The following is a 143,186-nucleotide window of genomic DNA, read 5'->3' as shown; positions in this document are numbered from 1 at the left end:
CTCATTCTGACGGCACCCATTCACTGGAGAGGATCCAGTGTTGAACAAGAGATGGAATGATACATTTTTCCAAATCCGGTGAATAAACAAACTCATCTACATCTTGGATGGACTGAGGGTGAGGACATCGTTCACATTTTCAGCATCACAGGAATTAAGACTCTGTAGACCCACAGATGCACTTCGATTTTAAGAATAAAGAACAAAAAAAAGTAAGTAAATGTTGGGAACAACATGAAAGTGAGTAAATGATACCAAAATTTAATTTTTTTCTTTAACTATCCTTTAAACTACCCTTTTAAAACTTTTAAATTGTGGCAGAGAGGAAACATTTGTTAAACTCTGCAGTCTTAATTCATGTTAATTGTAAATTCATCTTTACTGTGTCACAGATGATCGGATGGACAAATGCAGCTGTTTTCTGTCCACTTTATAGGTCTGAGAGAAAGACGTGTCTAGACGGGGCGGAGGCGGTTAGGTGAGTGTGCTTGTCGGTTTCACCAGTTTTCATGCGAGGTTTGAAGTGTGAGTCTGACTCACTGCAACATGCGCTCCAATATGTATTAATGATTTTTCCCACCATCAATAGTCTTTTCAGGATGTGCAGTGTGTTTAATTAGTGATGCCTGGATTGCAAGACCTGTGTAACTAGAGGGATCTTCATCCACAGTTAATGATGCTCTGCTCTTGATCAGACTGGAAATAATAACGAGGTGATCATGTTCTTCTGTCGTTCTATTGTTCTGTTCTTCTGTCATTTTTTTTATTTTATAAATATTATAATGATATAATGTTATAAGTATAATAAATTATATAAAGCATAATAAAATATGGTTATTAGAAACTATAACACATATTTCAAAGTAAATGACATCTATAAGCAGATTTTACTCAAAATAATGTTGTTGAATAGGAACAATGATTCAATTTGTTGCATGTAGTTAAACTTGTAAGTTGTAAGTATCCTGTTATGTTGTACTGTAGATGAACGTGTTAGATTTACACTTACAAATATCTGGTTAGCAGACGTTTAATCTGAATGAGGAACATAAGCAATTTCTCATCAATATTCATAGCATAAAATCTAAGGTTTATTTAAAAGCCCAAATAGGAAGCTAGCTGTGTAATGTGTGTGTGTGTTTGTACTTGTTTATGCTACATTGTGGGGACAAAGGATAGTAAAACCTGACATTTTTGCGAGGGTATGAGGGGGAAAAATTATTTAAAATAGCAAATGATGTTAATCTGAAAGTGTAACAATGCAAACAGGTTTTCTTTAAGGGGAGATAAAAATTACAGTTTGGTCAGTATAAAAGTAATAGAAGTCTATGGAAAGTCCCCACAATTCGCAGAAACAAACGTGTGTGTGTGTGTGTGTGTGAGTGCCTTAGTTTTTCAGGATGTGGTTAAGTGCTTTTTCCTTCTGCACAAATCAGACTGAAGCTGAACCGCAGTGACTCCTGTCTTGCCCATAGTGTCCTTTTGTAGCCATTAAAGGAAACATTTCAGTGCATTGAAAAAGTCTGCAAGAGCAACAGTCTGAGATAATGACTGTGAGATGTGTTCACATGAGTGATGCTCCCCGTCTTTAACATTAGAGTTTGTCTTTGGAGGCATCAGGAACTCTCTATCCGCTCTTGTTCTCTCTGTGTACTTATGTAGTTTCATAGTTCTAATGCTCGTCTCTGCATGTGACAGTGTTTGTACATTAATACACAAAATACTTCAGTATGAAATCAAAATGAGTTCTATTTCATTCCTAACAGTACAATTTTTTTTGTGAAATTATGCATGCCACTTCAAAAATAATAATTCATTTTTTTTATCGTCTTCCTACTTTACAATGGACAGTGTTTGATCTGTGCATATTTCTCTCTTGATTTGGACAAGAGGACTTTTTCACTGCAGAAAGCATTATTATAGATTATACTGTATGGACTCATTTAGCCCAAAAGCCAGGTTTGAGGTTAAAATGTCTTGTTTCTTACAAACATGTTAACTGCTGGATTATTGTGATGTTTTTATCAGCTGTTTGGAATCTCATTCTGACGGCACCCATTCACATCCATTGGTGAGCAAGTGATGGAGTGCTACATTTCTCCAAATCTGATGAAGAAACAAACTCATCTACATTTTAGATGGCCTGAAGGTGAGAACATATTCAGTTAATTATTTCATCTTAGCCTTAGAAGCAAAGTACAGGCAAATAGTAAAATTCTAAAATATCTTTATTTAAAATATCTTTTTTTTTCTATTTGAATATATTATAAAATGTAATTTATTCCTATGATTTCAAAGCTGAAATTTTAGCACCATTACTCCAGTCACATGATCCTTCAGAAATCACTGGTAATATGCTGATTTGCTTATTATTATTATTATTATTATTATTATTATTATTATTATTATGTTGAAAACAGCAGATTTCAGTAAAAAATTATACTGGTTTCAAGCGTTTGAATGTTATAGTGTATAATGTTACAAAAGCTTTTTATTTCAGATAAATGCTGATCTTTGGATCTTTTTATTCATCAAAGAATCCTGAAAAAAAAAAACATGTAATCAGCTGTTGAAAATATTGAAATTATTATTATTATTAATTTAATAATAATGTGACACTGAAGACTGGAGTAATGATGTTGAAAATGTAGATTTGATCACTGGAACAAATTGCATTTTAAAATATATTCAAATATAAATCGATTATTTGAAATATGAAAAACAAAAAATAAAATTGTTACAATCAATGTTACTGCTTTTGCTGTATTTTTGGATCAAATAAATGCAGGCTTTGTGAGCAGAAAATACTTCTTCCAAAAACATTAAAAATCTTACTGTTCAAAAACATTTGACTGGTAATATATCTCTGCTGACTAACAGTGAATTTCACTTGGCAACGAATAAAATCAGCAGCATGCATTTGGATTTATCGAGATCTACAGATGCTTGCGTATGATAAGTGATGCAGTTCAAACCCAAGAGACAAATAAAAACCACATGTTCTTCTGGCTTGACCTATTTGCTTCCTAAAGGCTCAGGAACTTTCTTAATGTGAATGTCAAACTTATAATATTGTTTATAGAGTAAAGTGGGAACATTTCTCAATCAACTACTTGCAGTGTGTGCAAAATTAACTGTAGGTTTCCCAGAATAAGAAAAAAAATCCATACCGGCTTCGTATTTCAACTGCAATCATGGAAAAGTTTGTTTTCAAGAGGAACAGAACTAAGATATTAATTTCTTGGCGACAACACTTTCCTCTTTCCTCTTCTGCGTTCTCTCCCTCTCTGGCTCTTCACACATCTGGAAGGTAATACAGCTGAGCGTCTCTCTCCAGCGCTGCTGCTCTTGTGATGTGTTTGCGCTGCTTTAGGAAGCTTTCGTACGCTGGACTTTGGCTTTAACTCTGTTGGATACTTTCAGGAGAAGCGGAGGTATGTATTTACACTTCTATACTTGGCATGTGAACTGATTCCAGTCGTTTTGATGTTAAACAGGTGTGTTTGAGGTTATCTAGAGTCATGTGTTTTTCATAGTAGCATATGTTTTTAGTAGCTGACCTGAGGATGATGTTCTTGAGTTACAGTAGGTGTTACATAACACTCAACTTTATGGAAAACGTGGTCTGTTTTTGTTTTAGAAACAAGGTATTAGTGTGGTCCTAACATTTTGTTTTGTATTCTTTTTGAGCTTCTCTTAACAAACTGATAGCAGTTTGAGGGATTTTTGAGAATGTCTTAGTATTTGGTGTCTCTTTTGCTTGATCGGCATGATTGGAGATGTTCAAAAGAGCTTCATGGGGGGGAAGAAAAGAAATCACATGGTTAATGTCTTCGCGATCAATTATTTGTTATTCGCAATCCTAAAAATAAAGGTTTATGGTTCCCCCAAGAACCTTTAAGTGAGAAAAAAAATTGTGTGAAGAACATTTTAAAAATCTAAAGAACTTGTTACTCATGTTACAATTACTTACTATTATAATAACAATAAATTAAGCATACTTGCATGGAAGTAACCCTAATTCCAACCCTAACCATACATGTAGTTAATTAATATTACTCAGTTCTTCAATGTATAATTACACTGTAACAAGGACACTATGAAGAACTTTTTGTGAAATGTTAAGATTCTATGGAGTGGATTTTACAGCACCATATTTTCTTGTTTTAATTTATTATGATCTCTGACCTCACTGTGTATTAACTGCCTCCTATGCATGCGATGAGTCCCTGAAATGGATATTTAAGTATGCTAAATATGATTTTGCCAAGTAGAACATGTTCCTGGATCAACATACTTGTTGTTACTGGAATAACATTCCTGTCTGATTTTAAGGTCAAGTTCGACCGATGTTCACATCAGGCTATCATTTCTCTTGGCTTTAGTTGATGGCTGCAGTTGGGAACACAGTTACAACTATGCTGTTTCACTAGGATGCTGTAAACAATTGGTTGTGAGGGGTTTGGAGCAGTGTTGTTATTGTTAAAGAAAACTGAAACATTCAAATATTTTTTATGAACAAACTTATGTTGGCTAGAGAAAGACACCTGTTTATGATTGTTGGAACTCATTCCAGAATTTTTTCCCAGTTTCCTTCCAATTTCTCAGTAGTCTTTGGGAATGCTGGGCTCCAAGGTGGGAATGCTGGGGTTTTTATGAACACGTTGGAGAAAACTGCTCTCAGATCAGGGGTTCGGTGCTAGATGAACCCAGAGCTGAGGTGCAAATAAACCACATTATCATTTGGAGCACCACAGTACTGTATATGGCTTTTCGCTAATGTTTAAATATAATCACACCATGCAACTGTCCTGTATCAACCCAATTTAAACTGTAGATATATAAAAATTCTGAACTCATCTATGAGAAATTAAAGGAACAGTTCACCCAAAAATGAAGATTTGCTGATAATTTACTCAGCTTCAAGCCATCCAAGATGCAGTTTGTTTCTTCAGGAGGATTGGGTTTAGAGTAATGTTTGCTTGCATCACTCGCTCACCAATGTGTCCTCTCCAGTGAATCAGTTTATGTGTTGTAAAGAGAAAAGCTGCATGTTTATAAGAAAAAAATTATTCATTATTAATGTGTTTTAACATCAAATGGCCAACATGTGGCAAACAAACCTGGAAATTTATGTTACTCAGAAGTGGCAGAGAGAACATTTTTGACTGAAAATAAGAGTATATGTCACACCCAGGGGCTGGCTATGCTTTAACTAAGCCACACCCCTTCTCAACTTCCACCTCGAGGAGGTCCCCAAACCCGACCCAATGGCCAAACAACACGAGAACAAGTAAGTGATAAAACAATCTTTATTTAAATATTTAAAAATAGGTTGGGGAATAGGGAAAGGGCAATTAAAACTAAACTCTGACTCGGCCCTCCAGATGGGCTATGGCCGGGAAGAGGTCAGGGAGCAAGGGGGCCACGGGGATCCGGGGCGTGGGGCTCGGGCCCCGGCCTGAGTCTTAGGTATCCGTAGCGCCCTCCTTCTTCCTCCTCTTCGCTGAATACAGCTCACGGTAAGTACTGGTTCACACAGTTCGTTCTCGAGGTGCCCACTCTCTTTCTCTTCCTCCACAGGCAACGGCTCTTCGCTGATTACAGCTCGCAGTAAGTACTGATTCACCCAGTTCGTTCCTTGGGTGCTCACGCTCTTTCTCTTTCTCCACAGGCAACGGCTGGGACACACAGGCACAGTTAGTTCAGCTTGGTTTTGCTCTCACCTCTTCGCTGATTACAGCTCACAGTAAGTACTGGTTCACACAGTTCGTTCCTTGGGTGCTCACTCGCTTTCTCTTTCTCCACAGGCAGCGGCTGGGACACACAGGCACAGTTAGTTCAGCTTGGTTTTGCTCTCACCTCTTCGCTGATTACAGCTCACAGTAAGTACTGGTTCACACAGTTCGTTCCTTGGGTGCTCACTCGCTTTCTCTTTCTCCACAGGCAGCGGCGTAAGTACAGGTTTCCTCAGTCTCTCCTCGTGTTACCCACTCTCTCTCCTTTTCTCTCCACAGGTATCAACTTGGGCACAATAGCACAGTTAGTTTGCTTTGAATGGCTCTCACCTCTGGGCTGGACACAGCGTACTGTAAGTACAGGGTTCGCTCTATTCCTCCTCGTGTTATTCACTCTCTCTCTCCTTTTCTCTCCACAGGTATCAACTTGGGCACAATAGCACAGTTAGTTTGCTTTGAATGGCTCTCACCTCTGGGCTGGACACAGCGTACTGTAAGTACAGGGTTCGCTCTATTCCTCCTCGTGTTATTCACTCTCTCTCTCCTTTTCTCTCCACAGGTATCAACTTGGGCACAATAGCACAGTTAGTTTGCTTTGAATGGCTCTCACCTCTGGGCTGGACACAGCGTACTGTAAGTACAGGGTTCGCTCTATTCCTCCTCGTGTTATTCACTCTCTCTCTCCTTTTCTCTCCACAGGTATCAACTTGGGCACAATAGCACAGTTAGTTTGCTTTGAATGGCTCTCACCTCTGGGCTGGACACAGCGTACTGTAAGTACAGGTTTCCTCTGTTTCTCCTTGTGTTACTCACTCTCTTTCCTTTCCTCTCCACAGGTATCAACTTGGACACAAAACACAGTTACTCTGCTTTGGATGGCTTTCACCTCTGGGCTGGACACAGCGTACCGTGCTATCTCCGGAGATCTGAAGCACGCTCACAACATATACTGTACTGAACTAGGCTAGGACCAGCAATCTCCTTGTCCTCCCACGCCGAAGTGCGTGAAGGCGGGGGTTTATCTGACAGGACACACGGCAATACACAGCAGCCCACAGCAATATACAACACCACGTCAAAATTATAGGTTTTCACAGCACGAAGACTCACCCACCACACTCAGTGTACGGAAAGGACACCCGTCTTCCTTCACTTCGCTTGGTTCGGATCTGGCGATGGAATATGCGGCCTAGCTAGTGATGTCGTCGTTGCGACTACTTCAATAAGTATTCCTTCGGCTCTCCCACCACACTATATTAGGGGTAGGGCCACCCTCCTCCTCCTGGAGAGATCTACACAACGCCAGGTCAATATACAGGGCACTTTCGACTGGCTCTTAGTACTCACATCAATGCCACTTCCAATCCCCTTTTTCACGTCGTCTCAGTTCGCCGTATAATCTGTTCACTTCTCAACCTTTAAGGTTCGCGATGTCTTCACAATCATACAATTCCAGCCTGAGGGAGAGAGAGAGTTAGACAGCTACCAGCAGCGTACCAAGACGGGCACAACCCAGTGCTTCACACACACCAAAGAGAGCTTCCCAGACTGTGAAATAACTTGGCCTTAAGTACTGCCTTGTCCAGCGTATCCTCCAATCACCAACCGCTGTCCCTAACTAGGCACAGGTGCATCGAATTCCCTGATTTTCCTTCTTACGGCGCTACCGGAAGTTCCGGTGTTCTGTTTTTCCGGTCCGGGCGGAAACACTTCCGGGCGGAACCAAACTTCCCGAATTTTGGTTCCGCCCCTAAAGATCGTCACCTTGTGACATCTAGACATGTAAATTGAATTCTGATCGTGTAAGTAGGATATATGATGTAAAATATTCTAGTTCATATAGAGAACTTTTACTTATAATTGCAGGATTTGAGATGTTATTTGTGTTTTTTCCTTTCTTTTTTGGAAAACTTTTGTCTTTTTGTTCCTTATTTTTTAGCATATAAATACTATTACAAAAACAAATTCACTGAGTGAATCCAGAAAGCATCAGTTCTTTTGAATCACAGGTCACAAGTGTCTAGCTGGATCTGTAAAAACCATTCAGAGAGGGGCGAGGGTTTTCAGATCTGGTTTGACCCGAGGGAGAGCACTAAGGCCTGGAAGCCATGGGTCAGCGGCGCGGCCTTCTGGAGCTGCTGGGTTTGGTTCTGCTGGGCTGGACTCTGGTTCGAGGTCAGGTGGAAACAACAGACATAAAGCTGGATGAGGAGGACGGAGAGGTGGAGGACCCACCCGTAACAGTGAGAAACGTGGAGCTACAGATCTCATGTCCGGAGAAATGCAGCTGTAGCGAGGAGGGAGCGGTGGACTGTAATGGAGTCAGTCTCACGGAGTTCCCACAGGATTTATCCGAACTGACCCGTCAGCTGTCCCTGCAGGTGCGTGGGTTTGTTTGCAGATTTGGATTGCTTCCCCATGCACACTTCTCCTGAATATTTTGCTTCTTGTTTATTTGGTGATCGAATCTGTCAGCCGTAAGCATCTGAAATGCTTGGGATGTTAGAGTTGGGAGGTCTGCTCTTCTTCAACTGATTAATTTATTCATAAATCAAAAAATTTCACTCATTTAAAAACTAATTTTAAAATGATTTTTAATTGTTTTTCAAAGGTCTCTTATGCTCAGCAAGGATGCATTTATTTAAACAAAAAAATCCCTAAAAACTGTTATATTGTGAAATACTATTGCAATTTTAATGCATTTTTAAATTATATTTGACAATATTACTGTTTTTACTATTTAAAAAAAAAAATAAAACAATTGCACACTTGGTTAGCAGAAGAGACATCTTTCAAAGTTTACACACACACACACACACACACACACACACACACACACACACACACACACACACACACACACACACACACACACACACACACACACACACACACACACACACACACACAGACACACACACACACACACACACACATAAACTAGTTAATATATTTTTCCAACACATTAAAGCGTTAGATCACCTAAAAATGCCCCTCATGTTATTTCCAACCTGTATGCTTGCTTTGTTTTAAGAAATACAAATGAAGACAGACTGCAGAATGTCAAGATTATTTTCAATTACAAGGCTGTTGAGTTTCAAAAATAAAATGCACCATAAAAGTTCATATGGCTGGAGCAATATATTTCAGTTCTTCAGATGTCATATTACAGCTTAAATGTGATAAACAGATGAAAGTCATATCAATGTTCAATGAGAAAATATGATGGGTGCTGGTATTTTCACTAGGCCTTTCAATTTAATGGTTTAATTTATGATGATTAAAAGAAACACACTAATTATCACACTTTGTGATGTTTTATATTTAACAGTTGCTATAGTTGTATAAAAAGGTCTGCTTAATTAAAAATGTGCATGTAATTAAAAACAAACTTTGTAATTAATCACACAAATTCTGTATTAAGGGATCCTTCTGCTGTTTTAGCAATTGACACTTCAACTCAATCAAACTCTTTTGTAATTCTTTACATAAATTATTCATTTAAAAAATAATAGATAGTTTGATAACTGATGATGCACTAGTCTGAATATGGAAATGCAATTAAGATTGCAAAGCAGACTAAATTATTTTATGGCTCCAGAAGTCTTAAAACTTAATGTATGAAAAACTTTTAAGGTGCTTTTTTTTTGTCCTTTTGGAACTTGAAAGCATCCATTCCCATTCATGTAACTTTTATTATTGTATAGAAAACAGCAGCCGGGACGTTCTGCTAAACTTCTCCATTTGTGTTTCACAGAAGAAAGAAAGTTGTAAGGGTTTGGAACAACATGAAGGTGAGTAAATGATGACAGACTATCTCTTCAACCCCTTTAAAGCCTGACAAAAAAAAATTACATTTATTGAAATGGTACAGTTTATCAAAGCTTTAGGCAAAATATCTAAAATAAATATTAGCATATGTGTTTTTTGTTTAGTATAATTTGATACATCGTGCTTTTATGTCTCATACAGTATAATATGTTTAGATAAAATGACAAATATCAGTCTTCACTCCATATCTGCCAACAATATGTCTTAGTAAGATTATATTTAAATGCTTACTTTTATGATCAAAACATAATGCCATGCATTATGCAATACAATGATGATTGATGTATGTATGATCAAGTGAACCCAAGTTGCTATAAAAGTTATTCTTACATTTATTAAATAACCTTCATTATAGATTTGACAGCAAATATACACGTGAAGCCCGAGCTTGATGTGGGTGTTTGTACAATTATACTAAAAGGCCTTTTACTTGCTAAAAAAAGATAAGAACTGTCAATCAGACGTCAGGAGGCATGTAGTAGATTGTGTGGAACAGGTTTTTCAGCAACGGTTTGATCATGTTGATATGTGGCTGGTGTCACAGGGTTAAATGTGATTTGTTTTTCTGTCCTGTCCCAGAATAACCAAATCACTGAGGTCACGCTGGAGCATCTGTCACGTCTTCAGCAGCTGGAGACCCTAAACCTGCAGAACAACCGGCTCACAACACAAGGTACGGCTGATGAGAGGGTCAGGGCAGGACAGCAGAGGGAGAGAGCGAGAGAAGGGAAGAGTGCTGAAAGAGCTGCTGGCTTTGGATCATACTCTCTCATGCATGTGTGGTCAACATGACTGTTTGAAGTGGAAATGAAGTTTTTAATTCAATAAATCGGCAGACACATCAGAATACATTCCTTTAAAGCATAAGTGTGGCCAAAAATGAAATTCCTGATATTATTAACCCCCTCTCAAGTTGTTCAAACACACATGTTGTTCCATACATGCACACAACGATGCATTTAATTCATCAAAAGTGACATTAAAGAGATTTTTTTTTTATGTAACAAAAGATTTCAGTTTCAGAAATGTGCAGTTCTTTTAAACTTTATATTCTTTAAAGAGTCCTTAACAAATTATGAAGCGGCACAACTGTTTTAACATTGATAATAATCAGAAATGTTTCTTGAGCTGCAAATCAGCATATTAGAATTATTTCTGAAGGATCATGTGACGCTGAAGACTGGAGGAATGATGCTGAAAATTCAGCTGTGCATCACACAAATAAATAATATTTTACAATATAAACAAAAAAGAAAACAGTTATTTGAAAGTGTAGTAATATTTTGCAATATTACTGTTTTTACTCTATCTTTGATCAAATAAATTAGATAAACATTAATAAATCTTTAAATGAAACATGTAATGAAGGTCAATAACGTTTGTGTGTGTATGTTTGTGTGTGTGTGTGTGTGTGCGCGCGTGCATGTGCAGGCCTTGACGATGAAGGGTTTCATATTCTGGAAAGGCTGAGTTATTTATACTTGGCAAATAATAAGGTGAGTCATCAATGTTTATTCTCAAACTCTCATCTCTCTCTCTCTCTCTCTCTCTCTCTCTCTCTCTCTCTCTTTTATTCACTAACTTGAATGCAGATCACAGGCTCAGATGTGAAGCTTTCCTGGCTTGAGTTTAATGAGGCTATACCCTACATTTTTCCCTGAACATATATCATTTTAAGAAAAGGTTTTGCACCAAATCAGTTGTAATTTAGTTTTCCTTCACCATTTTTCCATGCTTAGAATGAGTTGTTTTTGCTGCTGTACCTTTAAGACTCTAAGGCTAGAGTAGTTGGCAGGGCATTGCTTTGAGGATGCTATTATGTTGCCAGCATGTTTTAGCATATTGCTAATCAGATAACAGGGAATATTCTCAGTACTTTGGTTAACGTTCTGGCAAGGTTCAGTCAAAGTCATGAACAAACATTTTTCCAAGTTTAAATTGAATTTCTACATCATAGAACTTTTTCTTGAAATCTTTTATTTTAAAAGCTTTTTAAAATTTCCTACTTGTTTTGGAATGTTCAGAAGACATTCAAAAGTAACATTCCATTAATGCTTCCAAAATCTTTTTATGGAATTTTAATGTTCACATGACCCAGAAAATATGCCCTCAAAACATTTAAAAACAACTAAATCTGTGTTTCTATTTATCATGTAATCAGACTTGCTGTGGTATGTTTTAATTGTGACATTTTTCTTGGCAAAGTTAACGCTTTTTACAAACTAATAACAGAATTAGATGAGTCTCTAGAAATAAAACCTCTAAAATATAGAGTTTTGTTTGCCAGGGGTTTCGGTCACGGCCCCTGAGAGTGACTCACTAACATTCATTTTCCAAGACTGAAGCCTTTCCCAGGTCTGTTTAACGCTGACTGGTGGGAGCTGGAGTTTGATGTTTATGTTGGTTTATAATGGTCAGTCGTGTTCTGTCATTGGCAGCCAGTTTGGCGTGAGCTTCTCCCCTCAATCCCTCGTTCCGTCAGTGCTGTGGATTGTTCTTATGCCAGCTGGTAACAGCCATGGCAAGGCTTTAACACACACACATGCTCTCTGGACATACCGTGCCAGCTTTCCATGTTAATCACCCAGCTGTGTGCGCCAGGCCGCGGTAGCTAAAGCGGCCCCGGCGACCTCCAGAGCATGCGCTGGACAGATTTGTAGCTGATGGACTTAAAAAAGGATAACGGAAAGAGAAAGAGATCCTACTGAGATTTTATCTGACACTGGCCAGTGTTATCTCACTGTCCTGCTGGAAAAGCAAGACAAAGACGCATCAATGAAAGCCAAAGCATTCAGAAGAATCATGCTGATGCGAATGTTTGCCATGATTTCTTTGGACATGTAACATTCATTCTTGCTGTACTGAGTCAGTAAATTTGGCAAATTTTGCTAGCTTTGTGGCTTAAAATACATGCAAGGTATTCAAACCTGTTCAAGACACTTAATAGCAGGTTTGTGAGCAGATGATTAATTTAATTCAAACACACAGCTTTTGGCTTCCTAAAACATGAATTGACGGACTGAGGGTGCGTACATTTTCAGTGAAAAATCCAGTTACAACTTGAACATGCTTGGCATGATTCCATGACACTTATTGACCTGGGAGACAAAACTGACTGTGGAAGAAGTACTTTATGCATACTGTAGTGACCCTAAAAAAGCAATGCATTATGCATTATGCAGTTGCATAATAAAGGAGAGCCAGGCTTTTCAATGCAATATTGTGGTTCTTTTTCTTTATGGTGCCTGGATTTATTTTTTATTTAAAAAAAAAAACACCATGTTGAAGCCACAAAAAAAAAGTGGAGCTTTGCATTTGTTAAAAAATAATAATAATTTTATTCAGCAAAAAATAATAATAATTAATAATAAAAAAATAATAATAATTTTATTCAGCACTGATGCATTAAATTGATCGAAAATGACAGTAGAGTCCCTTCTTGTAAAAAAAAAATTCAGAAAAAAATCCTGGTTTCCACAATAATATGATCAATGTTTTCAACATTGATGATGATAATAATAATAATAAAAATAATAATAATCGAGGAACAATCCAAAAAATTCAGCTTTGATCACAGGAATACATTTAATTTTAAAATATATTCAGAAACCCCTATTTTAAACTGGAATAACATTTTACAATATTACTTTTTTTACTGTATAAATGCCGCTTTGGTGAGCGGAAGTAATGTCTTTTAAAACCATAAAGAAATCTGGCCAGCTCTAAACTGTGTTAGTTTAGCTCTCTTTCTTCTTACATAATGAAAATATTTCAACCCAAATCAATCTTTCATGTCCATTTATTGCTGTATTTGGTAACACTCCATATAAATAAGCCATTCCACTACATAGTGTTTGTTTTGTCATAATAACTGACTTGTTTTGTCCTTTACACTTGTTGCAGCTCACAGCCGCTCCCAGACATCTCCCTCCCTCTTTGGTCAGCGCTGATTTCGCTGCTAACCAGCTCACTAAAATCTACCCCAACACGTTTGGCCAGAAGCCGGCTCTGAAGTAAGCCTGAAGCGCTCTCTCCACAAGGTTTGTGTGTTGCTTTGAGACTCAGTATTAACGGTCTGTGTGCTGTGCTTCAGGTCAGTGTATCTCCATAACAACAAGCTAACAGATGCCGGTCTGCCAGAGAACATGTTTAATGGATCAGACAATCTCGAGATCCTCATTATGTCCAGTAATTTCCTCCGTTATGTCCCTAAGGGTCTCCCCACCGCCCTCTACCGCCTACACCTGAAGGTAAGACCACTGCGAGGCTCATTAAAAGGTGAAAAAATTAGTACAGTCACCATGTAGTCAGTCTTATGTCATTTTAAACCACTTTCATTCTCCCAAGAAATACAACTATACATTGCACAAGGTCTAAAGTGGTATTTTCTCATAAAAAGCACCATCAAAGTGGCCTGTAAGCACTATATTTCAAATCTTCTGAAGCTATAGATAGTTTAGTGAGAGGACTGTTTTGAACGGAGAAGAGCAGCAGCTTTGATTTGAATGAGAGACTGATTGTGCTCTTACATTTAATAGTGCATTTAATAGTTTGTTCGAGTTTAATTCCAGGTGGTTTCCTGTTGTTCAGCCTGCTAGAACGACCTGAATGCAGGTTGTAAATTAATGACTTGGATCTTTTGGATTTTCTTTCAGCCAAATGAACTAATATTTATTCGTGTCATTCTGTACATTTGAAGAGTTCAATTAAAATGTTGTATTTTCAATTGCCAAATTCCCCAAGCACATCCCGTATGCAATCTTTGAAAATAGTCTGAAGTAGGTATAGTCATTGGTGCAGCCAAAAATAAATTTGACTAAAAAGAGATGAGTTCCCTCCTGATTGCCTAATGCGTCTTCTGGTGCAGATCTCACATCTCATTAATGCTCATCACAGACAGTCTTGTTTTATTCAAATATGCTGCATCATGATGTGGTTGTCTCATTGTTAAAGGGATAGTTTGCCCAAAAATGAAAATTTGATGTTTATCTGCTTACCCCCAGGGCATCCAAGATGTAGGTGACGTTGTTTCTTCAGTAGAACACAAACTGAGATTTTTAACTCAAACCATTGTAGTCTGTCAGTGATATATTGGGAGTCAATAATAAAAAAAAAAAACATACACAAACAAAACCAAAATAAACCCTGGGGGTCGTGACGATACATTGATGTGTAAAGACATGAGACGATCAGACTGTGCAAGAAACTGAACTTTTTTTTTAACCTCTGATTCACCACAATGTCCGAACTGTCCTGAGAGAACGTTCACGTCTTGTTCTTCAGCTAACGCATTGTTTTCTTCTTTTTGCTTTACGTCAGACTAATAAGTGCATTACCACCACCTATCTCTCAAGTGGAACATTGGTACTCCTAATTGAGATTGTAGATGAATTGAAGTGACATACAGCCAAGTATGGTGACCCATACTCAGAATTGTGCTCTGCATTTAACCCATCCAAAGTGCACACACACAGCAGAGAACACACACCGTGAACACACACCCGGAGCAGTGGGCGGCCATTTATGCCATTTATTTGAACCCACAACCTTAGGGTTAGGAGTCAAACTCTCTAACCGCTATGCCACGACTTTCCTAGAGATAGAGTATGAATGGTCAATATAAGTCGGCGATCTGCCATAAAGCAAGAAGAAGACGCGATTGTGGTAAAAATCAGAGGTAAAAAACAATATAAATACTGTTCAGTTTCTTGCACAGACCAATCGCTTCATGTCTTTACACATCAATGTATCGTCACGAGCAGCAGGGTTTAATTTGGTTCTGTTTGTGCATGTTTTTTTGTTTTTTTTTTTCTCAAAGCCGTGATTCCCATCCCCTTATATTATAAGACTGACAGACTACAATGGTTTGAGTTAAAAATCTCAGTTTGTGTTCTACTGAAGAAACAATGTCGCCTACATCTTGGATGCCCTGGGGGTAAGCAGATAAACATCAACTTTTCATTTTTGGGTGAACTATCCCTTTACTGTCAAATGTGCGTGGTTTGTCTTGACTAGGGTTTCACAATATGCCACCACCATCAAGTGTGAGCCAATATTTCCCTTAAAAAAACAACAACTTCACGATAAAAAAGAAAAAAAAAAGAGTAGTAAACTGTTTTAGCTTATTTAAATGAAATTTTAAATGACTTGTTACATCATTTAGTACTGAATTAAAAGGGAAAAGATATGGCAAAGTTTAACCATTTTAAGAACATATGTTGGATGGAGCGTTTTGTTTGTGTGTATAAACTTATACACTTTTTTAAATACTTTTTATGTAGCAGATTTCAAAAGAAGCATTTATCCATGTTTCATACTATTAATGGTGATAACGATTATAGTGATACATTTGCTTGTACAGTAGCTTGCAGTTAAGGTTTACTTTGCTTTTATATTTTTATTTTATTTATATTTTTTGCTTGTAAAATTAAAATATTAGCAATCTTCTAGTTATCAGCCATGAAATAAAAAAAGTTATCTATTGAAACTAAATTTTTTTTTTCATTTTATGCAAATCTTTCATTTTTCATTTTATTTTGTGATCAAAATGTCACCATCGATGCATTTTTTTTTTATTAAATGTCTTTAATGGCAAATGTCATTGGTTCATTGACATCAAACCAGGCATTATACGTTTTGATGCAAATTGTTAGTTTGGGTGAACAAAAACAAAAAAGGGAATTGCAGCAGGACATCAAAACAAAAAGCAGATATGTGTTATATAAGACACATAATGGAATCATTGCATCAATGCACCTCAAATGCATTTGTCATGATTACTTTTTTATTTTTGTCTGTTTCTATGCAGAACAACAAGCTGGAAAAGATTCCCACAGGTGCGTTCGATAATTTGTTCCATCTTCGAGAACTCTACCTGCAAAACAACTTCTTGAGCAATGACGGCATGGACAACGAGACCTTCAGGTCAGCATGACTGAACAAACCAAGAACTAATTTACCTCGCACTCTTTCTTCTGCATGGCTCTCTATTTCCTAACCTTCTTGTAAAACCACTACCTGAGCTGTAACTGATGAAAACTATGCCTTCTCTCATCAGTCACTTGAACAGTCTGGAATATCTGGATTTGTCCAATAACAACCTGAGCACGGTTCCTCTCGGGCTTCCTCGAAATCTCATCCTGCTTCATTTGGAGAAGAATTCAATCCAAAGCATCACAGTGAACGCATTGACATCCATTCGAAACCTGGAGTACCTTCTCCTCCACAACAACCGCCTCCGCTCCCGCTCCATCCATCCGGCCGCCTTCCAGGGTCTCAAACGTCTCCACACCGTCCACATGTACAACAACCTTCTGGAGCGCGTTCCCCGCGGCCTTCCTCGCCGCGCCAAGACCCTCATGCTGCTCCACAACCTCATCAGCGAGATCGGACGCAACGATCTGATCATGCTCTACACCCTGACGGAGCTCAACCTCAGCTACAACCGCCTCACCAGTGCCAAGCTCCACAGAGAGGCCTTCAGGAAGCTCCGCATCCTGGAGACCCTGGATCTGTCGGGAAACAAGCTGCAGACGCTGCCGTTGGGTCTTCCCAAGAGCCTCCAGGTTTTGAAGGTGAATGACAATCAGATGACCGAGATACCGGAAGGAGCTCTGATGGGAATGAGTTCGCTGAGAGAGCTCTATCTGACCAACAACCAGCTGAAGCTGAAGTCTATCTACCAGGGAGCTTGGCAGGAGCTGAGCGCGCTCACGGTGAGAGATCATCCGTCACTCAAGACATTTTATATGTGTTACATTAATGATTCGAACAAAGTGTGGCAATGGTGTATGAATGAAAATTGAGGAATGCATTTTACATTTAAATTACATTTACGGTAATTCAGTTTTTCTGTAATAAAAAATACTACAAATAATATAACACATGATAAATTCTGACAGACTGCTGCATGGGCTCAGGAATATTAATGAATAAATATATAGAAAAAATGGGGTGAAGTGATCAACTAGATTACAATCTTGACTAACATTATAAGTGAAAGATTTTATTTCATATTATTTTATAATTTTTAATATGCCTGTTTTTCTTTTCTGTTTATTTGTTTTGTTTGGTTTTGCCTGTGGGATAAGTATGTCGTTTGTTATCAGCTGGATAAGAAAAGCAGACTCTATGCTCTTAATAAATAATAAACAATAGATAAATAGAAAAATGGGATAAAGTTTGTCAAGTGATCAACTACATTACAACTATTTTTGTGCAAGTAACACTGACAAAAAAATATAAGTGAACTTCAAAAAACGTAAAAAGTTTATTTTATTTTGTATTTGCTTTTGTTTTTAAAAAGTTTTCCCCAGTTTTATTTTGTTTGGCATGTTGGGTAAGACTGTAGGGAAAAACAGACTCTATGATCTAAATAAATAAAAATATGTTATATATTTTCGCTTATAGTTTTTCAATTTCTTTTTTGTTCTATTTTTTCATTTTTTTTTTTTTTAAATATTTTTATTTGTTTTTTATATTTGGTTTTCCTCCCTATAGTGAAAGCTTGTTTTTCTGTTATCAGATGGATAAGAAAAGCAGTTGCTCTTAATAAATAGAAAATTTAAAAGAAAACGGGGTAAAGTTTGTCAGGCGTTCAGGCGTAATCACAAAGAGAGCTTGTTGTCCGTTATCAGCTGGATGAGAAATGCAGACCCTCTGCTCTTACACGAGAAAAAAAAGATAAGAAGTATAAAGAAGCAGTCTCTTTCATTGCATGATTTCCTAAGAGATCTGTTTCCAGCCAAGGAAAGATTCTGCTTAGAACGTAATGTCTAATTTCCCATTTCAAAGGTTTAGCTGAATCTCCCTTTGATAGATGGAGAAAGAGGATGCTTGAACATGTTTTATGTGTGCTTCAGACTCTGGATCTCTCCGGTAACATGTTGTCACACGTTCCTCCTGACCTGCCCGAGTCTCTTGAGTTTCTTCACCTGCAGAACAACAGAATCAGCTCCGTTTCTGCCACAGCTTTTCTCAACACACCCAACATCAAAGGCATCTTCCTCAGGTGACTCGCCGGTCCTTTCCTTTCTGCCTTTTCACTCATTTTACTGTGTCTTTTGCATCCTTTAGCTAAAAGTCATAAACTGTTTTAGCAAAACCTTATTAGCACATATAGACTTTTGTCTATTATCCTGATTTTACAAACACATTTTAGACATGCAGAAGCACATGCAGACACTGAATCTTTATGTTCTGATGTCAAAACTGGATAAAATCCCTAAGATATCAAACTCTCATGTAAATGTGATTTTCTCGCACATTGGATTTTATGAGCTCATTTTAATAGCTGTCGGCATTTTGTTGAACATATATAAACACCCAAGCAAGCAGATCATCTGTGTGCTCAGATCTGGGTTTTATTGGGTGTTTCTTTATCTGAAACCGCTTGGATCTACTCTGCTGTAATGGACTCAATATCGAAGCTTTCACAGCTGCACTTAATGCCACAATAACGTGAGGCAAGAACATTTCCCATAAAATCATACAGTAACAGCATTCAGACTGTAAACGGAGACTGAGAACATGTGGAGTGAATGAAAGAACGGACAAAATAGTTTTCTCATCTTGACCTGATTATCGGTTTCAACATGCAAACGCATAGATTTTAGGAGATGGTTGTGCGTTTGCAAAACCAGCAGGTGCCATGGCAGATGAACAAATGACTTTCAGTATTGTAGTTATTTGGGGGTTTTAACAGAATATATATTTTACAATAATAAACACTCTTTTTATGTAACATTTTGACAACGTTTCAGCAAATAGGTCAGTATGTCGGAACAATACATTGTGTATAGCTTATAATAAAATAGTATGATCAATATGTATATTTCAGACATCAGTATATGGTGCAGTAAAAATCATAATAAATACATATGTACCTCAGTGAAACTACTTCTAAATATTTACTATGAAGAAATTATTTGTTATAACTAAAATAATAATTCATACTTGTAATAAATCCACCATAAGTACGGTTGCATTTCATAATTTTGGTGTTGAGGATAATACTGAATAGTTTATGTATTTTAATAATGCATTCTGAAGATGGATTTGTTTAGAAAGGCTGAAAATGAGGAAACATACTGCAATTTATTTGTTTTTAAAATTATAAATGGTTTAAGCAGTGAAAATGTTAAGTTTTTACTGAGAAAACCATGAACAGATTTATTATTTCAGCTTTTTTTGTAATGAAAAGAGCTTTATTGACATACCTTTAATGTCACTACACTAAAAAAAAAAATAAAATAAAAAATAATCTGTAAAAATAGGTCACAATGTACTGTAGTTATATTAAGGATTTTTCTGTATTTATTTATTTAATTTACAAGTGTTCTATCTTAATTTTTAATTTTGCACTTAAAATGTCCTTAAAATTGCTGCATAATGTCCTGGCAGAAAATTAAACAGTACAGGAGTTTTTTTATAAAATAAATTAACAATACAGCTCTGCAGGAGCAACATAAAAGGAACAGTTTATCCAAAAATTGAAATGGTCATTCGCATTGGAAAAAGAAGGCAGATGTTCAAGAAGCATTAATAACAGTGAACATAATTGTTCAATTGTGATGTATAGAGTTGATTCCCAAACCTAATGCTCATGTGGGAGAGGCGATTCCTCTCGAACATAATGTCCTGTCTGCTTTCTACAGTCCATCAACAAAAAGTGAAAAAATGGATTCATGTGCGTCAATAAAGCACTCTGTGCTCAGTTTCAAGTGGAAAGACATGAACTCGATGGACGTTTCTTAATGGACATGCCTGAGCCATTACAACCAATGTCAGTGTAACTTTTGGGCAATTTAGCTAGTCTGTTTATAAGAGTACAGGCTCGTCCTCGCTGAATTCCTGTTTGATTTGAGAACATGTGACATTTCAGAATGAAAACACACATCTTTTCTGAGAATTTGCTCCACTCAACCATTTAAACCGGAATGAACCTCCAAATTGCTTTTGATTTGCAGGTTTAATTTGTGATGTTTTTGAATTTAGACTTTGAAAATCAGCCTTTATGTGCATTAACTCTTTCTCTGCATCTCGTTCCCTTTCTTTATGTGCATTAACTCTTTCTCTGCATCTCGTTCCCTTTCTCCTTCAGATTTAATCGTCTCTCAGTTCATTCGGTGTCCGAAGAGTCTTTTTCTCACCTGTCCAAGCTTCGGGTGTTGGACATTGGCCATGGTAACATCTCTCCCAACCGAGGCCAGGCCGGGGAGCAGGTGGAGGAGGAAGAGGAGGCTAAACTTTCATGAGTCATGGATGGAAATAACAGTAAAAAAATCATGCCCTGAACTTTCCTTCACTCAAAAATAAAATAAAAATGACAACCAGTTTGAGAAGATAAATGCATTGTGGCAGCTGACAGAAAGTGATTATTTCCAAACGCAGTGTTTGATTACAACCCAGTGCATAGGAAGATATTTTTAGACATGAGAAAGGAAAATACTAATTGTGCTACTACGAATTGCTGTCTACTAATTTCAAAAATGTGGCTTTATATTGTAATAGATGCAATAGTAAGAAAACCAAAGTCATAAGGATTAATATCTGGTGCAGGATGCTGGAAAACTGTATTGGTTGTCTTTTATTTTGTGGTGTTTGCTCAGTCATGGCTCATTGCTCATTGTGTTTACATGCATAAAGCTGTTCTGCTGTGCTATGAAATGATAATTTCTTTCTCCAGAGAACAGGCTCTGGGTATTTTTTCTATAAGGGAAAAATGCTTTTATCTAAAGTCATTTAAGAGTTTTGTGAATTTAAGTCTTAACAGTCCTACATCTAATTTCATATTCAAAAATGGTGCATCATTGTGCAACACTACATTTGAGACCCTGAACCATAAAGTCCACTTAAGTCGCTGGGGGTATCATTTTTAGCAATAGCCAAAAAAAAAAAAAAAAAGAAAACCTTGTATGGGTCAAAATTATACATTTTTTTAATGCCAAAAATCATTAGGATATTAAGTAAAGATCCTGTTCCATGAGGATATTTTGTAAATTTCCTTCTGTAAATATATCAAAACTAAATATTTGATTAGTAATATGCATTGCTAAGAACTTCATTAAGACATCTTTAAAGGCAATTATCTGAGTATTTAGATTTTTTTGCACCTTCAGATTCCAGATTATTCAGCTTTCAGATGATGTATAAATCTCAATTTTGAAAAATTGACACTTAAGACTGGTTTTGTGGTCCAGGATCACATTTGATATCATAGTTTGATGGTTGACAGATTTTTTTTTTTTTCATGAATAACAGCTTAAATTTCATTATGTTTCTCTTAGAGGTCTGTCAAGGATTTGTAATATATCAGATTGATTTTTTGCACCTTCAGATTCCACAGCATTTAGAATCAAACTGAAGCTGAGTTTACACCACAACAGTGCACTAAAAATGTGTTTTCTGCATTCAGACAATTTTGGCAAATTATTCCCTGTTCACGCGGATCTGTGAATATAACGAAATGCTAGCAATGCATGTCCAATCAGTAGCTGGCAATGTCAGTTTGTAAAGAAAAACTACACATACATATAATGCGATATGCATAACATCACTGTTCTCACAACTTTGTTTTTTTGTAGTTTACATCGAGATGATAATGGTATAATTTCCAAAAACTTTCACTTTGAAGCCCGTTTTCAAAAGTACCCCATGACCCCAATTAAAAAAGTCCAGAAAGTTTGAGCATTTAACTTTAATTTAAAACTTCTTTGGTCATTGTAAAGAAAAGGCTTAATAAATTCTCCTTTTTGGACTTGTTTGGAAACAGGAACGATATGAGGATGAGTAAAAATAATTTTCATTTTTAGATGAAACGACTCCTAGTTTGACAACCTTATGAGTCTGATAACTGATAATTTTTCTCATCATCATCTACAGGAAAATTTGAACACCTCTCCATTTTGTTCAGACATATCTATTCTTCAGCATTACTCATCAAAGTGTGTGGTGATTTTCTCTGAAAATTGTTTTCAGAGCGTAATAAGTGGGAAGTTCTTCTGTAGCAGATGGGGTGTATGAACTGGTAGTCATTTCACAGAAATATTTTAATTATGTTTATTTCCTGTCTGACCTAATGAACGTTAAGTGGTGGGTAACTGTTTATAATACATGGACAAACACATCTTGTGAAGACAGAAATCTTGCCCACAGTACTAATTTGCTCTATTTTTTTCCTTCTACTAAAATCTCAAGATTGTGAGCCTGTCATCCTCGCAATACATTGCATTGAACATGTATTGAACATGGCATATGTTTGACATTGGTGGAGACAGAACAGCAGACAACACCCCCATCCCATCCAACTACAATAACATATTCACATTTATGATGGACTTCTGATCACACAATTTAATGTCACCTAAAGTCTTTATTTGTAGCTATGGTAGGCAACATACTCATAATTCATAAAAAGAGTTTTTTTTTTTTTTTTTTTAAATGAAACGATTCTAGAGAATGGTCCGAATTTCCAAATCTAAATTAGATTGCACTCCCGATATGAATAATGATTTGCAAACCATTTCAGATCAGGACTTCGAAGTGCATTTATCACAATTATTATGGACCTTCGAGATCCAAAGTTTCGATATGAATTAAAAGATTCACGAACCCGTTCCGAAGTCCCTCACTTCAAGTCGCCATCTGAATCATGATACACAATACACAATCTGATTGGAGTGCAAAAGAGTGAATCATTTTGTGAAGCAGTCAGATTTTCGAAAGGTCAGTTTCACCCTTTTTAAAATGTTGACCCCCTCTTTTGATATGTTTTTTTTTTCTTTTGGCTAGTGAATCAAAGAGTTTGAATCAATCAGAGTGGTTAAATAATAAATGACTCACTCACTGAATCTGTGTCTTCTCCTCCAAGGCTTTAGCCATGAGAGAAGCCTATTAGCTCAATTGTTTTATGACATTAACTGAAAAAGGCTAAGCATAAAAAGGTTGATGTTGGGCCCTATCATACACCCGGCGCAATGCGACGCAAGGTGCAGCGCAAGTGTGTTTGCTAGTTTCAGTCCGGCACCATTCGCATTTTCCTGTCCAGCGCCACGTCGTTTTATTAGCAAATGCATTTGCGCCCATTTGTGCGCCCATGGGCGTGCTGGTCTGAAAAAGAGGTGTGTTCAGACGCAATGCTAGCTATTTTAAGGAGCTGAAAACAGACGGCGCGATAGACCAACTCAAACCTGATCTAAAGTCTGGCGCAATGTTTTTTCTTTGTTATTTAAAGAGCGTGTTAGTATATGCGGGTCCACAACGCGCGTACAGGCTGCTTATTAAACACAGGGACGCACAGCAGCACACAAACATGGCAATTATAAAAAAAAATTAAAGGATTGCAATGAATACTAATTTTCTGTAGGCTAATTAAATATATATATATATATATATATATATATATATATATTCTGAGAGATGCTCAGAATTATCTATTTGCTCGCGCACACTCTGCTCCGTTTCATCTCAGAGACGCGTACAGAACGCATACAGAACTTTGCGCTTGCCAAATTCTGCCGTGTAAATATTAATTCCGTCATGGCACGAGCGCAACTGGCTCATGCTGTGTTCACACCAAACGCGAATAGAGCGTCTGGCGCGAATGATTTCAATGTTAAGTCAATGCAAAGGCGCGTTTAGCCTACGCGCGTCTGGAGGTCTCGCGGCGCGAATGAAGCGTTTAGCGCGGTGAGGAAGACGCGAATACGCCTCATTCGCGCGTCTAGTTCGCGTTAAGCGCGAAAATGCCTCATTCGCGCGTTAAGCGCGAAAATTGTGCTTTTTGTGCATTTAGCGTTTGACGCGAATTCGCGTCTGCCGCCCCAGTTGAAAAATTTGAACTTTGGCGTCAATTCGCGCCGCGTTAACCAATCAGGAGCCTGCTAGGAGTCACTCATTCAACATGGAGGAACGACTGATGTTGTCAGTGAGCTGTCAAACGGAGCTATATGACAGAAGTTCATATTTCGAATGCTGTTCAAGCGGCAAACTAGACGCGATTTTGACGCTCTATTCGCGTTTGGTGTGAACACAGCATTATGCTGTGCTGTGTTCACACCAAACGCGAATAGAGCGTCTGGCGCGAATGATTTCAATGTTAAGTCAATGCAAAGGCGCGTTTACGCGCGTCTGGAGGTCTCGCGGCGCGAATGAGGTGTTTAGTGCGGCGCGGAAGACGACTGATGTTGTCAGTGAGCAGTCAATCGGAGCTATATGACAAAAGTTCATTTTTCTATAGAGACAGGAATAAAAAGGACCTATATATATATATATAAAACATATTAATAGATTAACCGAATAAAGGCCAAAGATAAGAAACGTTTCGTTTTACCCCAAATAAATTATATTTTATCTTGAACCACTAAAGAGACATCGGAGCCAGCGGCAAATGTCAGGAGGTCTAGCCGAGGTGAGGCTGCTCTCGGCGGATACATGAGCTCTGAGCTCCCGCTGATGGCATGGAGCTCATCTCCGAAATCGGCGAAACACATTTTTTTAAATAGACACTGTCTTTATAAATAAACCGCATATTTAAAACAACTACATTCTCGCCTGAAATACTTTTAAAACTACATTTCATGACACGATAACAGTAATATTTTGAAAATTATCCGAATAAAATGGCGGTTGAAAATGCTGAGTGAACTGAATTTCACGCGCGAATGATCTCAAAATGTTCAAGCGGCAAACTAGACGCGGTAGACGCAAATTTGAAGCTCTATTCGCGTTTGGTGTGAACACAGCATTAAAGGGAATGGAAGATGATACTCTGATTGGTTTATTGCACGTTACATCCAAAAAACACCCATTACTCATTAAGAGAATAGGGACAACCCGTTTAGACCATGCTCCCCGGCGCGCCAACCGTTTTTCCATCGTTAAAGTAGCAAAAGTGGATTTGGACACGCCCTGAGTGCACCTGCTCCGTGCGCTTTACACTTTGTCACAATGATCGAGTCATGAGATCCAAGTGCGAGGTAAAAATGGTTTATTTGTAACTCTTGACAGTCAGCAATGAGAATGTAGGAAGACGATGGCTTAACCGCAGACGAATCACGTCCAGAACACTCAAGCTGCAGTAACTCAAACCCAGCGCAGGAATCCTAGGCGGGTGAGGAATAAGGTCCAGAGAATCCCAACTGGAGGGACAGGAGCACAACTACACAAGAAAGACAGACGAGAATCAACGAACCAACAACACGAACAGGAAACCAGCCAAACTTAAAGGCAGTGCAAATGAGTTGCAGCTGGTGCTCATTAACGCAGCTGCTGCTAGTTAACAGACAGAGCCGCAAGATGAGCGCACTGACCCATGAACCGTGACACACTTTGCGTTTAGATCGTTACACTTTGCGTTTAGATCCTACTACTTGTCCACTTGATCTGATCCCCACTCACCTCCTTCAAGCGATTTCTTCTTCACTCATACCTTCACTTACTCACATTATCAACTCCTCTCTTCACTCTGGAACATTTCCCTCAGCATTTAAGCAGGCTCAGGTAAGCCCACTGCTGAAGAAACCATCTCTAAATCCAGCACTTCTAGAAAACTACAGACCGGTATCCCTTCTTCCATTCAATGCAAAGACACTTGAGCGAGCTGTGTTTAACCAGCTCTCCTTGTACAGAACAACCTCCTGGACAGCAACCAGTCTGGGTTCAAAAGCCTACGACTGGCAAAAGCAACTTCCAAATCATCAGTACTCATCTTGCTGGACCTGTCTGCTGATTTTGAGACCGTTAATCACCAGATTTCTTCTGTCCACCCTCAGAAAGATGGGCATCTCTGGAACTGCACTCCTGTGGTTGAAGTCCTACCTCTCCGATAGATCCTTCAGGGTGTCTTGGATGGGTGAAGTTTCTAAGTCACAACAACTTGCTACTGGGGTTCCTCAAGGCTCAGTACTTGGACCACTTCTCTTCTCCATCTACATGACGTCATTAGGATCTGTCATTCAGAAGCATGGCTTCTCTTATCACTGCTACACTGATGACACCCAACTCTACTTCTCATTCCAACCAGATGACCCATTTCAGCCTGTCTAAGTGACATTTCTAGCTGGATGAATGACCATCACCTTCAGCTCAACCTTACTTAGAACTGCTAGTGGTTTCGGCTAACCCATCGTTTCATCACAACTTCTCCATACAGCTGGGTTCATCAACCATAACTCCTTCCAGGACAGTCAGAAACCTAGGAGTTGTGATGGATCATCAGATGAGCTTCACAGACCACATTGCTACAACGACCCGGTCCTGCAGATTTGCCTTATACAACATTAGGAAGATTAGACCCTTCTTGTCAGAACAAGCCACCTAACTTCTTGTCCAATCTCTTGTTCTCTCCAGACTGGACTATTGTAATGCTCTCCTGGCGGGCCTTCCTGCATGTACTATCAAGCCTCTGCAACTGATCCAGAATGCAGCAGGGAGGATTTCAGGTTACACCTCATCAGGTTACACTGGCTACCAGTAGCCGCTCGCATCAAATTCAAGGTACTGATGCTTGCCTACAAGACGACCACTGGAAAGGCACCAACATACCAAAACTCACTAGTTCAATCTTATGTGCCCCTTCCAGAAGTTTGCGCTCTGCAAGTGAACAACGCCTTATGGTGCCATCCCAAAAAAGTTTAAAACCACTCTCAAAGACCTTTTCCTGGACTGTGCCCAGCTGGTTGAATGACCTCCCAATCTCAATTCGAACAGCTGAGTCTTTACTCATTTTCAAAAAACATCTAAAGACTCATCTTTTTCGCCAGGACTTAACCAACTAATACTAGTACTTACCTTTTCTTTTCTTGTCATTTCATTTGTAATTCACTTTTGATAAAAGCGTCTGCTAAATGATTAAATGTGAATGTAAATGTAAAATAGGGCTCATTCAGTTGAGGTAACCGATTTACTGATAACTAGCAAAAACTCCATAATGACAAACTGCCCTTTAAATGCATTTAGATGGAAACATTACATTATGATCAAGCTTAATTCACTATATTTTAAATAGTTTAAACAGTTCAGTTGTTGACAGTTCGATAGAAAAAAAGTCGAAAGCATCCAGTCTATCTCCTATAAGTGAATGTTAAATTCATCAGTATTTATTATAGGCTATACTTAAATTGTACTGTATGAGATGACTAGATAAATATATTGTATTAAAAATGAGAAATTGCTGTTGGATCTGATTGTGTTATATAGGGTTATAGTTGATGTAAAAAGAGCAAATGGGAGAAGATGAACACAAGCAGATGTAGCCTATACCTTGTTTTTCTCTTCAACAGCATAGGCCTACATTTTGCAGTCTTAATTGTAATAAAATCACTTATGAAATAACAGCTGAGTGAAACAACATTAATAAAATTTAAATTCAATTATTCGTCCTCTCAGCTAATAATTGGACGCACCTAAATATTTATCCTTTTACACAAAGTAACGTTTATTTAATTTAGTCCAAGTCATATTTTATTTTACTGGCGTGTTTTCCAGGATGCATTAGCATCTAATTTCGCTAGTTGCAAACAAGTTACATATAAATACTGTTGTGTTTGTTTGGACAAAACATTTAACACCACCAACAAAATGTAAGTTTTTTTTATTATTAATATTATTTATTTTACAATCCCAACTGTGCATAATTATATGTTTGTGTTTGGCATAGCAGCCCTGTTATTTTTCCTTTAACAGACCATATATTTGAGTTATGTGCGTGTTTGAGGTTAGTGGTTTGTCCAAATCACCAGTGCTAATTGTGCAATAACCGCTACTAACTCATCATATTGTGCAAGTAAGGTTTGGGTATTACCACACACATTTATTAGTGATGTTTATTAAACAAGGATAAATTATCTGAAAGGTAAGAAACATGTCCTGCATTATTTCTCGATTAATCACAAACAAAAGATTGTATATAAAATGCTTTATTGATGCATTTTTTTCCATAGTATTATCAAAATATTGGCCCATGAATTCTATGATGAATTATCTACATACAGTACAGAGGAAGTGGGGATATTTATTGGTTCACAGATGTTTCTTAATGAAAGTTAATATTGGATTTGGTGACTTAATTATCTCCTGTTCATTCCCTGTCTTTTGTAGGAACTTCAATGCAGCGAAATACATATTTTTTTACTGTCTTGCTGTATATAAATATATCAGTATTTTAATGATCTAGAGGTAAATAATGCTGTTTCTAAGTTTAGTGTATCCACTCAAGCAGAAACCATGACTGTTAGCGATGCACATCCACATCAGTATGTAAAACTTTAACTTTATCACCCACAAGCTCAAATAATGTTGATTAAAAGAAGCAGATCTGAAACGGTGAGTGATGTAATATTTACTTTATTTCCTTATGAAAAAGTTGATATCACAAAAAAATTCCATTGCTTTTTTTAATTGCACCATTTACACATTTCCAATAAAGCTGCTGTCATACAGTATAAATATCCGTAAGTCTTTTCTCTGCAAATGTGGAGCAGAACTCAAGACAATCCTGTCCACGTTTATCCATGGAGAAGAGATTCTGTACCTGTGCATCAATGTCAAATGCTGAGAGAGGGATTTCAGCCTAATTCAGTTAATCACAAAGAGCACATGGAGCACTCTGTGTATGTCAGTGAGAAAAGCTGTGAGTACAGCTGAGCGCTTTAATCAGCTCTGAGAGAAGACAGCAGCCGGCCATAAACTGTCCTCCATGCCACGGCTTTACTGAGGTGGGCCTTCATAATCAGCACAAATGAGAGTGAGCCATGCTTCAGCAGAGATTAGAGACCATGACAGACCACGACACACATGTTTGACCACAGAGAGAAGCCTGAAATATATTTAACACAAATATGTGAGCACACATGGTTTTTCATTTGGCTATGAAATGTAGGCCTATAGGTTCCATATTCATTATTTCCACAAGAGGTGCAATAGTTGGTATTTTTTCATCTGCTTTGTCATTTTCTCTGAAGTAATAACAATACAATTTTGCATTTCTTTTTTTTTTTTATATATCAAATGTTAGATCTAATTTATGTAGAAATTCGTCTGTTTGTGAATATACAATCTTAACCACAGTAAAAATACTTAAGTAAATTTATAGAATTTAAAGGGGCTTTCGTGCCGGAGGAAAATTTCATAGTTCCTAGAACTAATGATAGAAATACCCACTTTTTGGCATGTTTGCATAGAGGTAACAGTGCTGGTGCTGATGTCACAAGCCAAAAACACCGGTTTCGCTGTCTACACAATAACACTGCAACCAGAGTTTTTGAAAATCTTCACCTTGCAAGGCATTTTCAAAAATATTCGGTTTCAGTGACCTGGAGCTGCGTTTGATTGTGGCCAAACTGCGTAGAAAAAGATGTGTTTTTAAAATAACCACATGGCCTCAGTTCAGAGTAGGGTCTAAAACAGTTTTATAGGAACTATCAGTGTATGATTGGCCAAACGCATACGAAACACAATGTAAAAGTTAAAATATTTTTTTAATGAACATGGAACTCAACGATAAAGGCATTTACCTGTTGTCTGCAGCGTTGTGTTCGTTTCTTAGCCTCGATGATATGTGACACTGCAAGTTGTCTCAGGAGATTTAGCAGATTTCAGTCATATATTGTGCGTTTACATTACATCTCCGTTAAGAAACCCACATTACACAACGAAAAACAGCTCAGATCACGACATCGATCCTCCATTCACTGGTTGTTAACGTTTGTAAACGCTGCACAGTCGCTGTCGGCCGTTTCAGAATTCCTGCTGCTGGTGCAAATGCAAGCAGGAAAATGGCCCATGGGAGAAATTGGTTTTCTGAGAACGCAACCATGCTTGTTAGAAACAAAGTCCCTTATGTATTTTGGCCAGATTGCCATCCTCTGGTGAAAAAAGAGTTAAGTTTTCATATCTGAAAGAAAAATAAAATAAACTTCAGTCACTCACCAATGGAGCCTCTGCAGTGAATGGGTGCCGTCAGAGTCCAAAAATAAAAACATGTAAAAAGCTGATAAAAACATCCCAATAATCCACAAGTAATCCACTCCTGTCCATAAATTAGCATCTTGTGAAGGGAAAAGTTGTGTGTTTGTAAGACAAGACATTTGTAACTTCAAAATGCTGCTCTCGTCTGAAATACAAGTCCTCTACGAATTCATAATATTGTTTTCTTTAGTGATAAAGTTGTCTCAACGGAATCAGCAGAGAATGTCAAGCACTGTTTACAAGCAAAATAGTTCTAAATGAATATGTGGGTGGATTTTGATGTGAGAGGAGGACAACAGGGGATGGACTTTTTCACTAGAAAAAAAATCATTATTAAGAATTACAGACTCGTATTTTGGCCAGAAGTTAAAAGTTAAAAACATTTATATTTACATTTGCATTTAGTAATTTTGCAGACGCTATCCAAATCTATCCATAACCTGTGGTTTTCATACAACTGAGGGATACATAAAGCGATTCTTCTTAAACAAGCAAACAGACACAGGAAGTGCTTGTACGGTAATACCAAGTTTTAGACATTGTTCAAATAAGTACAAGCTAGAAAAAAAGAAGGAATAAATAAAGATAATTATTATTTTATTATTAATTATTATTTTTTTATGATGAAGCCAAGTAGTTTCAAAAGAGCTGAGTTTTCAGCTGTCGCTTGAAAATTATTAGGGATTCAGCATTGCGCATAAGGGTGGAAAGATCATTCCACCAGCCAGGAATGGTGAATGGGAATGTTCTGGAAAGTGATTTTGAGCCTCTCTGTGATGGCACCATGAGGTATCGCTCACTAGTGGATCTCAGACTTCTGGAGGGGATGTATTCGTAATAAAGAGTGGAAGTAGGCGAGCATGCAAGCATCAATCTCTTGAACTTAATGCGAGCCGCAACCGGTAGCCACTGCAAGGAGATAAAGAGAGGTGTAACATGGGCTCTTTTGGGTTAATTGAAGACCATTAGTGCCACTGCATTCTGAATCATTTAGAGGTTTGATTGTGATTGATGGAAGTCCAGAAGATCATTGCAGTAGTCCAGCCAAGAAATGACAAGGGCCTGGACAAGAAGTTGTACAGCATGCTCCATTAGAAAGGGCCTGATCTTTCTGATGTTGTGCAATGCAAACCTGCAGGATCGAGCAGTCTTTGCAATGTGGTCTTTGAAGGTCAGCCGGTCATCAAAGGTTACACCAAGATCTCTGACTGAAGTTGAAGGGGAAATTTTAGAAGAGTAGAAGTTGTAATGGCAGGGAAGACAAGAAGCTCAGTCTTTGCCAGGTTGAGCTGTAAGTGACATTCTTTCATCCATGCCAAGATGTCCGTGCAGCTACCGTTGGATCATCAGGTTGAAATGAAAGATAGAGCTGAAAGTCATCAGCATAGTAGTGGTAGGAGAATCCATGTGCCTGTATGATGGGACCCAGTGATGTTGTGTATATGGAGAAGAAAAAAACGTTTTTGGCTTCATAAGATGTTAACTGCTGGACTGGAGTGATGTGGATTATTATTGTGATGTTTTTATCAGCTGTTTGGACTCTCATTCTGACGGCACCCATTCACTGCAGAGGATCTATTGGTGAGCAAGTGATGGAATGCAAAATTGTTCCAAATTTGATGATGAAAATTCTACATCTTGGATGGACTGAGGGTGTACATTTTTAGCAGATTTTCATTTTTGGGTGTACTATTCTTTAATGTGAACAAAGGTTGATGCAAGTTCAACAGGATGTGTTTTTGATGAGTCAGTACAATATATAACTTGCTTTGTTTTCGTAATCGGGCAAAGTATGTTTCTGCCCTAATTTCTTCACATATGCCTGCAAGCTTTAAAATATTTTACACGGCCTGCTTAAAAAGACAAGACATAAGATATAAAATTCTATATAAACTTGAGAAAAAAAAAACAATACAAAACACATTAGATTACATAGCTATGTTGTATTTACAGTTCACTTGTGCTTTTTGACAGTCTAGCATTACGCTACAGGATATGTTTCATTCTCAAGGCCTTGAATGCATCACGCTACGACCCAAAGAAACCAGCTGGCTTTGTGTTGTGGACCTTGACCTGGTTTCTCATCCCATCGCGGCATTATCTAACACACTGAATGGGTCAACCGGGATGTGCTGCAAAGAATGGCATTACTGGTGCAGTGTCCCATATGTGCAGGGTCAGACCATGTGTTGGCTGTTAGAGAAAAATGGAAAGGAAGTAATTCATGTCCCGTAGTCCATTCCTATGTTTTGTTTGATCAATTTCAGTCTGCGATTTCAATGGTCGCTATACGTTTGTCTCCAGACCATTCATGTCGATGGCACAATGGTCCTTGTCTCTGTGTTTCAGGTGTCGTGGTGGTATGGGCGGCTTTTTCCGATCAGGCGGCGGCGGACGAACCCCTTCCTCCAGCTGCATGAGACGGGCCACATCTGGAGGGATGTGCTCAGGTTTGCCCCCTGGTGGCGGGGACTGGAAACTACCATTTTTCTGCTGACAGTTCGGCAAACCCTGGTTACTCATGGGCTTTGTTTCGCAGACGAGAGGGACCTATGGAGAGACAGGGAAATGCTGATTCAGTATTTATTTTTATGCACCGTTTAACTCAAATCTCAGACTCAAGTCAGCCTACCAGAGCGTTGTTGTGTTGACACAAAGCTAATATAAATAGTAGCTGAAAAACTTGGAAAAGTTGCCTCAGCAAGTAACTGAAATACGTTTAAGTAAAAATGCTCCCGTTTTGCATGTATTATGAGCATAAGAGCTTGTGCAACAATTTCAAACTGAAAAATTAAACATTCCTTTTAGAATGACATCAGCAATATATACATTTAAGGTGTGATGTAGAAGAACGCAGATATTATATTTTATATCTATTTGAGGAAGGAATCAAGGTTTCTCTATAGGACTGTCAGATTAGCGTTGTTATCAACAACAACAAAACAACAACAACAAACAACAACAACAAAAATATTTAAGAGCATTCTTGTTATTTGAAATAAAATATAAATATAAGATAATCAAAGTGCTAAAATTACTAATGGAAATAAAAATAAAATTGGAGAACAAATGACAAAAATATAATAAACATTTAATTTACAAAAAAAGTATTTTTTTTTATAAAACAAATAAAAAGCACATAAAATTATAAAAGAAATAAGCTAAAATAATAATAAAAACTAATGAAAATTATACATAAAGAAGTAGATAAATAATACTAAAACAGCACAGAATTGCTGTATTGCTTATATTACAGTCTTTTAATACACAATAAACATGCTTCACATCTTTTGGTGGTGCGGTGTATGGGTTAAATCTCAGATCATGTAATAAAGATTCAAGCTCTGTAATGAGAAAGCAATAAGCTATCATTATTTTACTCTTGAGCTAATTTGTCCAGATGAATGGCACCTAAAGAATTATCTACATTCTTTTTTTCTTACGAAACAATGTTTTTCCATCTTGTCGTGACTATCCTGTCTCTCTGTTTGTCGATATCTGCTTGCAATAGTCACGATCTCTCCTCTCATCACTAAGTTTGTCCTGATTTACAAAACTTCAGTATCCTTGAGATGTCTTTGTTATTACAGCAAGGTATAAATTAAATGACCTGTCCTTTTTGTCAAGGAATAGACATTGAAACCCACTCTAGATTTCTGTGTTTCAGACAGAGGTGTCAAATACTTCGTTACATTACTTAAGTATAAATTTTGAGTATCTATACTTTATTGGAGTAATTATTTTTCAGCCGACTTTTTACTTCTACTCCTTACATTTTCACGCAAGTATCTGTATTTTCTACTCCTTACATTTTAAAAATATGTTCGTTACTGCTATTTCATTTCGGCTTGTTTTCATTTGTCGTCATAAAAAAAAAAAAACTATCCAGGTAAATCGCGCCATCCGGATGGAGTGAATTTGATTGTTTATATTTATCTATTTATCTTCTATTTATATTTTTAGACATTAATAAAAATAAAAAAAATGAAAGTTGACGTAGACGATAGAAAAACAAACCTAGACATTTCATAACCTCATAACTTTCATAATCTGATAATTCAACCCGTTATAATTACACTGACATACTGACATGACAGTCTCACGCACGCACGCTTTTCCGTCAGCGCGACCCACATACTCACTTATATCCACTTACTGTAGTAGTAGCTATTATAGGCCTCTAAATTAATGTATTAATCATAGCCTAATTGGCCAACTAATAATTATAAAATGATGATTCATGCAGCAGCGAGCATTTCAGTGTCTGCACCTGTTGTTGACACTGTTGTTGACCTGTTGTTGACAGTGCCCAAGAAGAGAGCGCTGGCCGAGTTTGAAAACATTGTGGAGCAGGACGAGGATGACGACGATGAAGTACAGCAATACATGCGCCTCAATCACAACATGGAAGGTGATGGACGAGATGTGCTGCTGTGGTGGAAACAGCACGAGACCCTGCTACCGCAACTGTCAAGACTGGCTCGCTCTGTGTTTAGTGTCCCGCCAGCAGCAGCAGCGAACGTGTCTTCAGTGCAGCGGGAAGAGTGATGGAAGAGAGGAGGACTGGGTTAAAACCTTTTAGCAACCACTCTGGATGCTATTCTTTTTCTCCACGATGCTCTGTAAGAGACTGTTCTAACTTTTCATTTGACTGGACTTTATTTTCGTTTAACTGTTGGAAACTAATGGAAAAAGGAATGGACATGTTCTGTGGTGCATTTTTGAGGTAAAATAACCTTCAAGTTTGTTTTTATTCATTTAATTTGTTTAGATTGTAGGCTATTTCTCATTTCGTTTGCGAGCGCTGTTGCGAGCCTGCCTAAGTATTTAAATTTATTTTATTTTACTCACTGTGGTTTAATAAATAAACATATATTAAACTAACTGTCTGTGTGATATGCTTGAAGTGTTTTATATCTGTGGATTTTATTGTAGCCAAGTAAAGTATTAGCGTTAATTTGAGAGACTTAATTGATTAAATATGTTTTAGGCTACTTGCTGTTGGCTCGGCTGATTAACGTTAATCGTCATTTTAAAAAAAATGCTCCAAACATTTTTCTAAATTAACTTGATAAAGAAATGAAAAGAAACATAACACAAAACTGACCCATTTTTTATTGTTGCAAATAGGGCAGGCTTCTGCTGTGTAATAAAATAAATAAATTAATAAAAACACGGGCACGTGTCGGACTCGGGCTGATAATTCTGATGAGCTGTCGGACACGGGTCGGGCTAAGGCCTGAGCGTCTCGGGCCAGGGCCGGGCTCGGGCCTAGATTTGAGGCCCGTGCAGGGCTCTATTATAAATAACTAGTTAAGTTGTCCAAAGTAATTTAACGATACCATTCACAGCGTTATTCAAACGGACCTTTTCACTGACGTAATGACGCAATTACGTGCACTTGCTAGCCTGTTCCATTTACGTGTTCTCCGAATGCTATAAGAGGAGTCTCGACTAGCCTTTGAAGGAAGTGACTTGGAAGGACCAGTCCTGCCAAGGAAGTATCCTTGACATTGAGAAACGGTGTGTGTTTATCAATAGTATGTTAGAATATCCGTATCTGTGCAGTTCTTTGTCATAAATACAGTTTACAAAAGGTCACGAGGGAGCAGTCGGTTTCTCATCTTCTGTAAAGTTTTCGCTTGTCACCGCTCATCACACCACAGCCGTTTCCTCCAGCGAAAATCTAGCCCTTAACACATATGAACGAACACATACTTTAATTACACTTATTTGAATATACTTAATTTAATATTTTCACTTAAAAGAATGGTGTTCGGCCAGTTATTTATATATTTTGCTGTAGTGTGTCAGTATAAAATATCAGTTTACATTTCCAAACATTAATTTTGCCGTTGCCAGACTGCTTGTGAATTCAAAATCGCACTAGATTATTATTAAAATTAATGGCAAACTAATTCCTACTGACACACTACAGCAAAATATATAAGTAACTGGCTTAAAACCCTTTTTTGGGCTGAAAATACTAATGTGCCTAAGACTTTTGCACAGTAGGCTACTGTATTTTAAAAACTACATTGTTGCTACTTTATAAAGAATGAGCATACAGTCATTCACAGAACTGATTAAAGACTATTTGGCTCATTTACCAAATTGGTGCTTTCTCTTCGTCCTCCACGAATTAAGCTACTGTAGGTAGTTCGGTAGCGAGACGTTTTAATAAATTATCGTTTGCGATTGATGACGCGATTGACAATGTTGTGATAAGTAGGCTATGCCAACTTTGTAACTTGTCCCCCCCCCCCCCACACACACACTGGACATAGCAGACGTATGTAGCGAATACAGGAAGCTATCAATCAAGAAGGTATCAGGATTATGAGTTATTTTTCATTTTTAGTTTTTGATTAATCACTTGGATTAATCATTCATTTTGACCGCACTGTAATGTTTATTGTAAATAGACAACCATACAAGGCTTATTGCTACCAGCCCTGGGTACACCAATGTTCTTGTCCATTGCCCTCGCAGATTCCTGCAGCTAAGCTTGGATGTACATTTACATTCCATTAAAGGTTATTGATGCCACTGAAGTTTGACTTTTTGCACCATAACAATACTTATAGGCAACTACTCATTATATCTAGTTCTTTAATGTATCTGCATTGTACTAAAGTGCGTTCATTTTCAATGGGCATATTGTCACAGTGTCTGGGTTGTGTCCCTGGGTTTCCACTAGATGTCCCCCTTTCTCACGGTGTCTGTCACCTTATCACTTCCTGTCCCTTATTTGGTCACCTTCCTCCTTGTTGAGTAATTGATTGTTCCCCACCTGTCTCCTGTTCCCTCATTATCCTTCTGTGTATTTATACCCGGTCTGTCTGAGTCTGTGTTACGGAGTCCTTGTTTAATGTTGATGTTAATTCATGTCCGTCATCTTGCCTTGCCTTGCCTTGCCTTTGTGTTTTGTTGGATATCGACCCCTGCCTGGACTGTTTATTCTTTGGATTGCCCCTTTAATAAATACATACCCGCAATTGGTTCTCTCTCCTGTGTTTTCTGTAACACCGATCGTGACAGAAGGACTCCGTCACTGCAAGAGCCAGCGGTATGTCGGCTTGTGTCTCCTCCCCAGCCACAGTGCGGGAGAGGAATGGATTTGAAGGAACTCACCTGGTGGTTCTCCGGGGAACCAGAGGAGGTCGCCGAGGAGGGAGTGGTCGAGAGGATACTCAGCACCGCTCTCAACCAGGGCCGCCCTTCAACCCGGGGCTCGTGTGGGATGGATTAGAGCCACCGTCTCACCATGGCGGACGGAGAGGAGAGAGGAAGCGCACGACCGCCACGGTGGCGTCACTGCCCATGATGGCTGCTAGTCCAGCGCCACGAGGCAGGATGGCCGCCAGCTCAGCGCCAATGCCCAAGATGGCCGCTAACACGTTCTTGGATTACTTTTCCACACTGTCAAGGATCTTAGAGATTCCCAAGATTGTTCACGTCACAGCTGCTGAGCCAGTGCCACAGCCCAGGATGGTCGCCAGGCCAGCACCACAGCACAAGATGGCCGCCAGTCCAGCGCCACCGCACAAGATGGCCACCAGACCAGCACTACAGCGCAAAATGGCCGCTAACCCGGCGCCAAGGCCCAAGATGGCCGCTCGTCCAGAGTCATGGCCCAAGATGACCGCCAATCCAGCGCCACAGCACAAGATGGCTGCCAGCCCAGTGCCACAGCGCAAGATGGACACTCACCCAGCGCCAATGCCCAAGTTGGCCACCTATCCAGAACCAAGGTCCAAGATGGCCGCCCGTCCCGAGTCATGGCCCAAGAGGGCCATCAATCCAGCGCCACAGGCCAAGATGGCCGTCAATCCAGCACCACAGCACAGGATGGCTGCCAGCCCAGTGCCACAGCACCAGATGGCCACCTGTCCAGAGTCATGGCCCAAGATGGCTGCTTGCCCAACGCCGCTGCACAGGAAGACCGTCACAGCTGATCCTCTGGAGTCGAGTCAGGTTCCAGTTGACCCTCCAGAGTCGAGTCAGGTTCCAGTGGACTCTCCAGAGTCGAGTCAGGTTCCTGTTGACCCCCCAGAGTCGAGTCAGGTTCCAGTGGACTCTCCAGAGTCGAGCCAGGTTCCAGTGAACTCTCCAGAGTTGAGTCAGGTTCCAGTTGACCCTCCAGAGTCAGGGCTAGTCACCGCTGACCTTCCAGAGTCAGGGCTAGTCAACGATGACCTTCCAGAGTCAGGGCTAGTCACCGCTGACCTTCCAGAGTCAGGGCTAGTCACCGCTGACCTTCCAGAGTCAGGGCTAGTCACCGCTGACCTTCCAGAGTCAGGGCTAGTCAACGATGACCTTCCAAAGTCAGGGCTAGTCAACGATGACCTTCCAGAGTCAGGGCTAGTCACCGCTGACCTTCCAGAGTCAGGGCTAGTCACCGCTGACCTTCCAGAGTCAGGGCTAGTCACCGCTGACCTTACAGAGTCAGGGCTAGTCACTGATGACCTTCCAGAGCCAGGGCTAGGTACCATGGACTCTCCAGAGACAAGGCTAGTCACCGCTGACCTTCCAGAGTCAGGGCTAGTCACCGCTGACCTTCCAGAGTCAGGGCTAGTCACCGCTGACCTTCCAGAGTCAGGGCTAGTCACCGCTGACCTTCCAGAGTCAGGGCTAGTCACCGCTGACCTTACAGAGTCAGGGCTAGTCACTGCTGACCTTACAGAGTCAGGGCTAGTCACTGATGACCTTCCAGAGCCAGGGCTAGGTACCATGGACTCTCCAGAGACAAGGCTGGTCACCGTTGACCTTTCAGAGTCAAGTCAAGTCACTGGTGATCTTCAAGGACTGAGTCAAGTCACGGGTGATCTTCTAGGACTGAGTCAAGTCACCGGTGATCTTCATGAACAAAGGCAAGTCACCATTGATCTACATGAGCAAATACAAGTCACCAATGATCTTCATGTACAAGTGCAAGTCACCGATGGTCTTCATGAACAAATGCCAGTCACCAATGCTCTTCGCAAGCAGAGTCAGGCCAGCACCAATCTTCTGGAGTCCAGTAAAGACACATGGGCATTACCAGAGTTTCGTCGTCCCGTTGGTCCGGCCGCACGGAGGTCTGCTCCGCCTTGGGGGGCCCTCGTGCTGACCACATGGCTGTGGTGGTCTTCTGCTCCGCCCTGGGGGACTTCCGCCCTGACCACACTGTTGTGGTGGTCTTCTGCTCCGCCCTGGGGGGCTTCCGCCCTGACCACACGGTTGTGGTGGTCTTCTGCTCCGCCCTGGAGGACTTTGGCTTCGACCACAAGGACCTGGTGGTCTTCTGCTCCGCCCTGGGGGGCTCTCTCCCTGACTACACGGTTGTGGTGGTCTTCTGCCCCGCCCTGGAGGATTCCGGCCTCGACCACAAGGACGTGGTGGTCTTCTGCTCCGCCCTGGGGGGCTTCATGTTGTTTTTTTGTTCTTGTGTTCACTCCTGTCCCTGTTCCTCTCTGTCAGTCTGGCCCTCCGTCCCTCCCCCTGAACCTCCTCCGGTCCTCCTCCCTCCTGGTCTCCCTGTTTGGTGTTCACACTTCCGGTGTCTGTTCCCCATGTTTTTCTTTTCTGGCCCTCCGTCCCTCCCCCTGAGCCTCCACCTGTCCGCCTCCCTCCTGGTCTCTGTTTTGTGTCTGTCGTGGAGCGTCTGGGAGCCACTCCGTAGAGGGGGGGTACTGTCGCAGTGTCTGGGTTGTGTCCCTGGGTTTCCACTAGATGTCCCCCTTTCTCACGGTGTCTGTCACCTTATCACTTCCTGTTCCCTTATTTGGTCACCTTCCTCCTTGTTGAGTAATTGATTGTTCCCCACCTGTCTCCTGTTCCCTCATTATCCTTCTGTGTATTTATACCCGGTCTGTCTGAGTCTGTGTTACGGAGTCCTTGTTTAATGTTGATGTTAATTCATGTCCGTCATCTTGCCTTGCCTTGCCTTCGTGTTTTGTTGGATATCGACCCCTGCCTGGACTGTTTATTCTTTGGATTGCCCCTTTAATAAATACATACCCGCAATTGGTTCTCTCTCCTGTGTTTTCTGTAACACCGACCAAGACACATATATGCGGCTGAAACAGGTAGCCTAGTGCATCCCAAATTTTTCAACATGAACATTTTAATAGAACATTATAGTCATTATGGCCTATGGCCTTTAGAAAAATGTTTTTTTGAGGAGGTGGGGTAGTGCACAATAGGCCCCTGTGGTGCGGCCTAAGCTTTTGTTCTTAATGGCATTTTTTCCCTTACATTACTTTTACTTTTATACTTTAAGTAGTTTTTTAAACCAGTACTTTTACACTTTTACTTGAGTAAAAAGCTTGAGTTGATACTTCAACTTCTACAAAAGTCTTTTTAAACCCTAGTATCTATACTTCTACTTGAGTAATGAATGCCAATACTTTTGACACCACTGGTTTCAGAGAATTGTTGATTTCCATTCAAATGTCCATCTGCCTTTATTCATCTGTGTAATAACTGGTGGAAATTAAGTTTACACTTATGTCTTCATGAGACGCTGACAAAGACATGAAATGTCAGTCATTGTGGTCCGTGACCATGCAACTTGTAATTTTTGATTTAAATAAATTCTGTGAAAACTCCTAGATGATTAAGAAAGAACCTTGTGAGGACCAAATTCAGTCTTTGTGTTTGTGTAAGTGTGTTTGTGTTAATATATGCAGGACAGGTGTAGTGCATTTAAGTAGTGACTTAGAAATAGTACAGATATTTCTTTTAAATAAACGTATTTACTCTTTGAAACAATAGTAATAAAAAAAACATTTTGGACACTACTATAGTTATACAATTTATCCTAATTTAAATAAAAAATGTATAAGTCAACTTGTCAGTTTTATTCTCTCAGATAACTCACCACATCTCCTTCTTTAATGAAGTCTTTTCTGCAGATATGGGCCATTATTCCTGTGGCCAGAGCATCTCCCATCACATTGACCATGGTGCGGAATCGGTCTCTGAAGAGGTGAGGACAGATCAACAGAATTAACTTCATGCATTTTAAAAACAATGGTGGATAAAACATAGTCAGGATAAATACAAATGATGGGAAATGTACAACCAAGCCCAAGAGTGATTGATTATTTGACTTCGTGTCGGACTGATTTTTTTTTTTTTTGAAAACTCTGATTGGTGTGACACCAGTAAACTCTTTTTTATGATAATAGTGACCATTCGTCACTTCCTGTTGAGTTGATTTCCTGTCTAAGAGGCCATTCACACAGAGCATGTTTTTGCATTTACAGTACAATTGCAGCATACAGGGAAGCATAATGAAAAAACCTCTTGTAACTCACACAGTATTTTAAATATAAAGCATTCTTGCAGCTAAAGAGGGCAATTCTCAGATACATCCACCGAGTGCATTTTTAAATAGAAAAACAATGGAAAACCAGCACAGTAGAATACAAAAACATACTGTGTGTGAACAGCCTCCAACTGTGCATTGACAAAAAGTGGTTTCTACCTAAATGTCAAGATATCAAAATATCAAGCACATGTCCATACTTACAGGGCCCAATCAACAGCGATAATGAGAGTGATGTCATCAGTTGGCAGTCCGACAGATGTCAACACTATCACCATGGTGACCAGGCCAGCCTGTGGGATCCCAGCTGCACCGATGCTCGCTGCTGTCGCTGTAATACTGGAAAACATGGTAAATTAATCATTACACAGCAAGCAAAACGTTATGAAGGACAAGCAACACTGTCGGAGTAAAGCTTTTTCTTTAAAAAGCTAATTTAGGTTGGCAGATCATAGGATGGATATACTAATTGCATGCAAATATAATGAATGACTGAGAACCAGCCTTTGTGCAAACAGTAATAACAAACAAAATCAAACACAGAATGAGCACCTGCACACAACATTCTCTTGCATGAATGCTTTCATGCATATGCAACTCATGCACCCTCGCAGGTGTAACATCAGTCAGCTTGTTTGGGGTTTAATGCACGCTGCTTCACTGAGGAATAACATATATCAATGTCACACTTCGATCTGCACACAATTTATAATGCAAAGGGAAGAATAAAAGATACTCTGACCTTCTCTAGTGAAGTAATGAGTCTCTAATGAGAAACACTGTTTGGTATTTTAGGTAGATTGGTGCAAAAGAGCCACTGACTGCGAAGCTTAAATATAATGACATAGTTTTGAGCAACGTTATTTTTAAGAACAACAACCACAGTAATTTGTTACTCATTATAAGAGATGACAAATTACGGAAAGTGACAAATTACAACATTAGGGTGATTGTGACCTCTTAATTGGGCGGTGCAATAAAGGCACTAGGGCTGGGACAACGCGTCGAGGTCATCGATGATGTCGACGCAAAAAATACATCAACGCAAAATATGCGCATCAATTCGTCGACCTGTTTTTATTTCTCTAAAAAACGTTTGCAAAACGTTTACCTTATGTGCGCTGAATATACGCGATGGCCGGATCAACATTCTGTCCAACGTTATATAACCAATCCAGGGGTTTTTCTGCATTGATCTTTTTTTTGGCGGCTGTCAAAGCCTTATTTGATCGGTGAGTGATGTAGAATAGAATGACTGTGCTGCGCCTGACAGGGCGCGTACGAGAGAGAGCCCTACTGCGCGCGTGCACTCACAGTCTTCAAACAACACGAGCGCTTCTTGCTCTCTCTCTCTCCCTTGTGCATATTAATCAAAATCATTAAACACGATAGAAAAAGGGCGAAACACCAAAGTTTCACGCGCAGTTTCACTCACAGTCTTCAAACTACATGAGCGCTCTCTCTCTCTCTCTCTCTATCTCTTCCCCCACCCCCCTCCCCTCGTGAATATTAACCAAAATCATTAGACACGATAGAAAAAGGGCGGAACGCCTAAGTTTCACGTGGAGCATTCGGAGATTTTGTGTTCTCCATGACAGGCTGCTGGCTCCCACTGTTAATTTTTTTTTTTTTTTGGAAAAGCTAGGCCCTATGTGTTCAGTAAGCTTGTTTCAGTAAGCTATGTGTTTTCAAGGCTTCAAGGTTTTATTGAATGCTGTCTCTATACAAGTGCAAAGTAATGCATTCTTAGTCAGTCTTTTATTTTGTAATTTTAAGAGCAATAAACATATATTGCAATGTTAAGGAATTCATGTTTTTTTTCATTCAGATATGTAAATCAACATGTATAAATTGTTAGTAGTCAATTAATGGGGAGATAATCGAAATCGAATCGGTCTGAGAAAATTAATCGTTAGATTAATCGATGCATCGAAAAAATAATCGCTAGATTATGGAATTGATATAGACATGGAATTGATGTTGATGGTGTTGAAATTATTCAGGCAAGTGATGATATCTCAGATCATTATTTAGTTCTTTGCAAAATTCATATAGCCAAAATTGAAAATTCTACTTCTTGTTACAAGTATGGAAGAACCATCACTTCTAACACAAAAGACTGCTTTTTAAGTTATCTTCCTGATGTATCCAAATTCCTTAGCATATCCAAAACCTCAGAACAACTTGATGATGTAACAGAAACTATGGACTCTCTCTTTTGTAGCACTTTAAATAAAGTTGCTCCTTTACGCTTAAGGAAGGTTAAGGAAAACAGTTTGACACCATGGTATAATGAGCATACTCGCACCCTAAAGAGAGCAGCCCGAAAAATGGAGCGCAGCTGGAGGAAAACAAAACTAGAGGTATTTCGTATTGCTTGGCGGGAAAGTAACCTATCCTACAGAAAAGCATTAAAAACTGCTAGATCCGATTACTTTTCTTCTCTTTTAGAAGAAAACAAACATAACCCCAGGTATTTATTCAATACAGTGGCTAAATTAACGAAAAATAAAGCCTCAACAAGTGTTGACATTTCCCAACACCACAGCTGTAATGACTTTATGAACTACTTTACTTCTAAAATCGATACTATTAGAGATAAAATTGCAACCATTCAGCCGTCAGCTACAGTATCACATCAGACAGTGCACTATAGACCCCCTGAGGAACAGTTCCACTCATTCTCTACTATAGGAGAGGAAGAATTGTATAAACTTGTTAAATCATCTAAACCAACAACATGTATGTTAGACCCTATACCATCTAAGCTCCTGAAAGAGGTGCTTCCAGAAGTCATAGATCCTCTTCTGACTATTATTAATTCCTCATTGTCATTAGGACATGTCCCCAAAACCTTCAAACTGGCTGTTATTAAGCCTCTCATCAAAAAACCACAACTTGACCCCAAAGAACTAGTTAATTATAGACCAATCTCGAATCTCCCTTTTCTGTCCAAGATACTAGAAAAGGTGGTATCCACACAATTATATTCCTTCTTAGAGAAAAATGGTATATGTGAGGATTTCCAGTCAGGATTTAGACCGTATCATAGTACTGAGACTGCTCTCCTTAGAGTTACAAATGATCTGCTCTTATCATCTGATCGTGGGTGTATCTCTCTATTAGTTTTATTGGATCTTAGTGCTGCGTTTGACACAATTGACCACAACATTCTTTTGCATAGACTTGAATACTTTGTTGGCATCAGTGGAAGTGCATTAGCATGGTTTAAATCGTACTTATATGACCGCCATCAGTTCGTAGCAGTGAATGAAGATGTATCCTATCGATCACAAGTGCAGTATGGAGTACCTCAAGGCTCAGTACTAGGGCCGCTACTCTTCACGCTTTATATGTTACCCTTGGGAGATATCATCAGGAAACATGGTGTTAGCTTTCACTGTTATGCTGATGATACTCAGCTCTATATTTCTTCGCAGCCCGGTGAAACACACCAATTTGAAAAACTAATGGATTGCATAGTCGATATAAAAAACTGGATGACGAGTAATTTCTTACTGCTAAATTCTGAAAAAACAGAGGTGTTAATTATAGGACCTAAAAACTCCGCTTGTAATAACCTAGAACACTGTCTAAGACTTGATGGTTGCTCTGTCAATTCTTCGTCATCAGTTAGGAACCTAGGTGTGCTACTTGATCGCAATCTTTCCTTAGAAAGCCACGTTTCTAGCATTTGTAAAACTGCATTTTTCCATCTCAAAAATATATCTAAATTACGGCCTATGCTCTCAATGTCAAATGCAGAAATGTTAATCCATGCATTTATGACCTCAAGGTTAGATTATTGTAATGCTTTATTGGGTGGTTGTTCTGCACGCTTAGTAAACAAACTACAGCTAGTCCAAAATGCAGCAGCAAGAGTTCTTACTAGAACCAGGAAGTATGACCATATTAGCCCGGTCCTGTCAACACTGCACTGGCTCCCTATCAAGCATCGCATAGATTTTAAAATATTGCTTATTACTTATAAAGCCCTGAATGGTTTAGCACCTCAGTATTTGAATGAGCTCCTTTTACATTATAATCCTCTACGTCCGCTACGTTCTCAAAACTCAGGCAATTTGATAATACCTAGAATATCAAAATCAACTGCAGGCGGCAGATCCTTTTCCTATTTGGCGCCTAAACTCTGGAATAACCTACCTAACATTGTTCGGGAGGCAGACACACTCTTGCAGTTTAAATCTAGATTAAAGACCCATCTCTTTAACCTGGCATACACATAACATACTAATATGCTTTTATTATCCAAATCCGTTAAAGGATTTTTAGGCTGCATTAATTAGGTAAACCGGAACCGGAAACACTTCCCATAACAACCTATGTACTTGCTACATCATTAGAAGAATGGCATCTACGCTAATATTTGTCTGTTTCTCTCTTGTTCCGAGGTCACAGTGGCCACCAGATCCAGTCTGTATCCAGATCAGAGGGTCACTGCAGTCACCCGGATCCAGTACGTATCCAGACCAGATGCTGGATCAGTCCCTAGAAAGGACCTCTACATCCCTGAAAGACAGCGTAGACCAGGACAACTAGAGCCCCAGATACAGATCCCCTGTAAAGACCTTGTCTCAGAGGAGCACCAGGACAAGACCACAGGAAACAGATGATTCTTCTGCACAATCTGACTTTGCTGCAGTCTGGAATTGAACTACTGGTTTCGTCTGGTCAGAGGAGAACTGGCCCCCCAACTGAGCCTGGTTTCTCCCAAGGTTTTTTTCTCCATTCTGTCACCGATGGAGTTTCGGTTCCTTGCCGCTGTCGCCTCTGGCTTGCTTAGTTGGGGACATTTCATCTACAGCGATATCGTTGACTTGATTGCAAATAAATGCACAGACACTATTTAACTGAACAGAGATGACATAACTGAATCCAATGATGAACTGCCTTTAACTCTCATTTTTTGCATTATTGACACTGTTTTCCTTTTGAATGTTGTTCAGTTGCTTTGACGCAATGTATTTTGTTTAAAGCGCTATATAAATAAAGGTGACATTGACATTGACATTGACATAGATTAATCGTTTAAAAAATAATCGTTTATCCCAGCCCTAAAAGGCACGTCTCCAGTGCACTGCTAATGTGGACAGTGTAAAAGCTGTGGCCTGTTACTCGTGCATGAAAATAAATAAGAATTATATTGAGTGAATGCAGTAGTAAGAGTAGTGCAATAAATGTGCATCACTATTGCACTGCTTACATGCAATAAGTATGTGCTGCTATTACATTGATTACAGTATAAAGACTGCAACCTGTTTATATAGGAGTCGCAATAAGTGCATGCTGCTGTTGCTACGCTTATTTGGGCTAAATTAATTCTGTAACCTGCTAACTTAAATACTGCAATAAATGCAGTCTGCTGTTGCACTACACAGGTGGGCATAGTCAGTTCTGTAACCTGTTAACATAAGTGTCTCAATAAATGCACGCTGTTATCACACTGCATAAATGTGCAGTAATTTCTTTATCCTGTCAATAGTTTTTTGTTAGAAATACATGCTGCTATTGCAATGCTTACATATGCTGTGTAAATTCCGTGACCTGATAAAAGAAGCACTGCAATAAATGCATGCTGCTATTACACTGCATAAGTGTGCAAAATCAATTCTGTAACCTGGTAATATAGGTGTTGCATTAAATGCATTCTGTTATTGCTCTTCTTACGTGTGTAGACTGAATTCTGTGACCTGTTAATATCGGTGTCACAATAAATGCATGCTGCTATTGCACTGCATAAATATACAGTAAACTCTATATCCTGTTAATATAATTACAGCAATAAATGCATGCTGCTATTGCACTGCATAAATATACAGTAAACTCTGTATCCTGTTAAAATAATTACAGCAATAAATGCATGCTGCTATTGCCCTGATTAAACATCACAAGCATCTCAACACTGGCAACAGAGCATTTTAAAAAGCTAGATATGAGAGAGAGAGAGATGGCTGACGGAGAGAGAGAGATGACTGATGGGAAGACTTGGGAAGGCACAATTGAAAATTGCATAATAATCCTGTGGTAAGACAGCCATGTGACAGCGGTGTTTATCCCTGTAACAGCGCTGCCCAAATGCTCTCTTGCCCTCCGTCCCTGTCTATATCTCTACACCCTCCATTTCTTCATCTGACCTTCCATTCGCAAAATTGCAAGGTCTTTGTATCACTCTGTGATGTAGTGCACATAGTGAACTCTGAAGTATTCACATCTACTTATGCGCTTGATGTTGCTTTTAGTCCAGACGGGCTGACAGGAACATGTAGATTCTTAGATTCTGTAGCATTCCAGACCTGACGACACAAAAGCTCCGAGATAACGCTGCATGTCATATAATCTCATGAACACATCTGTGCAGTGACGGATGTCTTGTGCATGCATACATACACCCCACATGAGCATGTGCACGCTCACATGGATGGAGGAAATTTGAATAAGTGATCTGAAAAAAATATAATAATAATAATAATTTGAATAGTAAAGTAAAGAATTTCAGAACGGTTCAACATGTTTTATATTGCATTGTATTATATTATATTATATTATATTATATTATATTATATTATATTATATTATATTATATTATATTATATTATATTATATTATATTATATTATATTATATTATATTATATTATATTATATTATATTATATTATATTATATTATATTATGTTTACACCTTTTACATTTCTTAAGCATGACTAGATAATGCATATTGTGAGTTTGTCACATTCAGCACTTTTGCAGGGAACTTGCATCAAGCTTGACAAATGTCTTCAAATAATGGGTGAGTAGTTCAACAGCATATATTGCTTCATGAAATGTTTCTGTTTTGCATTACAATTTAAAAAAAAAATTCTGCTGAATTCAGCAAAAATAGTTACCGACACTCTGCTGTTTGGTAGCATTCTGCTTAAACAAGTAGAGTGAATATTTTAACCTGTTAATAAAGGCGACAAAATAAGTACACCCTACATGCAGGTGGGAACAAAGGAATGGAATTACCATATTCTAATCTTCAGATGCATAGACTAATTACTTGTATTATGTGTTATTTGTTTCACTAAGTTTATTCATGTTAATATGTGATTTACACAAGATGCAGTGGAAAAGTAAAAGAGGGCATTTAACACCTGCAAACACTAGATCATTAGATAATAGAAGGCACTTTCCTTTTGTTTTTAATGAGAATGTTTCCATTAAGGTCGTTAGATGTTTCTGTAGCGCATCCATTCAGATGCATCAATGCAAAGATGGATCTTAAGAGGTCTTGAGTTCTTTTCATGTGGATTTCAACAGCATCTCTTTGTAGCTCAGAATCAACACAGCATGAAACTCTGGTATGCTGATTGTTTATATATTATAGGATAAAATAATGTAAAACATTTCAAAAGTTATTTGGCTTTAATTTTGATTATTAGAGCTTATAGCTCATGAAAAAGAAAAAAATCCAGTATCTCAAATTATTTGAATAGATAAATAATTTAGATAAAAGATTTGAAAAACAGAAAAGTTCAAGTATTTACATTTATGCACTCAATACTTGGTTGGGGCTCCTTTAGCACAAACTCCAGCATCAGTGAGGAGTGGCATTGATTTTTCTTGTTTCTCTGCTTTTTCTTGAAAATATCCCATAGATTCCATATGGGCTTCAGGTCAGGCATGTTGGCTGGCCAATCAAGCACAGTAATATGATGGTCAGCAAACCACTTGGAAGTGGTTTTGGCACTGTGGGCAGGTGCTAAGTCCTGCTGGGAAAGGAAATCAGCATCTCTAATAGCGATTGTCAGCAGATGGAAGCATAAAGTGCTCTAAAATGGCTGCATTGACTTTGGACTTGATAAAACACAATGGACCAACACCAGCAGACGTCACAGCACCCCAAATCATCACTTTGGAAACTTCAAACTGGATTTCAAGCAGATTGAATTCTATGTCTCTCCAGTCTTCTTTCAGACTCCAGACTTTAATTTTCAATGATTATGATAATTTCAAACAAACACAAATTAACATGCCTATCTAAACCTGTCTCATATGGTCAATATATAAGCATTTCATTATGTATGCACAAAAACAAAACAAAGAGATCAATTGTTTTTACAAACTTACATTACTTTTTCAAACTTAATCATTAAGACTCAATCATTGTTTTATACCTGATAGTGATAATTTGGCCAAAGTCAAGCTCGTAGTTGTTGACCTGGGCGATAAAAATGGCTGCCACAGCTTCATACAGCGCAGTGCCGTCCATGTTGATCGTGGCTCCCACGGGCAGCACGAAGCGAATGATCCGCCGGTCTATGTGATTGTTCTCCAGCAGGCACTTGAAGGTGATAGGCAGAGTGGCAGAACTGCAAATGAAAAAAAAGATCTCAGTTTTACCTAAATATCAAAGGCTACAAGCAAAAAGTAAACTCAAATTAAACTCAAAATAAACTCAAACATTTCTTATCATATTCAAACACTTCCAGATTTCATCCGCATGTTTGCTTGTTCAATATTATTTCCAGAACACTAACAGAATCCGTAACACATTAAGTCCCTTGTGAGAAAATCCACATATTAATCAGTGTAAGAAATGCTAATAAAGATGTTGAGCAAATTCTGCGTGATATTTCACCAACTGTTACCGCAGTTTCTCTTTAATACAAAAAAAGACTTCTATTCACACTGGATGCAAACACTGAAACGATGCAACTACTGCAAGAAAGACTGAAGTAAGACATTGTGTTATGAATAAATTACAGATGAGTGTTGTGCTGTGGAGCTTTGTTTTCTTTTTGCCCCCCCCTTGTGTGTGTCTGCATTTTTGTTTTAAGTGGATGCAGTGGACAAAAGCATACATTTTTTTTATGAAATTCATCATGATGAGAGCTTGTGCAATATTTATTTAGTTTTCTCTCTTCCATTTCTCTCTCTATAATGTATTTTCCTGTGTCAGGAACCGTGGGATGGGAGAAAACATGTTGTCACGTCAGTATGAGTGGAAAATAAAAGAAATGTCTTGCAATTTAAATATATTTTTAGCCAGCTAGCTTAGTTACTTGCACAAAGGCAAGAAAATGAACAGGATGGAAATAGTGAGCTGAGGTTTTTAATATTTATGTTCAAAGGTTTGGGGTCAGTAAAATTGTATTATTATTATTATTATTATTATTATTATTGACTGATTGATCAAAAGTAACAGTAACTATCAAATTCAAGTTTTAAATTTTTTTTTTCAAATAAATACTGTTCTTTTGAACTTTCTATTCATCAAAGAATCCTAAAGGAATGGTATCACAATTTCCACCAAAACACGAAGCAGCACAACCATTTTTAACATTAATAAAAATCAGTTTCTTGAGCAGCAAATCACCATGATTTCTGAAGGATCACATGATACTGAAGACTGGAGCAATGATGCTGAAAATTCAGCTTTGATCACAGAAATAAATAACATTTTACAATATATTCAAATCTATACTTTAAATTATAATATTTCACAGTTTTACTTTTTTTCTGTATTTTTTGATCCGGTAAATGCAGCCTTGAGTTTTGTTTTAAAAGCATTAAACATATTGAACTTTTTAACATTAGTGTATGTGTATATAATGTGTGTGTGTATCTTCTTATCTTGTGTAAATGTTGATATCAATTAAACCAGAAAAAAAAAAATCCATCAAAAAATCCCGAAAAACGACGTAACTTCTTGGAGGATGATGATGAAACTAACAGGATGAGTATGAAACGTGACTGTGTTTCAGCTGGTGTTTGCGTGTGTTGTACCTGGAGGACGTGGCCAGAGAGATGAGCAGGGCCTGCAGGATTCCTCGGATGTAGACGATGGGGCTCTTCTTGGTGATGAAGAAGTACATGCTGGGCAGGATGAAGAGGCCGTGCAGAATGAGGCCCATCACCACAGTGATGGCGTAAAAGCCCAGCTTCTTCCCCATCGCAGACGGGTCACTCATCTCCAGGATCTTACCGGCCACCAGAAACACGATGCCAAATGGGAAGTACCTGCACAGTAAACTAGCTGTAAGTATATTCACAAAATAGCCTTTAATTCTATATTACTTAACCATTAAAGCATACTATATCATTATTGATACACATTTCTGAGCCCTAAATGATCAGCTTGATCAAACTTTTAGAAAAATCAGTGAATATCAAATATGTTAATCATTATTGTATTGCAGTGCATTATATGTTTAGATCATAAAGCATTTAACTATCATCTTTCTAAGACGTATTATTGGCAGATGCAGAGTGATGACTGGTGTTTACAGTATATCATTTTATGTAAATATCTTGCTGATTTACAATAATAGTTTTCAGAATTACGTCTTACTGCACTAAGTTTCATATTTTTTGTTAAGTTTTGACTTCTGAATAAAACTTATGTCTTTTATCTGAATTTGAGCTCCATATTCTCAATTTATTGTACTGTATGAGTTGTAAAAGTCTGAAGTATCTTTTAAAATGTATATTTTCAAATGTTTTGTTTGGTTAAGTATAAAAAATACAAAATAAATAAATCAATATTAAATTAAATTAAATACAAATTTTCAAGCTTTAGAATAAGCAGATATTGTGTTATCATTCTTTTTTATGAGCTAAATTCATAAATAATTTATTTTTATTGTATACAATTCATTACAATTTTATACAATTTAAATGAATATTATTTTATAATAAAATAAATGATTTATTAATTCAGCTCATTTCAATATAGTCTTACCAGATGACAATAGCGACGATTTTCAGCACTGCTTCATTGAGACTTTGGCAGAAGTTCACCAGAGCACTGCCGTTAGGACCCATCCTGCCCAACATTATGCCTGTGCAAAATTAAGCAACAATATGCAAATATGAGATATGATATGAAAAGATTTACACATTTATCATCCAGTTCGTTTGTTGTCTCTGTGCCAGTGTTCTCACCCATGGTGGCAGAGAAGATGACGATCCCCAGGACGTTCATGCCCTCGCTGGTGCCAGGAAGCGTCCGCATTACCACGTCAGGAGGTGGTGTCAGATCCAGCTGGAAGTTCTGGATGTCCGTCCCGTTATCGTCCTGAATCCCATAGATTAGAGCGCGGCGAGTGGTGGTTTCTGTCAGACTGGTGGCCACTGTCGTCTTGGGAGTCTTCATTATGGGGACACTGTTGGTACGATACTACAGAGAAGAAACACTAAATCAATCTGTAATGAATGAAAATTTGCTATACTCACACTCTGGCCATCCAAGATGTTGATGAGTTTGTTTCTTCATCAGATTTGGAGAAACGTTGCATTAGATTACTTGCTAACCAATGGATGTGAATGGGTGCCGTCAGAATGAGAGTCCAAACAGCTGATGAAAACATCACAATAATCCACAAGTAATCCACACCGCTCCAGTCCATCAGTTAATATCTTGTGAAGTGAAAATGTATGTGTTTGTAAGAAACAAATCTTTAATTGAACCGTTGCTTCTGGCTAAAATATGAGTCCTTTATCCATAATTTTGCTTTCCGCAGTGGAAAAAGTCATCTTGTCTGAATTGGGAGAGAAATCTGCACAGATCAAGCATCGTTTATAAGCTAAAACAGTTTTAAACAAATATGTGGATGAATTTTGATGTGAAACGACAACAGAGGATGGACTTTCCCACTGGAGGAAGCAATTATAATATAATTATAATATAATAATTCTCATTTGTAAGTCGCTTTGGATAAAAGCGTCTGCTAAATGATTAAATGTAAATATAATGGATTATGGACTCATATTTTAGTCAGAAGCAATGGTTTAAAAAAAAAATCTTAGATTTGTTTCTTACAAACATGCAGCTTTTCTCTTTACTAGGCATTAACTGATGGACTGGAGTGATTACTTGGATTACTTCTGGATTATTGTGATGTTTTTATCAGCTGTTTGGACTCTCATTCTGACGGCACCCATTCACTGCAGAGCATCCATTGATGACCAAGTGATGCAATGCTACACTTCTCTAAATCTGATGAAGAAACAAACTCATCTTGGATATTAGTTTTTTGATTTTTTTTTTAATGTGCTTCTTAACACATAATTAAATAAAAAAGATCCAATGTCTCAAAGTCTGACTTAAGTAATAAACATAATCCATAAGCAGATCAGTTGCCTTATCTTAAATGGTAAGATATGAATTTTCATTGTCCATTTTTTCTTACATACAGTATAAGGATTGTGACTAATAATTCATGGCTATCTATGGATTCTTACCTGTTGAAATGTGGCTTGAACAAGGTTGGCTGGAAACATGTTTCTGTTTAGAGACATAAAAAACATCAGTTATACACGTGCATAGAGCAGCATTGAACTGCACTGAATACTTTCAATAGGACTTTCCTTGAAAATATATGGTGTACACAACTTATAGTAACTTTCATACAACTGTCCTTGCCAGTTCCTTGGAGTGTGCAAAAAAAAAAAAAAAAAAAAATCCTTTTACATTTTGTCATGAGGACAGAAAAAAATAATAATAATGGAAGGCCAACAAGTGCATAATGAAAATTTTTTTTGTGCTTTTGAAGGATGTTGACATTTTCAAAGATGGCCATAAAAGAAAATTATTCATTACCCATTACAGGGTGAATTCAATCTAGAGCAAGTTTTGTGAGGTTCTTCAGTGCAAAAAATTGCACCCTATTTACAGATAATCATATATTCATGAAACCAATTATGTATTGGTTTGTATGGAATAATGTCGGTACACCTTTATATGAAATATTTAATAAATAATATTTAATTTGATTTAATATTAAATATTTTTATATAAAATGCATTATATTCAATATTGATTTACTTTCAGCATTTTCATCACAAAACTGAAATAAAAAAATGCATCTATTTTTGAGTTGCTTTTTTGTTTGAGAATTGAATTGAATTGAATTGAATTGAAGCAAGTGTTGATCCTAACGGCCAGATATGCAGTGAGTACAAACAAATGCTTTTTAAATAATACACTACAAACTTTTCCGAAGCCAGAGTCTAGGATTCCTGTCGAAACACACATGCTTTTATTTTTCTTTTCTTTTCTAAAGAAAGAAGATGTGGGATTGTTATCAGAAGGTGTTAAAGGAAGAATCTACAACACATACATTTTGTACTTTTTGTACATACAGATATGCAATGTTTACAAATTCTTAGATTCCATATATTTGGTTTGTTTTTATAATAAATGAGATACAAAATTGAATACCATTAAATTTAACATAGCTGTTACACTAATTTGATTTGAAGAACCTCTTTAAAAACACACAAGACACACAAAGCAGTATATTAGTATATGTATATACTTCAGATACAAATACCTGTGAAATCTAATAAGACCAGCCTGGATTGGCAGTAGTCATATTGTGCTGTATGAACGGATGAGATTCATTCATTAGCATCCAAACACAATCTGTGCATGCGAGAGCCACTGGAGCAGGACCAGATGTTCTGCATGATCCCAGTGCACTAATCACATCAAGACAATGTCCTGTGTTAATATCTGATAGAGTTTCCTGCAGGCGGATGCTGGAATAATTCAGTATGATGCAAATGTGCTGTCAGTTTGGGTCTACGTAAATAAAGCTGACCCAGCTTGTGTGGTCTTTTCACACTGAGGCATAAAGAAAAACTAAAAAAACTGTATTGTTGCAAGAAAATGAGCCTAACCCATTGAGTTTTCCTCTTATGCTTTTATGGAATTGAAATTAAATGTTCCAAACCAACTCTCAGATCCTCAGTCCAAGCCTCTCAGTGTACTGCACGTCTGAAAATAGACGCTATCTACACACTGTAAAAATAAATAAATAAATAATTTAATTTTATGATTTAATTATTAAATCATAAAAAATTATTTGTTATTGCACTGACAATTTTTTTTAAGTTTAGTCAACTGAAATATGTGTATTAAGTTGTCACTTAATATTAAGTTACATAAAATGTCAATTTGAAAAATTGTTAGAAAATTTTTAGTCTGCAAGGTGGCAAATTATTTTAAGTTTATTATTATTTTATAAATTATTATATAGTAATAATTATTATTATAAATTTTTATTATCTTAATAAATTATTATTATTATTATTACAGTGCAGTAATGGATTTCACAAAATATTTAACGGAAAATAGGTGAATGCCTTTACATGTCTTAAATGGGTAAACTTTCCTTTCCATTCCATTCCTTTCCTTTCCTTTCCTTTCCTTTCCTTTCCTTTCCTTTCCTTTCCTTTCCTTTCCTTTCCTTTACTTTACTTTCCTTTCCTTTCCATTACTTTCCTTTCCTTTCCTTTCCTTTCCTTTCCTTTCCTTTCCTTTCCTTTCCTTTCCTTTCCTTTCCTTTCCTTTCCTTTCCTCTCCTTTCCTTTCCTTTTCTTTCCATTCCATTCCATTCCATTCCATTCCTTATTGAGTATTTTAGTCGCAAACATTCGAACACTGTTTTCCAAGTTACATGCAATTAATGTGCTATTGAATATCAGAGTCTCTAACTGAACTCGATATCTCTTCTTGAGGTGGTTCGAGTCGTTCTTCACTATCAGTCGAGCAGCTTCATCAGTGCACATGCTGATGTTTTCAGTCAGTGCACATATTCTCTGGGCAATAAGCACTCATTTTATAACTTTTAGAGAAAGTGAGGGATAGTAGATGTTATTGTTAATTTGGTCTTCGGTCTAATGAACTCACAGGTCTGTGTGGGGTCATAAAGCACTAAATTTGGAATCAGTGAAAGTGAACATTCATAGCTAAACGTCCCATAAAATACAGAATCTTCCCTTATTTTAAGGTAAAATGATGCGTCCTGTATCAAATCAATATGTAACTATCCCTTTAACCCTTTAACTCCGTTTTCTCTCTGTGTTGTCTTTAGGAGTACGTCTGACCGTATGAGATCCAGGAGAGCGTCTGCGGAGCTCATGATGGGTTTTCCACTGTCCTCGGAGTCCTCTTTCTGTGCCATTCCGCCCGGATGGATGATTAACACCATGACGATTCCCACCACCACGGCCAGGAATGTGGTCCACAGGTAGTAAGAGATGGTGATGAGACCCAGCCGACTGGAGCACTTGGCATCTAGCGCAGCCAGACCTGACATCAGACTGACAGAGAGCAGACAGAGGCATGTTCATGTCAAAACAATAGAGGTTTAATACAATGAGCTTTAATTGTAGTGTTTTTTTTCTCTCCATACATTTGAATGTCTACTACTTAATTATATCATATCTGAGCAAAGAAGTTATGACAACCATACATTTTTGACAATGATTTAAAGGGGGGAAAAATGAATTCAGTGTAATGATAGCTCACAAATATTATATTAAATATTTCATTATTATTATTATTATTATTTTTTTTTTTTTAAGAAGTCTTGTGATCCCCAAGGTATTTATTAGATCAATACAGTTAAACAGCAATATTGTGAAATGTTATTAAAATTTCTAATGAATTTTCAGCATCATTACTCCAGTCTTCAGTGTCACATGATCATTCATAAATTATTCTAATATGATGATTTGCTGCTCATTTCTTTTTATTATTATTGTTATACATGTTAAAAACAGGTGTGCTGCTATATTTTGGTGGAAACCAGGAGAGAGAGAGAAGGTGCCCTCTTAACAGCTGCTCCGTCAGACACAGATTACACATTAATGACTGCAGCAGAAATATAGCTTTTTCTCATTCACATAATTGTCTTTTCCTGCACTGAATGGCTTCAGGCTTGATGATTCTGAGTACAATAATGTTTTGATACATACAGTCATACATGAGGATGTTGAGAAATTGAGATTAATATTCTGGTCTCTCTTTTAATATCTATCTTTTATGTTTTATCCTTTGACTTGGACCAGTAAGAAACAGCAACATCTTTACTTTTGCATGACCCAGAGGATGCTCTTTCAAACCTCAGGACACTTAACTCAGTTGTTTCATTTTAGAAAAACATTTTGGCTTGCATTGCTTAAAATTACTAAAATAGTCATTAGTTGTCTACAGTGGTATAAATTAATGTGGATAGCAGGGATGGGTCAATCCTAAACAGACATCAGTTTTCTGGTGTTGTGTTGTGTTGTGTTTTTTTTTTGTAATGCAGTCAAGTGTTTGTGTCACACATAAAACACACAAACAAACAAAAGAGCCATTTACCTAAAAACAGAACTGCAAAAACTAATCTCTGATGAGCAATAGCTGGTAAAGTTGTAACCGAAACACTATTTCAATGCTGTATATTCACTTTTTTATGGCCTGTGTTCAGTACATGTTTTACACATTAATCATTCAGTAAAAAATCAAAGCCATAAAGCAAAACCAACCAGCTCTGAGAAAAAAATAAATAAAATAAAAATGCTGCTTCACAAACTTTGATTTAAAGCACAAAGTATCTGACAATCAGAAGTAAGAAGTCTTTTATGAAAGGAATCAGCTTCTCATCCCATGAATCACTGCGAGTGATGTGTACTTTACTATTGATAAAAAGTTTGGCATATTTAAGATTTTTGAACGTTTTTGAATAAAGTCTCTTATTTTCACCAAGGCTGCATTTATTTGATGCCATTCAATGTTCAGGGGAACATTTAATGAGTAATTTACTTAGAAATAAGTAATTTTGTTAAGCAAGGATGCATTCAATTGCTCAAAAATGACAGTAAAACTTCTGTATTACAAAATATTTATATTTCAAATAAATGCTGTTCTTGAACTTTATATTCATCAAAAATGTATAGTATCTAGAAGTAGCATAACTCTTTTCAAGACAATAATAATAAAACAAAATGTTCATTGAGCAGCAAATCAGTATATTAAAATGATTTCTGGAGGATCATGTGACACATGTTTTTATAATATTTCGCAATATTACGGTTTTTATTTTGGATCAAATAAATGCAGATTTGGTGAGCATGAGTCGTCTTTTATCGTATGATTGATAGATATAATCAGTGCTTATTAAATAATAAGAGTTATTTTTCGTAGTTTGTTGAGTTTAAGCAACCAAATACACATAATATGATGTCTGATGGTTGTTGAGAAATAAAACAGTTTCATGGCACACTCTATTAAAAAACAGGGGGGGGGGGGCAAAAATTAAACAACACTGCATCGTCAGTGTTGTGTTGTATCAGACACGTGCAATTAACATTAGGCTATATAAAAAACAAGCTCAAATGGAGTTAACAAGGTCTTTGGCCGGTTAATGAGGAGATCTGTGTTTTGTCCGCATCTGAGACAAGTGCAGCGCATTATATGCTATCATCACCTTTTACAGGCTATATAACGTTTATTGTTGCTATATGGGCGCTTAGTTTTTATTGTTGTTTAGTAAACTTGGCCAATGTCTCATGATATAAACGATAAAGCGCTTATGCACAGGATATTCAAAACGTACAAAAGTATATTGGCTAGATGGCAAAAAAAAAACTTCAGTCTTCAAACACACAAAGACAATAGCCTTTACAGACATAGTGTTTGAGTAAAGAAAATGCTGTACTATTCAAACAGTTATTTGTTTACCCTTGCTTTGCAGATAAGCTGAGATCTGTCTCTTCCAGGCTGTGCGCGCGTCAATCTGAGAGGAGGCGGGGGGAGTGGCGAGGTTTCGCTTAGAGTTTGAGGATCCAGTTGCGTAATAAAGTTTTACTGACAAGCTCTTTTAAATACTTATCATTGGTTAAATATTTGTAAAACCCTCTGATTTAAAATAATAATAACGAATTATAATAGAGATATGAATTTTGGTTAATTTTTCACGGCACATATCTGTCTGCCATACGGAAACGCCACCCCTGGAGGAGGGGGATCCACCAAAATGATGTGCCGGATCCGATTTCGGAGGTGCCGGATCCGGATCTGGCTTGTTCCAGCACAAATTAAGCCCTGGATATAAACTCACAATTAACATTTGAAATTTTTATTCCATGGCAGAAAATAAGCTTCCATAGAGGTTTCCATGTCCTTCTCATTCTGATGCTACTGCTGATGTAAGGTCAGTGTAATGGGCATGTTTGCATGCAGTCCATCCTCTTGTTCAAGGTCGTGACCCTGATGAGCATTGTGGGTAATCTGCATCCAGCTGCAGTGACGTTTCAATCTGGACTTGCATGCTGATGGATTTATTAAGGAAATAGCAAATCTATTTCTCTCTCTCTTTATCCGCTCCTGTTGTCAGTGTGACTTTAGACCCTCGCTGACCTTATCAGTGGAGAGGAAACAATCATCATCAGAATTACGAAGCATATGTTGAACTACAGTCATAATCTCAATGAATGGATGTAAAAGACACTGTAGAGCCAAAAAATGCATGAATTTCAGTGCATTAGATGATAACGTAAAACTGACTGGCATTTACTTTAATGTAACATTGTGCAAGCGTTTTTTTAGGCAAAACACTAATTCATTGAAGTTCAAATATATACAACAATAAATGTAATATACAAAATGAGGTGACATTGCAAATACCATAGTGGCTTTGCATGGCATGACTGATAGCATCTTTAAATATAATTGCAGGGTCCTGAAGGATAAAAGGATTTAGGGGAAGATAAGATGTTCACATGTACTTTAAAAGGCAAAAATGATGGCTTTCAGGTCTCTTGTAAATGTCACATCCAACAGATCTCCACAGAGAGTAGCGCACACAGCCTCTTTTACTGTGAGAGGGAAGAAAGCCTGGCCGACACATCTCCATCAGCATCATCTCAGTCAGTGACTGATCGCATGCCTCGGTGGGTCGACTTCAAAACAACAAATCCCCTCTGAAGCCCTGAGCTGCCTGACAGCCAGATCAGCAGCATGACGTGACCCGAGATTTAGCTTCCACAAATATCTACATACACTCTTAAATGAAGTGTGTGGCTGGAGAGATGGCTGCCTTTAATTACCTCTCTAAAATTGTATTGTGAAGTGTGTTCAAGATATTTCACCTTTTTTTTTTAATAAAAATCTACAACCAGTCTGAGGGTTGTTCGTCACAAAAATATAATTAAAAACCATGCTATATATTGTTAATAACAAAGTTTTATATTTTAAAGGTCCCTTTTTTCATGCTTTTTTTGAAGAGTTGATTGTGTTTACAGTGTGCAATATAACATGTGTTCATGTTTTGCGTGTAAAACAAAACACAGCCCAAACAAAGGTGATTGGACTCCGAGATGAAAATAACAGCGTTTCGACGACATGGCGACAAACACAAACGCAGCTTTTCCTTTTCTCCGTCGGAGCGCAACAAGACCACGCCCCCTTTTTGTGTATTGATGTGGGCGGAGGTTAGTCAAAAAACTGTTTTAGTGACGTCATTACTGCAGGAACTAGAGGGACGTAGTCCAAACGGGTCGTTTTTTGTAGGCGAATTCTGTTAAATAAAATATCTCGCTTGGCATTGAACTTTGAGCTTTAGAATTTTACAGATATTATTTATACTCTAACAACAACATTATACACTAACTAAAGTTTAAAACATAGGATCACGAAGAATGGACCTTTAAATAATTGTGTAAGCCTCACAGTGCTTTGGTCCAAATGCCTGCTTTGCTCTTTTACATCACCCACACACACAGTGTGGCCAAGTACACTGTTTTCACGCAGAATTGGGCTACTTTAACACTGTTGGCAAAGGTTGTTTTTCATGTCCACAGATTGAGTTTTGGGTTAGTTTCGAGTAGCAATTTGCCGGGTTTTGTTGTGGAACCAATGTATGCCAATGTATTTTACTCTTAGCAATAATAACGTTGCCTATTTGATGGAAAGGGTTGCCATGTTTTCACAATAAAACTTGCCCAATTGCTACTCGAAACTAGCCTAAACGAACCGCATTTTCGAGGGGATCCCCTGGTAACAAATTGTGTTCCGGGGGATAAAATACGTGTTATTGGGGTCGCTTCTACCTGCAGTGCTGACATGAAAAACAACATGTGGCAACAGTGAAAGTAGCCAAATTCCATGGGAAAATCATGGACTTGGAAACAATGTGAAGGATGTTGATTTCTACAACGGACACGAGTGCTGTCTTGGTGTGACCACAACAGCTTCAAGTTCACAAATAAAACAATGATTTGCGCAAAAAGAATGATTCGTTTTCAACTGAGAAAACTGTATTTGCATTGTTTTATGATCACTTGTGCAGGCTGAATTCTGTCGCAGTGACACCAAATTGTACACTGTTTAACTTTTTATGCTCTAGCGGTTAAAGCTGAAAATCACAAGTTATTGTGGAAGAACATTGTTTTGGGCCTAACATGAGGGGTGCAAAACAGAAATATGTCTTATGAACAAAGTGTAGTTTATGCTGCTGTTGTTTCGGTTCAGTTGTTTTAAAATGCTGACATTAGACATAACGACAAAAGTAGTATCTGGTTTAGAGAGTGGTATTGTTACTAGTATAAACATTGTTTTGTGAACCTAGACCATACTGGAAATGTGATTCTATGCAAACTACTGTATGTTGATTGGTGTTTTATTGTGAGTTCTGTCGCTTATGCTTTTCAGTTTGAGGTTTAGTTGTTGTGGCTTCAAGTTCATTTTACTGCTTACAGTATAGTAGCCTGATCTTCTTTCTTTTATTTATGGTTATGATGTAAACACACACTGATGAATGGTGAAAGCATGTAGTTTCCTGGAAAATCCGTCTGACCACTTTCAAATATAATGATTATAGCATTACTATAGTGATTTAAAGGCCAAATGCGCGTGTGTGTGTGTGTGTGTGTGTTTGAGAGGTGTCTATAAATGAGAAGGAATAACTGGTGATGGTAGCCTATGTTTCTAAAATTGATTGAGGATTTTCACCAAAGGATTTTTTTCCCCAGGGAATAACTGTGAAATTAGCTGATAAATACACCCCCATAACTGTGCTGAAAGAATAACAAATTAATTGATTGAGAGCTCTGTTGGCTCTCTCCTTCATCCCAAACCGACTCGCTCTCCACAGTTTCTGTTTGTGTGTTTAACACCCTTTCATGCTGGTATCTTTAAATGCAAATCAAAGCAGTGAACTGTTTGAGCGTGTATGATTAAACTTGAATTGGCTCAGAAAAACTATTTCAATTATTTCAAACCAAGCAGATTGCAGCAGATTTCTGAAGATCATGTGACACTGAAGACTGGAGTAATGGTGCTGAAAATTCAGCTTTGAGCAAAGGAATAAATTACATTTTAAAATATATATTCAAAAAGAAAAAAGGTTTTTGAAATTGTAATAATATTTTACAATATTACTGTATTTTTACTGTTCATTCATTGCAATGTTTCATTATTTTTATAGTGTCAGCGCAATCACTGTGAATACATCTCAAAAATTCAATATATTTTCCTATGGATGAGCACATTGGTTGAATAGAGAATACAGCAACATACAATACATAAACACACATACCTTTAGAGACTTTAAGTCATCAGGCCACATCTTTAAAGGTGTTTCAAGCTTTATAAAGGATTCAAAAGCCCTATAATTATCCTAAATTAGTCAGGTGTTATTTATATTCTCACATATGAGTTTTTTTATGAGGAACACACCAAAATTGACATCTTGTGGCTTCATTAGAGTTCAAGAGAGAAGATGATTCATGAATAAATCATTATTTTGTGTCAGATCTTTTCAATCAATAATTTGACCCAGTTCTCAAAACTCAAGTTCAGCTCACAGATTCAACGACTAGCGATTTTAATTAAAAAATGATTTAAATATTGGTTTATCGATTTGTGGTTGCTTAAAAGCATCAATTGCGTGGAAAACACTTACCATCATATAGTCTTCATATTTAGTTTGTGTGTGTGTGTGTGTGTGTTGCACAGAGGAAAGCTGGGTTTAGATCAACATGTCAATGGAATAAATAAAAAAAGTTACAGATCTCATTTTTATGAGAATTAGATTTCACACTCCCCCTGGTATAACTGTGGTTTACTGTTTTAATAAATTAAAATGGATAATTCACCCAAAAATGAAACATAAAAGAAGATATTTTGAAGATTGCTGGTAATCAAACAGTTGGTGGTTGCCAGTGACTTCCATAGTAGGAAAAAAAATACTTTGGAAGTCAATGGCAACCACCAACTGTTTGATTACCAGCAATCTTCAAAATATCTTCTTTTATGTTCAACATAAGAAAGCAACTCATACAGGTTTGAAACGACATGAGGGTAAATGATGACAGAATTTTCATCTGTCAGCGGCTGAGCTGAGGTTCACTCCAGTGTCAAATCTCACATGAATGGGATTATTCTGAAATTGTTTTTATTGGCTCCAGTGCATCTCCTCTCATTGTTAAGGAGGCCCCACTATCATATACAGGATCATTCGCAAGGTTCATCATATGTGCCTTTATATGTAAGGCTTTGTGCATTGAATAGTTGACAGAATTGGTGTTAATAGACTATTGGAGAACAAAAAATGATTTAGGATTTTTCACTGTTGTTTACATCAGGCCTTGAATTGAATTGAGCTGACAAAGGACACTTGTGTCCTCAAATTTTCATTTGGTTCATTGTTTTAAAAAGTTGACCTTTTTAATAGGCTGTTCCACCTTGGGCTGCAGGATTAATCAAATGCGATTGTCACACAGTCCAAACACACACAGTTCACAAGTTTAAAGACCACTAAAAACAGAATGCATTTAATGAACTTTACTGGAATATTATTAAAAGGAAAAATGTTATACAGTTTTAAGTTAAATGCATCAGTCTGGTGTACTCTGGGATTAAGAAATCCAAACTATGTTCAGTATGCAAATTAAACAAAGACAAAGTCATTTTTTTCACCTGTTTGTTGAAACAATTATTTTCTACATTTTTGTGCCAAATACATTTCACTTTTAAGAGCAAGCAACTGCACTAGCATCTGATCTACTGCATGGAGTAAGACTGCCTGTTAAACAGTTTACAAGACCAAAAGCCACTAGATTATGGAAATGCGTCATATCTGCATGTTTTGATTAGACATGCTCAACTGCCAAGATGTTGAAATCATATTTACAGACATCAGTTACTGGCTCTCACAATGTCCTGGCAGATATTCATCAAATTATAGTGGAGAAGGCACGCTCAACTACCACGTCGTTTAATCGGAGCGAGTAATAAAGTTATCCAGAAAAAAAACGCACTCTCAAGATATCCTTTTATAAATTTATTCGTACCATCATCAGAAATTCATCAAACCCAGAATCAGAAAGAAATAATAAAAGAGCTGGAAAGCACTGCAGAAATAGGATTTAGTTCATTTAAGTTTAATCGTGATCTATTTTAGATGTGTATCTTATGAATGGCATGGCAACAAGAAGATAATTTTTCCAAATAAGGTTCCTGTTATCTGATACTTGTGAACTTTACCGTGCAGCATTAAAAAAGATATAGATTTGCTTTAAAACTTCTAGCACAATACATTCAGTTATAAGTTCAGAATGGAATTCTATGAATTCTATGCATTCTATTTTTTTAAAGCGCACAATTAAAACACTGTCATATAAAGTTATGACCTTGTTAATGATGGTTGTTTAAAATCTAATTTTGTGTAAAATTGTCTTAACTTTCGCTGTATAATTGAATAATACGTCAAAGATGATGTTGAAAGTCAAGCCTGACATTATTTCTGATTCATCTATTACAATGAAAAGTAGGTCAAAAGCATTTCATATCGAGATACATAATTCATTTTTATATTTCTGCCTGTACCTTTTTCTATTTTCAGTTTTCAGAGAAAACTAATTAAATTTCAGCTCTAAAGCAGCTCTGCAAAAGATATATTAAAAAGTGCCATTTTTCAGCTCAATTTAGTTTCAGTTCATTTCAATAATATGAAATGAGTTCAATTCAGCTATACATGCAGCTTTACAGAAGACAATAGCATTATTATCATTCAGCTCAAATCAGTTCTGTCTTCTATTTGGTTCAAATGTCATTCTCATATATACTGTCAGTTCTGTCAGATTGATGATAATACTGCATATTATTTGTCTTTTAAGATAGAGAATTTTAAATTGTGCGCAGAATAAACTGTAATCTGAAGACTTGTAATGCATATTTAAAAGTAATCTAAAATGTCCTCTGTTTCTCACTAATTAAAGCCTTCAGAGCATTCAATATTCCTTACAAACAGTAATTGACAGGATTTGCTTCATCACTGAGGTCAGACTGCTAGTAAATAGCTGTTTTATAAAACAATATATGTCCTGTGTTGATCCATAATGTGGAAAGCCACGCATGCAACCAAAAGACAGATATTAACCAAAGGCAATTACATTCAGTCTGACATGATTTTATTCAAACAAACCGCGCAAATGATGGACATTTTGATTTTAAGATGTCAAGTGCACTTGTGGTCTACAACAGAAGCTCACATGCAATATATATTCTCAGCCAATTTATGAAAGAGGAGTTATAAGAGGCTATAACAAACAAGAACATAAAGGGTAACTTAAGAAACACTACAAACTGCATCAGACAACCTCTCATCTTCTTTTTTAGAGTCTTCACATTGATTTTATAATCCATCTAATGCATGTGAAGAATGCTCAGATAGGTAAAAATAACTTGGTTTTCTTACATCCCTCAGTTTTGTAGGATACAAACAGAACAAGCCAAAAGTCATGGACAAAGTGATGAAAAACTGAAAAATTGACGTGAACCAATTGCAAACACAGATGCGAATGGAATCTGGCCACCAAATAGCCCAGAGATATTTTAAGGTCATTAAACTGTATGTTCTGTGACTGAGATAGAAAAATGAGCAATCCAAACTCAGGGCACATGCTGTACATAATACTGAAAGGTTTGATGGACTGTTTGTTGAAAAAGGGTCAAAGGTCAATATTTCTCAACGTATGTGATAGAGCACCACTTTTCTGCACATTGATCATTTTTGTAAAAGTGTCTTTACTCACACTTTGGCGGATCCATTCATTTGGGCAAGTTATGTAAGTTATACTTGATTTGTATTTTTTTTTGGTCTCATTTTAGAATAAATATAACTGTTCAAACTCTAATACTCTAATTGGTTTGTGTTAGAGAAACACTACATAAAACCATTCCCCAGCTGATTGATTATATTAAAAATGACAAATCTGTTATGCATTCATTTCTAGAACTTAAATTTGAATGTTAGATAAAGCCAGATTTAAAATGTGGGTTTCATTTGATTGACATATTAGAATTGAAGGTTTTTACATGGGATTTTGGATTTCTCTTTTTTATCACTCTATAAATGAGAAAGCAGTCAACAGCCAAAAAAAACAACAACAAAAAAACTATGTTTTTGGGAATAAAAAATGTTATTCCAAACCCTCTGTAAAAGTAGATTGAAGCTATTAGACACAGATTGTACTGTAGCTTTCCCAACTTCTAGCAGTTTTATTAGCACACCAAGTATTAAAAATGAACCCAGTCTGAAACTACACCAGACTACACCACTACAGTGTGATAAACATCAGCAATCTTACAGAATAGCTAGACTGAAAAAAAGGTGTTTGTTTAGCCTGCTGACATTAGTGGGTGTTTCAAAAGTAATCTGAACTTTAGCGATGTGTGTTGATGTAGACTTTAGAAGCAAAGGACCTGTTTGAGACCACGAATAAAATCCTCTTTCACAAAGCTGCCAGGGTGTCAGGGACAAAAATGAAGAGGCTAAAAAAAACCACGAAACAGTTTACCTTTCCTGAACTCTCCAGCATTATATTGTTAGTCATGTATCCTCACCTTAAATGTTCTTCAACAAACTTTCATCTCTGATTCTCACAGTATCTGCTAATATGAAAACCAGTGCACACTTGAAATCTATCATTTTTTTTCATTTTTAAATGTACAAGTGAGGACTTTGGGATGAAATCTACATCCCAGTAGGACAAAGTATTTTTTACAGTGCTACTTACATGCATTTCTGTCTGTACCTGACATAATGCACTACTGCAAAAAAAGGTAGTACACGCAGTATTTGTTTTTAAGCAAAGTCAACATGACATTAAAATTCACTCCATTTACTTTCTTAATGCATGTTCCTGGTCTTATACTGAAAACACAGTTTACCTGTATAAACATCTTATATCATTCTTAAATCGAGATACATTTACTTGAGAATCAAAATGACTCAATGAAAAATGTTCTGAAAAATTATCATAATTGAGTTTTTCCTTAAAACACACACAAAAATAAGCTTTTAATGAGTCCTTTTTAGAGGATGTGGAATGAATGTTTGTATGAATTTGAGGCATTCAGTATATACAAACTTAACTGAACCAGTCATACTGGCACATTTTAATTTGAGGCTTATCAGGAGAAAAAGAAGAAAATCCCAGAGAACTATTATACGAGTACATTCTGCTCAAGTACAGCGCTCTGTGTGCATGATTAAAACATTTCATAAGCTGAAGAGAATGCAGCACATAATTCAATTAAATCTCAGACAATAGAACTGATTGTGTAAAACAATGTTTATGGCTCTCCAGTCTCCACGTTATTATACTTCGACACATTAAAAGGCCATATCATGAAATAATGTGTGTGTGTGTGTGTGTGTGTGAGAAAGAGAGTTTAAAGGTTCATTCATTAAAGTCAGCAGTCAGATGAAAACAAGGATGTGCTCTTCTTCTCATGTACATGAGACACTCAGAGGAAATAGGCTAAAGCCAGGCATAGCCTACACCAGTTTTTTTTCCATCAGATTTTGAACCAATTATTGGCTCATGCGACTCTTTTTTTGAGTTGGGCTAAATTTCTGCTTAGTTGTGCAATGTTTGTCGTGCAGTGTCTGTGCAGTGTACAGGGAAAAACAAGAAGCGATACGTTTCTCCTGCCAGGAAATCAGACGGTCTGATGAATTCCTGACATGCCAAAAATGTTGGTCATCCCTCATGAAGGTTTTGCACAGTTGAAGCAGAGCTACAAACAAACTGCTCTAAACTTAGTGATTTTTCTCTTACTGCGCCTGTGCGAAAATAGAACTTGAACTATTTAATCTTGAATGCAGCAAGAAAGAAAACAAAAAGATCTTTTGATAAAATAATGTTATTATCATGGGAAATGTGAACCATTTGTCCATTTTGCAATTAGTGCTAAAGATAAACACGTCCCAAAATTATACATATTTCAGTTTTAAGCCATGAAGGCGAGCCAGTGCATGCCACACAAACAATGTGCAAACTGCATGAGCGTTATTTAGAAGTATTAAACTCCAGTCAATTAATTAAAGGTGCAGTAGGAGATCTTGGAAAATGCTAACTTTAGCCTGATAGCACTGAAAGTGAACGTCCCACCCTCCCTGCAATCACCATCCAAAGCCACACCCCCTGAATGCATAGACAACATTACTACAATAGGCAAAATCAGTGGTTCCCAATTCCAGTCCATATTAGGAAGTGAAGTAAACCCCTGCTCAAGGAGTAGGGAGCAATGATCACTGTGTAGGGATCATATCGTTCAGAACACAGTTCATGCACGTAGCTCACTTCTAAAGAGTTCTAAACTCCGGGTGTGTGTTCACAATGTGTGTGTGTGTTCACAGTGTGTGTGTGTGTGCACTTTGGATGGGTTAAATGCTGAGCACGAATTCTGAGTATGGGTCACCATACTTGGCTGTATGTCACATCACTTTCTTTCACTTTCATTCTGGCTCAGTCTGCAGAGCGTACGTGAACGCGCTAATGATGTATTCTGTAGGTAGGAAAGCAAATTAAAATGCTTGGATCGAGCATTTTGATTGGACAAACATTTTCTGGTACTACGCCTTACACAGTAAAAATAAATACAGATGAATACATTTAGACCACTTAGCTTAATGATTGCTATATCGGGATGCGAAGAGACTTTCAGCCAGCATAACAAAAAAGGTTTCTGAAGACAATCACCTATTGCAACTTTAAGCTACAGAAAGTGAAAGTAAAAACTGACCTAGCTGTCGGCATCTGACAGCTGACGTTTAATGGCGCATATTCTCAGAGACAAGAGACATATTGGGTATATAAAAATGATCTCTTATGGGGCTGATATAGAACCTGCTGTACGTAGTGAACCAACAATAACAACAGAATTGAAGTATTTTCTGTTAAACAATTTTTATAGTTTCATTGATGACTGATTATTACAGTGTTCGGACATTCGGACATAGGCTACTTTAGAGGAATTTTAATTATAGGCCTATTCAATGGGTTCTTCTCAAACGGAAGGCTGCATATCTCGGCTGCCACGTCATCAAACGTCGCTGAAGGCCATCTCAGTTGGAAGGATCCAGGCAAGGCAGCCTTCATTTCGAGGTTCTTCATTCAGCTGAATTTGAAGGATGCACGGGATGTATCCTCAGCAACCTTAAATCACCCACAATCCTTTGTAGGTTACCCATTCAATTTCGTGAAAATAAACTGACGAAAAACGAGTCAGAACTGAGCTTGTCTGAATTTACTATGCCACACAAACTTATCTTATCTTGTCTTATTCTAGCATTTCCTGCAGAGGAGGACTCGAGCCTAAAAGCCTCTGAAGGACTGAACTAGGTAGGATGCAGCCTTCCGTTTGAGAAGCACCCATTGTGTAATATATCTAAATGTTTTAAATCATTTGCAATGAGGATTAAGCTGATTTGATCATTTATTATCCATGCATAAGTTGTGCAATAACAAACTATGAAATTAAAGCGCGGCAAATGAATAATAGACCTATAATAATATATAAAAAAATATATAATCGATAGCTGATGATTTATTTATTTATTTATTTAATTTTTTAAAGATATATCTGGCTATTATGATTTTGCCTGGTAAGATATGTTACTGTATCAAAATTACTGTCCAAAAATATAGACTAAACCCAATCCCTACTCCTAAACCTAACCTTACCTAATTTATTCCTAAAATCAGAGAGAAATGATAGCTGATTAACAAGGGTGTAGAAGCACCTAACCCTGATTGTAAGCCTAAAACAGATATTTTCCTATAAGGTTATCCCTTAGTTCTGATTGGTTGATTGGAATGTTGTTCCAGGATCAACAAGGATGTTGATCCAGGAACATGTTGTACTTGGCGAAATCACAGTCACCTGTCCAATAGCTCTGTGTTTTCAGGAAGAGATGGATGAGAAGCTCTTTATTTAGCACAGCTGGGCCAATTTCTTTAATGAGGTAGAAACTGGTTTATTCTAGTTTATGGCAGGACTCTGAGATGAAGCCAAGACTGCTGGGTTTGTTACTAATCATGATGAAAGTTGCCATTTATATTAATAACTTCAGGAAAACCAGCTAAAACTGTTAAATGTTTGGAACATGGTTTCTAGGAGTTTCAAGTTAATTTAGGTGACTGAAATTGATCAAAAGTGGCATCTATATGTTTCTAAATCAAATAAATGCTGTCCTTTAGTCATCAAAGATCTTCAAACTACTATCACAGCTTCCACAATATGTACGAAGCAGGTCAACCGTTTTCAACAGATTTTTTGTTTTTGTTTTTGTAATTAATGTTTCTTGAACAGCAAATCAGAATAGAATGATTTCTGAAGGACCATGTGACACTGAAGACTGGAGGATTGATGCTGAAATTTAGAGACCCCAAACCTCTGAGCAGTAGTTTTAAACAATGAAAATCTATAGACATTAAACCAGTTTGTTATCCATTAAGAGCAATATCAAGTCTTACCTGGACACAACCAGAGGCAAAATCAACATCTTCAACATCCTCATCAGCAGCTCTCCAGGAAACTGGAAGTATTTCACTTCCTAGAGTAGAAAAGAGACACAGCAATCAACAAAACACTGATCGGTCACAAGTTTTCCACACAACTGAGAAATGATGTCCCACAAATAATCTTATCAGGCCACTCTTCTGTTGTGTTGAGGTCAGTTTGACCCACACTCGGTTTTCAGACTGTTTGAATACTGCTTAAACTGTGTATTACTTATGAGTTCTCATTTAGGGTGCAAAATCAGCACTTTGAAAAACTTAAATATGAAATGCGTGAAAAATCCTGGAAATGATTTATTATCATCTGAAAAATGATAAATGTTTCCTTGTCAAATTTAGTTTCATAATCAAAAAAATCTGTCAAAATTTTTTCTCACCCTAACCCGATGTAAAAAAGACTGAGGATGTGCAAATAAATATTTATATGTAGAAATACAGTAATGCTAGAGACTGTTTCATGGTTTCTGTAGGTTTTGTTAAAGTAATTTTGTTGTTCTTATTGTTGTTCTTTGTAAGACCTTAAGTTTTTTTAAGACCTTTAAGACAAAAAAAAATTTGTAAGGGGACACAAATAAATTCCAGATTAAAACAACAACAAATATCTGCCAATGGGTTTAGAAAAATTTAATATTAATAATTGACACCATTGACAGATCTTTTTTCTTGTTTTAAATAAGCTCAAATAATTTTGTTAAGTTTTGTAGAAAATAAGACTTTATATCTTCTCTTTGCTTCTTGAGTAAATATATATTGATTTAAGGTTGTAATATTGTAGAGACAAAATACTGTGGAAGATATTAGTAATATTATTATTTGAGGGTAGACATTTTAAGTCATTTTTGAAACAGAAAAAATTCATTATACTGTAGTTGCACCACTGTGTCTGTTTTTTATTCGTATTTTGTATTATTAATAATATTATTTTGTATTTTGGGTCTGCGCTGCTAATTATGAACACAAATAAATTGATAAATTGATTAGTACTAAATTAAACTAATTTGCTAAAATATTTTGTATTTTGTAGTCTTTGACAAGCTACAATCAAGGTGCCGATTTTTGCATGGAAACCAATGTGGTTTCTGAACACAGCAAGAAGTTTAACTAGAGAAAGTTCAGAAAACAGCAGGAATCAGCAGATCTTATTGAGTTTCCCGTCATCTCCCTCTAGCAGTGACCGCAGTCTGATACTAAAGAAACTGCCTGGTGATAACGCCCAAATCTCTCTCTCTCAGTGGTTGGATGCTTGGCCTGCGGTCAGAACTCTGAGAAAGCCTCTTTGCTTTAAGCTCTGCTGGTTTTGTGTCGTGCTATGAGAGCAGAGGGCTGCCAAAGCCGAGAAATTAATCATCTTAAAAGTCAAAGCAGCACTCCATAGACTGCTTACACAAACTCACACAGAATTAGAAACATATTTCAGACTATTTTAAATTCTGTTTGGATGAGTGCTTGCTGATTAAATGCAAATATTTAAATATCTAAATGTCAAAATAATTGTCATGCATACATTCACACAAAGATTTAAGTGCAAATATGCATACAGGCACAAACGGTGGAAAGGGAATGGATTTAATCAATGCAAAAGAAGTTCATTATTTTTCTTACACTATTGGCCTGTTAGATAAATATTGTTTCATGTATGCAAATTAGATTTCTTTTCGATTACAATTTAAGTGAAAAAATACAATGTGCAAAAATACAATGTCCCTCCACATCACAACTTGCCCTTTTTAAATAATTGATTTAGTCTTGAAGGCTGTTGCATCAATTTGTGTGGTATTTTTTTTATTTATTTTTTTTTTTTTTTAGATTTGTATGCCATAAATATGGCATGGGTGAGAAAAGGAAATAAATTATTGTTATAATTGACAGCATATACAGTAAAATCTATAATGCAAAAAAATATTTACACAATAAAATTGATCATGAAACATTACTATTCCCCAATGGCCACAGCTATATCACCCTGCAGCCCAAGACTGGCAGCCCACTGAAGGTAAACAGGGTTGAGCCTGGTCAGAACCTGGATGGAAAACTCCTGGGAAAACTCGGATGCTGTTGCTGGGCAGGCACGTTCACACATAGACATGAAAGGGGGCTTGAGCACCTGCCCTTTTTATTCCTAGAGAGAAAGTGCCCTTTTTTCTGGGATGCTTTTTTTTATTTTTGAAAAATAATATATATTTCTGTTTGCACACAGCTTCCCTGTCAAACAAATATATTTATTGAAATATAGTATCTAAATATCAGGTCAGGAGTTCTGAAGCGCTCCCTCTCCCTCTCCCCCGATTGTTAAACCCGATTGTATTGCTTCCGCTAAAGAAAATAGTCCGCTCTGTCTCTACGCTTAGAATCCTGTGAGTCCATAGCAACGCTCTGTTTTTCATGGCAACGGTCTGTTATACTCCGCACAGCGGTCTGTTGGTTATAACAGACCGCATTCTACATTGGAATTCAACCAAGCCATGTAATAAAATAAGTTAATAAAATAAGTATATATCACCACCAGGTGATATGCTTTAGTTATTTTGTTTATCCTATGTACGTACCTGCATTTCCCTGTCAATTAGATGCAAATGTGCGATGCAATAAGTTATTGACTTACATCAAGAGTCTTTCCCCCTGAAATGTAGAAATCTAAATTGTTGAATTTAGAAGAAATCTACAGATGCTAACAGATGGAGGATACACTAAAAAATGTAGTAAATCTGAGTAACTGCATCTGGTATATTAATAAATAAAACTGAGTAGAAATAAGTTAACATTAAACTTTAAAAATAACAATATTTATAAATTAACTATTTAAGTAATTTAACTTAAGTTTAATTTTAAAGTGTTATGTATTCTGATAACACCAAAATAATTAAAACGATGTAGTGCCTTGTGCAAAAATAAACAAATTATTAGTAAAACACGCCCCTGTGTTTGATGCTGTTATTTAGGTTATTCTAAATATGAAGAAGAGTTCAGATGAAAAATCCTCTAAGTGCCATCTGAAATTTCCTTCAATAATGATCATTTTTATCAAGCTTGTATGTTTATGTTCACTTATTTCACATTACTGGCAATGAAAATTACCTATTAATTGTCATTTAAGTTAAATTACTGAACTTAAATACGAGCTTGAAAAAAAAGCTCAGAAAATTTCAGATGGCACTTAGAGGCTTTTGCATCTGAACTCTTCATATATACTTGAAACTAGTAGCATAGAAAATGTTTTCAAAACATGCACATTGTGGAATGGTTTCCTTTGCTGCTCTATAAACCTAGTGAATACTAAGGAGACCATGGTTTCTGTGAACTGATTATTTTGTAGACATCTTTTGAAAATGAAACAATTGCGTGAGTTTGAGGAAGATAAAATTAATTAACTTTTTAAAATTTTTTTTTTTAAAGGAAGTCAGAGTTGCGTTTTATATATATATATATATATATATATATATATATATATACTTTTTTGTTTAAACCTTATTATGAGAAGTGGCCTTTATTTCACTTGAGCCCCTGCCCCTCAGAATGTCTGTGCAGGTCCCTGTTGCTGGGCATCTGGGACACCCCTTTGGATTTTTTGTTTTTTTTAATGCATCATTCATTAAACTAAGTTATAGATGTTCTTTCATTTAAACAACTCAAAATAAAGTGCTCTGTAACTAGAAAGATATATAAATTGCAATTAACTGAAAATGAGTTTCTTTATATAACAAAACAGATGTCATTTCCCACTATGTTTATAAATGGCCATTGTTTCCCCTTAACCTTATTAAATGTGTCATCTTTCACATTTTCCATTATTTGATTTAATTCAGAATAAAAAGAAACTGTAAATTTTTTCCACTCAAATGAAATCAACAAACTCCATATTTCCACTGCAGGAAACACAGACGCTTTTTGAAGATACAAATAAGAAATGTTGGGGAAAATCCAATGATACTTTCAAATATGAGCCAAAACCATGAGTAGGCAAATTTTTAATGATGTTGAACCCATTCGTTCAAACGGCTGATTCATTCAGAAACGATACAAGTAAATGGGTTACTAAGGCTCTATCCCCAACACTTACCCATATCCCTCTATTTTTTGCATTCTCTCTGCTGTTTACTGTCAGGTATTTTTTCGTGTTGTGCTAAATCTTACGAATTTTACAAGTTGCACAATTCTTATGAATATGTACGAATGATCTACACCTAACCTCGCTCCTAAACCTACCTGTCACTGGGGTCTAGACAAATCAATCGTATAAGTGAGGTCGTACGAATTTGTACGAATTAGCTACCTCATAAAATACGTATGAATTGGTCGTAAGATAGCATTGTCTGAAGTGCATGACACAGGCGGGATTCTTACTTAAATGCCTCTTGCGTTCGAGAAATCAACAGATATGTCTGCGATTGGCTACATTACTCAATGCTGCTAAAACACATTGAAATGGAAACCGATCTCCAGAGTGGAAACCACAACACACTGGATAGTTTGCCAAATTTGCAATTTCAGTGCTTCCCTAGTTATTTTTGTTATAAAAATCTACTTGTCCCACACAAGCATAAATCGAGCCCTGCGGTTCCACCACAGTTTACTTTGGCCCTACATTTATTACAAATTGAGAATTTTGCGTTTTTGCTCACGATGAAGAACTTCCATGCCGACGACATACTAGCATGTATGTGTAGAATCGCCCAGGGTTGCCAGGTTTTCACAACATTTCTTTTTTTTGGTGGGGCTCCCCTGGTAAAAATTGCATTCCAAGGGATAAATAAATATAACATTATTGGGGTCATTTCAAACTGCAGACATGAACAACAGCCCACAGCAACAGTGTTAAAGTAGCCCAGTTCCACAGGAAAATCAGAATCAGAATCAGAATCAGAAAGAGCTTTATTGCCAAGTATGCTTGCGCATACAAGGAATTTGTTTTAGTGACATAAGCTTCCAGTAAACAGAGACAACAACACACAGACAAAAAAAAAAAAAAAAAAAAATTTACAGGAGAATTACAAATTGGCAAATAAATAAGTGTATAAACAATTGTGCTATAAATGATAATGGAATAGGATTGAGTGAGATGCAGGAATGTTCTAGGATGGAGGGGTAACAAATAAATATAAGGATATTGCACATTTTTGCATAAGCATAAGTTTAAGTGGGAAACATTTAACTGTTCATGAGGTAGATTGCCTGGGGGAAGAAACTATTCTTGTGCCTTGCTGTTCTTGTATTTGCGGCTCTGAGGCGCCGGCCAGATGGCAAAAGTTCAAAGATGGGGTGACTTGGATGTGAGGGATCCAGAGTGATTTTCTGAGTCCTTTTCCTCACTCTGGATGTGTACAATTCTTGGAGGGTGGGCAGGGGAGCACCAATAATCCTTTCAGCAGTCCGGACAGTTCTCTGTAGTCTTCTGATATCTGATTTTGTAGCTGAACCAAACCAGACAGTAATTGAAGTACACAGGACTGACTCAATGACGGCTGAGTAGAACTGTTTCAGCAGCTCCTGTGGCAGGTTAAACTTCCTCAGCTGGCGAAGGAAGTACAACCTTTGTTGGGCTTTTTTCACAATGGAGCCAATGTGATTGTCCCACTTCAGGTCCTGAGAGATGGTGGTTCCCAGGAATCTGAATGACTCCACTGCAGCCACAGTGCTGTTCATGATGGTGAGTGGGGAAAGTGCAGGGGGGTTTCTCCTAAAGTCCACAGTCATCTCCACTGTTTTGAGCGTGTTCAGCTCCAGGTTGTTAAGACTGCACCAGACAGCCAGCTGCTCAACCTCCTGTCTATAAGCAGACTCGTCACCGTCCTGGATGAGGCCGATGACTGTAGTGTCGTCTGCAAACTTCAGGAGCTTGACAGAGGGGTCTTTAGAGGTGCAGTCGTTGGTGTACAGGGAGAAGAGCAGAGGGGAGAGAACACATCCCTGAGGGGCACCAGTGTTGGTGGAGCAGCTGTTTGACATGAATTTCCCCAGTCTCACTAACTGTTGCCTATCTGTCAGAAAGCTGGTGATCCACTGACAGATAGAGCTAGGAACAGAGAGCTGGGTCAGTTTGGTCTGGAGGGTTGTTGGGATGATGGTGTTGAAAGCCGAACTAAAGTCCACAAACAGGATCCTCACATAAGTCCCTGTTTTGTCCAGATGTTGCAGGATGAAGTGCAATGCCATGTTGATTGCATCATCCACGGACCTGTTTGCTCGGTACGCAAACTGCAGGGGGTCCAGTGATGTCCTTCAGATAAGCCAGAACCAGTTTTTCAAACGACTTCATGACGACAGACGTTAGAGCCACAGGTCTGTAGTCGTTAAGTCCTGTTATCTTGGGTTTCTTTGGAATGGGGATTATGGTGGAGCGTTTGAAGCAGGAAGGCACTTCACACAACTCCAGAGATCTGTTGAAGATCTGTGAAAAGATGGGGGCCAGCTGGTCAGCACAGATTTTCAGACAGGCTGGTGTAACGCCATCTGGGCCTGGTGCTTTTCTTCTTTTGTTTTTCTTGAAGACCTGGCGCACATCATCTTCACAGATTTGAAGAGCAGGAGGTATGGAGAGGGGGATTGCAGGAGGTGTTAATAGTTTGTGTAGGGAGATGGTCAGAGTGGGTGTTGGGGGTTTCAAATCTACAATAAAACTCATTCAGGTCGTTAGCAAGTCGTTGATTAGACTCAGTGCAAGGGGATGGTGTCTTGTAGTTTGTGATGGCTCTCAGTCCTCTCCAAACTGAAGTAGAGTCGTTGGAAGTAAACTGGTCTTCCAACTTTTTAGCGTAGGTCTTTTTAGCCGCTCTAATCTCTTTGTTCAGTGTGTTCCTGGCCTGATTGTACAAGACCCTGTCCCCATTTCTGTAGGCATCCTCTTTGGCCTGACGAAGGTGTCTGAGTTTTACTGTAAACCATGGCTTATCATTGTTGAATGTTAAATAAGTCCTGGTAGGAATGCATATATCCTCACAGAAACTAATATAGGATGTTACAGTCTCTGTGAGTTCGTCCAGATCGGTGGTAGCAGCTTCAAAAATGCTCCAGTCTGTGATGTCAAAACAAGATTGTAAATCCTGCTCTGTTTCGCTGGTCCATCTCTTCACAGTCTTTACTACAGGTTTAGCAGATTTAAGTTTCTGCTTGTAGGTCGGTATAAGATGAACCAGACAGTGATCAGAACGTCCCAAAGCTGCTCGTGGAACAGAGTGGTATGCATCCTTTATTGTTGTGTAACAGTGATCCAGTATATTACTGTCTCTGGTGGGACCGGTAACATGCTGTCTGTATTTTGGCAGTTCACGGGAGAGATTGGCTTTATTAAAGTCCCCAAGAATGATTAAAACAGAGTCCGGGTGTTGTTGTTCTGTGTCTGTGATCTGATCAGCGAGTTTCTGTAAAGCTGAGCTCACATGCGCTTGAGGTTGAATGTAAACACTAACCAGAATGAATGAGTGAAACTCCCGCGGCGAATAGAATGGCTTGCAGTTGATAAACTGCATTTCTAGATCAGGACAGCACATCTTCTTTAACACAGTTACATCTGTACACCATCATTCATTGATGTAAAAGCATGTCCCACAACACTGGAATCAGCAGACTGACTAGCTGGTCACCGGTCTGGGGACAGATCATGTGGAAAATCGGCAAATTCTGGATGACCTATGCATCTTTAGCATTATTCTCAGAAACAGGAAAAAAAAAATTGGATATATCAGTGTGCTTTTCAAGTCAAAATTACCTTGATCAGGTACAGAAGACTGTAATTACTCTTTTTAATGTCATTTATCCTTATAGATTTCATGGTAACACTTTAGAATACTGTTTCTTACTTACTACATAAATAATACGGAATTATTGAAGAACTAACAGGTGATTATTCATTAACACTTAACTCACTACTGTTAACTACTAAGGAAGATGTGTTAATTAATCAGTATGTAATATAATTTTATGATTATGTTAAGTAACAGTTAGCTAATCAATAACTAATGTATTCTGTCATACCTCCTGAAGAACTACTATTAATTATCTATTAGTTAGGGTTCAAAAAAAAATAACTATGAAGTAACTTCTAATGAACAGTTTTACACAATTACATTGAATTGTGACCCTTTCATATAAATGTTATTAGCAGAAGTAGTAGTAGTATGAAAATGCAATATTAATAAATGCAATACATTTTATAGAGGTTTTGCCTGTGTAGTGAATTGTTTTGTGAGTGTGTTTTGTAAGAAATCAGCTTCCAATAGGAACCCCACCATGACTCCAGTGTCTTGCGATAATTACCTTAGTTTTTATATTTTATATACAGTACTGTATGTGTGCCTCATCAGCATATACCACATTACCATTAATTCAATTTCTTTATGTAAGGCAAAGCCTGAGGAAAAGTGAAAATACAGGTATCTAATTTGTAATTAATAAAGAATTATAAAATAATTCTGCAGGACTTATTTTGAACCTGAAACATTAAGCCTATTCTAAAGTAAAAATATTGGGAACCCATTAGTAATTAATAAAGAATTATCGGATAATTCCTGATTAATTACTTAGAATCTGAAACAATATTCTAAAGTGAAAACATAGGCAACCCATTAGTAATTAATAAAGAATTATCAGATAATTCCTGAAGAATTAGAATCTGAAACAGTATTCTAAAGTGAAAACATAGGCAACCCATTAGTAATTAATAATTAATTATCAAATAATTCTGCAGGACTTATTTTGAACCTGAAACATTAGGTCTATTTTAAAGTGAAAATGTTGAGAACCCATAAGTAATTAATAAAGAATTATCAGATAATTTTGCAGGACTTACTTAGAACCTGAAACAGAATTCTAAAGTGAACCTATTAGTAAATAATAATAAAGTACATCATTTTGACTAAAATTTGTTTATTTCAGATGAGAAAATTTCTTAATACAGCATATTTTATTCCATTTTAACATGTATACTGCCCACATTTTAACTAATTTAACAAACATTTAAAAATCAAAAGTTAAACATTTAGAAGCAAACAAAATCCATATTTCATTTCCAATATAAGCTAATAAGTGGGCTGTAGCAAAGTTGCTACCGTAGTAGTACTTTATACTTGACCTTTTACTCAAGTAACTTTGAAAATGAACATACCTACTTATAATTTTACTGAATTTTATTGGGGAATCTGTACTTTTACTCAAGTACTTGATTTGTGGGACACAGCCTGATTATTATAGTGATTATTTGCGTATAACTGTTCAGTAGTAGTTATTTCATAGTTTTTTTTCTTGAACCTTAACTAGTAGATAATTGGTTCTTCAGGAGGTATGATAGAATACATTAGTTATTGATTAGCTAACTGTTACTTAACACAATCATAAATTATATTACATACTGATTAGTTAACACATCTTTCTTAGTAGTTAACAGTAGTGAGTTAAGTGTTAATGAATAATGACCTGTTAGTTCTTCAATAATTCCTTATTAGTTATGTAGTAAGTAAGAAACAGTATTCTAAAGTGTTACCGATTTCATTTTTGAAGAGGAACTTCTAGGAAGGTACATGGCATATTATCTCATTCAAAACTTTACTATCTGATTGCTGCAACATTAAACAAAGTTATTTTCCTGCCTGAATAGATTAGATACTTTTAATTATAGTGGAAGCCACTTCATTGCAGGTCTTACTGTAGAAATTATGAAAGGAAAGTTTTTTTTCTCATGTTGCAAGATGTATAGATCAATAATTTGCAATACAACAATGATTGCCATTATTTCTAGAACATCTCATGCTTGTTTTTGAATGCTCAATTTTTGCTGTAGAATTGTAATGATATGCCTTTGTTCCTTCACTCTGTAAAGAATTGCAAAGCAGTTGTTTAAAAATTAGCCATTGATTTGTGCATAAGTGGCTCATCTGTGTGTGATAGCACAGGCTGGATGGCATGCATGTGCTTCTAAAGTGTAACAAGGAACATTATGCGTACTGTATATTTTATTGTTAAAGTAGGGCTGGGTGGCATACCAAACAACAATACAAATGCATCATGCAAGATGCTGAAATTTATATGATACAAAATGCCTAGTGACACCATAGGTTAAAATACACTAGCAGATGTTACTAGACTTTTCCTGGTTGATTAAACACAGTGCTTTAAAGAATGGTCACCCAAAAAAAAAAAAAAAAATACTGAAAATATCCTCACTCACTGTCCAAGATGTAAATGAGTTTGTTTCTTACTCTTAACAGATTTTAAGAAATATGTAGTGATGTAGCACTACATGGGGGAAGTTGTGGCTTAATGGTTAGAAAGTTTGACTCCTAACCCTAAGGCTGTGGGTTTGAGTCTTGGGCCGGCAATTCCACGACTGAGGTGCCCTTGAGCACTTGCTTACCAGTGGATGTTCTGCAGAAACAACTGATAAAAGCATCACAATAATTCACACCACTTCAGTCCAATAATTAATGTTTTGTGAAATAAAAATCTGCAAAAAGTAATCTCGTCTGAATCAGGAGAGAAATATGCACAGATCAAGCACCGATTACCAGCCAAAACAGATCTGAACAAATATGTGGAGTATTTTGATGTGAGATGACAACAGGGGATGGACTTTTTCACTGGAGGAAGCGCGTTTTTATGCGTTATGAACTTGTATTTTAGCAGGAAGTTAAAGTCTGAAGTTAAAAACATATTTATGGATTTGTTTCTTATAAACACACAGATTTTTAATTCAAGATGTTAATTGATGGACTGGAGTGGTGTGGATTACGTGTGGATTATTGTGATGTTTTTATCAGATGTTTGGACTCTCATTCTGACTGCACCCATTGATTTAATTTAGTTAATATAACAAGTTAATTTCTATTTATGACAATATTTTTGACAGCATCCTCATTTAACAATTTTTCTACACAAGTGCCTAAAACTTTTATCTGTACTGTATTTTTGCAGGTAATTTTGGCATTTCTGTCTCAATGCATGACAAAACATTCACAGCTTTTATGTATTGTAATTATAAATCTACAGATGAGAATAGATAATGTAATAACCTTTAAATGCACATTTTGGATGTTTTCTTTCTGCTTGTCTTAGAGGAGACAAAGAAAGCACATTGCACTGATGCCAAATAAATTAATAATTTTATTAATTTGAAAATATTAATCATTATGAATAATCTAACTTTTGGTTTCTCCATAAATTATGGGATGTTTACAGAGCAAAATAAGAACATGTCCTTCTAGCAGTAGCCTATGAGCTTTAAAAGCCACTCCAGTGTTTCTTGGTCAGACTCTAAAAAACAATTTAGGCATGAGTGCTCCAGTGCTCTTGCAAAGCAGAACATATTAGTAAATGTTTAAGAGCAAAATCTCTGCAGAGCCTCATTCAGACTAAACCTCTGAAACTAATGAATTTCACTCAGTTTACATTGTTGATCAGTAGCCTACTTCTGGTACCTTTACAATGTCACAATGTTGAAGAAAACACTTGAGAAACAGTGTCTCTTCCGCGGCTCGGTACGTTTTCAAATCCTTTTTTAGGTTCGAGCAAGACTGTAAGACATTCATTTTACATGATTTGACAGATTTTTATGTAGAAAGGGCGACAGCGCAGTAAAATTAATTATCATTCATGTTTTCATAACCACTGGCCAAATTCAAAAACAAAACTAAAATGAAATCATCTTTGAAAGCAAGAGGCTCCCTGGTGTTTTGGGAGCCCTACACAGCTTGCGTATTTTGCGTACAGGGAGAATTGGCTCTGATTAGCCATATATATATATATATATGTTAACCTGCTCTACCACTACCATCACACTCAACACCGGCGTACCACAGGGCTGTGTGCTGAGCCCATTCCTCTACTCCCTCTACACCCACGACTGCAAGCCTGTGCATGGATTCAACTCCATCATCAAGTTTGCAGATGATACCACGGTGCATGGACTCATCAGGTACAGCACCTGGCCACATGGTGCGCTGACAACAACCTGCTCCTTAACACCAGTAAGACAAGGAGCTCATTATGGACTTCAGGAAGAAAAATGGAAACACGCATGAACCCATCTACATTTTACAGGATAGTTGTTGAACGTGTCTCCGGCTTCAAGTTCCTGGAATCCCACATCTCAGATGACCTGACCTGGACCACAAACACCTCCAGTCTGGTCATGAAGGCTTACCAGTGCCTCTTCTTTCTTAGGAAACAAAAGAAGAACCAGTTGTCTTCAGCCATCCTGGTGAACTTCTACCGGTGTGCGATCGAGAACATACTGACCAGTTGTATCACAGTCTGGTAAAGGAAATGCTCAGTTGCTGACGGCAAGGCACTGCAGAGGATGGTGAAAACCAGTCAACGCATCACAGAGACAACACTTCCTGCTACTGAGGACATCCATAGAAAACACTGCCTATGTCGAGCTCGCAGCATTCTTAAAGGGGTCATATGATGCTTTTTTAAAGATCAATATTTGGTGTAACAGAATATGTTGACATGCTTTTAAAGTAAAAAAAAACACATTATTTTTCAAATACTGTACATTATTGTATTTCATCTATGCCCCGCCTCTCTTAAACACGTCATTTTCAACAGAGTCCCACTTTCCGACAGTTACAGTCTGCTCTAATTGGCCAACTGACCCAGTGAATTGTGATTTGAACACCGAACACTGCAAGCACTCGACGGAAATGTAACACCCCTTTCCATAATCTCAAGCTTTATCCTTCTTTATCCATCTATCTATCTATCTATCTATCTATCTATCTATCTATCTATCTATCTATCTATCTATCTATCTATCTATCTATCTATCTATCTATCTATCTATTACGGTGGCCGAGACAGCTCAACACACTGCAACTTAAGAAAACACATGCAACTTGAAAAAAACATCAGCACATGAACAAAACATCTTCATCAGTTTGACAACACAAGTGTTGCAAATCATCCCAACACATGCATGTAACGAAACGCACTGCAAATCCTTCACAACACATGCATATAACGAAACGAGCTGCAAATCATCACAACACATGTATAAACGAAACGCGCTGCAAATCCTTCACAACACATGCATAAAACGAAACAAGCTGCAAATCATCACAACACATGCATAAACGAAACACGCTGCAAATTCTTCACAACACATGCATATAAAGAAACACTGCAAATCTTCACAACACATGCATTAACGAAATGCACTGAACATCCTCACAACACATGCAATTAACAAACGCGCTTCAAATAGCACTGACCACAATGGAAATGTTTCAAGGAGACATCAAAAAGTGTCGTACCCGGCTTGGATTTGTTTATTGTGCAGTGGCTACTGGTCAGTGGAGTTGTTGGTGAACTGAAAGGTGAGTTTTTTTTGTAATTTTTTTCATGGTGTTTTTTAAACACCACGATTCCTTTATCTTTTGGATATTATTAGCCTAAATAAGCTGAATAATTACATGATTAAATGTAAAACGTTACTTAAGATGGCTAACTTTAATATTCTCAACTGAATATAATTTTCCTCTCCTTGAACTGTCACCTTATCGTGATGGAGAGGTTTGAGTACCCGAATGATCCTGGGAACTATGTTGTCTGGGGCTATATGCTCCTGGTAGGGTCTCCCAAGGCAAACAGGTCCTTGGTGACGGGCCAGACTAAGAACAGTTCACAAACCCCTTTATGTTAACAAACAAAGCAAGGACCGAGACGTCGCCCGGCATGGCGCAGCCGGGGCCCCACCCTGGAGCCAGGGTGTTGAATGCGAGCGTCTGGTGGCTGGGCCTCCCCCCATGGGGTCCGGCCGGGCACAGCCCAAAGGAGTGACGTGGGGCCGCCCTCCTGTGGGCTCACCACCTGCAGGAGGGAGCGTATGGGGCGGGTGCATAGTGGATCGGGCGACAGTCGCGACCCGATCTCTGGACACAGAATCTGGCTTTAGGGACGTGGAATTTCACCTCGTTGGCGGGGAAGGAGCCTGAGCTTGTGCGGGAGGTCGAGAGGTACCGACTAAAGATAGTCGGGCTCACCTCCATGCACAGCTTGGGCTCTGAAACCACACTTCTTGAGAGAGGCTGGACTCTCTACCACTCTGGAGTTGCCCATGGTGAGAGGCGGAGGGCTGGAGTGGGTTTGCTTATAGCCCCCCAGCTCAGCCGCCATGTGTTGGAGTTCACCCCGGTGAACGAGAGGGTCGCTTCCCTGCACCTTCGAGTCGGGGATAAGTCTCTCACTGTCGTTTGTGCTTACGGGCCGAACGGCAGTGCGGACTACCCGGCCCTCTTGGAGTCTTTGGGAGGGGTGCTGGAAAGTGCTCCGACTGGAGACTCCGTCGTTCTACTGAGGGACTTCAACGCCCATGTGGGCAGTGACAGTGACACCTGGAGGGGCGTGATTGGGAGGCCTCCCTGATCTGAACCCGAGCGGTGTTCTGTTATTGGATTTCTGTGCTAACCACGGTTTGTCCATAACGAACACCATGTTCAAGCATAAGGGTGTCCATCAGTGCACGTGGCACCAGGACACCCTAGGCCGGAGGTCGATGATCGACTTTGTAGTCGTGTCATCAGACCTTCAGCCATATGTCTTGGACACCCGGGTGAAGAGAGGGGCGGAGCTGTCAACTGATCACCACCTGGTGGTGAGTTGGATCCGATGGCGGGGGAGGAAGCTGGACAGACTCGGCAGACCCAAACGTAATGTTTGGCCGAGCCCCCTGTCAGAGAGATCTTCAACTCCCACCTCCGGCAGAGCTTTGACCGGATCCCGAGGAAGTCTGGAGATATTGAGTCCAAGTGGACCATGTTCTCCACCTCCATTGTCGATGCGGCTGCTTGGAGCTGTGGCCGTAAGGTCTCCGGTGCCTGTCAAGGCGGCAATCCCTGAACCCGGTGGTGGACACCGGAAGTAAGGGATGCCGTCAAGCTGAAGAAGGAGTTCTAGCGGGCCTGGATGGCTTGTGGGACTCTGGAGGCAGCTGACAGGTACCGGCAGGCCAAGCGGACTGCAGCCCGGGTAGTCGTGGAGGCAAAAAATCGGGCCTGGGAGGAGTTCGGTGAGTCCATGGAGAAAGACTATCGGTTGGCCACAAAGAGATTCTGGCAAACCGTTCGACGCATCAGGAGGGGGAAGCAGTGCCCTACCAACACTGTTTACAGTGGAGATGGGCACCTGTTGACCTCAACTGGGGATATTGTTGGGCGGTGGAAGGAAAACTTAGAGGATCTCCTCAATCCCACCGACTTGTCTTTCGTTGAGGAAGCAGTGGCTGGGGATTCGGAGGAGGACTCGTCCATCACCCGGGCTGAAGTCACCGAGGTAGTTAAAAAGCTCCTCGGTGGCAAGGCACCAGGGGTGGATGAGATCCGCCCTGATTACCTCAAGTCTCTGGATGTTGTGGGGCTGTCTTGGCTGACATGCCTCTGCAACATAGCATGGCGGTTGGGGACAGGACTGGCAGACCGGGGTGGTGGTCCCACTTTTCAAGAAGGGGGACCGGAGAGTGTGTTCCAACTTTAGGGGGATCACACTTCTCAGCCTCCCCGGGAAAGTCTATGCCAGGGTACTGGAGAGGAGAATTCAGCCGATAGTGGAACCTCGGATTCAGGAGGAACAGTGTGGTTTTCGTCCCGGTTGTGGAACACTGGACCACCTTTATACCCTTTCCAGGGTTCTGGAGGGTTCATGGGAGTTTGCCCAACCAGTCCACATGTGTTTTGTGGATTTGGAGAGGGCATTCGACCGTGTTCCTCGTGGCATCCTGTGGAGGGTGCTCTGGGAGTATGGGGTCGGCGGCCCCCTGCTTAGGGCTGTTCGGTCCCTGTACGACCGGAGCAAGAGCTTGGTTCGCATAGCCGGCAGTAAGTCAGACCTGTTCCCGGTGCATGTTGGACTCCGGCAGGGCTGCCCTTTGTCACCGGTTCTGTTCATAATTTTTATGGACAGAATTTCTAGGCACAGCCAAGGGCCGGAGAGTAACCGGTTTGGGGACCATACGATTTCGTCGCTGCTTTTTGCGGATGAAGTTGTCGTGTTGGCCTCCTCAGACCAGGACCTTCAGCGTGCACTGGGACGGTTTGCAGCCGAGTGTGAAGCGGCTGGGATGAGAATCAGCACCTCCAAGTCCGAGGCCATGGTTCTCAGTCGAAAAAGGGTGGATTGCCCACTTCAGGTTGGTGGAGAGTTCCTGCCTCAAGTGGAGGAGTTCAAGTATCTTGGGGTCTTGTTCACGAGTGAGGGAAGGATGGAACGGGAGATTGACAGACGGATCGGTGCAGCTTCTGCAGTAATGCGGTCGCTTTACTGGTCTGTCGTGGTGAAGAAGGAGCTTAGCTGTAAAGCTAAGCTCTCGATTTACCGTTCAATCTACGTTCCTACTCTCACATATGGTAATGAGCTGTGGGTCATGACCGAAAGGACAAGATCCCGGATACAGGCGGCCGAAATGAGCTTTCTCCGTAGGGTGGCTGGGCGCTCCCTTAGAGATAGGGTGAGAAGCTCGACCACTCGGGAGGAGCTCAGAGTAGAGCCGTTGCTCCTCCAAATCGAGAGGAGCCAGCTGAGGTGGCTCGGCATCTATTTCGGATGCCTCCTGGATGCCTTCCCAGGGAGGTGTTCCAGGCATGTCCCACCGGGAGGAGGCCACGGGGAAGACCTAGGACACACTGGAGGGACTATGTCTCCCAGCTGGCCTGGGAACGCCTCGGGGTTCCCCCGGAAGAGCTGGAGGAATTGGCTAGGGAGAGGGAAGTCTGGGCGTCTCTGCTTAGACTGTTGCCCCCGCGACCCGGCCCCGGATAAGCAGAAGATGATGGATGGATGGATGGATGGATAAATATAATTTCAAGGTTAATGAAAATAAATTTGCAATGCTTTATTAATTGTTTCTTAATGTGTATGTGCTGTGAGGATTTGCAGCGTTTCTTAATTTGCATGTGTTGTGAAGGATTTGCAGCGCGTTTCTTAATTTGCATGTGTTGTTAAGGATTTGCAGCGCGTTTCGCTATATGCATGTGTTGTGAAGTATTTGCAGCATGTTTCGTTGTATGCAAGTGTGGTGAGGATTTGCAGCGCATTCCGCTATATGTATGCATCTGATTTACTGTATAGTTCAGATAAAATACTAACATCATGGTGACAAGTGATTCCACAAGACCTGCTTGAAAATGTCCACTAATTACTCATCAGAGGAATTGAGCTGAAGATCAGCTGCGAATCAGGTAATATTGTCCTGAATCAAATAATCTATTTCCTTAAACAAAGAACCTTGCAGTTGAGTCATTTTAAAGCCCACTAAAGTTTTCTGAAATCATACAAGTGAAAGTGAAAGTGACGTGACAATCAGCCAAGTATGGTGACCCATAATCAGAATTTGTGCTCTGCATTTAACCCATCCAAAGTGCACACTCACATAGCAGTGAACACACACACACACTGAAGCACAGAGCGAGCCAGCCAGGAGTACAATAGCACTGCATGATGAACACGATGATTTCTAAGTTGATAATGACTTTGGATACAAAGCAATTGATAAATAGGATGATTAACATTTTCAGAGTCTGACAGATGTGGTCATTATGTGTTGCCGTGATTTTGCCAAGACAGACATGTTCCTGGATCAATATTACTGTCCAAAAATATAGACTTAACCCATTCTCTACCTGGTCTCAAAACCTAACCCTAACCCTAAAAATTAATCCTAAAATCAGTATGAAAAGATTAACTGATTAAAGCTGATTAACAAGGGTGTAGAAGCACCTAACCCTGATAGGAAGCCTAAAGCAGATATTTCCTGTGAAACTATTCCTCGATTCTGATTAGTTGATTAGAATGTTGTTCAAGGTAAACAAGGATGTTTATCCATGAACCTGTTGTACTTGGTGAAATCACGTTCAGCATCATTAACTCCATTGAAAAGAGCATTCAACGCTCTTCAAATCATCTCTGGGTAAAAAGAGTAATACAGGTCTAGAAACAACATGAGTGTGAATACATTTACATAGTTTGTTCCCTGTAATCTACACAACACTGACACCTTGGTGTCCGATGTGGCCAATAAATAAATAAATAATAGATGAGTATTCAAATATCCTGCAGGCTTTTGTATGTTTTCTGTCTGGATATGTGATGACGTCTATACTTTATCTGTGCAGCGAGGCCCTCAGGATAAATAGATATGGAAACACAGCTCGTCTTGAAAGGAGTAAATCACACAAAATAAAAATTCTGTCATCATTTACTCACCCTCATGTTGTTTGCAAACATGTAAGACTTTCTGTCTCTCTGGGTTTTCATTAAAATACAGTTAAAATAAGCATCATTAGGATTTGTCCAGCTTAAAAAAAACAAACAAACTGTAAAGCAGATTTGTATTACATCTTATAGGCTTCCAAGGCTACAATAGCTATGTGTGAGGAAGAAATTAACATGTTATTAGTTATTGACTGAAATCTTACCTTCTATCCTCTCAAATATCATTAATTCTTCCAGACATTCAGAAGAAATATATGTTAAATTTATCCTATTATTCCCTTTTTTTCTGTTTTAATTTTAGTTAGTTTTAGTAATTTTTTTGTGTTTTTGACATGTTTTTTTAAAATATGTCAGTATTTAAATTTTTTCCTTTTCAATTTTAGTTAATTTAGTACATCAAGTGAAACTAAATTATTTAGTTTTTACTAACATTTTGAATAACTTTTTATTTTTATATTTTCTGTTTTCATTTTAAAGTTTTATTAATTTTGTAATTGTATATATATGTAAAAATTCTATATAGTTTTTATTCTTTTTATTTTAGTTTTTTATTGAGGCCTGTTTCCATCACAAAATAAAACTGCATGTTTATATATCTGAATTGTGAGGGGGAAAAAGTCACAATGTAAAATATAAAATGTTGCCATTATTATTATTAATATTATTATTATTGTGTGGTGGAAACAAGCCTCCATTTGGGTTAGTTATTTTAGTTCATAAAGGTAAACTAAACAAAAATGAGAAATGTTGCCTAAAATAAGTCTGAATCATTTTTTTTGTTGTACAGCACACCAGATAAATGGACCACTTTCATGATGCTTTTAAAGTGTTTTTAGTTCTTTTTGAAGCATGAAAGCTCCTATATATTGTATAACTCAACAAAGAAGTTGCACATGTCACTTCTTCAAGTGTCCTGCTCAAGGACACAACAGAATCGCAGCAGGATCTCATTTAAGGCCACACAAGCTGCAGCCTTCAAAAGCTCCAGCTGGCTTTCTGAATGTGTGAGATATTCCCAGTCACTTCATATGCAACATTGATTTTATAACATTATTTTACAAATGCACGTAACAGAATCCAGCTGAGCTTCAGTCAGAGTTTGCATTTCTGCTCACGCTCAGATGCTTTGACACTGAGATATGAGTCCAGTCCCAGTATAGCACTCCGTCTTTGAACACAGTGAGCAAAAGAGCCTCCCAAATCTGTCTTGGTTTTGGTAACGCAAGAAACATAAGGTACGAAAATATCAGAAATCAAACAATTATCCCTCATCAGGTAATTTTTGTCCATCTAGTGTATTTTTATCTAGTATCTCTAGTTTATCTCGCTGCAAAGAAAAGAAGTGCACTTCATTGTACTGAATATGCACTTTTAATGTACTTCAGATCTTAAAAGTGTATATATATATATTAAAAAAAAACTTTACTGGCAGATAATATAATATTAATGGCAGTTTAAGAGAGTAAATGTACATGGAGTACACTTTTAAAAAGTGCACAATCTGATAACGTCAGATGAAAGGTTTTTCATTTTAAATCGTTGTTTTAACAATTGTTTAGATTTAGCATTTTAGAATTTAACTTTAATACATTTTCATTTAATTGCAATAAGCATGCATTTAATTGTCTGAAAATAATTACAATTTTACACATACTCTTAAGTATATTGTATAATCTTGTTTTTGTTTTTTTTGCATAAAAAAGTATCAAGTAAAGAGCTTATAGTCAAGCTGTTTTTGGTGTTTTCCTGGTCCAGTTTGGTCTTTTAGGTGGTCTGCCATGACTAATGACCACAAATTACCTTCTTGAACCAGCTAGAAACTGTAAAAACCAGCTAACACTATTTGTTCAAATGTCTTTTCAAACTTGTATGGTTTTTCTGTTTCTATGAAAATGAACATGAATGAGCATTGCTGAACTCAAGAAATGACAAAAAGAACATTTAAGTATCATTGAAGACCTCTGCATGATTCAAGCCATTATTTGTCCCCATTATTCATCCCTGAATGTCCTCATGCAATGCATATATTCCAAGGAGCTGCATTAAGCAGATTTTCAGTGAACAGCTTCAATTATACGACATGGAAAATGGTGTACAAATTGTATGAACTGCTTTTTATCTTTTTTGCTTGATGATTTGACATTGACTTTCATCACTTCCATGAAAGAAAGAAAATGGAATAATTAACATTATCTATTATCTTTTTTATTCAACGTTTCCTTTAAACTGGATTTGGCCAGATTTTCCAGCGTGGTTAAGACTATGTAAACATTTTTGTGATCATCTGTGACTATCACTCTCAACACATTTAGAATTTCTCAATGCAACTGTTGAACATGTGCACGCTGTGTCTTATTTTGGCTCATTCAACGTAAACCCGTAAATAATCTCACATCTGAAATAGAATGAAGAAAAACTGCTGCACTGATTGAACTAACTGCACACACAATACAATGCTTATAAAACAACAACTGCTCTAACAAAAAAGCTTCTTCTTCAAAGTTCCCGTAAACACTTTTGTGTCCAAATGGAAGTGTTTCATCTCCCATTTGCTTTGACAGAAAACAGAAGTGCTTCAGACTAATGTGATGCATGACTCATGATCACCTCTTTACGGCCTGCAGTATTATTTTGGTGCCAGCGCTGAGATTACATGGAGTCATTACATTGCTATCGCTGAGCTTTACTCACAAACACAAAGCCATTCCAACAGATGCTCTCCACAATACAAACAACAAAAGTGTGGGAGTCTGTATTGTCAGATGGCTTTGTGGAATAAGTTTGCAAATCTGTCCAGGAAGAAGGACAGCAGGGTCTTGCATTTATCAAAGTTGAATGTGTATTGTAGGAAAACAAACATAAAATCCAATGTCTCTGAGAAAAAAAAAACTGATGTCAAATAACAGCTTATAAAAAGACAGCATTAATTATACACTCAAACAGATCAATCACTTCAACATTATTATTGTGTTGATCTGTTCTGCTTTGTTTTCATTCTTTTTTTTGTAATATTGTCCTAAAACTCTTAAAGTAAAAAAAAAAAACATGAAATTCATGATTATAACCACAAACACACATGCACATATACTACTGCAAATTTTAAAAGTACAATCAATATTTTTTAGTGTAAATTTTTCCAAAAATTTACACTTTTTCCAAAAATGTAAATTTTTTTTAGTGTAAATTTTTCTTTTTACTGTAAATACAGTAAAAACATAAATATTGTAAAATATTATTACAATTTAAAATAAATGCTTTCTATTGTAGTATACTGTAAAATGTAATTTATTTTAGTGATGCCAAGCTGAATTTTCAGCATCATTTCTCCAGTATTCAGTGTCACATGATCCTTCAGAAATCATTCTAATATACAGATTTACTGCCCAACTATTGAGTTATCAATTATTATTGGTGCTAAATTGTTCTATTTATTATCAGTGTTAAAAATTATCAATGTTTATCTGCTAAATACTTATATAACTGTCACAATTAAATTTTTCAATTCAATATTTAACAATTTAGCATTTTCTATATTTTTGAACAAATAAATGCAGCCTTGGTGAGCATAAGAGACAATCATATGTGAGTATATGAGTGTATTTGTTTAAAAAAAACATTCTGTATTATTATTATTACAAAATTCTATATTATTATTATTATTTTTATTATTATTATAATTACAACCCGAATTCCGGAAAAGTTGGGACGTTTTTTAAATTTTAATAAAATGAAAACTAAAAGACTTTCAAATCACATGAGCCTATATTTTATTCACAATAGAACATAGATAACATAGCAAATGTTTAAACTGAGAAAGTTTACAATTTTATGCACAAAATGAGCTCATTTCAATTTTGATTTCTGCTACAGGTCTCAAAATAGTTGGGACGGGGCATGTTTACCATGGTGTAGCATCTCCTTTTCTTTTCAAAACAGTTTGAAGACGTCTGGGCATTGAGGCTATGAGTTGCTGGAGTTTTGCTTTTGGAATTTTGTCCCATTCTTGCCTTAAATAGATTTCCAGCTGCTGAAGAGTTCGTGGTCGTCTTTGACGTATTTTTCGTTTAATGATGCGCCAAATGTTCTCTATAGGTGAAAGATCTGGACTGCAGGCAGGCCAGGTTAGCACCCGGACTCTTCTACGACGAAGCCATGCTGTTGTTATAGCTGCAGTATGTGGTTTTGCATTGTCCTGCTGAGATAAACAAGGCCTTCCCTGAAATAGACGTTGTTTGGAGGGAAGCATATGTTGCTCTAAAACCTTTATATACCTTTCAGCATTCACAGAGCCTTCCAAAACATGCAAGCTGCCCATACCGTATGCACTTATGCACCCCCATACCATCAGAGATGCTGGCTTTTGAACTGAACGCTGATAACATGCTGGAAGGTCTTCCTCCTCTTTAGCCCGGAGGACACGGCGTCCGTGATTTCCAACAAGAATGTCAAATTTGGACTCGTCTGACCATAAAACACTATTCCACTTTGAAATAGTCCATTTTAAATGAGCCTTGGCCCACAGGACACGACGGTGCTTCTGGACCATGTTCACATATGGCTTCCTTTTTGCATGATAGAGCTTTAGTTGGCATCTGCTGATGGCACGGCGGATTGTGTTTACCGACAGTGGTTTCTGAAAGTATTCCTGGGCCCATTTAGTAATGTCATTGACACAATCATGCCGATGAGTGATGCAGTGTCGTCTGAGAGCCCGAAGACCACGGGCATCCAATAAAGGTCTCTGGCCTTGTCCCTTACGCACAGAGATTTCTCCAGTTTCTCTGAATCTTTTGATGACGTTATGCACTGTAGATGATGAGATTTGCAAAGCCTTTGCAATTTGACGTTGAGGAACATTGTTTTTAAAGTTTTCCACAATTTTTTTACGCAGTCTTTCACAGATTGGAGAGCCTCTGCCCATCTTTACTTCTGAGAGACTCTGCTTCTCTAAGACAAAGCTTTTATAGCTAATCATGTTACAGACCTGATATCAATTAACTTAATTAATCACTAGATGTTCTCCCAGCTGAATCTTTTCAAAACTGCTTGCTTTTTTAGCCATTTGTTGCCCCCGTGCCAACTTTTTTGAGACCTGTAGCAGGCATTAAATTTTAAATGAGCTAATTAAGTGGATAAAAGTGTAAAATTTCTCAGTTTAAACATTTGCTACGTTATCTATGTTCTATTGTGAATAAAATATTGGCTCATGTGATTTGAAATTCCTTTAGTTTTCATTTTATTAAAATTTAAAAAACGTCCCAACTTTTCCGGAATTCGGGTTGTATTATTTATCTGCAGTTGTATTTATACCATGTTGTCTATACCATGTGGAAATATGGCTGTGTGTATGTCTAGTGCTTTCAGGTTAGTTAAGTCCTTTCTTTGTCCTCTCATGGCTTTCATTCATAATTCATACAAATGCATCACACATCATAGGCTCTTGATCGATATTTCTGTTTGCTTTTGTATAAAAAGAAATCAATGGAGAGAAATACACATACACACACATATATATGTATGTACTATTCTCTATAAATATCGGGCATGAGTGTTTGTGATATTTGTGGAAGCTAGTCTTACACTTCCTGTTTCTCAAAGGACTGAATGTGAATCAGTGTGAGTGAGTGAGTGAGTGAGTGAGTGAGTGAGTGAGTGTGTTGAGTGTGAGAGAAAGGGTGGTGTATGAAGTGAACTAAACATTATTAAGATAATTTCCTCTCACGGATAGCAATGGACTTGTTTACACTGTGTCTCAAGAAGATAATAACCATCAACAAATAATCTCTCAATATTAAACACGAAAATGCTGTGATGGCAAACAATCACAGCCAATTTCAAACACATTTTGAGACTTCAGGATGGAAGAGATACCACAAAAATGTTTACATTTAACATACATTTATATAAATGAGATTGCCATGTTCCTGTATGTCAACTTACAGAGCTTAACTACTGTAGCAATATGAAGGTCATGGGTTCATTTCCAGTGAATGCATGTACTGACAATTTACCATAAATCACTCTGGATAAAAGTGGATGTCAAATTCATAAATGCACATAAGATTTTGTTTTATTTTTAGGTCCAAACTGGGTTTCTCTTGCAAAATAAGCCAATTAGTTTTTTTTTAAAGAGCTCATTGCAATTTATCTGAAACTGTAGATAGCATCACCAACCTGCTTTAAATGCCGCGAGTCTAAGGAGCACTTGCTTAATGTATAATTACTAAGAGCATTTGTATGATTGGACAGTAATCCCCGGCCGTCACACCAAATGGCCTGTGGAGGTTTTATTTTTAGGTGTGTTTGAGAATCATATTGGAGGTTTTGATGCGTACAGGAAATGAGAAAGGGAGAAACGGTCTCTTTGTTTGTCCATTCTTTCAGTCGCTATTGCTTCGATGTAATGAAGAACTAGAAAATACCACACTGCAAAAAGAATAAAAAAATTAGTAAAAAAAAAAAAAAAAAGAGATAAAATTATTAAGAAAAAAAAATGTATCTGTAAAAAAATATAGAAATATTAGGGAAATTAATGCTTAAAACAAGACAAAATGTCTGTCAGTGGGGTCAGAAAAATAATAATACTTTCCTTTTGAATTAAGTTTATTTTTCCCCCGCCTTAGTTAAGTAACAGTTTTTAAAAGTCCTTAAACTTCTTAAGTAATTGAATATAGATTAAAAATGCAGTATAATAATAATAATTCTAATGTTATTTAAAGTTTCAACCAGTTCAAACGATAAATCAAATGCATTGCTGTGACTAATAAAAACAGATATTCAGGGAAAAAAAACGAGACTAACATTTAACCAAATGATTAAAGACTGGGGTGAAGTCATGGTTTCAACCAATAATAATAATAATAATAATAATCAAATTAAGGAATTCAATGGGGTGCCATCAATAACCCAGATGTCATTTGGATTAAATGAGACCATAGTGGTTTAATGGAAAAGCCCTTATTGACCAACCAATAATCATAAAAAATCTTATTTTTAGCTTACTGCTGGAAGGTCATCAAAAAAAAACCCAGAGATCATTTGGACTAAATGAGACCATAGTTAAATTAAATAATAATAATAAAAAACATATTTATCAGTCAATAATCATAAAATCATTTTTTTATTGAAAAGTCATCCAAAAACTTTAACCCAAAGGTCATTTGGATCAAATAACACAATGAGACCCTTACAATTTAATCAAAATACCCATATTGATCAAATAATAATCCATAAAAACCCTAAATTTAAGGCTTTATTAGAAAGTCATCCAAATAATATGAAACCTAAAGGTCATTTGGGTCAAATGAGACCATAATAATTTAATTGAAAACCCATTTTGATCATAATCATAAAAAACCCTGATTTTAGGCTTCTACTGAAAAGTCAAAAAAGACCATGAGAAGTTTGGCCCATACTGAGAGATATACAGTAGGAGAGGCTTTTATGGGAGGTTTTTGGTTTTGGTGGTTTCTACTGCAACCGTTCATTGTTGTACATTATTAGGGGTAGACAGGGAGACTAACCTGCTCCGAGAGGTTTTTGGAGCGCAGAAAGAAACCGAGCAGACATCCGATAACAACGGCCAACACCGAGAGGATGAGCAGGCCGTTTTGCTTACAGACCCCTTTAACTCGAACCCAAACTGCATCCAGCGCCACAGCCATCGTGTGTCCCACGTCCACAAAACACCAGCCACACTAGCAGATCTCCATACATCCACTGCCCAGATCCAGATGGGAGACGACCCACGCAGATGGACAAGAAAGAATAAACTGACGGATATCGATCATAACACTTTTCTAGCATCCACTGTTTGCAGCCCATTCGGGACACAACAGCTCCACCCACCTTCCAGTTCCACCAATAGGAAGCGAGCAACAGCATCAATCCTATTAGTGAAAGCACGCTGTGTAAAGGGGTCTGTGGCCTGGATTACACGCACAGATCATCAAACGAAGATAAAACTGCCTGGATCCGTTCATAAAGGACGTTTGAGGGAAATGGTTTCATTTATGGGTGTGTGGATGTGTGCATTTTGGGGTTAAAGCACAACATTTTTATTTATTTATTTGCCTTTGTTTATGCAGATTCTGAACTCATTCAGAAGTAATTCACTTTTTTGAACTGAGAATTTTAAGAGCTAAACATGTAAGCAGAAGAGTTTTTTTTTCCCTTCCAGTTTTTCAGAAATATGCAGAAGACATTGAGATATGTTAAGAAATATTGAGAATGTAGTCTTGAACACAATACACATATAAACAAAAACACGGACTGTAAAATACTGTACACTACTGTTAACAAACTTTGGGTTCAGAAAGACATATTTATTTTTTTAAAGAAATGAATACTTTTATACAGCAGGGTGCATTAAATTATTAAAAAGTTACAGTGGAAAAAAAGTGGAAAGACATAATAAAAGTAAAAAGATAGTTACAAAAAAATTAATTTCTATTTCAAATAAATGGTGTTATTTTCATAATCAGAATCAGAGTTTTTTTGCCAGGTATTTTCACACAGACGAGGAATTTGTTTTCGTAACAGAAGCTTCTGCAGTGCAACAGAATGACAGCAACAGAACAAAAACACAGATAATAAAAAATAGAACAAGTGAGGAATAACAATATACAAATTGACAATTGTGTGTGCAGGTATATTACAATAGACAGTTTTGTATGTAGCAGGGATAGGCAACTCCAGTCCTGGAGGGCCACTGTCCTGCAGAGTTTAGCTCCAACCCTAATTAAACACACCTGAAAAAGGCAATCAGTGTTTTCGGGATTACTAGATAGATACAGGCAGGTAAGTTTTTATGAGGGCTGAAGCTAAACTCTGCAGGATTGTGGCCCTCCAGGACCGGAGTTGCCTATCCCTGATGTACAGGTATATTATGTGCAAATTTGAAGTGTAGACTAAGTATGTGTGTTAGATAAATGTGCATGAGTGTATAAATAGTGTTGTGTGTTCCACAGTTATTGTCAGGTGTTTCTCCTGAAGTCCACGATCATCTCCACTGTTTTGAGCGTGTTAAGCTCCAGGTTGTTGAGAGTGCACCAGACAGCCAGCTCTTTAACCTCCTGTCTGTAGGCAGACTCATCTCCTTCCTGAATGAGGCAGATGAGTCTGCAAACTTCAGGAGCTTCACAGAGGAGTCTTTAGATGTGCAGTCATTGGTGTAGAGGAAGAAGAGCAGTGGGGAGAGAACGCAGCCCTGGGGAGCTCCATTGCTGATTATACGCGTGCTTGATGTGTATTTTCCCAGCCTCACAAACTGCTGCCGGTCTGTCAGGAAGCTGTTGATCCACTGACAGACGGAGGTGGGATGAACGTTCTATTCATCAAAGATTATTAGAAAAATATATATCGCATTTTCTACAAAAATATTAAATGACATGTTTTCAACATTGATAAGAAAAAAATTCTTAAGCAGCATATAATATTAGAATACTTTCTGAAGAATCATGTGAAACTGAGGCTTCAGATTTGCATCATAAAAATAAATTAAAGTTTTACATTTATTCTAATAGAAAACAGATATGATAAATTGTGTAAATACTACACAATATTACATAAGGTACAGTTTGTAGGACCTGCCACGAGAGGGCGCACTACCAAAACAATAACAATCGCGTGGTTTGATGATGCTAAGGAGGAGCGTAGAATAATGGGATTTGTTGTCTTCTACCCAACCGCTGATGGATCAGACAGAAAGATAAATCATGGATTTAATGGATGAGGTAAAGTTTGGTAAATGTTGTGTTTGATGTCATAATTTTCAAACGCGATTTCAATGATTTATGTGAGTAGATTACGTACAAATCAATGCAAAGAGGCGATCAGACTATGGATCAAACGCTTTTCGCGCGGGTCTAGAGACACGATGTCCTGCGTTTGGTGTGTATGCCCCATAATACTAATCTTGTTGATCGTTATAATAGCATACGTTTTCTGTAAAGATACGAATCAAAACAACTCACCTGTCGAGATAAACACAAGCGAGATCGGCATCTCTTTCTAGTTGAAATTTGTCGAGAAGCTCTCTCCATCTAGAAAATGCAACACCGATATTGATCCTCGCTCTTTCTCTCCTCTTGTCCCAAACTCTTCTTGGGTCGTTTGGTTGGCCCGTACGCTTACGTTTACGGGAGCTGTCCTTGTCGACAGAACCAGCGGCAAAACAGTAATTATGTTCCATAAATAAGGAACACAATCCACCATAAAACATGCAAGACCAAAATAATATATAGTATGACAAGCAATGTGCACAATCTGCACAGTCAGTGATTTTTTTTTTTTTTTTCGTATGAGATCAGAGAATCACAGGAGTGTTAGATGACATAATCCCAACACACCACACAAATCTCCACCCCTCATTCACAATTAATCCAAAGCACCGAAGGCTAAGTGTGGCTCTCCAGCTGTCTTACTCATCAATGACCCTCAGGATTCAACACCAGAAAAAATACATAGTGCATATTTATTTCGCTACAAGTGTCAGACAATATTTGACATACTTTGACATTCAACAAGATTTTTTTTTTTTTTTAAAGTATGAAGCTGATACAACTCATAGTGAAGAAAGGTGACCCCGGAAGCCCATTTCTGGACAAGTTTTAACTTTTATTAAGGACATATCTTTGGGTTTCAGACTTTAGTCTTCGGAAATTTAGAAATGTTATCTGTTCACAAACAGCATGCAATAAACTGAAACCTGAAATCACATCATATGACCCCTTTAAAAGCAAAGGCATTTCATGACAACTTTAAATCTTACAGTCCAGTTAAAAAAGGCAGAATTGTGAGATGTATGTTTGATATAATTTTTAGATAAAAATTTGCATTTACCATTTTTATTTATTTTCAGGGGCGGAAATGGGCTCCCATAACTGAACACATCCATACAGGCCTGTGGTCAAAGCAGTGAACCTTAAAAAATGTAAATGTAACAGCAGAATGTCTTCCATCAACTAGAAAACAGAAGGAGCATCTATGACACAGTTGATCATTGGGGACAATAAAAACATGGTTTGAAAGCATACTGCCATAGATGTCACAGGAAACATACCCTTGATCATTTTTACATTATATATTATATATATTATATCTGCTATAATGGCTCACAAGGTCATAAAGAAAAAACTACGACTCAGGCTATAAGCTGTGTATTTTTGTAAAGAAAAGATAAAAAGTTTGGTGATTTTGGTCATATTTGGTTCAAAATATGTTCTAAAATGCTGTGCTTGAAACTCCATAAACTTGGGATAAAAAAAAGTTGAAGTGTCATTTCTGCACCATTAGCAGCACCAAATTGAAGTTGCTCAAGCACATGTTGAATGTGCACCGACAATGCTTCTGTTGTGATTTCTTGGTTACTAGTGTATATCTTTTTATAATGGACTGTTGTTCACTCCACTATTGTAGGTTGCTTCATATTTCCATTAATGATTTTTTTATATGAATATAATAATAATATAATTATTATTATGATTATTTTTGTTTTACTGAACATCATTTAAGATTCAGTTCAAAATTGTATACTCAAAATAAATATTTATTCTCGCCCATGTCAAACCTGTATTACTTTCTTTCATTGGTCGTACACAAAAGGCTGTGAAAAAGCTTGATTCAAAGTGCTCCAAAAATTACATTCTGAAATGCAGAAAAGCTTTTTAGATGTTTGTGTGGTTAGTATTATTAGCTGTATTATTCAGATGTGGACACCCTTGTTTTTGTGCCAAGTTTCCACTGTTGTGATCCATAACAAAGAACAGAATGAAACAGAAATGTCAAATTTGGTTAATGCATTATGTTAGAGCTGATGCAATGGGTAATGGGAGATTCAAATGTTTCTGCTGTAATACGGGATTCTTTACTCATTTTGTCTTGCTCAACCATTCAATGGTGCAGTGCAAATAGCCTTTGCCATCAAAATACACTCTGATAAGACACTCCTAAATTGCAAAAAAAAAAAAAAAAAAAATTAATTCAAAAGCCTAGACCTATTCTGCCATACCTGCACGTTTTTGAAAATTTTAAAGCCTTGAAATTCCCAATCTATACAAATTGTACAAATTTAGTTTTGACAAACTGTTGCCTGAAAACTACGGAAGAGGCAGATGTTTTTGTTTGATGAAAGGCACAAAGGGAGCGATTTTCAGCCAATGGAGAAAACTCTGTTATGAGACTTGTGCGTCATGCATCGTGTTTTAGTCCGGACAGACGCCAGCAGATGTTTACCGGTAGAGTAATCCGACTGAGTCTGGCCGTCCCACATGCACACACACTGAGATAGACCTCTCCTTACCTCTGCATGCACCCACCATTTTAGGGTTATTTTGTAAGTAGAAAAAAAATCAAAGCAGAATGACTGCGTGTGCAAGGTTGCGTGTCATTCTGCACATGCGATTATTTTGTGTTTGGTTTGTCTCGTCATCCCTCACGTCACATGTTTGCCCAGACTCCATGCTCAGTAATCCCACTCTTTTGCCAATATTTCTGCTCAATCTGGTTTCATCAGGTCAGGATTAGCAGAGATTAGTCAGATGCCCAGCCGCTGGTGTGCACATTCACTCATTCATTAATGACGTTAGTGGTTCTGTCATCAGAATGACAGCACATCACGTTTCATCACGTATTAAACTTTGGTGTGTAACTTAACATGCACCGTTTGTGCTCCAGATACAAACAGGACTTTGTCTTGGTGGAGAAAACTGGTAAATGTCATTGATTTATATTGAAACAAAGTTTCAAGCCATGACAAATTAAGTATTATCAGTCATTCTAGCAGAGAATTTTGAATTACGGATAGTGACTCAAAAGAAACTCACCACACGAGGAGGTTTGCAGCACAGTTTGGACACAATAGTTCATCATCAAAGCTAATATTTCCAACCGAAAAGAGGCTTAGCCTGGACAAAGTGGTGAGTAGGAAACAAATTATCAAAATTACCCCATTTTTCTGGTCCTTTTTAACACTATGATCATTTCCACATGCCTCAGGACAACAAAAGAGTGACAGGAAATGGGTTCGGGAACTAATCCAACACAAAGCTAATTACTGAATTTGAATTAAATTAGGCAGAGGTAGATTTGACATTATACAGATGTGGAATTAATATCAAATGGAATGGTACCGTATAGTGTTTGAATGTAGCAATTATTTTAGCTTAGTCACAAAACTGGAACTCGACTAATATGTTCCCTCTGTTGTGTGACTGTGTTGAATTTCTTTGAAGTGCAAGTCAGTAAATTCTTCTTCCTCTCATTCTGTGTGCAAGGCCAATTCAGTCCATTTGAATCTTTGCCCATCCTTGATGGGCATTACAGCTCAGTATATCAGGAATTTATGCATTAACCACTTTGCCTTCTTGATTTCCCAAGGGAGACCCTTTTTAAGTAATCTAAAACAAAAGGAAAGCTTGTTCAGACAAGATAGTTCATCATACACAATCAGTAATCCACATCACTGCTTAAGTATTGGACATTCTCATACTAAAGGAAACGTAAGAATACTTGTATGCTATTGCAAAAATGTTGACATTTTTTCCCCCAGGCTCTACATAAATCAAAGTCATTCTTCTAATTTAGTTTAGCCCACTAAAAAGACTGCCAGATTTGAATGAAAATTTAATTTCACACAGATTCTGGCTGTTTAAATGACTTGAACATTTTTTTCTGTCCTTCATGTAAAAGAATAAAATTATAAGAAGTCATTGTGGCGAGTGGGGCGGGGCCGAGGGACGTGGGAACAAGGAGGGAGGCCGGCAATGATTGGGCAAATCAGTGACACCTGCGGCCCACCGCCGGTCTCGAGTCCCACGTAGGAGATGGAAGGATATAAAACTGGAGCGACGACAGTGAAGGATGAGAGAGGACCAGGCCTGGGATTTTAGTTGTGTTTTGGTTTTTATTTGAGCGCACCAGTCGTCCGTGAGGGGCTGGTGCGCTGTTTTGTGTTTATTTTGTAGCCTATTATTAAAATGTTGTTTGATTGTCCGCCGGTTCCCGCCTCCTTCTTCCGGATGAATACTAAGGTTAATTCATTACAGTCATACTCATAATTGAAGAGTAAAGATCTGAAATCCAGTTACTTTGTTTGAGATTCTAATACTAAAACTTTGCTAAGTAAATGCATGTTGTTGGACTCCCAGAAACAACTGGTTGCATGTGCATTCTATATAAAATATCTGAAATAGGTTGCTAGAATTACACGTTGGGGAATGTAATGATGGGTGTTCATATGAAATGTCCTGAGATTACCTTGAACAGATGGGGCTTTGGTCAGCATTTTGAATAGCTCTTAAATACATCATAACATATCTTGGAGTCCAAGCAGAGTAAGGCACATGCATGCGTCGTGGTACTGTCGTGAACTATCCCTTTAACATCCTGGAACAACGTTCCAATCAACTAATGAGATTTGGGATTAGGGATACTTCACCCTAAAATGAAAATTGTCATTAATCACTTACCCCCATGTTGTTCCAAACCCGTAAAAGCTCCATTCATCTTCGGAACACAATTTAAGATATTTTGGATGAAAATCTGGAGGCTTGTGACTGTCCCATAGACTGCCAAGTAAATAACAGTGTCAAGGTCCATAAAATGTATGAAAAGTCGTCATCAGAATACTCCATCTGCCATCAGTCGTGCAATCTGGGTTATATGAAGTGACGGGAACACTTTTTGTAAGCGAAGAAAACAAAAGTAACGACTTTATTCATTAATTATTCAATATTATTCAATAGCACAGAAGAGCATACGCAGCACGGCCATTGTTGGCCAAATCTGTCAGCCTAGTTTTTGTTACGAGTTCCTCGCGTTGGTGGCAATTGGCATACTGAATTGGCATATGGGCCATTGGTGACAGTGTGAACTTTGACTGGATGTGATGAAAATGAGCAAGCAAGTAAAAACATCACAGACAGAAGGCTGTTATATTGTCATGTTATAATGGGGGTGGCATAACAGATCAGAGGGGCTGCAAAAAAACTAATTAAATAGAGAGAACCAAATGTATGCCTATAAGCTTCAGCATGCAAATTCAGCCACCTTGTGTTATTTATATACAGCAACTTAAAAAAAAAAGGCATATTATAATTTTTAAGTGGAATTAACTTCTCATATGTCACTGTTAACGTCTAATGCCAACTGCTAAATATGACACTTACAAATTAATATAATTATTTGAACGCATTTTTATTATATTATTTAATTTATTTAATATCTCTTTACTTTTTTGACCATCACGTGTCAGTCACTCTCAGTCAATAGTCTCGCAATGAAGACTGGCAGGAAAACATAGTAAATTCTGACTTGTTTATTTATTAATTTTTTTTATAGATGGTGCCGACAATTTCTACATGAGATATTGATGGTCTATTGATAATGGAGCTATCGATGGTTGTACCACAGTTTTTTTGCACCCAGAAACTGCTAGATATTCCTGCTATGTGTGATGGCAGACAGCAGTTCTTCCTCTCCATCCTAAACTTCAGACTGAGGCTGTTAACTTGTGTTATTGTTCTCATTTGAGCCATTCTGCAAAGTGACTCGATATTAAATGGTGTTCCATCAAGAAAGCTGTTGATAATAAACTTAATAATGTACATTAATGTTCCTCCTCTATGCCCAGCATTTCTGAAACACGTAAATCTTTTACAAAGCTCATGGTTCTGAAAAGTGAGGTGTAAGGTAATTGGCGAGCTGTCCAGTGCATTGTGATTGGATGAATGCCTCAAGCGTGTGTCGGAAATGTTAAGCCCCTCAACATATTGTAATGCTGTCTCCCAGCACGATGAGTCAAAACCATAGACTGTATAAATCGCGTCACCGCGCGACTCTCCTGGACAATCAAAAATGGGCAAAAAGGCAGGAGCTACTTGCTGAAGCCATGTCCACCTAACGCGACGGCAGTGTCAGCAGCGGCAAACCACCTGTCACTCAAGTGGCCACGCCCTTAATTATGCAGAACTTAATATAAGGTTTAATATAATTTAAATGGATGAGTTGTAAAAAAAATTCACCCCCCTCACAGTTGTCATGAAGGGCAAAATTAGCTTATTTAGACCAAAATAATTTTTTTGCCCTGCCCTAATGCAACTACTGCTTGCATATCCTTGACTTGGTTTCTTCTTTTGATATAGTTATAGACAATTAATTCCTTACACGTAGACACAGATCGCAAATGCTAGTTTGCAGTCAGCTGTAGTCTGTGCAGTGTGTTCAAGCACAGCTTTTTGGTCCAGACACTGCTTTCATCACTGCTAGTTCTTTGAAGTCAGCTAGGTGTGTCCCGGCTTGAGGACTCTTACTGTCCTACCTAAAAAACACAACACAAATAAAAAAAAATTACTTTTGAAGGCCTCCTTTTCAAGGCTTCCACTATTGGAGGGTTGCAGAGCAAAGGGCTCAAAAATTAATTGCCATTTGGAACTCCAGCATGGCAGCCTAGATTGTTCTCCCCTCAAAGGCATAGTTTACACTATTTCGTACGCAATGAATGAGAGGCACAGAGCTGAAATGTGTTTTTCTCCTTTTCCTGTTGAGTCTATCCATCACAGTTCTTCGTGGGAGATGAAAAGGCACTCAGAAAGACAGTTTCTATTTTGACAAGGCATGGTTAGAACTTCTAGTGGCATGAATCAGTAAAAGCAAAGGTTGAACCCAAAGTCATGTCATCAACAGAGGCGAACCAAGATGAAGCGGTGGCCCCAGGCAAAATTAATAGATGCGGCCTCTCTAAGATTATTTTATTAATATATCTTTATCTATATATATTTTATACAACATACAAAAAGTAGTTAAAACACATATAATAGAATTTTTTTTTCTTTTTAATAAATTGCTTATACTTTATCAAAATATCAATCTTTCTTTATGGCAGACGATACAATGCTGTACAAATACAATCTTGAAGATACAGTATAATCTTCACATTTACAGTAACAGATTGTCACCTTAAAAATGGTGCTTACGAGCCTAAGCTACAGCAAATGCTGTCACTATGTCCTTCATATCCAAAGATCTTTGTATGTTCCGATCAATTGAAATTAGTGCCTACTGCTGACAGCCTCTCTTCTTCATTCTTGACCTGAGGTATGTTTTTATCAGCTTTACTAGTTTTATTAGTTGACAACTAATTATGTTAACTGTAGAAGAGCTAAATAAATAATGTCAACTAAGCAAATGTAATGAAATGTATTTATATTGATCATGGGTGAATCATGGGTTAACAAAAATAAACGAGCAAAAATAAAAAAAACTAAATGTTTTAAAACACTTAGAATAATTTAAAGCCTTTATTATTATAATTATAATTATTATTATTTTTTTAACTCTGCCAAATTCACTTTAAATGTTCACTTTAATTCATGAAGAAGACAAGGGAAAATTTGTCTACTGGTAGAAAACGAAATGAAATTACCATTATATCCAGTGGGTGGCTTTTGGATTAATTATAAAATGACTATGAAGTATAGCAATAACAGGAAGTCACAAAGTCTCATGTCATTTAAAAAAAAAAAAAAAGCCTTAAATAATAAAGAATAATTATCCTTAAGCCAGTCTTATCTTCATCATTTACCGCTGTCACGCTTCCTCTTTTCCACCTCTTCTTGCTTTTTTCCACTTCTGGCTGCCAGACAGAAAAGTCCTCTTTATTTTTAAATTAGCAAATGCATGAGTAAGCACTGTGCCAGTTTGAAAACGGCGGCCAATGCGTCACGAGGAAAAAGCAAGCACATCCAGCGTAAGGTGAGAAAGGGCGCCCAAGGGGGGATGCAGATATAGTTACCTTTATTTATATAAATTATGGGATCAGTACTCTACAAACTGTTTTTCATGGGGAAGTCGTGGCTTAGTGGTTAGAGAGTTTGACTCCTAACCCTAAGGTTGTGGATTATAGTCTCTGGCTGGCAATACCACGACTGAGGTGCCCTTGAGCAAAACACTGAACCCCCAACTGATCTCCGGGCGCTGCAGCATAAATGGCTGCCCACTGCTCCGGGTGTGTGTTCACGGTGTGTGTGTGTGTGTGTGTGTGTGTGTGTACTTTGGATGGGTTAAATGCAAAGCACAAATTCTGAGTATGGGCCACCATACTCGGCTGTATGTAACGTCACTTTCACTTTTTTATAGCACTTTTAACAATACGGATTGTCAATGCAACTGTACAGCATTAATTAGGAAAATAGTGTAAATGATGCAACATTACAATAGTAAACACTCATATACTGCTTCATGTTATATTAATAATGATATTTCTGATTGTTCAAATAGTAAGCTATCAGGGGTCCTCTCAAAATGCATGGTCCCAGGCAACTGCCTGCCTCGCCTGCCCTATTGCTACACTTCTGATTGTGGCTATAGAACTTTCAGGCTTTTCATGACTCTGTCATGTTACTGTGGCAACACTGCATCGGCTTCAGGTATCTGGATGCTTTAATTAAAGTTGCCTTCTGTGGAAAAACGATGCAGAATCAGTATTCAAACTGGTTTATAAAAGCAGAAGAAAATACATAGAGGAAAAAACACTATTCTCTGTTTTAGCACAAAATCCTTCATCTTGATTCACAAACCACCTACAGTCTTAACTTAAACAGCCGGTTCTTGTGCTGGTGTAGGCCTAATGTTAGGCTCTGAGTATTTAAAAAAGATGGAAGATTGATGGGTACAAATAATCGTTTTTGCATATATTTTGATCAAGCACATAAAACATTGTTTAACTATTTAATGATTGAAAAACACACTAAATGTGAAAACTCACGTTTTTCTGTGGATATACAGTATAGCATATACAGGGGATGAAAAGTGGAAAAAGTGAGAATGGATACAAGAGAGCGACTGAAACAGAGAGAGAGAGAGAGAGAGAGAGAGAGAGAGAGAGAGAGAGAGAGAGAGCACATAAATAAAGCTCTCAGCATCTCACGTTCAGATAGATGCTCGTGAGTGTTTGCCAGTCGTCACGTCACTCTTTACTCTTACTGGACTGTACCTCTGTAGGATGTTATAAGGGGTCTTCAGGGTTTAACAGGTAGCGGGTTGAGGGTTCGAGTCGTGGGCAGCATGAGCGCGGAATGCGCGGAATATTACAACACGGAGAATGTGTTTGTCAGCGCCTTCACGTGCCCTAAGACCGACAACGACGCGCGCGCGGTCTTCTGCTGCGGGTTCAGTGACGTCAAATACTGCTGCGACGATCCCAACAGCTTTTTCCCTTATGAGTATGGATATATGTGGTGGCTCAGGTACGACACCGATATTTTGTGTTTTATTTGCCATGAATCCATAATTTAAAATAATTAGGCTATTCTACTGTGTATGGCTACTATAGTTGTAATAGTTGGTGGCAACTTTCTAGTCACATCATAAAAACGTAAAAATGAGAGAAATTACAATTAGTGATATTGTGTGGAACTGTTTATCATGGTAGGCTACATGAGAATTGTTTACAAAACTTTATTGTTGATTTGTATCTTTAACCAAAATCTCAAAATATGTTCAGTGTCCATGTTCAAAATTGAATTTTGCTCACCCTAATGCAGGTCATTCAGAACTTTAACTAGTTTAATTTTGTTGAACATTTAAGATTATGTTTTTTCTATGTTTTTATGTATCTCAGGAGATCTAAGTGTCTGATGTTCTTCCAACTTTAACTTTTGTTATATGGATAATATATTCTGCAAACATATTTTCAGAAAATAAAACATAAAATGCAGTATTTCCCAGAGCTAAACAAAGCACAAAGCCAAATATATCTTCACAAGACAAACATGGTGTTAATGCAAACATGTTCACAAATGAACACTGAGGTGGAAATAATGTAGTGCAAAAAGGAGTTTAGAAAAAAACAGTAACATGAAAATTTAACTGACAAATTAAAACTTGTATATATTTAACATCTGAAGAACCTTTCTGTTTAACAAAAGGTTATTTGTGGAAAAAAAATCAGATTATAAAAAGGTAAGAAAGACATGGTTCTTTAAAGAACCTTTGACAGAATGGTTCTTCTATGGCATCGCTGTGCAGAACCTTTTAAGCACCTTTATTTTTAAGAGTGAAGGTTCTTCATTGATTATTTAATGAGGCATTAACCTCAGCAGATAGCTTTAGTCAAGTTGTATGATTAAATGCTTAAGTCTTAATCAAGTGTTAATTTGATGAACACTTTATGGACAGTAACCTATAATGATCTCACAAGACTTGAATAAAGATGCTCTCATGAAACAAGGGTCTGTTTAATGGTATTAACTCCTGAGCATTGACTGACAAATTAAACTTAAATTAAATGACTAATTAATTAATGCAAATTGTTGCGCTTATCAATGCCAATATGTGTAATCAGAATAAAACATTAAAGATTCAAGAACGGCATAATTTTTGTGCATAGATACATTTTTGCAGTAACTTAAAAGCTGCAATTTACATCAAGAAAGGCAGAAATGTGTGGTTCTTGAAAATACTGATGAAGTATGACGATAAGGGCAACAATTTGCATTCATTATAAATATTCATGACTGAAGTTTAGTTGAATACTTGCAAAAACAAATCCAAATCACAACACCTGGTTTTATAAACGGCTGAACACCTTCTATCAGGTTTTAATTAGTTTTGATGATCACGAAGGAGAGTTTATTTTTGCTTCACAGGATCTACCCTACCTAAAAAGCCTTGGTATCCATCTAAAATGCTGTATGACTAGAGGCATATTAGAACGTGCATAAATCAATTCATCAACATCAAGGCCATTGTAAGTTGCAATCATTCTTGCAGTGTGTCCTCAGTCTGGCAACCTGTGCAAGTGTCAGGTCTGAGGAGGAGGAGGGAGCGGGAGAAACAACTTTCATTATTTTGAATTTGGACTGCAGTACCCATTTCTATGGAAGTCAGTTTTCACCACTGAATAAAAAATTAAGAAGGTAATTGTGACTTTATCTCACAAATTGACTTTTTTTCCTCAGAATTTCATAAAATAAACTTGTAGTTCTGGATTTTTTTTTCTCTAGGAATATTCAGATGTAAACTCACAATTGCACTCACAAGATCCAAAGCTTGCATTGTTTTATGGGGTTTATGCTTAAAAAATTGAAAAACAATAAGCCTGAGCTACTTGTAACAGTGATTCCAGGTGTCCTGAGAGGATAGGCAATGGAATTTAATTAATTTTATTCTATTTCCTAAACCCAAACAAAATGCAAAATGCAAAATGTCCCATAGCATTCACCCCAATCCCAATAAAGACAAAAACGTTTGTTTGCTTGTTGACATACTCTCATTAAGTTACAATTTTAATTTGCTCAAGCAGAACGTTAATATCATATTGTGCTTTAGCAGGGTATTTCTGGCTAAAATACCTAAGTTAAAGTTAGTTAGTGAGTTCATGCTAACGTACAAACCAAAGTAGTGGACTGTTCTCGCGTCTTGTAAGGTGTATGGCAAAAACACATAAACGAAGGTCTACATTTCACTGTCTCTTAAACTATTCATCTTGTTTATTTTATCATACCCTGTGATACATGAACAGTGTTGGTCCGGGATGTTTTTATCTGCGATCGTGTCGACCGTAACATGAGACTTCTCGCTTCCAAATTAATAACCACACTATTTATTTTCAAATATTTTATGCAACGAACTTGTCCAACTTGAATGATGGTCCTTCTGTGCCCAAAGTTTATCAAAAAGATATAAGGACAATGTTTTCATGTGGACTACAAAGCCCCGGACATGACATGCAAGAAAATATAAATAAATTGTGCGCACGATTTACTAATTTGTTCCCACAATTTACTAAAACGTGCACACGATGACTATTGCGTTCGCTCAATTTACTATAGCGTTCGCTCGATTTGCTAAATTTATAAATCGAGAGAATGCAATAGTAAATCGAGGGAATGCTAAAGTAATCGTGTGCACGTTTTAGTACATTGAGCGAATGAATTAGTAAATCGTGCACAAGATTTAGCCTTATATTTTTTTCCTGCATGTCATGTGCGAGGCTCTGTACATGGACAGCTATTATTGTATGTTGCATTTTTTTATCCGAGTAACCAAGTAACAGTAACTAAGGGGGGGGCGGGGCTTACCGATAGGTCAATTGCAAGTTAAAAAGTCCAAATCTGAGGGGAAATTTGTGAATTTATAACTAACCATTGCGTGTTATAAACTCTTGCGATTCTGACTTTATTGCTCTGAAAGGATATTGTTTATATCCCACACTTTCGACTTTATAACATATTTGCAACTTTGTCATGCATTTCTGACTTTTTTCAGTGGTGGACACAGGCTTCCATACATTTCAGCGGCTAGCTGTCAGTATTACCTTTAAAAATGCTTAGTGCCTACTGTAATGCGCTTCTTGCAGCTGCTGCCGATCTTCAGGTGATCAGGTCAAGCCGTCTTCATCACTCTCACAGGGAACTCAATGATGACTGTTCTCTTCACATGTCACCGTGACATGACATTTAACAGCATGACATTTCAGAGAAGTCTGTGGGCACTCTGTAAAGTACAGGAGTCACTCATGTTTCCCTATTGAAGTTTTATAGAATTTTAAAAGTGTGTGATGAGAATCTTAAACTCTGTTTCATAACCTAGACTTAAAAATAGGTTCCAAATGGAAGTTTCTGCAGTGATGATCTAGAGGAAGCATTTTTGGGTCCCCCAAAAACCTTTCACTGTTACCATTTTTTTGTTAGTGTGAAAAACATTTTAATAATCTAAAGAAGCTTTTTCCTCTACAAAGAACCTTTTGCACAAAGGAAAGGTTCCATAATTGTTAAAGGTTCTTTACTGCAACAACTTTAGCATTGTGGCATCAAGTTTTCCATGGTTCTAATGTCTAAATCTAAAGTCTGCTGGTGCAGAAATGACACTCTATATATATATCTATTAATGAGCGATGCACTGTTAGGTTGTCTCTTTACAAGTTATCTAAATGACCTACTGTGGCTCTTTAAGTGCAGTTTCTCCACAGTTAATGCTCTGCTGCTCTGAAACCTTTTATGCACCAGTTAATGTGAAACATTCATTAACATGAACTGATTCATGTAAGAACTCATTTACTGCTTTCAAAACCGCTTTTAATTTGTTATCAGGCATGCAGTAGTGTGACGGCATGCTTTAATAATCTAAAACAAAGTTGTTTGTGCTTTCAACCCATGATATTGTGGGGGTGGAGAAGGATGTTTGAAGGGGGTTGTTTGAAAGTGGGAAAACATCTAACCAAATAACTGATAGTCTTTTATACTAATCAAATAATGGATTTTATGCAGTCAGAAATATGCACATGTGTGTGTGTGTGTGTGTGTGTGTGTGTAGACATTTGTATTTTAACTAGATATATTTTCTATTCTTCATGAGTGGCCAACTTTTTAACTAAAACCTACATATCTGACTAATAATATACGTATGACTAATAATATATAAATGACAAATACAAGCTTTTCTGAGGATTCAGGGCTTGCATCTTTAACACTTTACTGACATATTAAAAGTGTTAATGTCAATATATAATGTAACATTTTTGAGGTCTAAGATTTTTAATATGTGACCCTGGAGCACAAAACCAGTCTTAAGTCGCTAGGGTATATTTTTTAGCAAAAGCCAAAAAACATTGTATGGGTCACAGTTATTGATTTTTCTTTTATGCAAAAATTATTAGGATATTAAGTAAAGATCATGTTCCATGAAGATATTTTGTAAATTTCCTACCGTAAATATATTAAAACTTACTTTTTGATAAGTAATATGCATTGCTAAGAATTCATTTGGACAACTTTAAATGTGATTTTCTCAGTATTTGTATTTGTTTTACACCCTCAGATTCCAGATTTTCAAATAGTTGTATCTCGGCCAAATATTGTCCGAACCATACATCAGTGGACAGCTTATTTATTCAGATTTCAGATTGTGTAGAAAAAAATAAACACTTAAGACTGGTTTTGTGGTCCATGGTCACATATTACAGCTATGACATAATTATTCAACCCCCTATTCAACATTGCTGTTTTTAGTACCTTTCTTGTATGGTGGGGAACAACAGATTTAAACCTTTAGAAACTCTATTAGAAAACATAACTAGATTGAGATGTTACATGCATGTGCTGAATTGGAGGAGCAAATATGACAAGTCAACAGAGTTCTCACAAAAGCTATTGAGAAGCTATAGTGAAGAAATTGTTTTATTACTTTAGAAAGTCTAAGGGGACATAAATACATCCAAATCATAAAAAATAATAGAGACACAACTGGTAGCCTTATTCCTTATCTTAAAAAATGTATTGGACCAGAAAACCTTTGTTTGATCTGAAATGTTTGATCACAGCAACTAAAAAAACCTGCCAAGGACTTGAAAGATGACCTGATGAAAGGAGGAAAAACATTTCAGTGCAGAGTATAAGAAGAACACAAAGCAAGTATGGCCTTCATGTTGTGGCATCTTGCTGAATACCACTCTTGACCAAGAATTACATAAAATGCCGACCTGAACATGCTAAAACTCATTTGAATATACATGTGGAGCTCAGAAAGAATGTTTTATGGAGTGATGTGAACCATCTAGAACTGTTTGGACCCATGAATCAGCGATATGTCTGGTCTAAAAAAGGCAAAGCTAATGAGCAGAAGAACACTATCTCCATGGTCAAACATGGAGGAGAACCAGTCCTGTTATGGGAATGTTTTACTGTTGCAGGAAGTGGAAATCATGACTGTATTTCCACTGTATGAAGGACATCAGGTTATTTTGGCCAGAATTGTGATGCATTTAGTGCAAAAACTGAAGATGATGATCAATGGACTTTCCTTCATCCTAAAGTATACATCCAAATCAGTTGTACAGTAGAATGGTCTTGAGTGGCCTGTTAAGTCTCCAGATTTAATTCTCATAGAAAATATTTTGTTGAAATTGAATTTGGTGGTTTCAAACAAAAAAACGCTCTGCACCAATTTTTACTTTTGGGAGTTGAATCATTTTGCACATGAATGTTTACATTCAACTTTACATTCTTAGGATTACTCAAATGTGTATTAATAAAATTTCTCTAATAGTGTACTGATGTCTTTGTATAACTGTTGAAAAAAAAAATATTTTCAGCTGTTTAACCTTGTTTAATCTATCTCTTTTTTTGTTTTAGTTTGGGAGCCCTGGTTGGTTTGTCTATAGCTGCTGTGGTACTGTTAGCCTTCATCATCACTGTTTGCGTGCTTTGCTACCTGTTCATCGCCACTAAACCTCGAGGGCTGGACAACGGACTGCCATTACGAGCACCAGGTATGAAAACACCTCCAATAAAAGAACAATTTCTATACATGAAAGCTTCTTGAGAGGAAAGTCCTTCAGAAAAGCTTAGGACATCAATCTCACGCTACAGTCGATTTGATGAGAGTGTGGTTTAATTGCATAATGTGGCAAGTGACATTTACATTTTACAATCACAGTCTTTTAGTAGCAGTAATAATATCAGTGGAATTATTCTTTATGCATCAACTGCTTCTTCTTATTAACTTAGATTCTGTCAGACGATTTATTGCTTTTTTATTATATTCATGTGATTTATAAATCATTATAAATCATAAAATTAATAAATGAGTTAACGTAAGGAATAATCCTGCTTGTTTGTGCATCTACTCTACAAATAAATAGATAAATAGACTATCATGCACCCGGCGAAAGTGTTTTTGTTAGTTTCAGCCCGACACAGTTCACATTTTCCCGTCCTGCGCCACGTTGTTTAAATAGCAAATGCATTTGAGTCCATTTGTGCGCCCTTTGGGCATGCTGGTCTAAAAAAGAGATTGTTCTGGCGCATTGTTGGTGCGTTGCTATTTTGAAGAACTGAAAATAGACTGAGCCATAGACCAGCTCAAGCCTGGTCTAAAGTATTTTTTTCTTTGTTAAAGGCAGGGTAGGTAATACATGTATAAACAACTTTCTTCCAAATTTGTTTAAACTTTCTATATATATCAATGCATAATTAAAATGTAAGTACTCTGATAAAAAGAGTATAAAAATCGAGTGACTCTAGACCGTTTAATCTGTATTAAACACAGCTCATTATTTCCATTTCGGGACGAAACATAGGATTGGCTTAGGCGACTGTCACTCTCTCGCAACCATGGCAACCACCCTTTTGCCACACATGACCTGCCCACTTGCGCGTGCACGTTTCATTTGAGGAATTCAAGAGGCACGGATCCTAGGAATACCAAAACAATGGCAGAGAAACAGCAAGCAAAATTCACAGTACCAGCCTATGCAGTTAGTGAAGGCAAACCAGGCAAAAAAGGAAGACAGTAACAGTACAAGAAAAGGCAATGAACAAAAAGTCTTTGGATAAACAAAGAAATAAAACGCGAGTTTATATCGGCGTGGCTTTCCAGCGATGGCGAGAACTGAGGGAACTCAAGGGGCTGAAAAGTGACTCCTTGATGGCTTTATTTCTGCTGGACAGGTAAATCTTTCCTTTTGTATTTTGATCATACATATTTTTTTCATGAAGCATGTGTCATTAGCACACGTAGCTGCATAATATAGCTAACATAACATTACTTAGCGAGCCGTAGTAGAGGCTTTGGAAGGAACCCAGAAGGAAGGGGGTGGAGTGAATGGAAATAATGAGCTGTCTTTAAAACAGTCGTGAGAGGTCTACAGTCACTCAATTTTTATACTTTCTTTTTCAGAGTACTTACATTTTAATTATGTATTGTTATATAAATAAATTTTAAACAAATTTGGAAAAAAAGTTTTTTATACATTTTTTTTACCTACCCTGCCTTCAATTAAACAGCGCGTTAGTAATATGTGCCTATCGGCGGGTGCACAACGCGTGTACACTTTGATTGTTATACACAAAGGGACACGCAGTAGCACACAAACGTTTCTAAAATTGAAAAATTACATTCCAAACCCACCATGGTGCGAACGCAACTGGCTTTTATTAAAGGGGATGGGAGATGAGACTGATTGGTTTATTGCACGTTACACCCAAAAAACACCCATTACTCAAAAAGAGAATAGGGACAACCCGTTTAGACCATGCGCCTGGGCGCGCCGACCATTTTCCCGTCATTAAACATGCAAAAGTGGATTTGTACACACCCTGAGTGCACCTGTGCCATGGACTTTAGACCTTTTGCTTAGATTGTTAAAATAGGGACCAAAAAGTTTGAGAAAATGTTCTATTATGACATAATGCAAAATGATTTTCCCCAGAATGCCATAACTGAGCAATTGGAATTAGTAATAGAGATCTGTAAAAGTTAATTAATGAAAATTAATTTAAGCTAGTAGATTTAGGCTCTTTTCCCCTGGCTGTTTTCTGAACTGTATAGTACAATTGCATCATGAGTGTTAGTGCCACCCTGAGTGCTAGCATTATCTAGGTAACAATTCAAAAAATAAATAAATACAAAATTTCATGTTGTTGTTGACCCTTGAGTTGCACTACAAAAAACATAAAATGGATTTTCTTTATTCTGTTTTGGATGCATTGTAAGATAAACTGAGCTTGTTAAATGCAGATTCTAAAGAGACAAAGAATGAGGATTATGTCAGCAACAGTGGTTCATTTTTGCAAAATTAATATGGTTTTATTTTAGTTTCTTTATCACAAAAACATTTGCAACCCAAACACATTTAAAAATGTCTTAATTTGCACTTCCACAAGTTCAGGCCTTTAAAAGTCTAAAATCTGAACCAAAATTCCAAATTTCAAGAAGCTATGGCATTAAATGTTGCAGAAACTGGAAAAAAAATTCCATTGTATTTTTGTTTTGTTGAAATATCCAAACATCCTTAAAACAAGATATAATTTACTTTATATCGAAAATGGAGATATGAAGTCTTGTTTTCAGAGAAAATTGTATGAATTTATGCTTGAAATGTGATCACATATCCGTCAATGGGCCATTAAAAAAGCTTGTTTTTCCTTTGAATTAAGTAGAATATTCTGACCCCACTGGAAGATATTTGTTGTTTTTGTTTTAATCATAAATCTTAAATTTAACCATCTTAACATGGTCTTAGAAAAGTTTGCAAAGTCTTAAATTACCTTCATGAAACCTGTAAAAACCCTGCAAAGATGTAGCTCAGATGTGGTTCACTGGGTCAAGAAATAAACCAAATAGGCTTGTGTCCACATCAGTTACTTTAAAGATGCATAAAGAGCAACAGTCCTGAGCTCTTTTTGTCTGGGTTCTGAAGGACATATTTGTTTTCATGTATGGGAAATGTTCTATTAATGCTTTTAAAAGGTTTGAGCAGCATAAAGAAACATATTGAAGCATATCTGGTGATATGACAGTTCGATAACGTGAAATGTTTTCATAGATCAGACACCAATCAGAAAAAAGTTTAAAGAAAAGCTATTGATGTGATTCAAGGCTTGGCGGCTCATGTAGGATGTGCTGCATCTTGGTTCATTGTTAGAGCCTTTTTATTAAAGATATAGCAACAATAACCAGTCAAATGGCAAATTAGCATTAGTAATGGTGGTTTTATAGATCTTTAACAGGCTTTTGTCTGTAAGTGAGTCAGGTTTCTCTGTCGGGTGAATGGATGACTTGCTGTAAGTACAGTGAATAAGTCTATGTGCCAGATCAAACTTTAGATAATCATGCAATCACATGAAATAATGACAAAATCAAGTAGTTTTCTCAAGAAAGTGTGGTTGAAAAGAACAGCTGGAGGGGTTTTCAGACAGGACATGCGAATTGACAACCCTTTACTTTGATTTATGAACACCATGAGACTTGCAATGAATTTGCAATGCATTTCTTCACCTGTTGCATCACTAGCAGAAAGTAAAAGTTGTTTCAGAGGAGGGGGAAGTTACTATATTTGAATTTTAACATTAAGAAATGTAGTGATTGATTGATTGCAGGAGCATGCACTGATGCTGTACTTGTCCAGGTGATATTTCACCCAAAATCTAATGAAAAGTTTAATTATATTTTGCATAAAAATTATTAGCTGTTGTTGTTTACATTGTGGCATATATAGTGGTAGATCCTGGATGACTCCTGGATGAGTTTGGTGCGCTCTTGGAGAAATTTTGGTTGGCCAAAATTTTAGAAATCACTTAAATAAAACCTGTCTGACAAAGTGTAGGATACTTAAAGAGCAACGCAGCATGCCGCAATCTAAAGAAATTCAAGAACAGATGAGATACATCTTATATAAAGCCATCTCTAAGGCTTTGGGACTCCAGCGAAGCATGGTCAGAGCCATTATCCACAAATGGAGAAAACTTGGAACAGTGGCAAACCTTCCCAGGAGAGGCTGGCCTACCAAAATTACTCCAAGAGCGACAACATCTAAAGAACTGCAGGCCTCACTCTCCTCAATTAAGGTCATTGATCATGATTCAACAATAAGAAAGAGATGGCAAAAACAGCATCCACGAGCGAGTTCTAAGGCAAAAGCCACTGCTGACCAAAAAGAACACAAAGGCTCATCTCACATTTGCCAAAAAATATCTTGATTATCCGGACGTTAGTTTGTGATCTCAAGCTCAAGTGCACTTGGGTTATGCAGCAGGACAATTATCCCCAAAAAAGCAGCAAGTCTACCTCTAAATGGCTTAAGAAAATCAAAATTATGGCTTTGGAGTGGCCAAGTCAAAGTCCGGACTTGAGATGCTGTGGCATGACCTTAACCCTCTGGAGTCGATTAACATGTATACGCGCTATGAGGCATTTTCTCCTGATAACCCCCGAAAAGAACTTAAATTACACTTTCAGTTTTGATTATACAAATAAGAGCAATACATCAATCGAATCTGTAAAGGGTCTACTTTTTTTGTATACAGCCATAATAACAACAAAACTTTGTGCATTTGTAAAATAAAGATAGCAAACAAGGTGTGCTGTCTGCAGCCTTTGTCTGCGCTGATCTTCATTTGCAAACACGTCATTAAAATGAACTGTAACTCCGTAAATACTCAACGAAGAGACAAGAGAGAGATATCTATAGAAAACTTGACATGTCTACTTTTAAACTAAATATTCTGTGATAAAGTAATCCATATGAAAACAACACGATTAACATTTTTTGTTTTTCACTAACCACGCATAACATTTTTTTTCTCAAAAACCCAGTTTGTGCTGATTACAGTAAGATTAAACTTTAGATATTTTTAAGAAACTGAAAAAACACAAATGTCAGGGCATGACAAAACTTCTCCAGGCCCCAAAAATACCCTTAGACCTCAGAGGGCCAGCCCATTCATGCTCGAAAACCCTCCAGTGTGGCTGAATTAAAGCAATTCTGCATTGTTGATCTGAATTATTCAAGTGTGACATGCAAAAAAAAGAAGGAAAAAAACCCACTGTATATAATACAAAATTTTGTTATAATATAGCATAGGACATTTTTAAAAGGTCAGTTTTGACCACGAAAAGCAAATTACATAAAGCACATGAGTTTAGTAGATTTCCCTCAGTTTTCTTTGTAATACAGAAATGCAAATCACTCCATCAAGTGTTTATCATTAAATCCATTATATGACTTAATAACAGATCATTAAATAGATGACAAATTTAATTCTGCATAATTACGTTTTTATATATTTGCTGCACTTGCTGCTTAAGTGCTTTCAAGGACCTTATACTGTATGCCATGTCATGAAAATTTTACAGTGCAGAAAAAGAAAAAAAATTCTTAATGGTTCAAGAACCAGACGTAATGTTCATAATGCATATTTCCTTTGATCTTAAGGTTAAATGTGACCCATCTTGTCCTCACACTAATATAAAGAGCTCAGATCCATGCACTTAATGCAGGTCTATAAACAACATGCACTGTAATGAGTCATTAGCAAAAGGGTAGAGATTTGAGAGAGAAAATTAAACGATTTGGAGACGGACAGATTTAATGAGACGTTTAGATGACATTCAGTTCTTTGTGTTGAGCAGTAATGTTTTCTTAAGATCCTGAGTAAGGAAGGAAAATGTACTTATATAGCACATTTAAAAACAGCAGAGCTGAACAAAAATATGATTGCAACTGAAGGGTCATAATTACTCCTGTTAACTCATTAACACATGCTTGAGAATGTTTCGTTGCTCTGTTTAAATTAAGTGATGACTATTAAAAATTATAAGAGTGAGAGATAATGAAGGATTTTATTCTATTTTATTATTTTATTCTTTTTATTTATTTATTATTATTATTATTATTATTCCTTTTCATTTTGTCATCCAGACAACTTATTTTATTTCAGTTCAGTTTGCCCCAAACATAATATAATAATCAAGAAAAAAATAACATGCAACAACACAAAAGCAAAGGATTAAAAAAAGATGCATCTGGAAAATATGCTTAATTGTCATGAAAATAAAACAAAACATCAAAATTATACAATGTATAGTATACACCACTAATACGAACCAGTGTAACTTCACTGTTTGTTGCAAAGCATCTCCATTTTGGTTGCATCTTGATCATACAAGCACATTTTGAAATTAGTTGGCAAAATGCATTTGCTAATGTTTGTACTTTTGTGACAGCAAGCACTTTCTTGTTTTATAGATCCAGAGATGCATAACCTGCAGTTGGCAAACTGTGACAAAGTAGACAAAGGGAAAAAAAAAGTTTTGGATACCAAACAAATGTACCTCACCTACTGTTGAGCACGTATTGTAAAGAAATCATTAGTTCACTGCTGGCAGTTCCTAAGTGTGCATGTCTCTGTGTGTGTCATTTGTTCACGTAACAACAGCTTGCAAATAACTAAGAAGCATTTCTTCTGATGCAAACAGAGAAATAAGATGAATAGCCTACTGAATATAATAGGCTACTTAAAAAAGATAATGTCTTTTCTTTTGGGTCAGATGTGATGAGTCTCAAATATTGGGAATTGCTAAGAGTTGGTTTACACAATGAAGCTGACATTTAAGTTCACATAAATTAGAGAGATGTGGCAAAACAAAAATATGTTTTTCCTTGTGCTGAATCACAAAGGGATCAATATATTTGACCTGCTTATCTGTGTTAGTGAAAGTGTTTACACTGCTAAGCCAAAAATCAGTGATTAGACTTTTTTGTTTGTCTTTAAGGCCAGTTTTGCCAGGTGGACAATAAAAAATTGCATTGCAGTGACATTATGATAACTTTATTTTGCCTTAGACCATATAAAATGTTAGAAATCCTAAATCTACACACAAACTTTAGGTTGAGGAATGATTCAGGTGATTAATTTAGAAATGAAGCTATAGTGACTATCTTTATGAATGGCCATTGGATCATTTGATTTGTTCAGAAATCACAATATTATAGTAGATGATAAATATCACACACTCCTCGCACATTTACTTTTTCCATCCTAAGCCACCCAGTGTGTCTCAGTGTCGTTTCACTTTGCCCACTTTTACCACAGCCACGGGTTGTGATTAAACAGTGGGCGTTGACCTCATTGATCAAATACCTTTCTTGCCATTTCTCCTGAATTTTCCACCCTTCCAGGTCAAGTTTCTTCTTTTGGATGTGTTTAGGACACACAGAACATACAAATCCAAAACCTACACCTCGACCCATTACAAATGAACTTTTAAAACACCCACCGCAATATAATTTCTCATTCAGCTGGAAGATGAGAGGATGAGGACGGTCTGCCGTCCCACCGCCTCCATTTATCATTGTCATTCCCACCCCATTCTGTCTGGGACACAAATAATTGATATAATTTCGTCTGCAGTGCACCTCTTCCCGTGGCCTTTAGCGTCTCGTGTTTTCTTCTTCTCTAACTCTGCAAAGACCAAAGAGACATCGATTTTTGTTATTTTAAAGTGACCAATTATGTTTTTTGTTTTCAGTATGAAACAGATTCACAGGAGATCTAGAAATCAATGTGTTGTTCAATCAAGACATTGTTTTTCTTTTCTTTTCATCCCACTGCCATCCTCTGACCTTTTTTGTCTTCCACAAAAACTTGAGTTTCATTAAGCGGATTATGCGATTTATTGCTTTTTATTACATAAAATATGGTGTCAAGGTTAATAGCTGTTTTTTTTTCATCTGTTTCCATTTAGAGAATGACCCTTTCAGCTTATCTACACAGCACATTTAATTCAAGTTTGTTTAGAAGAATTACATTCATTCTATCAGTAACTTACACAGCTCTACTCCTTTTTATCTTCTGTCTATATGCACTCTCTTAAAAAAAAAAGATAAAAGCTGGTTGATACCCTATTAAAAGGTAAGAAATTGCTCCATTTAGGTACTAAAATGTACCATTTAGATAAAAATATGTACCTTTTAAAAAATGTTGTGTGGTATTTATCTTCCATCTAGTGTTGCTGCCATTTCAAAAGGAGGTGGCTAAAATGTCTCATTGTTTTCCCTTTTTTGTGCAGTCTCTTAAAGCAAAGTGACATTTCATTGGTTAACAGTGTGCATTCATTGCACTTTTTGTTTTTGTCTAAAGCTAACCCTTAAGGTTTCAAGGTAGTGAAGTATGTCATTTACAAGATTTTCTTTTCAACATAAAGAAATGAAGGTTAAAGGTAGTGAACATCAAAGACGGTCGTCCCAGTCATTTATGAGAGTCTGCACTGCAGAGCGATCAATTTTGCAGAAAAAGAAGTCTTTAAGTAACACTACAGAGACGAGCAGAACACCTGAGACCTGACAGCCTGTTTCTCCAGAGAATGACTCCACGGCAAAAACTGTGCACTATTTGAATCTCTTCTTTTTAGCAGATGACTTTATGGAAAGCAACTCTAAAATTACTATAAAACAAAAAGAAGGGATGTTATATATGTATATTGGACAATAAAAGAACATTGAAAAACGTTGCCTGGTCTGATGAGTCTCTATTTCTGCTGCGACATTCAGATGGTAGGGTCAGAATTTGGCGTAAAGAACATGAAAGCATGGATCCATCCTGCCTTGTCTCAGCGGTTCAGGCTGGTGGTGGTGGTGTAATGGTGTGGGGGATGTTTTCTTTGCACACTTTGGGCTCCTTCGTACCAATTGTGCATTGTTTAAACACCACAGCCTACCTAAGTATTGTTCCTGACCATGTCCATCCCTTTATGACTACAGTGTACCCATCCTCTGATGGCTACTTCCAGCAGGATAATGCACAAGTCACAAAGCTCAAATCATCTTAGACTGGTTTCTTGAACATGACAATGAGTTCACTTTACTCAAATGGCCCCCACAGTCACCAAATCTCAATCCAATAGAGCACCTTTGGGATGTGGTGGAATGGGAGATTCGTATCATGGATGTGGAGCCAACAAATCTGCAGTAACTGCGTGATGCTGTCATGTCAATATGGACCAAAACCTCTGAGGAATGTTTCCGGCAACTTGTTGAATCTATGCCATGAAGAATTAAGGCAGTTCTGAAGGCAAAAGGGGGTCCAACCCGGTACTAGCAAGGTGTACCTAAAAAAGTAACCAGTGAAACTTCAAGAAACCTAACTGCAAAGCTACCTGAAAAACAATGCACAAGTGCACCTAGGACAAAAGCTTTTTTTAACGCATAGTGTGGTTACACCAAATGTTTATTTAATTAAGTTAAGTTAATAGAAGTTAATTTATAATATCTATTTATGGCATTATTTTTGACGGCATCCTCGCTTTACAGCATTTTTACACAAGTGCCTAAAACTTTGCACAGTAATGTAGCTTTGCAGGTTTCTTGAGGTTTCTTGGAGACGTTGGCACAGTTCTTCTGGATTGATTCTGTCTCACTTTGTTCTGTTTCTTCATGTTATTCAGACAGACTGATGATGATCAGATCAGATCTCTGTGTGGAGCACTGGCTGCTCTCAGACTCCTCGTGCAAACACAAATTTCACTGGATTATTACAATTAATGGCAAATATAATGTTTGGACATGTAAACTGATATTTACTACTGACACACTACAGCAAAACAGAAATTACTGACTTTTTTTGTTGGTGAAAATACTAGTGGCCTAAGACTTTTGCACAGTACTGTATATATAAACTTTCTTTTATATTTAAAATTACAAAAGCACATAATTATTCAAACTTAAAGGGTTGGTTCACCCAAAAATGAAAATTAGCCCTTGTTTTACTCACCTTCAAAGCATATACACAAAGGTGTATATGACTTAATTCTTTCAGACCAATCCAATCTGAGTTATAGAAAATATTATCTTTGGCCAGCATTTTGTTTTGCTCTCTCCTCCGTGCCTCTGCATTCATCACTTCTCACCAGCATGTTAGCGAAGTATACATTTTACTTCATCCGCCGGAACGACTTTGCATGTATGACAGTCAGCAGAAGTGAGATGCTAACAGTCTAATCAGATTCAATGATCTATGCTAAGCTAAGCTAAAAGTGCTACTGCCAGACCTGGAGATCAGCTGAATGGATTTGAAAACAGTAAAACTCAACTGTTTAACTCTAGGGGAGTTGGAAAATGAACAGTGTAGTGTTCCTTTAAACTAAAAATAAAAACTTAATGAAGACATTATTAAATACTTGTGATATTATATATATTACATGTGTAACTTATAATAATATATAAATACTTTTAATAGAACATAAAAACTGACACAAAATTAGACATGTTGCCTAACTGAAATGTAAAAAGAGAATAAAATTGCTAAAACTAAAGTAAAAAATAAATACAAGCCTAAATAGGAATATTAAAGATAAACAAAAAATAATAAAAATGAAAACACATCATGTAATTATTAAAATGTAAAACTAAAACTAAAAATATAAAATAAAATCTAATATTAATAAATGGTGTTTTGATAATAATTAATGCTGAAATCAAATTGAATTGAATTGTCTTGAATTAAATATCCCTTATAACCAGGATGTATTAACAGAGATACCCATGTAGCACTCTTTGCTTGCTATTTTTATATATGTGACCCTGGACCACAAAACCAGTCGTAAGTGTCAATTATTTCAAAATTGAGATTTATGCTTCATCTGAAAGCTGAATAAATAAGCTTTCCATTGATGTGTGGTTTGTTAGAATAGGACAATATTTGAAAATCTGGAATCAGTGGGTGCAAAAAAATACAAATATTGAGAAAATCGCTTTTAAATGTATCCAAATTAAGTTCTTAGCAATGCATATTACTAGACAAGAATTAGGTTTTGATATATGTATGATAGGAAATTTACAAAATATCTTCATGGAACATGATCTTTACTTAATATCTTATATAATAATTGGGTATTGCTAAAAATATACCCCAGCGACTTAAGACTGGTTTTGTGCTCCAGAGTCACTTATAACAAAACTCACTGGCAAGTCTTCAAGAACACACTGACAATATTTAAGGACATACATGCATTCAGTGTGTCCTTGTAGACTTACCAGGGAGTGTTGCACCAGCAAGCAGTTGAAAACTCTTCTGAAAACATGTCTAAAGTTTCCTGTCATGTGTTTCTTCAGGATCTGGGCCCAGTCCTCAGCCTCAGCCGAGCGCCGCACTGGGACCGCAGGGTTTCCGCAAGCATTTCTTACGGGGCAAACTGGACTGTGACAACCAGCCGCCCGACCCAGACCGGCTGTTCCAGCGCTGCTTCATGGCTACGGTCACCACCATCAACGTTGAAGGACCTTCATAAAGCCCTGGAGCCCCAAATATGACATGAGCAACATTAATAACATGAACAGCGTTAACGTTAATCAGGAGTCTTTTCAACGGCTTTACCCAACCATCACGTGACTTAAGTCACATTTTGAACCACAGAAAGGTCTCTACTCTTTTGGCCTCAACAGACTGTCACTGAAATCAGTGTAACAAACTGAGCAAAAGTTTCATTCCTCATAAAACACAGGGTCTTTTTTTACATGGCGCAAGAAACATTTAACGGTTTACATTCATCAAGACTTCAGCTCTTTGAAAGTCTGTAGATTGAACCAAAGACGGAATTGAACTCAATCGTAGAGATTGTGGTTTCCAATTCCCGAGAATTACATTGTTCATCTTTCTCTCAAACAAAGTTTACAAATCGATTACACCGACACTAGGTGTCGATGCCTTTAAAAGAGCTTTGAGCACCATTTGAACCATCAAGCGATTCACGTACTGCAAGAATCAAGTTTTTAATTTGCTTTTCTGCTTTTGTTCGCCGGTTTTGGGCGTACTATATCACATTGTGTTAAAAAGCACTTTTCTTAAACAAGCTACAAGTTGGAGTCCCAATACTTTTAAGCCAACAACTCACTATGTGTAGAGAGAGAACTATAAAATGTTATCTAACCCAAAAGTAACATGGCATGAAGGTATAAGGGGCTGTTCACACAGAACTCGTTTTTCCATTGCAATGTGCCACTTTGCCATTGTTTTTGTGCACAAGCTAGATGGATGTGTATGACTGTTGCGTCTGTTGCACATGACCGCCATGTTTTTAAGACACAGAGTCATTTGAACTAACTACTTTTACTCATTAATATCAGTTCCAAAAGAGTGGACCAATCAGAAGACCCTAGAGGCGGGGCAAGCATTGCAAGCTTTTGTTTACAGTAGCAAGTTGGCATGGCAAATGTAAGGAATTCTGTGCATTTTCTAATAATCATTGTTGAGTGCTATGTCTAGATGCCAGGATGCATTCAGTGCAAACGGCCCTATAAGGAGCTCCCGGAAATGGTAATGTACTTTTAAACTAATACATTTTACCATTTTAGGGAAAAGAAGTTACAGTAAATTTACTTTTTAGCTTTTATACTCTACATGCTCAGAAAAAAAGCACAAAAGCTGTCACTAGAGGGGTGCCTTTAAAAAATACACCTTTATACCTTATTTACCCCTTATGAGTGCATATACCTAAATGGTACATTTTAGTACCTTTTGAAAAGATACCGTCCCAGTAACAGCTTTAACACTTTTTTTTCCTGAGAGTGAGAAAAAAAAGGTACAAAAGCGGTCACTGGGGCAATATCCTTTCCAAAGGTACACATTTTGTACCTTATTTACCCCTACAGAGTGCATATAAAAACCTTAATGGTACATATTTGTGTCTATCGAAAAGGTACTGTCCCGGTGACAGCGTGTACCTCTTTTTTGATTGTGTGTGGCTAGGAAATGTTTGGAAATTCTTGACTTTCTATTTGTTTTCATGGGAGAATTATCTATTGTGTTCTGCTGAAGGCCAAAGCTGCACTGAAGTCTACTTTGTAAGCTAGTTAGTTTTCTTTATCATTTACTTCAGTTCTTCAGGGTTTGCAACCTTGAGCTTTATTGATTTGATTTTAATATGCTGTGATGAAAAAAGTTGTCTATTGATGTACCGTTTAAGATTGCTACATTTCCAAAGAGCTGCTTGACACATTAATGGACAATTCAAGATGATTTTTTTCAGAGATGTTGGTGGCTTTGTTAGTTTTATGATGCTTTCGTCTGTAATGCTTCATGATGCTCTTTGTGTTTTGATAATATCTGCCTCGTCAGCTCCAAAATTAGAAATCATTTGCCTCTCAGCACGACTAATTAAGAAATTCCATCTGTTTCAACAACGACTCAACTTTTACCGCAGGACATCAAGATGCCATGCAAGTTTGAAAATATTTTTCATCTCTGAGCTTGACTATTAACTTTTCTTCTGTGTATTTCATTTGATCAAAGACTGCTCATTCAAGAGCACGCCCAGGTTCAACGCCAGTTAACGCATCCTGAGAAATCCTCGAACAAACCATTAAAGATATAATCTTTATACCCCATCTTGTTTTAATTTGATGGTCATTTCAAGCCAGCATACTGCATTGAGTCGCTCTTTTAACACCTCCTCCACATACATGCTCAAACGGGTTCAATTAGCAATTAAGGGATGCTCAAAAGACTCGTATTGCACACTTGAAGCAGCTTATTTGTTCCCATGCACTCCACTTATAATGTTAGTGAAGGTTTCTTGCCTTGTAATTTAGTTTGTATGTGAATGTGTATATTGGTGTAAAATAACAAAACTTAACATTTTCGATATATATGTAAATGTATAATATTTAGATATTTATTCCCATTATATATCATACATTATAATGATATATATTTAAAATATTTATTGTATATAAATTATGCAGACATAAAAAACTGCTACAAATGAAACACAAAACATACAAAAAACACAAACACATTAAAACACAACAAAAGTACTAAAGGTTTCAAATCAAATTAAAAGAGGAAATACTAATAAAAATGTAATAGTATTTAAATTGGACTAAAATAACACTAGATTGTTAAGTATGCTTCACACACACACACACACACAAATTTCAGTCAAAATCTAATCATGTTACTTACTGTTGCTTTGAAATTATTATTATTTATTTATTTTACATTTGCTAGCAATTTCTGAGTAAAAATCTCAGAAATTCAATCTTTTACTTTAAAATATATATTTTTTCCAATTTAAAATAGCAGTATAAGCTCTGTGAAACTGGAAGTGTGTGTGAAGCGAGCAGATGAAACATCCAGTGTTTGAGAGGAGGTCTGATGGCAGACAGGATATTATATCCAAACAGACCAGGCGTGATCGTCTATCAAGCTCCACTGAATTCTTACCAGCTCTGGAAATCTAAACCTGAGAAGTGCAATTGATGCAGGTCAAGGTGTTTGGGTTCAGAAAGACTTGAAATAAGCAGTTGACTTGGCTTTATAGCAGTGAAAAGTTCCTATTTTTGTCTCGTTTTACATTTTGAAAAGAATTATCTCTGGCTGATGCTTTATTTTATGCACTGACTGCTAGATAGAAAGATTAAAACTTTAAATGATACAACACATACAGTCTATAATAAAATTGCCCATAATGTTTTCTACAGTAATGTTTTAATGGAAAACAGCAAGTCAGAATTTGGCTGTTGTAGCTGTTACAGCAATTGTTAGTGTAGTTGATCAGCTTAATTATCAGCTTAGTTTTATTGATTAAACAAATTGACACTTCAGCTGTCACCTCTCAGATCTCATTCGATGTTGATGTCTTACATGCTGCAGCTCATTAGGAGTGAACTGCGCAAGTAGCATATTTAAATTCTCTGTGCCCATTTTCAATTTTATTTTTTTATTTTTTGTTAAAATACTTTTTTTTACAAATATCAAAAACTGCACTGGTAAAATCCTTATTTGTGGTGAGGGGGGGAAAAGCCTTTAAGCTCTGGGGCTTCAAGACTGAAAAAGTCAAAGCGAAACGCCAATTTATTGCAAAAGGGTGACTGTGGAAGTGTGATAGGACTGAGATATAATAGATTTAGATTCTTTGAGAATGCTATAAAAAGAAACTTGTGTTTTAATGAAAGAAAAAAGTACCCTATAAATATTTAAATGTTGTAGTATGATGGGAAGGGGGTTGTTGTGGTCTTCTGTTAGCTGTTTGGTGTTCATCTGCTTCTCCTATTTGCTATTTTGACATTGACACTACATACAGTATATCACACTATATAGACTAATACAGATACAATATCAGATACAACAATTTCTAAAATATGCAGATAAATTAAACATTCACTTCAATGGTACGCTAACTGATCCAATTGAACTGTCACGAACGGAATTGCAGTGGTTAAACTATTTAAAATATAGTGAATTAAGTTGCAAACTTGATCATAATGTACAGTACAATGTTTCCATCTATGTCGCCACAATAACAGACTGGTGGGTAAAACTCTAGGACGTTTTATAAAGATTACATGCCACAAATTTTTTATATTTCACATACTTTTGAGAGATCAGCATTTAGTTTATCCTGATAAATGCTCGTCGTCACAGTTGTTAACACGATGGCTTTCTTCTTTCATGAGGGGGTTTGGAGCCATTGGCGCCATCTCTTTGTTTCCAGGTGGAACGTTAAAGAACACGACACGCAGTTCTCCCTGAAATCCTGTATAATTCAACGGATGACTTTGAAAATCTTGAAGTGTTTCCACTTTTGTGTGCCATATGCTTTAGACGTTCTGCCAATGGTCCGTGGGCATGATGTCTGAGGCTGAGACTAGTAATAGGACAGTTTAGTATAAATATGGCTGAAGGTGTGAAAAAAATAATACTTGTCTACACATACAAGTTACAAAAGGTCGCTCCGCTCATATGTTCAAATAAGGTGGTTATTGTCAGGCCCTGTTGGGGATAAAGCATTACAAGTAACGCGAGTTACGTAATCAGATTACTTATTTCAAGTAACTAGTAAAGTAACGCATTACTTTTTAATCTACATGAAAATATCTGAGTTACTTTTTCAAATAAGGAATGCCAGTTACTTGTTAACCCATTTATTGATTGAAAGCTCTCCTGTGCCCATGTTGAGAGAAATTGGGAGTAAGATGTTACTTTAGTTCTAGAATAAATGTATGAACATGCATTAATTTATCTCACTCACAAAAATACATTTCTCAAAATTTATGAAAACAGTTTCAAAGCATCTCAGAATACGACTCATGGTTGCAACAATTAAATATGTTAAATAATACAAATATACTTTATGTTTTTAAATCCCATTTAATTAATCAATTTGCTGCTGACCTTTGATAATCCAATTCAACGATACTAATAAGCAAAAATGACACAATATAAACAAACATTTGTTCTTTTTTTATTGCTGAAGAGTGTTGAACTTTCTTTTTCTGCCTTCTACTATAAAGTAGTGAATTTCCATTTCCTTCAGCCTTAGGCTTCTGATGTGAAAGGCTTTTACATTTCCCAAAAATAGATTAGCAAACAAGCAAGCACAGAACAGATTTAAATGTAACGCAAAAGTAACATAACGCATTACTTTCAATAAAAAGTAACTAAGTAACATAATTGGTTACTTTTTAGAAAGCAGCATTGTAATGCACTACTATTAAAACACTGTTGTCAGGTGTAATGGACCTTTAGATTTTTGGATCTCAATGTACAGTTTTTTTTTTTTTTTTTTTTTTTTCTTTTTTCAGAAGCACTCTAATAAATGCCACTTCACAGGTTAGTCACCCCTGATATTTAATTTACTGAACAGTTCATTCATATTGATCTTGTCAGTGATTAATTTCTGTCTGTGATAGCCTCTGCTGGCACTACACAAAATCAGACGTCAGACTGTAATTATTACTGACATTTTAATACAACAGCTATTCTGAGGACTAGGGCATTTAAATGCATCATTTTCTCTTCACATATGCACTCACATTTAATTTATTTTAATCATTTAAGGATATAAATTTAATATAGATTTTTTTTTTACAGTCTGACTGAGATTGAGATGCATGTCAACATGTCATCAACATTGGGCGTTTGTTAATGACTAGCACACATGCGGTACGAACATTAGCAGGATCCAGTGCTTATTACCATATTAATTACTAGAAGAAGACCATCTGTGCAGCACACTCAGAATATCAGAATAATTTTATTCAGCCAGAAGGTATGAGGTGTATATCACAGCCTCTAGTGCTAAAAATAAACAGAATTGAGAACGTTTAATTAAGCCAGACTGATTAAGTAAGATATTATTTGAACTTGTGAACTAAGGTTTACACATGTATACAGGTGCATCTAAATAAATTGGAATGTTGTGGAAAAGGTCATTTATTTCAGTAATTCAACACAAATTGTGAAACTCATGTATTAAATGAATTCATTGCACACAGACTGAAGTAGTTTAAGTCTTTGGTTCTTTTAATTGTGATGATTTTGGCTCACATTTAACAAAAACCCACCTATATTTTATCTCAACAAATTAGAATATGGTGACATGCCAATCAGCCAATCAACTCAAAACACCTGCAAAGGTTCCCTGAGCCTTCAAAATGGTCTCTCAGTTTGGTTCACTAGGCTTCATAATCATGGGGAAGACTGCTGATCTGACAGTTGTCCAAAAGACAATCTTTGACACCCTTCACAAGGAGGCTAAGCCACAAACATTCATTGCCAAAGAAGCTGGCTGTTCACAGAGTGATGTATCCAAGCATGTTAAAAGAAAGTTGAATGGAAGGAAAAAGTGTGGAAGAAAAAGATGCACAACCAACCGAGAGAACCGCAGCCTTATGAGGATTGTCAAGCAAAATCAATTCAAGAATTTTAGAGAACTTCACAAGGAATGGACTGAGGCTGGTCAAGGCATTAAGAGCCACCACACACAGACGTGTCAAGGAATTTGGCTAAAGTTGTTGTATTCCTGTCGTAAATTTCGGAGCACTTCATGCTTCCTTCTGCTGAGCAGCTTTTTGAAGATGCTGATTTTCCAGCAGGATTTGGCACCTGCCCACACTGCCAAAAGCACCAAAAGTTGGTTAAATGATGGTGTTGGTGTGCTTGACTGGCCAGCAAAATCCCCAGACCTGAACCCCAGAGAGAATCTATGGCTATTGTCAAGAGGAAGATGAGAAACAAGAGACTAAACAATGCAGATGAGCTGAAGGCCACTGTCAAAGAAACCTGGGCTTCCAGACCACCTCAGCAGTGCCACAAACTGATCAGCTCCATGCCACGCCGAATTGAGGCAGTAATTAAAGCAAAAGGATCCTCGGCCAAGTTTGAGTACATGTACAATAAATAAACATACTTTCCAGAAGGCCAACAATTCAACAGTTCAAATGTTTGTTTGGTTTTTTTTTATTTTTTTTTATTGGTCTTATGAAGTATTCTAATTTGTTGAGATAGTAAATTGGTGGGTTTTTGTTAAATGTGAGCCCAAATCATCACAGTTAAAAGAACCAAAGACTTAAACTACTTCAGCCTGTGTGCATTGAATTTATTTAATACACGAATTTCATAATTTCAGTTGAATTACTGAAATAAATGAACTTTTCCAAGACATTCTAATTTATTGAGATGCACCTGTATATATAAAGGAACAAAATTATTAAAAATAACAATGAAAACGAAACTGAAAATATAAAAGTAAAAGCTAATGAAAAACAAAAAAATTATAACTATAACTAGAAAATATAATATCGTTGGTCATTTATGCCATAAATTAAATTAAATAGATATTGTGCAGTATGAATGCTAGATAAAAAAGAACACAAACAGTCTCTCTTGAGTCTACCTTGAAAGTCGAAGAGGTAATATAATGCTTTTCTTTGAATCGTTTATAAAATAGCCTCCTTCAGCCTGATCCGTTTAGCAGGTTGTGAAGCTTTTCTTTGAAGGTTTGGAAATGAAAGCAGTTTCACAATCGTCTGACAGCGAGAAGTCGTCATAATCTGGTTACGGATGTGCAGCTCACTGTCTGCTGTGATAAAACACGTCTCAAACTTTCCTCAGCACTTTACTGCACTTTCCATACACAAGCGTTTGACAATTATCCAGTATACAAGCCTGATGTGTTTAATATAGCTGCCCATTTTAAATGGTTAAATGACACATTCTTAAGTATTTTGTATTTCTGTGTCATCATATGAAGCTGGTGCTCAGATAATACCAAGTACAGGCAGTTCTCTTACGAGAGTTCTCTCGTACTGCGTCTTAGCTAAGACGCTACGGGAAAAGTCTCTTTTCACGAAATACTGAAGCAAAAAATTATCCTTAATTTTGAATTGTTGTAAAGCGCATTTGCAGCAGCAAGCAGCCATAGGCGAGACGGCTCGCTCGCTCATTGACTGCTATGCGGCAACAGCACAAGCCTATCGAGCGCAGGCTGATGCAAAATTCAGACCAATGATCATGCCACTTCCCGCCGAAACGGGTGTGGCCTAGCCCTATAAAAGGAGCTCGTCTGTTTCGCCAGCATTCTCCACACTGGACGATGCTAAAAACAGAGGCTACCAGTCACTTCCGCTGGTGGAACAGGCTATAGCAACGCACCTTTGCCCGCCCTCTGCTGGACGACGGACGAAAGCGGCGTTGCCATCGAAAGCCTGCCGCATGACGTCATCGCTGCTCGCACGGATCTTCTCTGCTGCTGGGCAGGCTGCGTCTGCGTTGCACACCATGGCCACGCTGCAGATTATCCAGGGTGATCTCCTCCACAAGCTGGATGAGATGGGACCTGAAGCGATCTGTCTCGCGGATCTGAGGAGTGCTTCGGATCTCTCCCTCCGCGCTACTAAGTCTGCTGCACAAGCCATGGGACGGGTTATGGCTTCCGCTACTGTGGCTGAGAGACATTTATGGCTAATGCTTTCAGACATGGCAGAGTCTGAGCGCGCTGCGTTCCTCGACGCACCGCTTACTCCTGCTGGCCTATTTGGATCGTATGTCAACGAGTTGTTGAAAGATTCGTTGAGGATCAGAAAGCATCGCAAGCTTTTAAGCACTTCTTGCCGAAGCGCTCCAGTTCTGCAGCGAGTCGCGCTAGACCGGCCCCGCAAAGCTCTCAGTCACACCACCCGCCTCCAGCTGCTTCATCGCGCCAACGCCAGCAATGCAGCTCGGGACCCCGTTCTCGCTCTACCAGCCGTCGCCCCGTGCCGTGGGAGACGCGGCAGAGGATTACGGTGAAGCCGGAAGCCCCGAAGTCATCCTAGCACTTCTAGGAAAGCGCCGGTGTATGAGTTCCGCTGTGGCCGAGCTCCCACCCAAGTGCGTTTTCTGCAATGCGCAAGCCTGCACAGTTGCCCGCTTGCCTGCACACAAAAGCCGTTATCACGGCTACCCAGATATTTCCCGAAAAGAGTGTAATTTCTGGTGTCCCGGCCACGGCCGATGGTGCTATAAATGTAGTGACGATGCCCACTCCTCAGTGCCCATCTCCACATATAAGCACAGCTCTGCACACAGGGCTCGCGCCCATAAGATCGACTCGCACTACATAGTAAACGTGCCCACTTCTCAGTGCCCACAAACACTATGTCACACACAGCGCATGGTTTCTGTAAAAACGAAACCCGTGCACGTACGCTCTGCCCAGGCAGACAGCGAGTCGAAAGCAGTAAATGTGCACGCTTACAGCCCACAGTTAATCGCAGACATCACGAGTCCTCCGGGGGACCCGCTCAGCCCTCCCTCACTCGGTTAAGCACCGTGGCGGGGTCGAGGAAGAGCGATCTGCCCGCTGTGATCAGCGCGCTCCCCGCCTCAAACGCCACAGGCATAATGCCCATGTGGCAGCACATCGAAGCGCCGCCGTTGCCCAGTCAACAGGGCGTGCTTCGCATCCAACCCTTAGCCATTCATGCAGATGCATGGTCAGCGCTTCCAGGGGTTTCGGATTGGGTGCTAGACATTATAAAGAGAGGCTACTCGCTACAGTTTTTTCGACGCCCTCCGCCCCTTTTAGCGCGCGTCGAAACTACGGTCAAAACAGAAGTAGCACACCTACTTCGGGCCGAAATATCAAAACTGTTGAGCAAAGGGGCTGTACAGCAGATACTTTCTAGTGCCCAAGAAAGACGGGGGTCTCAGGCCCATACTGGATCTAAGACAGCTGAACAAGGCATTGGTGAAACACAGTTTCAGAATGCTTACAACCAGGAAACTCCTCGCGCATATTCGCAGAGCGGACTGGTTCATGTCGATGGATCTGAAGGACGCGTATTTTCAAATACAGATATCGTCACGTCACAGGCGATACTTGAGATTCACCTTCGAGGGCCAGGCATACCAGTATACAGTCCTGCCATTCGGTTACCCGCTGATCTCTCAGTGGGAGTGCTAATTACCATCACTCAGGCTAGAGCTCCGTCGACACGACGGCTGTATGACTCGAAGTGGTCTGTGTTCTCCAGCTGGTGCACAGCTCGGGGATGTTCACCCCTTAGTTGTGAGGTGACGGAGGTTCTCTCCTTCCTACAGGAGCTGTTGGATAAGGACAGAGCCCCCTCCACGCTCAAAGTTTACGTGGCGGCTATCGCAGCGTTTTCTGAGACAACGCTCGGTCAGTCCATAGGAAGGAACGGTTTGGTCATCCGCCTCCTTAGAGGGGCCTAAAGACTCAACGGTCATACTCAAACCTAGGCACGGTTATGTGCCTAAATCCCTCAACACGCCGTTTCGGGCTCAGGTTATTTCCCTGTCTGCCCTTTCGGTGTCAGGAGAGGATGGAGACTCGAGTCTTCTTTGCCCCGTTAGGGCTTTAAGAGATTATGTGTCTCGCTCCGCTGTCTTTAGACAGACTGAGCAGCTGTTTGTCTCGTTCAGTGGATGTTCCAAGGGAATGGCTGTTTCGAGACAGAGCCTGTCCAGATGGATAGTTGAAGCCATAGCATTAGCTTACGCTTCCAGGGGCCTTCAGTGCCCACTGGGCGTCAGAGCACACTCCACAAGAGGTGTCGCCTCGTCGTGGGCGTGGCCTAGTGGGATCTCCTTACAGGATATATGTATGGCGGCAGGATGGGCCTCGCCGTCTACATTTATCAGGTTCTATAACCTGGAGGTTCCCACCCTGCAAGCAGGGCTGCTGTCGGTATATCCGAATCAGGGCCCTGATTGGAACTCTGAGATCGCAAGCGCTATGCGCTGCCGACTGTTATATGGGCAGTATTGCGTAAGACCCGCGTTACCACATGGGTCAGGCCTTGCCTTGACTGTGTGATGTCATATTGCCGCGCCTACGGACGCTGCTAGATATGGGACGGAGGGTCCCCCCCCTCCTGTTCTGGACTCTCTGTGAGTCCCTCAGGTGACTGTGCACCGTAAATCCTGGGCGTTGCTTCCAGGTTTATTGGTGCGTGATCCCTGCGCGCACGGCGCTTTACATGGGGTTCCCGTAGCGTCTTAGCTAAGACACAGTACGAGAGAACTCTCGTAAGAGAACGTACTCGGTTACTAATGTAACCTCGGTTCTCTCTAGAAGAGGGAACGAGTACTGCGTTCTCTGCCGTGCGCACGATTCACTCTGGTTCGCTTCGGCGATTAAATAAATCAGGTGAGTCAGCCATTTCGAGCTCCTTTTATAGTGCTAGGCCACACCTGTTTCGGCGGGAAGTGGCATGAAGGGCGTGAAGCGCCCTCATTGGTCTGATGTTGCATCAGCCTGCGCTCGATAGGCTTGTGCAGTTGCCGCAGAGCCGCCAATGAGCGAGCGAGCCGTCTCGCCTATGGCTGCGTGCTGCTGCAAATGCGCTTTACAACAATTCAAAATTAAGGATAATTTTTTGCATCAGTATTTTGTGAAAAGAGACTTTTCCCATAGCGTCTTAGCTAAGACGCAGTACTCGTTCCCTCTTCTAGAGAGAACCGAGGTTACGTTAGTAACCGAGTACGTTTTCAAGCATCAAGCACATTGTTTCCTCTGTTTATGTCAGGAAATGCTGTATCTTATTCTCTGTATGTGTTTTTCTTTGATGCTGTTTGAGACGCCTCAAGATCACCTTGGGCACCGTGATTCATCTGATGTTCTTCAGCTCGCTGTTGCTGAGGAGGAGACATGAGATATGAGATGAGATGGAGGACATAAAGTGAGATCAAATGAGATGAGCAGACAAGCCCATAAAATTATATATAATCAGTCTCAAATTCTGCATTAAGAAAATGAGTTGCTCTCTGGGAGATGAGCCAGATTCAGCGAACTGAGGCACTTCAGAAACTCATTTGTGCCGACCTCAATAAGACTTTTAAATAAGAGTACTTGAGATTTATTTATGCATTTTTAACTATATATATATATATATATATATATATATATATATATATATATATATATTAGGGATGTCTGTTAGAATTCTTTTATTTATTTATTCGTGATTTTTTTAACTATACATTTATATGTCTATTATTATTTATTTATGCATTTGTTTGTGCATTTTTATTAATTATTATTCATTTTTGTGGATGTCTATTTTTTATTATTATTTACTACAGTTTATATTATGATTGTTGTATAAATTTGGTACTGTATTTTACATCGTTTATTCATTTTAGTTTTTTTCAACCGTTGTAAAATCGGTCTCATTAGATTATTAGACTGTTTTGAATTCTGTATACTGTATGTCTGTGTTTTATGTTTCTACAGTATAAAACTTCCCCTTAGTGGAACAACAGAGTGCATTCAGTTTCAATTCAGAATGCTTTCTGGGATCTCAGGTTAATATGCAGACACGTTAAGTCAGCTTTACTTCCCTGAAGACTGAAACGCTGCAGCTCAGTGATGCTCAAACCCTTCAGCACCATCTTCTGATTTCACTGTGAGCTAGCTGCTGCTCCTGATGTCAAATGACTCATGTTTTTGAATAATCCAGTCATTTTGCTCAGTGGAGTCATGTGCAGTTTCCTGAATAAGTCAAGACTGATCTATCATTACAGGATCTTATTCTGCACAATTTAACCCAGTTAGCTTGAGTTAGACCTGCTGACTTATGAACAGGTTGAGATAAGTTCCTACAGGAAGCTTTCATTGCTCAGAATTTGCTCTTTAATAAGACAAACTGAACTGAGTTAGGTAAAAATAGATGCAAATGAGACCAGTATTGTTCAAAGTTGCTCTTGGAATAAAGAAAAACCAGAACTGCACTGTCAAGACTTCACAGAAGTCATTGCCAAAAACAGGTTTTAAAATTGCATGACTTTGCTTTGCCAAACTTATAGTGCATTCAAGTTTTACGTTTGTTTTAGTTTTTTGACAGTTTAACTTACTTAACGTAAAGATTTTATTGCTTTCCCCAGACCTTGAAGCTGAAAATATATGACATTAGCCTATATATTAAAAATATAATTGAAAAGAGAAGTGAAGTATAAACCATTGAAATGATTTTTGAAACTGTTTTATTTTAGTATCGTTAGTATAATATTATACTTTTTGTTATTATTTTAGTTCAAATTTATTTTTCTATTTTAATTTTATAGTTTTAGTAATTTTGCTGTATATTATTGTCATTTCTATTATTATTATTATTGTATTTTTTATTATTATGATATATGTTTATATTTTATGATTTATTAAATTTACTATTTTTCAATTTCATTTTAGTTATTGCAGTACTTTATATTGAACTAAACAAAAATTAGAAATATTACATTGGCAGCTAACTCAAAAAAAAAGAAAAAGATTAAGGCTTTTCTTATTTAAATTTTATCTCAGGTAATGTTTTTTTTTTTTTTTTTAAGTTTTTTTATGTTTCATGTTTTTAGTTTTAAGTATAAACGATAATAACCCTGTTTTAAAAATTATTAAAATGCACAATAATTCCCTTGTGCCCCTAATAAAGTTTAATAAAAAAAATGTATGTGCTGTGTGGAGATAACAAAAGAAAAACCAAGCTAAATATGTTAACAGAATATTTTTTTATACTGTGTTATTTCCAATCAAGTAACAATTATTATTATTATTTTATATCAAGTGTTTTCCAAACATCATTTCCATCACCCTCATTATACTATTTAACAGAGTACATCATTTGAGATGTGATGCATGTTTGCTAACTGCTGAATTTTGTTGGTAGACAAATTAAATAAACGAGTGATAAATGTGTTTTGAGAAAGTTTATTTCCTACAGTAGCATGGTGTGCCAGTATCTGTAAAACACCCAGTTGTGTAAATAAAAGTCTGTGCTAGTTAATATTCTGAGTGCCATTGGTAAATCAGAAAGGTCTTGAATAGTGCATAACAAGACAGCGGCTACGTCATGTTTGCTGATCAGGGAAATTCAAATTCCTGCTTCATTCTGAATGAGTGTTTTAACCTTTAAACGCTTTGTTCTGACTAATGATCAGAGTGATACCTTATCAGATATTCCATCCATGTCCTCTTCTGCTCCGCTGTTCATAAACCTTCTGGCAGATGCATTTAGTTCAATAGACAGTGAGTTTCTAGAGGGATTTTCCCCTGCTGTCGCTTCTGCAGGTTTGTGTTTCATGTAGAATGTTCTTGAATGAATGAATGAATGAATGAATGTGATTTTTAGGTCATTTCTTACATAAATTACATTGTATTTGCTATGGTGTTGAGGGTGCTTATATATTGTTTTTAAAGCAATGGTTCAGCCAAAATGAACATTTGCTAAACATTTACAAACCGAATTCCGGAAAAGTTGGGACGTTTTTTAAATTTTAATAAAATGAAAACTTAAAGACTTTCAAATCACATGAGCCAATATTTTATTCACAATAGAACATAGATAACATAGCAAATGTTTAAACTGAGAAAGTTTACAATTTTATGCACAAAATGAGCTCATTTCAATTTTGATTTCTGCTACAGGTCTCAAAATAGTTGGGACGGGGCATGTTTACCATGGTGTAGCATCTCCTTTTCTTTTCAAAACAGTTTGAAGACGTCTGGGCATTGAGGCTATGAGTTGCTGGAGTTTTGCTGTTGGAATTTGGTTGGCCTTTATATAGATTTCCAGCTGCTGAAGAGTTCGTGGTCGTCTTTGACGTATTTTTCGTTTAATGATGCGCCAAATGTTCTCTATAGGTGAAAGATCTGGACTGCAGGCAGGCCAGGTTAGCACCCGGACTCTTCTACGACGAAGCCATGCTGTTGTTATAGCTGCAGTATGTGGTTTTGCATTGTCCTGCTGAAATAAACAAGGCCTTCCCTGAAATAGACGTTGTTTGGAGGGAAGCATATGTTGCTCTAAAACCTTTATATACCTTTCAGCATTCACAGAGCCTTCCAAAACATGCAAGCTGCCCATACCGTATGCACTTATGCACCCACATACCATCAGAGATGCTGGCTTTTGAACTGAACGCTGATAACATGCTGGAAGGTCTCCCTCCTCTTTAGCCCGGAGGACACGGCGTCCGTGATTTCCAACAAGAATGTCAAATTTGGACTCGTCTGACCATAAAACACTATTCCACTTTGAAATAGTCCATTTTAAATGAGCCTTGGCCCACAGGACACGACGGCGCTTCTGGACCATGTTCACATATGGCTTCCTTTTTGCATGATAGAGCTTTAGTTGGCATCTGCTGGTGGCACGGCGGATTGTGTTTACCGACAGTGGTTTCTGAAAGTATTCCTGGGCCCATTTAGTAATGTCATTGACACAATCATGCCGATGAGTGATGCAGTGTCGTCTGAGAGCCCGAAGACCACGGGCATCCAATAAAGGTCTCCGGCCTTGTCCCTTACGCACAGAGATTTCTCCAGTTTCTCTGAATCTTTTGATGACGTTATGCACTGTAGATGATGAGATTTGCAAAGCCTTTGCAATTTGACGTTGAGGAACATTGTTTTTAAAGTTTTTCACAGATTGGAGAGCCTCTGCCCATCTTTACTTCTGAGAGACTCTGCTTCTCTAAGACAAAGCTTTTATAGCTAATCATGTTACAGACCTGATATCAATTAACTTAATTAATCACTAGATGTTCTCCCAGCTGAATCTTTTCAAAACTGCTTGCTTTTTTAGCCATTTGTTGCCCCCGTGCCAACTTTTTTGAGACCTGTAGCAGGCATTAAATTTTAAATGAGCTAATTAAGTGGATAAAATTGTAAAATTTCTCAGTTTAAACATTTGCTACGTTATCTATGTTCTATTGTGAATAAAATATTGACTCATGTGATTTGAAATTCCTTTAGTTTTCATTTTATTAAAATTTAAAAAACGTCCCAACTTTTCCGGAATTCGGGTTGTACTCATCCTCAGACCATTCAAGATGAGTTTGTTTCTTCATAGGAACAGATTTAGAGAAATGTAGCATTACATCACTTGCTCAACAGTGGATCCTGTGCAGTGAATGGGTGCCATCATAAAGAGTTAGCATCCACTGGTCATATATTTTTTTCAGAAGAAAATATGAATATGAGATGGTCGTGTAACCTGCTGAGGAGGTCATGTGAACATTTTCTAAAGTTTCTAAAGTATTTCTAAGAAAATAATTTAGTGTGAGTAGATAAAAGTCTTAGAGGCATATTGCTCTGTCACAGCCAGGAGAAAATAATAAAGTCTTTCGAGATAACCTTTGGTGTACAATTGATGTACAACCTCATGTGAACAATTTGCACAAGAAGCGAAATTGGTGTGAAGGAATCTGAATATTCCCAAATCATATTGAAGTTCACGCAAGACAAAACGTTGAATAGCAGTAAACATGAACAGTAAACATAAACAGTTATGCATCAGTTGCGCAATTGATCGATCGGAAAAAGCCATGGAAATAAAAGCTATCTGATTGTGGTTGAACACCTACAGTACATTTGAAAAATGTGAGATCTTGCTAACTTTGATATAATTTGTCTGCCATTATAACCAAGTCCATAATAGCCTCTACGTGAAGTGTTTAGCTTATTCTAAAGAAAGTACAGCACATCATGACCCTGAATTTCATTCTATTCTACTTCATCAAACCTTTAATCTTCATTTGGTTTCCTTTTATAATATTTTTTACACATTTTAATCTGTCACTTAACTTGATTATGTGTAACAGTAATTGTTCTTGAATTAACAAGCAACACTAATTATCTCAGATACTAAATAACCTAAATATGTTCAAAGCTTATTTAGATCCTCTTAAATGTTGTATGTTAGCAATTATAAGAAAAAAAGGATTTACAAATTTAACTGTGTTTTGCACATTATATTTCCATAATTATATTCTTTTGCTGTTCTTTATTTGGTTTCCACACACGAGGACATTTTCATGAAATGTCTGAAAGCTGCTGCAGAGTCACGGTGATAACTTACTTTAGAGGATGCCATGAATGTGTAAATAGGAATTGTAAAGAAGTGTTGTCCTCCAAACCTCTGCGAAAAAATGATTGAAGGA

The 143,186-nt window shown here is 37.6% G+C and overlaps 3 protein-coding genes and 1 long non-coding RNA gene across 5 annotated transcripts; 3 read left to right on the top strand and 1 right to left on the bottom strand.

Annotated features, from left to right (window-relative positions):
• The first annotated feature begins 3,212 nt into the window (after positions 1-3,212).
• Positions 3,213-21,259, top strand: podn (podocan). Of its 2 annotated transcripts, none has more exons than XM_059528426.1 (10): positions 3,213-3,434; positions 7,748-8,119; positions 10,149-10,242; positions 11,001-11,065; positions 13,473-13,582; positions 13,663-13,819; positions 16,378-16,493; positions 16,627-17,284; positions 18,431-18,579; positions 20,671-21,259. In XM_059528426.1, the coding sequence occupies exons 2-10, from the start codon at positions 7,847-7,849 to the stop codon at positions 20,822-20,824; spliced, it is 1,776 nt and encodes a 591-aa protein (XP_059384409.1). In that variant the 5' UTR covers positions 3,213-3,434; positions 7,748-7,846; the 3' UTR covers positions 20,825-21,259. The 2 variants fall into 2 exon arrangements, with proteins under 2 accessions (XP_059384409.1, XP_059384410.1); XM_059528427.1 differs by lacking the exon at positions 3,213-3,434 and adding an exon at positions 9,496-9,532 and having other exon boundaries at positions 8,002-8,119.
• An 11,092-nt stretch (positions 21,260-32,351) lies between these two features.
• Positions 32,352-97,472, bottom strand: slc1a7b (solute carrier family 1 member 7b). Its single transcript, XM_059528425.1, has 11 exons — positions 97,215-97,472; positions 71,455-71,534; positions 56,746-56,961; positions 54,097-54,139; positions 52,798-53,032; positions 52,595-52,694; positions 51,640-51,873; positions 50,028-50,222; positions 42,055-42,189; positions 41,401-41,500; positions 32,352-33,086 (listed from the first exon to the last, which is right to left on the bottom strand). The coding sequence occupies exons 1-11, from the start codon at positions 97,353-97,355 to the stop codon at positions 32,823-32,825; spliced, it is 1,743 nt and encodes a 580-aa protein (XP_059384408.1). The 5' UTR covers positions 97,356-97,472; the 3' UTR covers positions 32,352-32,822.
• On the top strand, positions 54,773-71,608 carry LOC132118529 (uncharacterized). The gene is made up of 3 exons (XR_009425906.1): positions 54,773-54,806; positions 56,733-56,880; positions 71,299-71,608. It is a non-coding gene; the product is annotated as an uncharacterized LOC132118529 (long non-coding RNA).
• Positions 97,473-108,631: 11,159 nt separating the features above from the next.
• On the top strand, positions 108,632-126,259 carry LOC132118527 (protein shisa-like-2A). Its single transcript, XM_059528424.1, has 3 exons — positions 108,632-108,935; positions 114,822-114,958; positions 126,080-126,259. The coding sequence occupies exons 1-3, from the start codon at positions 108,754-108,756 to the stop codon at positions 126,253-126,255; spliced, it is 495 nt and encodes a 164-aa protein (XP_059384407.1). The 5' UTR covers positions 108,632-108,753; the 3' UTR covers positions 126,256-126,259.
• The last annotated feature ends 16,927 nt before the right edge of the window (positions 126,260-143,186 follow it).

This window comes from Carassius carassius, chromosome 37 (genome assembly GCF_963082965.1).
Source record: "Carassius carassius chromosome 37, fCarCar2.1, whole genome shotgun sequence".
Lineage (NCBI taxonomy): Eukaryota > Metazoa > Chordata > Actinopteri > Cypriniformes > Cyprinidae > Carassius > Carassius carassius.
Note: the sequence above shows the minus strand (reverse complement) of the source record. Positions and strands in the feature narration are given on the sequence as shown.

What these genes read in the sequence shown, in the direction of transcription:
- podn (XM_059528426.1), top strand. Translation starts at nt 7,847, where the DNA reads ATGGGTCAGCGGCGCGGCCTTCTGGAGCTGCTGGGTTTGGTTCTGCTG. An exon ending in ATGGACAACGAGACCTTCAG is followed by an intron (nt 16,494 to 16,626) that starts GTCAGCATGACT and finishes TTCTCTCATCAG; the next exon opens with TCACTTGAACAGTCTGGAAT. An exon ending in AGGAGCTGAGCGCGCTCACG is followed by an intron (nt 17,285 to 18,430) that starts GTGAGAGATCAT and finishes TGTGTGCTTCAG; the next exon opens with ACTCTGGATCTCTCCGGTAA.
- slc1a7b (XM_059528425.1), bottom strand. Translation starts at nt 97,355, where the DNA reads ATGGCTGTGGCGCTGGATGCAGTTTGGGTTCGAGTTAAAGGGGTCTGT. An exon ending in TCTCTGGCCACGTCCTCCAG is followed by an intron (nt 50,223 to 51,639) that starts GTACAACACACG and finishes TTTCATTTGCAG; the next exon opens with TTCTGCCACTCTGCCTATCA. An exon ending in ATCGCTGTTGATTGGGCCCT is followed by an intron (nt 41,501 to 42,054) that starts GTAAGTATGGAC and finishes TCACCTCTTCAG; the next exon opens with AGACCGATTCCGCACCATGG.
- LOC132118527 (XM_059528424.1), top strand. Translation starts at nt 108,754, where the DNA reads ATGAGCGCGGAATGCGCGGAATATTACAACACGGAGAATGTGTTTGTC. An exon ending in GGATATATGTGGTGGCTCAG is followed by an intron (nt 108,936 to 114,821) that starts GTACGACACCGA and finishes TTTTTGTTTTAG; the next exon opens with TTTGGGAGCCCTGGTTGGTT. An exon ending in ACTGCCATTACGAGCACCAG is followed by an intron (nt 114,959 to 126,079) that starts GTATGAAAACAC and finishes GTGTTTCTTCAG; the next exon opens with GATCTGGGCCCAGTCCTCAG.